The 115,549-nt window shown below is 44.8% G+C and overlaps 1 protein-coding gene across 1 annotated transcript; it reads right to left on the minus strand.

The window, feature by feature from the left end:
- Positions 1–28,903: 28,903 nt before the first annotated feature.
- LOC141098226 (beta-microseminoprotein-like) lies at positions 28,904–87,071 on the minus strand. The gene is made up of 6 exons (XM_073585834.1): positions 86,922–87,071; positions 61,668–61,817; positions 59,993–60,142; positions 53,251–53,353; positions 48,761–48,866; positions 28,904–29,192 (listed from the first exon to the last, which is right to left on the minus strand). The coding sequence occupies exons 3-6, from the start codon at positions 59,996–59,998 to the stop codon at positions 29,066–29,068; spliced, it is 342 nt and encodes a 113-aa protein (XP_073441935.1). The 5' UTR covers positions 59,999–60,142; positions 61,668–61,817; positions 86,922–87,071; the 3' UTR covers positions 28,904–29,065.
- Positions 87,072–115,549: the final 28,478 nt, after the last annotated feature.

Here is a 115,549-nt window from a genome sequence, read left to right on the forward strand (position 1 = left end):
CAGAAATAAAATCCATTGAGATATGGGTCCATGGCCTCTTGGGCACCGGCAGGGCCATCAGTAACCCACTAGAACGAGAACAGGGTTTAGACCAAGAACAAGTCCCACAGGACTGTACAAAATTCCTGACATCACGAGATAAGGCAGGCCACCAAAATGACTGACTCACCAAATCTCTGGTACCAAAAATACCCGGATGACCAGCCAATGCGGAGCAATGGACTTCAGACATAACTCTCTTTCTCCACTGGTCAGGGACATACAATCTTCCCATAGGGCAACGCTCAGGTTTATCCTCCTGAAATTCCTCCAGGGCACGTCTCAAATCGGGTGAAATGGCAGAAAGAACTACCCCCTCACCTAGGATAGTAGTAGGCTCGGTCACATTAAGAGAATCAGCAAAGAAACTCCTAGAAAGGGCGTCTGCCTTAACATTCTTAGTGCCCGGAAGAAAAGAGACCACAAAATTAAAACGCGTGAAAAACAAGGCCCATCTAGCCTGTCTAGGATTCAAGCGTTTGGCCGACTCCAGATAAATCAGATTCTTGTGATCGGTGAGGACCACAAATTGAAGTCTAGCTCCCTCCAAACAATGTCTCCACTCCTCAAATGCCCATTTCATGGCCAATAATTCCCGATTCCCCATGTCATAATTGCGTTCAGATGGGGAAAACTTTCGAGAAAAGAAGGTACAGGGATTCATCTTAGAAGTCACAGGGTCTTTTTGGGACAAAACAGCTCCTGCACCAAACTCAGAAGCGTCTACCTCCACTTGAAATGGAAGTGAGACATCAGGTTGCCGTAAAACTGGAGCTGAAGTAGATCTCCACTTAAGCTCCTGAAATGCTGAGACAGCCTCAGGAGACCAATTCAGCACATCAGCTCCCTTCTTGGTCAGATCAGTCAGTGGTTTGACAATACTAGAAAAATTACCTATAAATTTACGATAGAAATTAGAAAAACTCAAAAAGTTCTGGAGAGCCTTCAAAGAAGTAGGCTGGACCCAATCATAAATGGCCTGTACCTTGGCCGGGTCCATTTCAATAGTCGATGGAGACAAGATAAATCCCAAAAATGAAATCCTCTGTACACCAAAGAGGCACTTCGATCCCTTAACAAACAGGGAATTCTCCCTCAAAATCCGGAACACAGTCCGGACATGTTCCACATGGGAATCCCAATCACTAGAAAAGATCAAAATATCATCCAGATAGATGATCAAAAACTTATCCACAAAGTCTCGGAAAATATCATTCATAAAAAAGGACTGGAAGACAGAAGGGGCATTAGAGAGCCCAAAAGGCATCACCAGGTACTCAAAATGTCCCTCCGGAGTATTAAACGCCGTCTTCCATTCATCCCCCTGCTTGATGCGAATAAGATTATACGCTCCCCTGTGGTCAAGCTTAGTAAACCAGCAGACACTCTTATCTCTGAATAATAAATCAGACATCAGAGGTAACGGGTACTGATATTTAACCGTCATCTTGTTAAGGGAACGATAATCAATACACGGTCTTAATGAACCATCTTTCTTGGCCACAAAAAAAAATTGCACCTAAAGGTGACGAGGATGGTCTAATATGACCCTTCTCCAACGACTCCTTAATATGGGATCGCATAGCATCATGTTTGGGTACAGATAAGTTGAAAAGCCGACACTTGGGAAATTTACACCCAGGCATCAAGTCAATTGCACAGTCATAACTCCTATGAGGAGGCAAAGACGCAGACTTACTCTCACTAAATGCATCAGAGAAATCAGCCAGATAATCAGGAACATCAAGAGACTGAGGAGAGGTGGAGAAAACAGGAGCGTCCCTAAGAACACACTGACAACCCCAACTCACAACAGAGACAGATTTCCAATCCAATACTGGGTTATGAGTTTGCAACCAGGGGAACCCCAGAAAAATAGTATCATGCAAGTTATTGAGCACCAAAAATTTACAATTTTCTTGGTGGTCTGGGGCAACTCGCATTATCACCTGGGTCCAAAACTGAGGTTTATTCTTCGCCAAAGGAGTGGCATCAATACCCGTCAAAGGAATAGGCGTCTGCAGAGGCTTCATGGACAAACCACAACGTTTAGCAAAGTCCAAATCCATCAGATTCAGAGCTGCTCCTGAATCCACAAAAGCCTTAGTGGAAAATGTGGACAAGGAGCTTGCTTAATCTCCATTAGAAAAAAAAAATCCTCCTACGGCCCCAGAAAAAAAAAAAGAGGAAAAAATATACCAAAAAAATAAAAATAAATTCTGACACTTTTTTTTCTTTTCCTTTAAGCAATCTTTCCCTGCTTTTGAGTACCCTAGAATCTGCGGTATAGCTGGTGATTCTGTTATGAATGGGTCACCGAGGAGGAACAACAAAAAGCTAAGTCCCTTAAAGCCAGAGAGGTTGGTCACTATGCAGATTGCAGATCCCTGATCTTAACCACACAACTAATAGTAGCAGTGGAGCATTCCTTCGCTGTTCCTAGACGCCTCGTCACCACCGGAGGACTACATAAACCTAAAGAAAGAAAAGGAAAAATTAACTGCCCCAGAGCAGACCCCAAAGGAAAAGACAGCCCCCACACATGTATTGACGGTGAAGCAAGATGAAAACACATACACAGGCAGGAAAAATAGGCTGAGCAAACGATGGGGCCCGACTAACTAGAAAGGACAGGAAAGGAAAGCCACTGTCTGCAATCTGCCAAAAAACCCTACCAAAAATAATGTCCAACACATTTGATAGCAAAATTAACCCTGAAGTCACTAGACTTCTCCCACTATATCAGCATTCTGAAATATTCTGAAACAGAGCAAAAAGAGGCCAATCTAATAAGGGACAAAAAGGCAAATTGGCAAATTGGCAAACCAGGGGAAGAGTCTTGAGGAGATCATTTGCATATTCCCAGTGCCTTCTGGGATAAGTGAAGAGTCTCCGCGAGCTCAACAATCACTGGGTTTTGGCTGTTGCAGCTGAAAAGAGGAAATCGGAAAACCAGGGGAAGTCTTGAGGAGATCATTTGCATATTCCCAGTGCCTTCTGGGATAAGTGAAGAGTCTCCGCGAGCTCAACGATCACTGGGTTTTGGCTGTTGCAGCTGAAAAGAGGAAATCGGAAAACCAGATTTTGGCTCATCTTTCATCGTTTTTAAGAAATCTCAATATGGAAGAGGCCAGGAGCCATTTGGTGAGCTGCATTTCTTGCTACATGTTCACAGACTTACCAGTGGAAAAGCCAAACTTCACATGCCACAAATGCAAGCTTGTGTCCCTGTTGGAGGAAAAGTTGCAAAATCTCGAAGAGAGGTTAGCTACATTGAAGATCATTAAGGAAGGTGAAGAGTTCTTGGACAGAGCAGAATTATCTCTTCATGTTACAGAGAGAGAAGAAATTCGAAGTGCACCTGAAGAAACAGAGGAATGGAGACATGTGACCCAGAGAAGCAGGAGGATCAGGAGGCAGTCAGCACCCATACTTCTCAGGAACCAGTACCAGGCTCTCACGCAGGAAATCGATGAAGAAATACATCAGGATAAGACTTTGCCAACAAACAGCAACCCTGTATGCCATCAGAGTCCTCCTGGATGGAGAAAGAAAAATGTGAAGAAGAAACGGAGAGTGGTGGTCATGGGGGATTCCCTGTTGAGAGGAACAGAGGCCGCTATCTGCAGACCGAATATAAGAGAAATGTGCTGTCTTCCAGGTGCAAAAATTAAAGATGTGTCTGACAGGATATCAGGACTCTTCAGACCGACAGATGACTACCCATTCCTGCTACTACATGTGGGGACAAATGACACCGCAAGAAATGACCTGGAAACCATCTGCAGAGACTTTTAAGACTTAGGCAAGAAAGTGAAAGAACTGGGAGCGCAGGTGGTCTTCTCTTCCATCCTCCCAGTGGATGGCCATGGAACAAGGAGGTGGAATAAGATTCTGCAGGTGAACAACTGGCTACGTCGATGGTGCCGTCAGCAACGATTTGGATTTATGGATCACGGAGTGAATCACTTTTACGATGGACTACTTGCTAGAGATGGGGTGCACCTTACGAAGACTGGAAAACATGTATTTGGAAGTCGCCTTGCTACACTTGTAAGGAGAGCTTTAAACTAGAACAACATGGGAAGGAAAGCAAAAGACCAGAAAAAGCCATACACCTGACAAATGCTATTGAGAACTCTGCTATTAGAAGTGGAAAGGAAGAACAAAGACAAAAGAATCTAATTAATAAAAATATTGGAGAAAGAGAAACCTATCACAAACTAAAATGTTTCTATACTAATGCACAAAGCATGGGCAACAAACAAGGAGAATTGGAACTACTAACACAGGAAAAGAAATATGATGTCATTGGAATCACTGAAACTTGGTGGGACAATACACATGATTGGAATACAAGACTAGAAGGATACAACTTATTTGTAAGAAACAGACTTGATAAACGAGGAGGAGGTGTCACATTGTATGTTAGAAACGCGTATATCTGCACAGAGATTGAAGCTTCAGAGACTGGGAGTTCTGTGGAAACTGTTTGGGTAAGAATACAAGGACAGAACAATGGAAAGGACACCATTGTAGGCATTTACTACAGGCCACCTGTGCAAACTGAAGATATGGATGAACTCTTTATGCATCAAATGGCCAAGTTCTCCAAAAAATATGACATAGTTGTCATGGGAGATTTCAACTATCCAGACATTTGTTGGGAATCTCTCTCAGGCAAAACTAACAGGTCAAGGAAATTCTTATCCTCTCTTGCTGACAACTTTATCTTCCAAAAGGTAGGGGAGAAAACAAGGGGAACTGCTACCTTGGATCTAATCCTTATAAACAGGGAGGAAATGGTTGAGGAGGTAAAAGTGGCTGGGACCCTAGGAGGTAGCGACCATGCTATTTTAGAATTTTGGATAACTAGAGGAGGAAGACCTGTGAAGACTCAGATGTCAAGGTTAGATTTCAGAAAGGCAGATTTTAAGGGATTCAGAAAGAGAATTGGAGGGATCCAATGGCTGGATATCCTTAAGGACAAAAATGTCCAGGAAGGATGGGAAATCTTGAAAAATGAAATTCTCACAGCACAATTGTTAACAATTCCGAAAAGAGGGAAGAATAGGAAGCATTTAAGGAAACCAGGATGGATGAACACAGAACTTAAGCACATGCTAAAAAGGAAAATAAAATGGAAAGAGGGAGGCATATCTAAAGAAGAATATAATGCTGTCTGCAGAACCTGCAGGGCACAAATCAGATTATCTAAAGCTGAAAATGAATTGAGGCTTGCAAGAGATGTCAAAAGCAATAATAAAGGATTTTGGGGATATGTCAAAAGTAAAAGAAAAGTCAAAGATGCTATAGGATTTTTACAGGATGAAAATGATGAAATGGTAAGACAGGATGTTGAGAAGGCCGAACTTTTAAATTCCTATTTTGCATCTGTTTTCTCTCAGAAAGGAAATGTAACATCAACTGTTCTTCACTGTCCTATTAAGGGAATAGAAGAACCCAGGATATCTATAAACAGAAAGATAGTGAGGAAACACTTAGCTAACCTAAATGAATTCAAGTCTCCGGGTCCAGATGAATTACACCCCAGAGTACTGAAGGAGATAGCAGAAGAAATTTTTGAACCCCTCTCCATAATCTTTGAAAATTCTTGGAGAACAGGAGAAGTCCCAGAAGACTGGAGAAGAGCAAATGTTGTTCCTATCTTCAAAAAGGGGAAGAAGGTGGACCCAGGCAACTATAGGCTGGTGAGTCTGACTTCTATACCAGGAAAGATCTTTGAACAAATTATTAAACAACATGTATGTCAGTACCTGGATAAGAATGAAGTGATTAAACAGAGTCAGCATGGGTTTGTAACTAATAAGTCATGTCAGACTAACTTAATTTCCTTCTATGACGGAATCACTGATTGGGTGGATCAAGGAAATGCTGTAGATATAGTATATCTTGACTTCAGCAAAACATTTGACAAAGTATCTCATACAATCCTTATTGAAAAAATGATTAAGTATGGAATGGACAAGGCAACTGTTAGGTGGATTCATAACTGGCTTAGTGATCGGACCCAAAGAGTGGTCGTAAATGGCTGCACATCCAGTTGGAAGAATGTCTCAAGTGGGGTACCACAGGGCTCTGTCCTGGGCCCTGTATTGTTCAACATCTTTATCAATGATTTAGATGAAGGAATTGAGGGTAAACTGATTAAATTTGCTGATGACACAAAGCTAGGAGGGATAGCTAATACTAGAGAAGAGAGAGAGAGGATTCAAAAAGATATAAATAAACTGGAGAAGTGGGCAGCAACTAACAGAATGGTTTTTAACAGGGAAAAATGCAAAGTACTACATCTGGGCAATAAAAATGAAAAAAGCATATACAGAATGGGAGGAATAGGGCTAAGCAACAGCACATATGAAAAAGACTTGGGTATACTAATAGATAACAGACTGAATATGAGTCAACAGTGTGATGCAGCAGCAAAAAAGGCAAATGCAATTCTAGGATGTATTAACAGAAGCACACAGTCTAGATCACGTGAAGTCATTATTTCCCTCTACTCCTCTTTGGTCAGACCTCATCTGGAATATTGTGTCCAGTTTTGGGCACCACATTTTAAAAAAGACATCAACAAACTGGAGCAAGTTCAGAAAAGAGCGACCAGAATGGTGACTGGTCTGCAAACCCTGTCTTATGAGGAAAGGTTGCAGGATTTGGGAATGTTTAGTTTGCAAAAGAGAAGACTGAGAGGAGACTTAATAGCTGTCTACAAATATCTAAAGGGCTGTCACATTGTAGAGGGATCAACTTTATTCTCATTTGCACAAGGAAAGACTAGAAGCAATGGGATGAAACTGAATGGGAGGAGACACAGATTAGATATTAGAAAAAACTTTTTGACAGTTAGAGTGATCAATGAGTGGAACAAGCTGCCACGAGAAGTGGTGAGTTCTCCTTCAATGGAAGTCTTCAAACAGAGGCTGGACAGACATCTGACTGAGATGATTTAGCGAATCCTGCTTTGAGCAGGGGGTTGGACCAGATGGCCCAGGAGGTCCCTTCCAACTCTACGGTTCTATGATTCTATGATTCTATGATTCTATGAAATACAGATAAATAGGAGTGGAAGTTCAGCATAGCCCCAGCAGGGGCAAGCTGACCACACAAGAAACTGAATTGACCAACAAGCGCAAGTGTGAACATTAGTAAAAAACAAACTTAACTTAAGGAGACTGGAAGATAGCTGAAGTCCAAGACCTGAGAAGCAGACTGAATCACCAGCAGCAGGATAGGGCGTCGGCTGTCTTATATCCAGTCTGATACTCCAGAGATCCAATCGTTATCCTTCTCATCAGGTGGCAGATCACTACCACTTAAACCAACCTCACTACCTCCCGTCACCACCAGAGGGAGAACGGAAGGAGAATTCTTAACTGGAGGAGCAGAAAATGAGCTCATAACACTCCACCTTGTCATTCACCATCCAATTTCAGCCTGTTACATTGAGGTGTTATCTCTACTGGGCCTGAGACAATAGTTCAGCGTCTTCAAATCTGTAGTGAGATTCAAATTCTCACCAATCCTATAGACACCCTACACCTTGTCATACACCATCCAATTTCAGTCTGTTACATTGAGGTGTAATCTCTCCTGGGCCAGAGACAATAGTTCTGTGTCCTCAAATCTATAGTGAGATTCAAATTCTCACCAATCCTATAGACACCCTCCACCTTGTCATACACCATCCAATTTCAGCCTGTTACATTGAGGTGTAATCTCTACTGGGCCTGAGACAATAGTTCAGCATCCTCCAATCTATAGTGAGATTCAAATTCTCACCAATAGTAGATACACCTTCTACCTTGTTTTACAGTACCATATAGCTGGTGGTATTTTGGGTACATTTTCACAAAAATGAGCAAGTATGGTGAAGACGCCATGGAAGTGGGTGGGGGTTGCCAGCTGGTCCTGATGGTGGTGGTGGTGGTATTGCATCTGTTGGTAGTGGCAAAAGCACAATAGCACCTAAGGCAGGAGGTGTTGAGCCTGCGTCATCGTCTGGCTCCACAAGGCCTCGAAGGCTCTCTTTTATGTGAGTAGGTAAACCACTTTTAAAGCTGGAGCTTCAGGAACAAGTTTTGGCTTACATTGCTGACACAGCCTCCAGCTCTCTTGCCTCCTCTTCTGAAGTTTCAAAAAATAAAAGCACTGAGTCATCATTGGAGGCTCCTGGTCAGGAACAACACCTTTCCTTGTGTCCTTCACCCCTACCAAAAGTGAAGGATGTGGCAGGCCACACTACCGATTACTCCATGGAGCTCTTTTCACATACCATGCCTGGGTTAGCAAGTCAAATCGTGAATTCCCCAGTCCAAGATGAATCTGACATGGAGTGCACTGATGCACAGCCACTGCTAGATTTTTCTGCTGGTACATTCACTCAGATTACTACATTGTCATCGCAGTGTGACACAGAGGAAAGTGCACATGAAATTGAAGAGGAGGTGATGGATGACCCAGTTGTTTACCCAGATTGGCATCCATTGGGGGAAGAGGGTGCCGTTGCCAATAGCTCAGAAGAGGAGGAGGAGGATCCGCAGCAGGCAACGACATCGCACCAGCTGTTATCTGGCAGGACCGTAGCAGTCCAAAAACGTGTTACAAAAAACAAAAGAGTTGCAGGACAGCTTGGCCAGACGGTCAAATTAGCACAGCGTGCAAGGTCTCAAAATGTATTCCATAGTAGGAAGAGTGCAGTGTGGCACTTTTTTGAACAAAATCCTAATGATCAGGCAAAAGCTATCTGTAAGAAGTGCGCAAAGACCTTTAGCCGAGGGAAAAATCTGAGAAATTTGAATACCAGTTGCATGCTTAGACATTTAACCACCATGCACTTGCAAGCGTGGACGGACTACCAAACCTCACATACCACATGTGCACCTGCTCCGAATGAAGGTAGTCAGCAACGCTACATCACTTCCCCCACTGTAAGCCCACCGTTTAGCACACCACCAGCAGCAAATGTCGAGGTGTCGTCGCAAGGGCAAAGCAGTCATGGAATCACAATGTTATTGCTACGAAAGACTGAATCTAGGCCATCAGCAACACCACCAACACCATCACCATCACCAACCCGCTCTCAGTCCGCCATGTCCACCGCTAGTTCCACCATATGCAGTTCTCAAGTCCAGCTCACCCTACCAGAGACTCTGAGTAGGACAAGAAAGTACTCATCCTCTCATCCGCGTACACTGGCTTTGAACGCCCACATTGCCAAACTAATCTCGTTAGAGATGATGCCCTACCGGTTGGTTGAAAGCAAAGCTTTCCGAGAGCTCATGGCCTATGCAGTACAATGCTATGACCTACCCAGTCGGCACTTCTTTTCGTGAAAAGCCATCCCAGCCCTCCACGTGCATGTGAAAGACCACATTGTCCATGCACTCAAGCAATCAGTGAGTGGAAAGGTGCACCTCACAACAGATTCATGGTCCAGTAGGCATGGCCAGAGCCATTACGTGTCCATCACTGCACACTGGGTTAATGTGGTGGATGCAGGGTCGACAGGGGACAGCGGCGGTGGGACAGTGCTGCCTAGCCCACGGTATAGGAAACAGTTGGCTGTAGGCGTTCGACCCTCCTCCTCCTTCTCCAGAAGCGAAAGCTCGTCCACAGAGTGCAGTCGCTCGAGCACTCCAACCGCAGCTGCCAGTTTTGCACACGAGGTGTCCCACTATCGAACAGCTAGTGGTAAGCGTCAGCAGGCTGTGTTGAAGATGATGTGTTTGGGAGACAACAGACACACCGCAGAGGTACTGGCCAACTACTTGCAGCGACAAACTGAGTCATGGCTGGGTAGTCTACATCTTGAGGCAGGCAAGGTAGCTAGTAATAACGGCCGGAATTTTGTGGCAGCCATAGCCCTTTCAAAACTCAGACACATACCTTACCTGGCTCACACCTTGAACCTGGTGGTGCAGTGCTTCCTCAATAATTATCTGCAGTTAACAGCCCTGCTCCATAAGGTGCGAAGACTGTGCTCGCACATCCGCCGGTCGTCCGTACAGTCCGGTCGTATGCAGAAGCTGCAGTGATTGCTCCACCTTCCCAAGCACCGCCTAATTATTGACGTCGCAACAAGGTGGAACTCCACCCTGCACATGGTTCAGAGGCTGTGCGAAAAGAGGCAGGCTGTAATTCATTTGTGGGAGGATACACGGGCAGGCAGTTTGCAGGCAGACATGGAGTTGTCTGGTGTGCAGTGGTTGAAGCTGAAAGACCTCTGTAAAGTCCTTCAGTGTGTTGAGGAATGCATACGGCTGGTAAGCGCAGACAATGCCATCATAAGCATGAGCATCCCACTTATGCGTCTACTCATGCAAACTTTGATGCACATTAAGGAGCAGGCATCTGCAGCCGAGGAGGAAGAGGAGGAGGGAAGCCTTGAAGACAGTCAGCCATTGTCTGGTCAGGGAAGTCTCTTGGACGAGGTGGAGGAAGAAGAGAAAGAGGAGGAGGATGATGGGGATGATTATTTTGGGGAGGAAGATGCTTCTCAGAGGTCATGAAAAAATGTTGGCAAGGCAAGGTCAGGTACAGGGTTTGTGCGTGACTGGAGGGATGTGGATTTGCCAGAAAGTGCTCCTCCACCCAGCACTCACAGTGCATCATTGACACCTGGAACATTGGCCCACATGTCTGATTACGCCTTGCAGATCATAAAAAGGGACCCCCGCATTGCCAAAATGATGAACGATGACTACTACTGGTTGGCCAGCATCCTGGATCCATGCTATAAAGGCAAATTACAAAACATCTTGCCACAGGAGAACCTAGAGCTACTATTGACTAGCAAACAAGCAACTCTGGTAAACCGTTTGTTTGAGGCATTCCCAGCACACAGTGGCGGTGATGTTTTTCCAACAAGCCGTAGGGGAAAACATGAAAGAGGTGTTCATGGTGCACATAGCTGAAGTTGCGTTGAACACAGGGGTTTCATGACGATGTTGTGGACTGGTTTTTTAAGTACTGCTCAAACGACTGGTAATACTGCATCGATTGAAAGTGACTGGAGACAGCAGTTGTCAACTAAGGTAACAAGCTACTTCTCCTCCCATATCGATGTTCTCCCTCACCGGTCATTCCCCTTTGACTATTGGACCAGTAAACTTGACACCTTGCCTGAATTGGCACAATATACCTTACAGGAGCTCGCTTGCCCTGCTGCTAGTGTGTTAGCTGAACGAGTCTTCAGTGCTGCTGGATCAATCCTGACAGAAAAAAGGACCCGTCTGTTGACCCAAAATGTTGATGATCTAACCTTCATTAAAATGAACCATGCATGGGTTTCAAAGGATTTTGTCCCACCCTCCCCTGCTGACACGTAGCTTGCCAGAAAAATGGCTAGCTTTTGTCCTCTTCCGTGGACTTCTCCAATTACTCCATTTGCAGCTGCTGAATGTCCAACATCAACATATGTCAATTTTTCCACCTCCCTAACTGGGCTGCCTCCCCCTACAGGGCCGGGGTCACCACCTGGTGCACGCACCCGTGCGAGTGCCGTTGCCCTGGACAGGTGGGTGGGCACACTGTTTGGCAACGGCACTGGCACAAGGTCCCTCATAGTAGAATCAAGTGTCTCTGACGGTGGGGGTGCACACCCGCCGTCAGACACACCGCCGTACTATGAGGGGCCCTGTGCCAGTGCCGTCGCCAACGAGTGGGCCCCCCCTGCTTGCTCAGGATCACAGCACTTGCATAGTTGAAATACTTACCTGTCCCTGCTCCACCGCTGTGACGTCTTCCGCGTTTCCTGACAGTGACATTCTGGTCCCGAGAGGGCGATGACATCACGTCTGTACGCCCTCTGCCTAAACAGTCCAAGTGCAGTGAGATAGAAGATGGGGACGACGAGGAGTCCAGACTAGTACAGGGATTCCCTAGTGTGGAGACTTATTTAATTGTTTTCAATGTTGGGACAGCTATTTTTGGGGAGCACTATACTCTGGAGAATGATATATGAGGCCCACCATACACTGGAGCATTCCAAAGGTGGATATCAGACACTGGAGCAGCATTTACAGGGCCCATTATGCACTGGAGCATTAGAAATGGGACCCATTATATATGGAGCATTATTTGGGACCATAACACAGTGGAGCTTCATCCATGGGGACCAACATATATTGTAGCATTATGTGGAGCTCATCATATACTGTTTCAAACATTATATGGGACCAATGATTCTGTATGGAGAAATATATGGGCTTTATTACTCTGTATAGCGCACTATGCGGTGGCCATAATACTGTATGGAGTAATATACTGTCCGTTTTTGGTGCTATTGGAGAATTTAAAATGGATATCAGTCATGAGATGTAAGAAGTGAAGTATTTTTCATTGTACTATACCGCTATTTCTCTGCAATATCAGAGGATCATGAATTGTGGCATGTGTTAAAGGAGCCCATTGACACTCTTTGGCCCTGGGCACACGAAAATCTGGAGCCAGCCCTACTCCCCCCACAACTTTAGCTAAATAACCCCCAGTTTTCAATGCCTAACTATTATTTTAAAGTAAATTAACCCTCCGTCAGGAACAATGGATCTGACAGGCGCAGCTCTTCTACTTTCATTTCTCCCTTCTCACCAGATTTTCAGGAAACCCCCTCCCTCTAGATAGTCTCCTGGCTCTAGCTGCTGTGTGAAACCTGATACCACAGTTGGTCTGCAGAGCTTCAAGAAGGAAGATAAAGCTGTGCTGGCTTCTCAGGCTCATTGGTCCTGAACACATCACACTTTATAAGGTTGGTATGTAATGTTTTTAGTCATTACTATTGTTTATTTAGCTTGTTTTATGAATGGATAGAGAAAGGTTTGTGGATATTTCATATAAATAAGGCAGATTTTCTTACAAATGAAAGTGTACTTCTCAGGAGTTTTGAAATTTGTGTATGTCAAAGTTATTACTTTTATGTTGAGTATATGGGTTTGTTTTGCACCTGATAATGTGTAGTCTCTTTTATTATATCCCTATGAAGGTCTCTGATCACTTTTAGATCACTGAAATTGAGAAAATTAGATATTCTAGGCATTTTTCTAGCCTGCGCTTGACAGGCACATTGTTCCATTACGAGTTAGTGTGAATATTGTTCCTGACGGAGGGTTAAGGTTGACAAGCTTAAGTAATAAGAATTGATGTTTTTGGCATTAAAATGGGCACTGTAGGTGTGTTTCCTGTCCTCCACTCACTGCCGACTTTTCTTCCCCATTGACTTGTATTGGGTTTCGTGTTTCAGTCGGCCTTCGACTTTTCACGATAATCGGCCGATTTCGTTCGACCCGACTTTTGAGAAAGTCGGGTTTCATGAAACCCGACTTGACCCGAAAAAAGGCAAAGTCGCTCATCTCTAGTACATGGTTGAACAGGAAACAATATGGTTTCTTCAAGTGTGGGGAATGTAGCATGTGCATCTGAGTACTTATTCAGTACCTGATTTATCTTTGCATTAGACTGACCTTCTCTTGTGTCCCTTTATGGATATGAAAATGCTCTGAGATAATATCAACTGGCTGTAATTTCTGATTGGGTCGATGGTATATATGTTTAAACTGCTTATCTTGGAGGTTGACCCTATAGCTGTTTTATAACATTTATAGCCTTGGGAGCTTTTGAACATGTTGCTCTAGATCTTTTGAGCTCAATTACATTGTATGATGGTCAGTGCTTTTTCATAAAAAAATCATTTTCATAGTTGACTCAGCATTGAGGTGGTCTGATATCCATAAATATTAAGAGTCTTTAAGGAAAAAGGGATTTCTTTATTGTGAATCTTCACCTTTTATGTCAATTTACCGCTGAATGTGTGCCTATATAAATGTTTTTAACTTTTGGGGTATAGGGTCCTCTTTAGCATAGGATTGTCTATGTTTAGTGATAGGGGTCCCTCGAGAAACAGGGCAGAGGGATTCCCTAGTGGCTGCAGGGTGTAGCAGGGTCCCTAGGGACAGCCATCGTGGAGCGGGGGCACCACAACGTTCCCCATCTAGGGTGCCAACCTCCGCAGCCAGGAAGGTGTGAGCATAGTCTACACCAGGGACTTCTAGTTTTTGATCCCTTTTTAAAACTGGTTTCCTTGAGCACTTTGTGAGTGGATTGGGATTCCTCTCCTGATTCTTGAGCATCTACTACAATTGTCGTGAAGCGTTTGAAGTGTAGGGTCTCGTCACTTTACAGTTTTTCGTCCGCATCACGTTTTGCCCATTCCTAGGTTACTCTGGACAGTGCATCTGCATGAATATTCTCAGCCTTTTGATCAATAGATTTTGTACCAGTATTTGAACATTCTTGCAACCCATCTCTGCTCCAGCATACTTAGCTTTGCATTCTCCATATGCAATCACCTGTTCACGCCCTTCTTGAACCAGAGCCAACACTGCCCCCAGATTGTAAAGGCTTCCATCGATGTTCAATATGAAGTGTTGGGAGAAGTCAGCATACGCCAGCATAGGGGCAACAGTCAGTGCCAGTTTCAGAGGCCGAAAAGCCTGTTCTTGCCTTGAGCCCCATTGGATCGATCACTGCTTGATTCCTCCAGCTCCAAACTGACGAGATGTTCCTCAAAGGTGTCAGAATAGATGATGATGTAATCGAGATATATTAGAATTGCTTCAATGTTTAAGTCACCAAGGCATCTTTCCATCAAACTCTGAAATGTTCCTGGTGCATAAATTAACCCGAATGGCATCCAATTGAACACAAATGACTCCATGGGAAGGTTGAATGCTGTCTTCAGTCGGTCCTTTTGCAGCCACGGGGACTTGCTGTCACGATCCAGGTTGGATCTGACAGAGTAAAAGCACAAAGTAACCTTTTTTTTTTCCCTTGGCTGTGTGCCAAGGGTGGTTTTGCCCCCGGTGGCCATTAGGGTCATTGCACTGTCGTGATTTCAGTTGTAGTTTTCCCCCGGTGGCCCTTAGGGTCATTGCACTTTGGTTACCTTAGTTTGTGCACGTAATTAGGTATCAGGTGTGATAGCTCTATAAGAGAGTATCAGGTGTGTTAATTATGGGTGGTGATAAAGTATTCATTTGCACATTCTGGGATGCCCAAGGGACGAGTAGGTGCAGTTATATCAGCCTGATGCTGAGTTAACAGAACTGCGAAAGTGGGTCACCCTAAATCAGAAAACCAACAGATCCTGGGACAATGGGAGAGACTCTGCGTGTGGAATAACTTATTGTACCAAAGGATCAAGATACCTCGCAAATTCGGTGTCACTTGGCAAGTGGTGGCCACAGAAGGAGTGGAGCTAAGGTTGGCCAAAGTAGCTCATGAAAGAGGCACACACTTTGGCACTGAGAGAATCCAAGGTGGTGTTTTCAGAAATTCTGCTAGTGCCACAAGTGTCACTAAAAGACAGTGAGAGCTTAGGGAAATAAATAAGTAGCTTGGAAATTGATGCAGGAAGGAAGGGGTTTGGACTCACAGACAACTGAGCCGACTTCTCTGTTGGCTACAGGATCTATGGTAGGGACGGGCTTCACCTTAATAAGCTGTTTTGGGGGAAAAAATCTTCAGACAGAGAAGTTTTTAAACTAGGATCTGGTCGGAGCAAGGGTAGTTGTACCAATAAGGGATAGATAGAGTAGACAGAGAGTGAGACAGTAGGGGTTAATGGGGATATAGAGGGGGCTCGGATATACAATGAAAGTAAGGAGGTGAGTAGGAGTAATAAATGTGCTAATAGTATTAGATGTCTGCTGGCAAATGCAAGAAGTCTTCCAAACCAAATGAATGAATTGGAGACTCTTATGCCAGCCACAGAATACGATGTGGTGGGCATTACAGAAACTTGGCAAAAACCATGACTAGGTGACATACATAGAGGGCTACACTACAATTATAAAGGACAGGGGTAATCATTTTATAGGAGGGGTAGATAGTGCAGATAGTGACCTGGGCACAAATAAAGAAATTGGGGGTGGCGTGGGGGGTGGGGTTAGAACAGTTAAGATTTTAGAGAAGAATAGAGGTAATGAGAGATTTAAAAAGTGCATATACACTAATGCCAGGAGCCTCACCAAAAATGGAGGAATTAGAATTAATGTTGTTGGAACATAATTATGACATGGTGGGGATATCTGAGACATGGCTGGACGAGAGCCATGACTGGGCAGTTAATTTACAGGGCTATAGTCTGTTCAGAAATGACCGTACAAATAAGCGAGGGGGAGGCGTGTGTTTATATGTAAAATCTTCCTTAAAACCCATCCTGTGTGATAATATATGTGAATCTAATGAAAATGTAGAGTCCCTATGAGTGGAGATAAGGGGAGGGGGGAAAAATAATAAATTACTGATAGGGGTTTGTTATAAGTCTCCAAAAATATTGGAAGCAACGGAGAATATCCTCGTAAAACAAATATATGAAGCAGAGACTCAAGGAGAAAAGGAGAAGTCCTTATTATGGGGGACTTCAACTACCCTGAAATACATTGGGGAACCGAAACCTGCAGTTCCAGCAAAGGTAATAGGTTTTTGAAAACTATGAGAGACAATTACCTTTCACAACTGGTTCAGGACTCAACAAGAAGGGGGGGCACTGCTAGACCTAATATTAACCAACAGGCCAGACTGCATATCAAATATAAGGGTTTGGGGTCACTTGGGTAATCGTGATCATAAAATAATAAGTTTTCATGTATGGCATAGGGACGCATCGCGCACGGAGGGGGCTCGCTCCGTTCTTCTCTGAGACCCCGGATCCAAGATGGCCACGGGGTCCTTTCGGGTCCTGCAGGGAGGTGGCTTGTCAGTGCCTGCTGAGAGCAGGCTCCAGCAAGCCTCCTGCACTGCCTGTCAGATCGCTGATCTGACACAGTGCTGCGCAAAGTGTCAGATCGAAAATCTGATATAATACAGTGATGTCCCACTCAGGGACAAAGTAAAAAAAGTGGAAAAAAAAAACACGTGTAAGTATATGTAAAAAAAAAATCCTATATAAAGAAAAAAATTATATTCCCCAATAAATACATTTCTTTATGTAAAAAAAAACAATAAAAGTACACATATTTAGTATCACCGCATCCGTAACGACCTACCCTATAAAACTACCCCACTAGTTAAGCCCTTTAGTGAACCCCTTAAAAAAGGCAAAAAACCAATGCTTTATCATCATACTGCCAAACAAAAAGTGGAATAACACGCGATCAAAAAGACAGATATAAATAAACATGGTACCACTAATAAAGTCTTGTTCCACAAAAAATGAGCCACCATACAGCATCATCAGCGAAAAAATAAAAAAGTTATAGCTCACAGAATGAAGCAATGTAAAAATAATTATTTTTTATATAAAATTGTTTTTATTGTATAAACGTGCCAAAACATAAAAAATATAAATGAAGTATCGCTGTAATCGTACTGACCTGAAGAGTAAAACCGCTTTATCAATTTTACCACACGGGGAACGGTGTAAACGCCCCCCCCGCAAAGAAATTCATGAAATGCTGGTTTTTGTTCATTCTGCCTCCCAAAAAACGTTATAAAAAGCCATCAAAAAATGTCATGTGCCCGAAAATGGTACCAATAGAAACGTCAAATTGTCCTGCAAAAAATAAGACCTCACATGACTCTGTGGACCAAAATATACAAAAATTATAGCTCTCAAAATGTGGTGATGCAAAAACTATTTTTTGCAATAAAAAGGGTTTTTTAGCATGTGACAGCAGCCAAACATAAAAACCCGCATAAATAGTAAATCAAACCCCCCTTTATCACACCTTTAGTTAGGGAAAAATACTAAAATTTAAAAAAATGTATTTATTTCCATTTTCCCGTTAGGCTAAGTCCTAGGGTTAGGGTTGGAATTAGGGTTAGGGGTGTGTTGGGGTTAGGGTTGGAGTTAGAATTGGGTATATCCACTACTCAGACACATCAAGGGCTCTCCAAATGCGACATGGCATCTGATCTCAATTCCAGCCAATTCTGCGTAGAAAAAGTCAAACGGTGCCCTTTCTCTTCCGAGCTCTGCCATGCGCCAAAACAGTGGTTTACCCCCACATTAGGAGTATCAACATACTCAGGACAAACTGCACAATAACTCTTGGGGTCCAATTTCTTCTGTTACCCTTTGGAAAATAAAAAATTTGGGGCAAAAATATTTTTGTGGAAAAAAATGATTTTTTATTTTTATGACTCTACGTTATAAACTTCTGTGAAGCACTTGGGGGTTCAAAGTTCTCACCACACATCTAGATAAGTTCCTTGGGGAGGTCAAGTTTCCAAAATGGGGTCACTTGTGGGGTTTTCCACTGTTTAGGCACATCAGGGGATCTCCAAAACGCAACATGGCGTCTGATCTCAATTCCAGCCAATATTGCATTGAAAAAGTCAAACGGCGCTCCGTCCCTTCCGTGCTCTGCCATGCAACGAAACAGTGGTTCTCCCCACATATCAAGGGTATCAACGTACTCAGGACAAATTGTACAATAACTTTTGGGGTCCAATTTCTCCTGTTACCCTTGGGAAAATAAAAAAATTGGACATGAAATAATTTTTTGGTAAAAAAAAGTTAAATGTTCATTTTTTTAAACATTCAAAAACTTCCTGTGAAGCACCTGAAGGGTTAACAAATTTCTTGAATGTGGTTTTGAGCACCTTGAGGGGTGCAGTTTTTAGAATGATATCACTTTTGGGTATTTTCTATCATATAGATCCCTCAAAGTGACTTCAAATGTGATGTGGTCCCTCCAAAAAAAATGGTGTTGTAAAAATGAGAAATCGCTTGTAACTTTTAACCTTTATAACTTCCGAACAAAAAATATTTTGGTTCCAAAATTGTGCTGATGTAAAGTACACATGTGGGAAATGTTACTCATTAAATATTTTGTGTGCCATATCTCTGTGATTTAAGGGCATGAAAATTCAGTTGAAAAATTGCGAAATTTTCAACATTTTCACTAAATTTCCATTTTTTTCACAAGTAAACGCAAGTTTTATCAAAGAAATTTTACCACTAACATGAAGTACAATATGTCACGATAAAACAATGTCAGAAGCACCAGGATCCATGGAAGTGTTCCAGAGTTATTACCTCATAAAGGGACAGTGGTCAGAATTGTAAAAATTAATCTTAAAGATTCCTTAATAACAGGGTCTGTACCACAGGACTGGTGTATAGCAAATGTGGTGGCAATATTCAAAAAGGGGACAAAAACTGAACTTGAAAGTTATAGGCAGTAAGCTTAACCTCTACTGTGGGTAAAATCCTGGAGGGTTATCTAAGAGATGCTATACTGGAGTATCTGAAGGTATTCCAAGACTTGTGGAGCAGCCCCTTGACCGCCTTCCCCCACAGCCACGAAAGTCACTCAGTGCCCAGTCAGCAATATGTATTATCCCTGATTATATTTGCTCGTCCATATGTCAGTGGTGAATGGCACCCTGGCAGACATAGAATTTTTCAGGTAACGTGTGATGCTGTTTGCAACATGCTGGTGAAACTTTGTTTGAGAAGTAATGGTGACTGGGCAACTGGTGTTGGGGATTGCAGTGGCTATCAACTTTTGGAAACCATCTGTATCCACCAGGCGGATAAGCAGCATTTCTGCGGCCAACAGAATGGGGATGGTGGAGTTCAAACTCTTAGCTTTGGCATGTGTTGGAGGAAACATTCTTTTACGTGACCACAACTGTGGGACCGAAGACTGGCTGCTGTGCTGAGAGAGGTTGGAGTAGGGTTAACAGGACAAACTGCTGGATTGTGAGTGAGGTGCATTCAGAGATGTTTTGGAGGATTGAGAAAGATGTGGTCTTCACAGTGAAGCAAAAATAGCAGAGATCTCCACTTCTGTTACAGCTGATGGGCTCTCACTCACCCCGACTGTAGGGGGGAAACAAGTGGAGGTTCTGTGGCCTGAGGCCTGTGTGGAACACTTGTCATGGTGACAGAGGAGCAAGAAGCAGCAGATGGGACAGCCGGTTGTTGGTGAGGCCTGTTAGTCCACATTTTTGTGCAGTGTGATTTCCAGACTAAGGCATGATGATCGCGCAAGTGCCGGTTTATGCATATAGTTGTCAAATTATTGCAAATTTTGCCTCTACTGAGTCATTTTCGGCAAAGATGGCAGATAACGTGAGTTGGGTCATCCTTTGCGGTCTCAAAAAAGGCCCAGGCTAGGCAATTCTTTCTGCTGCTGTGAACTGCAGGCTCATGACTGGTGCTGGCCACAGCCACAGTTATGGCTGAGGATGCAGTCCTTGTCATGGTTGCATCACTCAGTGTCTATGCGGCAAGCCACAACATAACCTCCTCATCTACCTTCTCCTTCACCTCCTCTGCTGAGCTACTCAGCTGTGTGCCTCCGGGTTCATACCAAGTGGGATCTACAACCTCCTCTTCATCCTTTCTGATTGGGGTGCCCCATCTGAGGATTATACTGTTTATGATCTTAAGGTGGAGGAAGAGGAGGAGAGGCCACTTGATGCAGTCCTTGCCAGCCACAAGCAAGCCTGGGTGAAGGATGGAGCTAAATGAGAGTCACGGGCAGCTCAGTGAGATTCCTGGAGTGTCAGCTATGGTGTCTGCAAGGAGTGCTGGCATGGCGTGGTGGAGTTGCAGCTATGGTGTCAACAAGGAGTTCATGCATGGATTGGTGGAGTGGCAGCTGCGGTGTAGAGCTGCACTCAAAATGCTGGACTTGGTTGCTGAGAGCTGGACTCAAGCATGCTGGACTTTTTGGCAGAAAAGCTGGACTCATTTGCGGGACTCTGTTTCTGGACAGCTGCACGCAGGTGTGGACTCTGTTTGCTCCAAGGCTGCACTATGATGCTGAGAAGGTCCATTTCCGGACAGCGCATCCAGATGTTGGACATGGTGGAGGAAAAGATGCATGCAGGTGGTGGGCTCTGTTGCTGGGAGCGTAAGCAGCAGAGCAAAGCTAAGTGGTGTTCCCCTGTTTTGTCACTTTTCCTTGTATGTGTTTAGTGCAGTGGTGGGATTAGTTTCCACACCGACCAATTCCCTAGTGAGGGTTTAGGTGCAGGGCGAGTCAGGGTTTTTAGGTTCCTGATCGTCGCCCGGTGCGGAACCGGCCTAGGGAACGTTAGGAGTGTAGAGACACTGACTCAGGGGAGTGCAGGAGGTCTCCACTTCCCCATTTCCCTATCGCAGGGCCACCATTGTTAATGTTACCCAGGTTTTCCCTATTCCCCCTGTCTTATTGTATTAGTTACCGGCCTGCGGGCCGCGTCACATAGGACAATTACACGTGCAGCGTCCTGTTGTATCAGTTACTGGCTCGCTGGCCGCGTCACTCAAGACGGGGCACGTGACACTTGCCAATAGCCACTGGCCAGATCGAGACAAGAGACTTATTTGGCCTTTCCCAAGGCAGACAGGGATTCTTCTATCATCGGCAGGGGTTGTGAGTCTCCTATGATGCAGTCATTCAATTGATCATAGTCTACACAAAATCCTAATATCCCATCCTTCTTCCCGATCAGTACAATGGGTGCAGCTTAGGGGTTCTGACTCTCCCATATCACTCTGTTTCATAGCATACAGTTAAGTCCATATATATTTGGACAGACACAACATTTTTCTAATTTTGGTTCTAGACATTACCACAATGAATTTTAAACAAAACAATTCAGATGCAGTTGAAGTTCAGACTTTCAGCTTTCATTTTAGGGCAGGGGTCCTCAAACTACGGCCCGCGGGCCACATGCGGCCCGCGAAGGACTTTTATCCGGCCCCTGGCCAGGCTGACATTAACCGCACTGATTGCATCGCCCTCACTGCCGTGGTGAACCAATCAGCGCTGCAGCCGTGATGAACCAATCAGCGCTGCAGCTCACAAACACTGCCACCCCCCTGACACGCCCACTAAAGAACTAGACTGCAGAGTGCAAACTCGCGGGCGAGACGAGGCGCCGAGGAAAGGCGTTGTGAAGCCCTCAATATGCAGCAGAGACCACACAGACGACGTGATTGTCATCACGCGGCCTGATGACGTCACGCCGTCTGTGCCGGAAGAAGACTGAGATGAGCGGGCGCCTCTTCAGAACAGCGGGGGACATAGGTGAGTAGTTTTTTTTTTTTTCTTTTTAACTCCGGGTCCTATTGGGGACCTGTGCTGCAAAATGGGGACGTTTACCTGCCTACTAGGGACCTGTGCTACGTATTGGGGACCTGTGCTACGTATTGGGGTTCTGTGCTACCTACTGGGGACCTGTGCTACCTATTGGGGACCTGTATCTGCCTATTGGGGACCTGTATCTGCCTATTGGGGACCTGTACCTGCCTATTGGGGACCTGTACCTGCCTATTGGGGACCTGTGCTACCTTTTGAGGACCTGTACCTGCCTATTGGGGACCTGTATCTGCCTATTGGGGACCTGTGCTGCTTATTGGGGACCTGTACCTGCCTATTGGGGACCTGTGCCTGCCTACTGGGGACCTGTGCTACCTATTGGGGACATTTACCTGCTTATTAGATACCTGTGCTGCCTATTGGGGACCTGTGCTGCCTATTGGGGACCTGTACCTGTCTATTGGGGACCTGTGCTACCTGTTGGGGACATTTTCCTGCCTATTGGGGACCTGTGCTACCTTTTGAGGACCTTTGCTACCTGTTGGGGACATTTTCCTGCCTATTGGGGACCTGTTCCTGCTTATTGGGGACCTGTGCTGCCTGTTGGGGACCTGTGCTGCCTATTGGGGACATTTACCTGCTTATTAGGGACCTTTGCTGCCTATTGGGGACATTTACCTGCCTATTAGGGACCTGTGCTGCCTACTGGGGACCTGTGCTGCCTATTGGGGACATTTACCTGCCTATTGGGGACCTGTGCTGCCTATTGGGGACATTTACCTGCCTATTGGGGACCTGTGCTGCCTATTGGGGACCTGTGCTACCTATTGGGGACCTGTGCTGCTCACTGGGGACATTTACCTGCCTTTTAGGGACCAATGCTGCCTCTTGGGGATTCTTGCACCACACTAGTCTGAGCCTGAGGTAAAAGTGGAGTTCCACCAATATGGGCACTGGTGAGGCTGCATTGATGGGCACTGATCAGGCTGCTTTGATGGGCACTGATCAGGCTGCATTGATGGGCACTGATCAGGCTGCATTGATGGGCACTGATCAGGCTGCATTGATGGGCACTGATCAGGCTGCTTTGATGGGCACTGATCAGGCTGCATTGATGGGCAGTGCAGTTTGTATGTCTCTGTGTGGGCAATTTTATTGCTGGTATATTGTTTTTGTAGCGCTGTATATATGTTGGTATTTTACTAATAGCAATTTTGAATCGCTAGGAAACAATGATATCAAGAAAGAGAAAAAATTGACTCGAAGTGTAGGATATTCGAAGAACCCAAAAGAATCGGTAAGTTTGATGATTTAACTTTACTTCTTCATTTTTAATATTGTATTTGTTCCTATTTTGTTTTATGATTTCTAAATAAGATATGTGCAGTGTGCATAGGAATTTGGTGCTAATTTTTTTTAAACTATATTCCGGCCCACCAATGGTCCGAGAGACCGTGATCTGGCCCCCTGTTTAAAAAGTTTGAGGACCCCTGTTTTAGGGTATCCACATTAAAATTGGAAGAAGGGTTTAGGAGTTCCAGCTCCTTAACATGTGCCACCCTGTTTTTAAAGGGACCAAAAGTAATTGGACAGATTAAATAATTGTAAATAAAATGTTCATTTCTAGCACTTGGTTGAAAACCCTTTGTTGGCAATGACTGCCTGAAGTCTTGAACTCATGGACATCACCAGACACTGTGTTTCCTCCTTTTTGATGCTCTGCCAGGCCTTAACTGCGGTGGTTTTCAGTTGCCTGTTTGTTTGTGGGCCTTTCTGTCTGAAGTTTAGTCTTTAACAAGTGAAATTGTTACACCCGGTCCCTGTCCTGGCGCGGCACCCAGGTCTGCCACCGTTGCACCTGGTCCCCATCCTGGTGCTGCGTCCAGGCCTGCCGCTGCTCTCCGTTCTAGGCACTTACCTCGAGCCTCACATGCTGCCCTTGGGCAGCGGCCGGCCTCCTCTGGATCTCATGCTGCTACTCAGCGTTCTGGCCTCCCTTCTGCCTCCACCTCCTGACGTCCTGTGAGGAGACTGTAGCTAAGGCTATTAGGGCATGCCTGCCCGCTCTCTTGCCTTCTTAAAGGGGCGGCGTGCGTTATTCAAAAAGTGCAATTAACCAATGGCAGCGCACTGGCTGCTATTTCTGGCCTCCTCTCCATAGGGAGAGTGCCGGAGCAACGAGTATCAGTCATTGCTACATCTGGTTTACATGCTAACCTGTCTGCGCTGCGTCTGCAGTCTCTGTGCATTGTCTAATGCTATCTGTCTCCACAGTGTATCAGTATCCTGTGCTTCCTGGTTATATCTGCAACCATCTGGACAAAAGCCATCCCGTTCCGCCAACAGCCATCCGAGTCCAAGGACTGTGTGAAGGTCAATGGATCTGACTCCTTACCAACTACCCGGATCCAGGACCAGTCTCATTACGGACTCTGCTGTAACTACTGTTATCCCTTTTGGTCCTGCTGGGACAGCTGCCACGTGTTCGGGGTCTAACTAGAGGTAGCACCTGTGTCCTCTGGGTAATCCATTCTGGCCCTGTCAGAGGGGCTTTACTACGGGTACCCGGGGCTCACTAGTCACGCCCCCTTCGGAGCCCCCGGACCGTGGTCCCGAGGTTCCACTTAAAAAATAAAAACGAATGTGAACTTCACCATCTCTGCCTCCGCTTCCTTTCGTTACAGATTGCTCCGGCCATGGAATCCGCTGGACCCCAGAGGCCTCCGCCTATGGAGCTGTGCCAAGAGGTGACCCGCCTGAAAGAGCAACAGGACAAGATCACGTCTTATCTACGTAACATGCCCACCCGCATGGATTCTCTGCTGAATCCGACTGCTCCTGATTCACCTAGCAACACCCAGGTACCTGCTGTCTTGACAAGCAAGGGCCCTCGCCTGGCGGCTCCTCCCCACTTCCTTGGTGATCCCACTCATTGTCGGGGTTTTCTCAATCAGGGTACCCTACACTTCGAAATCCTGGGGCACATGTTTGCTTCTGACCGTGCCAAAGTGGGCTTCATTATGTCACATCTGGCAGGAGAGGCTCTCGCCTGTCTAAACCCATTATGGGAGAGAGGAGACCCGCTGGTTAATGATCTTCAATCTTTCTTAGAGACTTTTCACAGGACCTTCGATGAACCTGGCCAGTCCACATCGGCCGCTTCTGCCCTGCTTGGCCTAGTCCAAGGAACCCTCACGGTGGCTCAGTATGCTGTTCAGTTCCGCACCCTTTCGTCTGAGTTATCCAGGAACAATGAGGCCTTTCTGGAAATATTAAGGGTGAGCTGGTGGGACGGGACAGGCCTACCATCTTGGATGACCTGATTTCCTTGGCGACCCGGATTGACCTGAGTTTTCAGGAGCGTTCCATGGAGATTAAGCGTGACAAGAGGTCCTACCACCGGGACTCTAATTCTTCCAAGATGGCTACCTCATCCTCTTCTCCCGAAGCTATGGAGGTAGATCGAGTAAGTCTGGCTAGTCGCTTCCAGGAGGCGCGTCGCAAAGACGAAAGCTGTCTATATTGTGGTAGTTCCGAACACCTGATCCGCTCCTGTCCAAAGAAGTTGGGAAACTCCTGTGCCTAGGCTCGGTAGGAGAGGCCACCCTAGGTAGAGAATTTTCCTCTCCTTCATTGCAGATCTCAGTCTCCGTGACCTGCGGAGCTATAAAATTTTCTCGACTCTGTCTGTTGGATTCCGGAGCCGCTGGAAGTTTATCCGGCAGACGCTTGTGGATCGCTACCACTTACCAGTTCAGGCTCTTCCCAATCCGTTGCGGGTGACCGCTGTCGATGGCCAGCCTCTGACCGAACCCGTCCAGTTCCAGACTGAGCCAGTGGAACTCCGGGTAGGTCTTATGCATTCTGAAAGAATCCGTTTTTATGTGTTCCCTGGTTTGTCTCACCCCTTGCTTCTAGGTTTGCCTTGGTTTCAGAAATACGAACCAGTCATAAATTGGAGAACAGCCGAAATTCTATGTTGGGCAAATTCCTTCTCGGACCGTTGTTTAACCCGGATTGAACCAGTTTCACCCCCGGTCCAACCTGCTACCCTGCCTGGATTACCATCCGCTTACTGGATCTTCTCGGATGTCTTCGGGAAAAAGGAGGTTGAAAAACTACCTCCCCACAGGTCGTATGACTGTCCAATAGACCTTCTTCCTGGAACATCTCCTCCCCATGGGAGAGTTTACCTTCTTTCCCAGGCAGAGACTCAGGCTATGTCGGATTACATCCAGGAGAACTTGGCCAGAGGGTTTATCCGAAAATCATCATCACCGGCAGGAGCAGGCTTCTTCTTCGTGAAGAAAAAGGACGGATCCTTGCGGCCCTGTATCGACTACCGAGGACTGAAACATATCACGGTAAAAAACAGGTACCCTTTGCCTCTAATTTCAGAACTGTTTGACCGTCTCCGAGGGGCCAAGATCTTCACCAAGCAGGATCTCAGAGGTGCCTACAATTCGATCCGAATCAAAGAATGAGACGAATGGAAAACAGCCTTCAACACCCGTGATGGCCACTACGAGTAGCTGGTAATGCCGCTTAGTCTAAGCAATGCACCAGCTGTTTTCCAAGAGTTCGTCAATGACATTTTCAGGGATCTGCTTTACACCTGTGTTGTTGTCTATGTAGACGACATTCTGATTTTTTTCTACTGCCTTCGTCTCACATCTCAGGTAAGTGCGCCTAGTCTTACAGAGGCTCAGGGAGAACAGACTGTATGCCAAGTTTGAAAAGTGCCTCTTTGAACAATCCTCTTTGCCTTTCCTCGGTTACATTGTTTCCTCCACAGGATTAAAAATGGATCCAGAGAAGTTATTGGCTGTACTCAAGTTGCCTCGTCCGTCTGGGCTGAAGGCCATACAGCGATTTCTGGGCTTCGCCAACTACTACAGACAATTCATTCCTAACTTCTCCACCCGAGTGGCACAGCCAGCTCACCGCTTTGAAGAAAACCAGGAATAAGTCGAGCCTGTGGTAGCAGTTCGCACGGAAAATGGACTGGAATAAATCCTTGCATGTAAAAGAAATAGTATTGTTTCAGTCCAATGGTAGAGTAAAATATAACTTTTATTTTTCCATTAAAAAGGTTCCATGTTTCTTCAGTAACAATTTTGCATATAGTCAATCCCTTTTGGACAAAAGGAATTGACTATATGCATGCCTTTTTCCTGTGGAAAACAAGCGTTTTGCAAGCACTTTTCGCTTGCGGAATGCTTGCGCATTCCAAGCAATTAGCATCGCTTGGATATGTGTTGATAGGATGTCGGGGGCCGTCGGAGGGTGAGTATATCCCGATTTTTAATTTGTATTCTATTTTTTACAGGATTATGGTACCCAGGACATGGAGGAGAGTCTCCTCTCCTCCAGACCCTGGGTACCATCCGCACATGAAGCACTCACTTCACACATGGTGGGCATAGCGACATGCGTTAATTGAGCGTTTCAATGCATTCCTATGAGTGCGACTCCGCAAAAAGAATGAGCATGCTGCGGATTTTTCCGCTATGCGATTCCGCAGCGGAAAAATCCGCAGCATTAGCCCAGCAACTGCAGAATCCCATAGGATTGCATGGCATGCATTTTTTTGCGTTTTCGCGGTGATTCCACAGCGGAAAAACGCCGCGAAAACGCAAAAAAACGCAACGTGGGCACTCAGCCTTAAAGATAATCTGTTACCTGGTATTTGCTACCTCAGCAGCATAATGTAGTAAAAGAGACCCTGATTCCAGCAATGTATCGCCTAGTTTATTGGGTGGAGCAGTTGTGACACAATCATAGTTAGTTTAAAGATGCAGCATGAAGCAGAGCTGAAACGCTAACCCCACACACACCACAGCTTTCTATGTACATTATCTATTAATTGTGAGCTGCTTATTAGAGGGGAGGGTGTGGTCGGACCAGGGCTCACATGCACTGTGGTCCAAGCAGTAATAATCTCATGTGATAAAACATTCATTGTATGGAAATAATAGAACTTAACCTAATAAGTGATACATACCTGAAATCTGTGTCTCAGCAAAAACCTGCCGACAGTTTCCCTTCAAGTTTAAACTCACAGACCCATAGTTTTCAGGCTCAGGTTTTTTTTTATCACATTTAGAATATTGGCACCACATATGCTCCAGTCCTGTGGTACAGACTGTTTTTATGTCATCCTTTTATATTGTGTATGTATATATATATATATATATATATATATATATATTGTGCTGTCTATTACAGTGCTCAATTCATACAGTACAAGTGACTTGATGATTTCTCTGTTTTAGTGTTTTTGATGTGATGATGTACTTCCTGTTGGGTTAAGCAGGTCATCAATCTCTGATTGGTGAGGGTGTGATACAGAGGCATCCCCGCCAATCAGCTATTCCCAGTGTTGGCATTGGCTGGCCTGGAACTGCTCAATTGCGAAGCTGTACAGCACAGCTCCATCAACAAAGTAGTAATAGTAGCTGGGTACTGCAAATCTGCCGCCTTTTGCAGTCAATATGGGGTGAATGTGTCGTATCCGGTCGCGGACACTATTCCTTTGACAGAGCTGTGCAGATCCACAACTGAGCAATTCTGGACACCACCGACACCGGGATCAGCTGATCGGCAGGGACACAAGGGGTCGATCAGACATTGATGATCTATCCTAAGGATAGGCCATCAATGTTAAAGTTCCAGACAACCCCTTTATTAAGCATTTATGGTAGACATTGCTATTTGTGTTCAACGCTCCAAGATAAAGCAAATTTTGATTCTTTTACAAACTTGTTACTGGACCAATAGATGAAGTATTTGTAAAGTGTGTCTCATTTTATCATAAGGAACAAGTTTATTTATTTAGCACATAAGAATACACACAGTGATGAAAATATTCTTTACGGCAAGATTTAGTGTAATTGATGTCATTATACAGAGAATGTAAATACTGTATTAATATCAAGTTCCGTTGCTGATATTTGTGAATGGATTTATCCCACCATTGCATGCTTACACGTCCGCTTTGGATTATCTTTTCGAACCACGATGTAAACACAGGCCTCCTCGTAAAACACTTCTTTGCACTTTTCCTTGTCATATCCGACTGGTCTGCCAACACTAAATAAAAAAGAAAACACTAATAGAGTTAAAAATCTATTATACATTGAGCTGACTATTGAGATGCTCACGAGTGACAGTATCTATGTAATGCTCAAATGAGAATCCTCTAATATCCTGGTTCTCCATATTACCTGTGACAATGGATAAATGGTGAAAACAAGTATTTATGGCAATTGTCTTTCAATTCAGGCAAATCTTTAGTGAGGCCTTTGCATTTTACATAGCCTTGCCAAGTCACTACGATATAATAGTTTCATTCATCCTGTAAACTTATCCCCTAAACCATATTTCAATAAGGCAGCCAATATGTAGTCAGGGCATGCAGAGTTCCACTTAGGCTGAGTGCAGACGGACTTTTTAGCCCTGCAGATTTTTCCGCGCAGAATTGAAGAAATCCGCAGGTCAAATGACCTGCATTTTTCCTGCGGATTTCTTCCATTTTTCCTGCGGTTTTCTTGCAGTTTTTGTGCGGTTTTCCACTGCGGATTCCCCCTGCGGATTTGGAGACAGGAGAGGTGGAAAACCGCACAAAAGAAGTAACATGCTGCGGATTTTGTACCACGGGAAAATCCGCAGCGTCTGCACAGCGTTTTTTTTTTCATTGATTTTAAGGCTACTGTACATCACAATGCGGATATGCAGCGTTTCTGCGTGGAAAAATCCGCTGCGGATCCGCTGCATATCCGCATCGTGTGCACACAGCCTTAGGGCCATATTTGGAACTTTAAGTTAATTTCTAGTAAGTCAAACTAAAAGTGCCAATAGTCTTTAGATAGTAGTTAGGCCCCTATACTCAATAGACTAACGTCAGCCGAACCTGCAGATATTGATGGGTTCAGATGACAATCTGATGTGTGTGTAGGGGCCCTGACAGATGATTGTTGTGGCAGATAAAGATCTGGCCTGTCCAGACTGCAAATCCTCTTGTTCTTTAAAAAAAAGTAGCAGCTAGAGATGTCTGACAGAGGCAACACAGGAGCGTTCAGCTGCAATGATATACATCTACTGAAATAGGTTATTTCCATCATTATAGTGCTTTGAAAAATCTTCTTCTTCTTCCCGAACCGCTACATGCACAGACTCCGTTGAGGTGTCGTTTCGAAGCCAGTGTCCACGAGAGGTGTGCTAAGTAATTTTCGTGTCGATCGGATTTGCAGTTTTTGCGCAATTTGCGTTTGAAAAAACATTTTCCTCAATGCTTTTCAATGGGAAAATGTTGCCACAGTCAAAACATGCCCTGAGGTGATTAAAATAGCAGTTAAGAAGCTCATTGATATGCCCACAAAATCGGACCCAGAGTGGCCCCGCCCACAAAATCGGACCCAGAGTGGCCCTGCCCACCAAATCAGACTCAGAGTGGCCCTGCCCACCAAATCAGACTCAGAGTGGCCCTGCCCACCAAATCGGACCCTGAAGGGCCCCGCCCACCAAATTAGACCCTGAGGGGCCCCGTCCACCAAATCAGACCCTGAGGGGCCCCGTCCACCAAATCAGACTCAGAGTGGCCCTGCCCACCAAATCAGACTCAGAGTGGCCCTGCCCACCAAATCAGACTCAGAGTGGCCCTGCCCACCAAATCGGACCCTGAAGGGCCCCGCCTACCAAATTAGACCCTGAGGGGCCCCGTCCACCAAATCAGACCCTGAGGGGCCCCGTCCACCAAATCAGACTCAGAGTGGCCCTGCCCACCAAATCAGACTCAGAGTGGCCCTGCCCACCAAATCAGACTCAGAGTGGCCCTGCCCACCAAATCAGACTCAGAGTGGCCCTGCCCACCAAATCGGACCCTGAAGGGCCCCGCCCACCAAATTAGACCCTGAGGGGCCCGTCCACCAAATCAGACCCTGAGGGGCCCCACCCACCAAATTAGACCCTGAGGGGCCCCGTCCACCAAATCAGACCCTGAGGGGCCCCGTCCACCAAATCAGACCCTGAGGGGCCCCGTCCACCAAATCAGACTCAGAGTGGCCCTGCCCACCAAATCAGACTCAGAGTGGCCCTGCCCACCAAATCAGACTCAGAGTGGCCCTGCCCACCAAATCGGACCCTGAAGGGCCCCGCCCACCAAATTAGACCCTGAGGGGCCCCGTCCACCAAATCAGACCCTGAGGGGCCCCGTCCATCAAATCAGACTCAGAGTGGCCCTGCCCACCAAATCAGACTCAGAGTGGCCCTGCCCACCAAATCAGACTCAGAGTGGCCCTGCCCACCAAATCGAACCCTGAAGGGCCCCGCCCACCAAATTAGACCCTGAGGGGCCCCGTCCACCAAAGCAGACCCTGAGGGGCCCCGTCCACCAAATCAGACTCAGAGTGGCCCTGCCCACCAAATCAGACTCAGAGTGGCCCTGCCCACCAAATCAGACTCAGAGTGGCCCTGCCCACCAAATCGGACCCTGAAGGGCCCCGCCCACCAAATTAGACCCTGAGGGGCCCCGTCCACCAAATCAGACCCTGAGGGGCCCCGTCCACCAAATCAGACCCTGAGGGGCCCCGTCCACCAAATCAGACTCAGAGTGGCCCTGCCCACCAAATCAGACTCAGAGTGGCCCTGCCCACCAAATCAGACTCAGAGTGGCCCTGCCCACCAAATCGGACCCTGAAGGGCCCCGCCCACCAAATTAGACCCTGAGGGGCCCCGTCCACCAAATCAGACCCTGAGGGGCCCCATCCACCAAATCAGACCCGGAGAGGCCCCGCCCACCAAATCAGATCTTGAGGGGCCCCACCCACCAAATCGGACCCTGAGAGGCCCGCCCACCAAATCGGACTCTGAGGGGCCCAACCCACCAAACCGGACCCTAAGGGGCCCCGCCCACCAAATCAGACCCTGAGGGGCTCCGGCCACAAAATCGGACCCTAAGGGGCCCCGCCCACCAAATCAGACCCTGAGGGGCTCTGGCCACAAAATCAGACCCTGAGGGGCCCCGGCCACCAAATCAGACTCAGAGTGGCCCTGCCCACCAAATCGGACCCTGAAGGGCCCCGCCCACCAAATCGGACTCTGAGGGGCCCAACCCACCAAATCGGACCCTAAGGGGCCCCGCCCACCAAATCAGACCCTGGGGGGCTCCGGCCACAAAATCAGACCCTGAGAGGCCCCGTCCACCAAATCAGACCCTGAGGGGCCCCGCCCACCAAATCAGACCCTGAGAGGCCCCGCCCACCAAATCGGACCCTGAGAGGCCTCGCCCACCAAATCGGACCCTGAGGGGCCCCACCCACCAAATTGGACCCTGAGGGGCTCCGCCCACTGAATTGAACCATGAGGGGTCCCGCCCACTGAATCAGACCCTGAGGGGTCCCGGCCACAAAATCGGACCCTGAGGGGCCCCGGCCACAAAATCAGACTCTGAGGGGCCCCTGCCACCAAATCAGACTCTGAGGGGCCCCGCCCACCAAATTGGACCCTGAGGGGCCCCGACCACCAAATCAGACTCAGAGTAGCCCCGCCCACCACATCGGACAAAGAGTGGCCCCACCCACCAAATTGGACCCAGATGGGGCTCCACCCACAAAATCAGACCCTGAGGGGCCCCATCCACAAAATCGGACCCTGAGGGTACCCGGCCACAAAATCGTACCCTGAGGGGCCCCTACCACAAAATCATACCCTGAGGGGTCCCGGCCACAAAATCGGACCCTGAGGGGCCCCACCCACAAAATCAGACCCTGAGGGGCCCAACCCACAAAATCAGACCCTGAGGGGCCCCAGCCACAAAATCGGACCTTGAGGGGCCACACCCACAAAATCGGACCCTGAGGGGCCACACCCACAAAATCAGAACCCTGAGGGATCCCGGCCACCAATTCAAGCCCTGAGGAGCCCAGGCCACCGAATCGGATCCTGAGGGGCCCCACCCACCAAATCAGACCCTGAGGGGCCCCACAGGCCAAAGTGGCCCCTGAAAGGCACCCACAGTTAAAACGGATCCTGAGTTGAAAGTCTTGCAGGGGTAGCAGGCAAGTATCTCTTAAAGGGGCAGACCGGGCACCATTTCAAAGCACTATCTGTGCTTCCTTCAGGAAATACACATCTAGTTATTATTATTCAGTTGATTTTCCACAATTAATGTGGCCCGAACCGCTACACGGACAGACTCCGTTGAGGTGTCGTTTCGAAGCCAGCGTCCACGAGTGGTGTGCTAAGTAATTTTCGTGTCGATTGGGTTTGTAGTTTTTGCGCAATTTGCATTTGAAAAAACATTTTCCTCAATGCATTTCAATGGGAAAATGTTGCCACAGAGAAAACATGCCCAGAGACGATTCAAATGGCAGTTAAGCTCATTGATATGCGCAGGCACACCCAGTTACTATGCCAATGCCTACGAACTTCACATGACTCCAGCAGGACACAGTTTCTGCCAGATAATTTCAGCTCTTAAAGCAAAACCCACATCACAAATGCAAATCTAGCTTCATCACATGACGCATGCCCCTGAGAGCGAATGTGTGCCAAAGTGGATTTAGAAGCCCAGTGAGCCAAACTGGCTCTTAAAGGGCCAACGCGCCAAAGTGATTCATAAAGGGCCGCCGCACCGAAATGAGTCTTAAAGGACCGGCGCGTCGGAGGCTGAGCCACCCCGGCCACCAAATCGGAGGCTGATCGACCCTGGCCTACAAATAGGAGGCTGAGCCACTCTGGCCTCCAAATCGGACCCAGAGTGGCCCTGCCCACCAAATTGGACCCTGAGGGGCCCCGCCCACCAAATTAGACCCAGAGTGGCCCCGCCCACCAAATTAGACCCTGAGGGGCCCCATCCACCAAATCAGACCCAGAGTGGCCCCGCTCACCAAATCGGACCCTGAGGGGCCCCGCCCACCAAATCAGACTCAGAGGGGCCCCGCCCACCAAATCGGACCTTGAGGGGCCCCGCTCACCAAATCGGACCAAGAGTGGCCTCGCCCACCAAATCGGACCCTAAGGGGCCCCACCCCCAAAATCAGACCCAGAGTGGCCCCGCCCACCAAATCAGACCCAGAGTGGCCCCGCCCACCAAATCAGACCCAGAGTGGCCCCACCCACCAAATCATACCCAGAGTGGCCCCACCCACCAAATTGAACCCAGAGGGGCTCCGCCCACAAAATCAGACCCTGAGGGGCACCACCCACAAAATCAGACCCTGAGGGGCCCCAGCCACCAAATCGGACTCTGAGGGTCCCTACCCACCAAACCGGACCCTGAGGGGCTCTGCCCACCGAATCAGACCCTGAGGGGCCCCACAGGCCAAAGTGGCCCCTGAGAGGCATCCACAGTTAAAATGGATCCTGAGTTGAAAGTCTTGCAGGGGCAACAGGCAAGTCTCTCTTAAAGGGGCAGCCCGGGCACCATTTCAAAGCACTATCTGTACTTCCTTCAGGAAATACACATCTAGTTCTTCTTCTGCTTCTTCTTCTTATTATTATTATTCAGTTGATTTTCCGCAATTAATGTGGCCCGAACCGCTACACGCACAGACTCCGTTGAGATGTCCTTTCGAAGCCAGCGTCCACGAGTGGTGCGATCGGATTTATAATTTTTGCGCAATTTGCGTTTGAAAAAACATTTTCCTCAATGCATTTCAATGGGAAAATGTTGCCATAGGGAAAACATGCCCTGAGGCGATTCAAATGGCAGTTAAGCTCATTGATATGCACAGGCACACCCAGTTACTATGCCAATGCCTACGAACTTTTCATGACCCCTCCAGGACAGAGTTTCTGGCAGATAATATCAGCTCTTAAAGCGAAACCCACAGCACAAATGCAAATCTAGCTTCATCACATGACGCATGCCCCTGAGAAAGAATGTGCGCCAAAGTGGATTTAGAAGCCCAGTGCGCCAAACAGGCTCTTAAATGGCCGACACGCCTAAGTGATTCTTAAAAGGCCGGTGCACCAAAATGAGTCTTAAAGGGCCAGCATGCCAAATCGAAAGCTGAGTGACCCCAGGCTCCAAATCGGAGGCTGATCAACCCTGGCCTACAAATCGGAGGCTGAGCCACCCTGGCCCCCAAATCGGACCCAGAGTGGCCCCGCCCACCAAATCGGACCCAGAGTGGCCCCGCCCACCAAATCGGACCCTGAGGGGCCCTGCCCACCAAATCGGACCCTGAGGGGCCCCACCCACCAAATCGGACCCAGAGTGGCCCCGCCCACCAAATCAGACCCTGAGGGGCCCCGCCCACCAAATCAGACCCTGAGGGGCCCCGCCCACCAAATCGGACCCTGAGGGGCCCCGCCCACCAAATCGGACGCTGAGGGGCCCCACAGGCCAAAGTGGCCCCTGAGAGGCACCCACAGTTAAAACGGATCCTGAGTTGAAAGTCTTGCAGGGGCAGCAGGCAAGTCTCTCTTAAAGGGGCACCCTGGGCACCATTTCAAAGCACTATCTGTACTTCCTTCAGGAAATACACATCTAGTTAAAAGTTATTATCTATACATAGTATGGATGACAACTTAAAGATTGTTATGAGTCCGATAACAGGGAATTGCCAAGAATGAGTTTCTGAAATGCTGCATCAGAAAACAAGGGTTGACGTGCTCCATTCATTTACTAAGGAAATGCTGGAGACAATCAAGTACAGTTCTCGGCATTTCTCAGAAGTCCTACAAAGAATGAATAGAGCAGTGATGCACATGCACAGCCATTGCTTCATTCTGACAAAGCATTTCAGAAGCCTATTCACTGGTGTGGGTCTCAGCGGTTGTCATGCAACTGATCTGTAAGTTGTCACTTACTTTGGAAGGCTAATTACTTTTTATAATAGGAATAATGCTTTAACAAATATTTCAGAAACAATTATTGGATCATGGGGCTAGCAATGGTCTGGAAGATCCTTGGAGGCAGAAAAGGGACCCCCATGCCAGGTAACAGTGCGTGCGAGCAGAGAGGGGCGTGCCAGTGAAGCTGGAGCTGCGCTCTATTGTGAGCAAGTGAAAAACAGGAAGAAAAATGCTCAACTCTGGTGAAGATTCAGCGGCGGTCGTAGCCGCAGCCTCCATAATGCCGCTATCAATGCCGTATATACCAGGACTCAGGGGAGTCGCACACCCTGAGCAATTTTAAAGAAAGACTATGTAGTTTGTTCAAAGTGTACCCCCTGTCAGAAAGTCAAAAAGTCAGTATCCTCATTGGCCAGTTAACTGGTGCGGCTCAGAGGGAAGTAAAGTCCTGGCCGGACACTGATAAAAGAACTGTCAAACAAATCTTGGCCAGACTGAAAGATACTTTTGATACCCGCACTGCAACAGAGATAAAAATGAGATTTTTTGGGTGCAAACAGAGAGTGCAGGACAGTGTATCGGACTATGCCCTTAATCTTCAGGAGGCACTACGGGCTGTAAAGCAGGTTGATCCTGAGAGCGTGCAAGATGAAGATCGATTATTAACAGAGCAGTTCATAGAGGGACTCCAGTCTAACAACCAAAGGACACAGCTGCGCATAATGGCCCTACAAAATCCTGAATTGGACTTTGTACACTTTAAGGATAGAGCCATCAGAGTGCTGCGTGAACCGAACCCTAGCAGCACAGAGCCCTCTCAGCATCCTGCAATTACATACCAGCAGGAGGCATCATCCTTTCCAAAGACCTCTATTGAGACTGACAAGCCACCCCAAGATGATGATTCTGCTGCAGACTTACGTCTCCAAGTCAAGGAACTAACCAAAAGTGTGGCTACACTCACAAAAACTGTGCAGTCCCTGCAAGTGATTGCAAAGAAGAGGATCCAGCTGGCCTCCAGTCCAGAAGACGTCCCGTGGCGACAGCAGAAGAGGATCCCGCCGACCAGAGGGAGAGACAGCGATCGTTACGACGAGGACGGACAGCCCATCTGTCGCCGCTGCAACAAGGCAGGACACCTAGCAAGATACTATCATTTAAACAAGCCACCCCTGGGGCAAAGGGCCAACTGTTACGTGTTACAGAACCACTCAGCACCCAGAATATGTTGTGCAGTTATATGCATGTATAATAGGTTCTATGTGAGATGCATGTCCCTAATGCATCAGCCCACAGGCTGCGCCCCTGGACAGAGGGGACACGATATTCTCCTTTTGTCCGGCCTCTCCCCACCTTTGTAATTCCCACAGTAAACATCGGCAGGCTCCGTTCACCTGCGGCTTTTGTAATGCATGTCTGCCCTGCCACTTTTCTATTGGCCTGCCCTCTGTATCTGTGTGATATATTCTGTGTCCTGTGAGTAAAGTGTTGTCAGACTGGAAATACGTGGAGAAGCAGTGATCTTTTATATGCACCCATGTAACCAAGGAATTCCAGCCAGCGTCGTTCATTCAGACTCCAGCCAACGCAGAGCGGACCTCCGAAAACACGGGGTGGTACTGAAAGAGGTACTCCAGCTTGTGAGACCCCGTTACACTGGTGGCAGCAGTGGGATTTGAACCCACGCCTCTGAAGAGACTGGAGCTGCATGAAGTAGACCCCATGCAGGCAGCCCGGGCAGATAATCGACAACAGCATCGACAGGTCGTGTGGGTTAATGGTTAACGTATGCAGGGACTAAGAGATTCTGGGGCAACTTTGACCCTTGTGAAGCTTCATCTCGTCATCTCGTCCGGGACCAAGAGAAGACGGACTGGACAGTGGCAGTCCGTGTAGCAGGGGGAGCTATACATCGACTGCCCACTGCCAGGATTCACCTGAACTGGGGTGTCGGGGATGGCCTTGTTGAGGTCGGCTTGATGGAGGATTTGCCTGCAGACGTCTTGCTGGGAAATGACTTGAGGCCCATGTTGTCTGCATTCTCGGTGGCCCCTCTGGCTAAGACCTATTCTGTGACCACCCGGAGACAAGCTCGAGCTGTAGAGGCGGAATCACACTCAGAGGAGGCTCAGGTAAGATCTACACGTATTCCCATAGCCAGACACATTTCTTGGGCCACCCCAGATGAATTTATGAGGGAGTTACTTGAGGATCCTTCATTAGAGGGATATCGTGGGAAGGCACAGGAGGGGAGAGGAGTACTGGAAGGGGAACAGTTTGTATGGAAGCAGGGACTCCTCTACCGGATCACAGAGCAGCACCACACAGGGATGAGTCCCACTATAAAACAACAGCTGGTAGTTCCCAAGAAGTATAGGCAGGCGTTGCTGCCCATCTCTCATGATATACCCTTGGCCGGGCATCGTCTGACACAAAACTTCTTTTGGCCGGGGGTGACCTATGATGTTCGTCAGTACTGCCAGACCTGTGACAGTTGTCAGCGCATTGGCAAGAGGGGGATCGATGCAAGGCCAAATTACGCCCCCTCCCCATTGTGGAGGAACCATTTAGCCGAGTAGCGGTCGATCTGATAGGGCCAATAGCCAAACCCAGTCCATCCCGGAAAAAGTATATATTGACAGTGGTAGATTATGCCACACGGTATCCAGAGGCGGTTGCGTTACCTAACATACTGGCAGAGACTGTGGCGGCCGCCCTGCTCCAGGCTTTCTCACGGGTTGGATTTCCCCGGGAGATTATCTCGGACCAGGGTACCCAGTTTACAGCAGAGGTGATCAACCAACTGTGGAAGCTGTGCGGCGTAAAGTCCATTAGACGCACCCCGTACCACCCGCAAACCAATGGGTAGTGTGAACGCTTTAATGGGACATTAAAACAGCTCATTGGGACTTTTACCAGGACCTACAGGGACTGGGAGAAATTCTTGCCACACCTCCTGTTTGCCTATTGGGAGGTGCCCCAAGAATCCACTGGGTTCTCCCCGTTCGAGCTGGTATACGGGAAATGGGTAAGGGGACCCCTAGACTTAGTGCTGGAACACTGGGAGGGGAAGGGCCTAATAGAAGGGGTACCTATTGTACCCTATGTGCTGGAATTCCGGGACTGCCTACAGGAGCTGACTCAGGTTGTACGTGAGAACCTGCAGGCGACCCAGTGGCGCCAGCGCGCATGATACGATCGGAGGGCCAGAGAGCGCACTTTGGAAATAGGACAGAAGGTCCTGGTGTTAGAGCCCACTAAGCAGAATAAGTTTCAAGCTGCATGGAAGGGGCCCTACCAGGTAGTGGGGAAAATAGCCGACACAACCTATAATGTCGCCGATTGTGACGACCCCAGGGTTATCCGCATGTTCCACGTGAATATGCTGAAACCCTACCGGGAGCGCCCTGAAGAGGTAGTGGCCATCTGTGCACCTGAATCAGAGGATTTAGCCGGACTTCCCTTGCCGGATGTCTTAGGGGAAAGGACTCAGTTTAAAACATGGGACCAGGTACACTTGGGTGAAGACCTAGGCCCCCGGGAGAGACAGCAGGCGGAGGCGTTGTTGAGGCTGCGACAAAGGATGTTTTCAGAGAGCCCGGGGTACACTCGCCTGGCACAACACAAGGTTGAGACCCAGGATCAGACCCCCCTACGACAAAACCCCTTCCGCGTCCCTGAGTCTGTACGAGAGGGGATGTGACAAGAGATACAAGAGATGCTGCGTTTAGGGGTCATTGAAGAGTCAGATAGTCCCTGGGCATCCCCCGTAGTGTTAGTGCCCAAGAAGGATGGGACTACACGGTTTTGTGTAGACTATCGTAAGCTCAATGAGAAAACAGTGACGGATGCATACCCCATGCCGCGTGTGGAAGAGTTGTTAGACCGGCTGGCGGGGGCAAAGTATTTGACCACCATCGATCTATGCAAAGGCTACTGGCAGATTCCCCTTAGTCCTGACGCTATTCCCAAGTCGGCATTTGTCACCTCGTTCGGCTTATTCCAGTTTCGAGTTATGCCATTCGGGATGAAGAATGCCCCGGCGACCTTCCAAAGGCTGGCTGACCGGCTTCTGGATGGTCTCCAGGACTATGCTTGTGCCTACCTGGACGACATCGCCATCTACAGTGCGACATGGGAAGAGCATCTAAATCACCTAGAGACAGTATTGGACAGGATCCACCAGGCTGGAGTCACCCTGAACCCAAACAAGTGTCACATGGGCAAAGCAGAGGTTCAGTATTTAGGGTATTGGGTGGGAAGTGGGAAACAGCGACCAGAACCAGCCAAGATTGAGGCCATAGCCAAATGGCCCATCCCACGCACTAAAACCCAGGTCATGGCGTTTCTAGGGACAGCGGCGTATTACAGGAAATTCGTTCTCAATTACAGCAGCGTAGCCAAGCCCCTCACTGATCTGACCCGTAAGAACCTACCCCGCCAGGTAACCTGGACCTCAGAGTGTGAGGAAGCCTTCCGCCAACTAAAGGACGCCCTCACCAATACCCCTGTATTGGCCGCACCCGATCCAACTAAACGTTTCCTGGTTCACACAGACGCTTCTATGTTTGGATTGGGGGCAGTACCGAGCCAAGTCGGGCCGGACGGCCAAGAACACCCGGTAGCTTACCTTATTCGGAAACTACTGCCCCGTGAAGTAAGCTATGCGGCCATCGAGAAGGAGTGCCTGGCGGTAGTATGGGCACTCAAGAAGTTGCAACCATAGTTGTATGGACAACAGTTTTCCCTCCTAACGGACCATAATCCCCTAGTCTGGCTTAATCGGGTCTCCGGAGACAGTGCCAGATTGCTGCGGTGGAGTTTAACCCTACAACCTCTGGACTTCACCATCCACCACAGACCCGGCAAACAAAACAGTAACGCCAATGGACTAAGTCGACAAACGGAACTTGTACCAACCCCATAAACTTCGGTCATCCCCAAACCGATCCGTTGAGGATCAGACTGTGTATGCCGATCGCGTCACTGAAAAGAGGAGCCATGTTACGTGTTACAGAACCACTCAGCACAGAATATGTTGTGCAGTTATATGTATGTATAATAGGTTCTATGTGAGATGCATGTGCCTAATGCATCAGCCCACAGGCTGCGCCCCTGGGCATAGGGGACACGATATTCTCCTTTTGTCCGCCCTCCCCCCACCTTTGTAATTCCCACAGTAAACATCGGCAGGCTCCGGCCACCTGCGGCTTTTGTAATGCATGTCTGGCCTGCCGCTTTTCTATTGGCCTGCCCTCTGTATATGTGTGATATATTCTGTGTCCTGTGAGTAAAGTGTTGTCAGGCTGGAAATACGTGGAGAAGCAGTGATCTTTTATATGCGCCCATGTAACCAAGGAATTCCAGCCAGCATCATTCATTCAGACTCCAGCCAACGCAGAGCGGACCTCCGAAAACACGGGGTGGTACTGAAAGAGGTACTCCAGCTTGTGAGATCCCGTTACACCAACCCTCAGGAGTAAGACGACCAGGCCCACCAAATTGGCGAGACAAGTACGTAGGAGGACGACCAGTCTTGCCTGTCGTGATTGACGGTTTTCCAATGAACGCTTTACTGGACACCGGTTCCCAGGTGACAATGATACCATATGTTCTTTTTCAGCAGTACTGGGCAGATTCAGACATTACTCATAGCCCAGATAAAGACCTTACCATTTTTGCCAGCAATGGTCAGCCCTTGCCTCAGATGGGATATAAAGAGGTGACCATAAAATTTGGCTGAGTAGAATTCCAATCGCAAGGTTTGATAATAGTTGATATTGACAAACGAGAATGCCATCCTATGATCACTTTATGCACTAATGTAATTGAAAATTGTCTTGGAGAAATTATTGTTTTGTTACAACAGGTAGCCGAGACCACCGGCTCCAGTCAGCAACGGGTCCTGCAAAAGGAGATCAGAGCCCTGATGCAGAGACAACAGGTAGAGCTGTCTGGTGGAGAAGTTGGCAGTGTCAGAATAAGTGATCCTTTCCCCATTGCAGTACCTCCCAGAAGTGAAATGTTAATTTGGTGTCGGGTAGCAATAGGCCTAAGGGGTAAAGATTACCAAGCCTTGGTAGAACCCATGTATTCTGATAGTAGGCCCACTATCCTGACAGCCGGAAGGGGTAGTTGATGTCCGCAAGGGGAGAGTACCAATACACATCTAAAATTGTGGGGAGAGAGAGGTCCAGTTACCCCGGTATGCCACCCTTGCTAAATTGTTCACCATCAGTAACAATGCAATCGAGACAATAGAACCCTTGCTTCCATCTGACAAGGTGGAAGAGAATGGCTCTGAAGGGCAACAGGAGGATTGGTGTCAGCAGCTACACGTAGGCACTGACTCCACCCCTTCACACCAAAAGCATGGGGCTTACCGGGTGGCTCGAGAATTTGAATCGGTCTTCAGCAAGAATCCTCTAGATTTTGGGCAGGCAAAAGGGGTTCAACATCATATCCCCACCGGAGATCATCCACCCATTAAAGAGAGACACCGGCCTGTACCCCCAGCACACTACCAATGTGCCAAGAGTATGTTACGAGAGATGAAGGAGGCTGGGGTAATCAGAGATAGTTGTAGCCCCTGGGCAGCTCCATTAGTCCTCATTAAGAAGAAAGACGGTACTATGAGAATGTGTGTAGACTACAGGCGGATTAACAGCATTACACATAAAGACGCGTACCCATTGCCTAGAATTGAGGAATCACTAGCTGCACTGAGAACTGCTAATTATTTCTCTACCTTAGATCTCACCAGTGGGTATTGGCAGGTTCCTGTGGCAGAGGCAGACAAAGAGAAGACAGTGTTTACAACACCAAATGGGCCTCTGTGAGTTTAACTACATGCCGTTTGGGCTCAGCAATGCACCAGGAACATTTCAGCGGTTAATGGAATGCTGCCTTGGACATAAAAACTTTGAAACCACTCTGCTGTACCTGGATGACATCATCGTCTTCTCCAAAACCTACGAAGACCATTTGAAGCACCTGGCCGAGGTATTTGAAGCCCTGTCCAACTTTGGCCTGAAAATAAAACCGTCCAAATGTCACCCTTTGAAACCCAAGGTGCAGTACCTAGGCCATGTGGTAAGCGTGGAAGGTGTGGCACCCGATCCTGACAAAGTCACTGTTATCCGGGACTGGAAAAGACCCAGCACTATCCATGAAGTGAGGCAATTTCTTGGGTTGGTAGGCTACTACCAAAGATTTATCAAGGACTTCACCAAGATAGCAGCACCGCTGCAAGATCTTCTAGTGGGCCAATCCAAGAAGGCCAAGAGCAAAAATCTTCCCTTCGCGTGGAACAAAAGGATAGAAGAGTCCTTCATCAAGTTGAAATTGGCCCTCACAGAAGATGAGGTCCTGGCCTACCCTGACTATGACCAACCATTTGTACTTTACACTGACTCCAGCAACGTGGGATTGGGAGCAGTGCTGTCACAAGTGCAGAAAGGCAGAGAGAGAGTGATTGCCTATGCCAGCAGGAAGCTTCGTCCCACTGAGAGGAACCCCGACAACTACAGTTCCTTTAAGCTGGAGTTCCTCGCCATAGTCTGGCCGGTAACAGAGCACTTCAAGCACTACTTGGCTTCCGCAAAGTTCACCATCTACACGGACAATAATCTGCTAACCCACCTTGAAACGGCAAAGCTCGGGGCACTTGAGCAGTGATGGATGGCCCGGCTGTCCAACTACGAGTTCACCATCAAGAACCGAGCAGGACATAAGAACGCTAATGCGGATGCGCTGTCCAGGATGCCCAATTCACCAGATAGGGGAGAAGATCCAAAAGAACTCGAAGAAATCGAGTTACCAGCCTTCCACCTTCCAATTGCAGCCCAGCTCTCTCAAGGAGTAAGGAATAAGCGCTTTCTCGTGCGAGAGGTAACGTTGAACCCATTACCCCATCGTGAGTGGGCAGAGACACAAGATAGTGATCCAGCTGTTCACCTAGTAAAGGAGTGGCTGGCACAAGCTGATGCACACCCTGGTCCAGATGATCCACAGGAAGCACAGCAGCTATGGAAGGAAAGAGACAAGCTGTTCATCTACGAGGGTAAACTGTGTCGGAGGAACATCAACTCGCGGACACACGAACTGGTCTGGCAGGTGGTAGTCCCGAAGAGGGATGCGCCAATTGTCTTAGAGGTGTACCACAATGGAGCAGGACACTTCGGTTGGAAGAAGTTGGAAATTCTACTTCGTGAAAGGTTCTACTGGGTTGGCATGAGGAGTTCCATTGAGAAGTGGTGTCGAGAATGTAGCCCATGCAACCTGCGCAGAAAAGACCAAAACAGCCAGAGAGCCCCATTACAGCCGATCATCACAAAACAGCCGCTTGAATTGGTAGCCTTGGATTACGTGAAGTTAACTCCGAGTAGGAATGGCTACACCTATGCTTTGACCATCGTGGACCATTACTCAAGGTTCTTGGTAGTCGTACCTGTTAAAGACCAAACAGCGAAGACAGCAGCCAAGGCATTTCAGCAACACTTTTGTCGACCGCACGGATACCCTGAACAAGTGCTCACTGACCAAGGTCCAGTCTTTGAGGCATAAGTGTTCCAGGAGTTCTGTAACATGTACGGTTGCAAGAAAATCAGGACGATGCCATACCATCCACAGACAAATGGCATGTGTGAGAAGATGAACCTGGTGGTCCTTGACTTATTGAAGACCTTACCTCTGGAAGAACGAAACCAGTGGCCAGAGAAGTTGCCAGATCTGATAGAACTATATAATCATATACCGGTAAACTCCACAAATTGCACTCCGGCCTACTTGATGAGAGTAAGACCTGGCAAGTTACCCATTGATTTAGACATGGGAGTCTTAACACCAGAGACAACATCACCAGATGCAGACTGGGATACAGAGAGGCAGCAACAATACCGCCAAGTACAAGAAAGTGTGGAGAAAAGTTTGTCCCAAGCAAGACAGAGGCAGGAAAGAAATTACAATCAACAAGCCCCTGCAGTTCCCTTGACACCAGGAGAGCAAGTACATAAAAGAAAAAGAAGAGATTCACAAACTAGATGACCAGTGGGAAGCAGAGCCATACACCGTGATACCTTCAGACATTAATAACACCAAAGTATGTATCATCAGCAAAGATAGAGGAGAAACCTTCGAAGCAGTCTCAAGAGATCATCTAAAGATGTGCCCTGATCAATTGAAGGACAAGAAAGAAGTCCAAGACACTCCACAACCCATAGTAGAGGTGGAAGAAAAGATTCAAACTATACTTGGAGAATTTCATCGAACGTGGACACAAGTAAATGAGGCAATAGTAGTACCAGTTCTAACCTTTCATCAGCCTACTGCACCAGATGAAGTAGAGACTCTAAATGAAATGGCTCCAGTAACAGATACAACATCTGCAGAGGAATGCGGAAATCTGTCCCCTGCTAGCAGCGAATCTGACAATCTCATGGTGAGTCTAGGAGTAGAGAGAAGGCAGTCTAGAATACCTATCTTACACAAGCCTACTTATAGCGTAGTGACTAATGCACAAACAGTAGACATCAGAGAACAGGTCAGGTCATCAGAAATACCTATACTGCGTAGATCCACTCGTAGTACTAGAGGTCAGATCCCTGCCCGTTACAGAGATTACGTAATGTAAATAAAGTAATAAGAATGTATAGTTGTAACCGTTAAGCATGAGAGCCTACAGAGACTTACTGTATGAACCTTTTTTAAAGTATTCGCAATAACCAGTTAAAGGACAATTGGGCCACAGGACTATGTGTGGTCAGAACTGTATTTGTAAATAGTTACTCAAAAAAGGCCTTAGAAATAAGCCGCCGGCGTGGCTGAAAAACAGGCCCATCTACAGAGTGCCCTGTAGCCACGCCCAGGGATGACACACAAAGTGGGTTAAGGCGGTTCCCACCAGCCAAACTCCAGGTACAAGCACAAAGACAATTCCTGTACAGCAACGTAAGGACAGGTCGCTGCAGTAACTGTGCTATTGTTTTCTTTTTCTTGTCTGGTTTTTGATAGTTTTTACATTTTTAAGACTTTGTAGATTTGCATTAATTGTTGTTGTTAACAATCCTTGTTATATTTTCCTCAGTCCAGGAGTACTGAACTTAACTGGGGGGGAATGTGACACTTCAGAGTCCGGTTGTCACAGTGACATTACCTTACTCTAATGGGTAAAGTCATGCTTGGAGGCAGAAAAGGGACCCCCATGCCAGGTAACAGAGATTAAAAATCACAATTTCCTGCTGCAGATCAGAAAAGGGAGATGCCTTATAAATTCTGGCTTGCAGAGGGGGTTGGTGAGTCAGCTAGAAATCAGCTGAGGGGGTTGTCATGGAAACGAAACAGCTGTGAGCTGTGTGGAGAAATGAAAATGACAGTTAATTGTGAGGACGTGAGGTAAAAGGATCTTTCTGGAAGATCCTGTCAGATGAAGACAGGCAGCTGATCTGTGAAGAGGGAAAGGACAAGAGGAGAGACTGAGAGACTCTAGGGAAGCTAAGATACTGCATATAGCAGACCCCTGAGTGAAGCACTAATAAAGAGAAAAGGGACATCAGAGTCCTAGGCTGACAGGAGCTGTAAGTCCTGATAGCAGAATTTGAAAGTACAGGGGATTGTAAATTCCTATGCACATTAATCACCTGAGGGCACGGCAGCAGATAAGGAGCCCGGGGCCGACAGTGAATAGAACGGTACCCGTGGAATAGGCTCACGCTGACAGCCATACAGGTTAGTGAAACCATCACGAATAGAGGGTCGCAGCATAGTTATATACAGCAGAGACCCACACACAAAGCACAGAAAGGAAGGTCCTAAATCCCCACCTGGCAAGGTGGATCCCCTGAATGCCTCCAGGCGAGCTGGACTCATTTCATCACCTGTATGTGGTACTCCGGACTACAACCAATTACCAGTAAAAGGTAAAGAATCTGCACCTCTCTGTGTCTTTCTCTCATTTATCTGCACCCCAACGTTTACAGCCATTTTTACTATTTATTTAACATCTTTGCCCTGGGACTACAGCCCTACCTGTGGAGGGCTACAACATCATAGCTGCGCCCAACATCCATCCCAGAGAAGCAACACCGCAGCGCTGGTCACCTCTGACTAGAATACCACAGGTGGCATCACGTATTTCACCATCTAATAACTTTAGGCTGTGTGCCCACGTAGCGATTTTTAAGCGTTTTTGCCGCGATTTTCGGCGCGAAAATGCTGTGAAAACGTTTAAAAATCGTGTACAGAACGCCCCCCATACATTCCTATGGCATTCCGCACATGCTGTGCTAAAGCTGCGCTTTTTTCCGCGGCGGAATCGCATCGCGGAAAAAATCGCAGCATGGTCATTCTTTTGTGCGGAATCGCAAAGAATTGCCGCGATTCCGCACCCATAGGAATGCATGAGAATCGCTTACTTCCCGCATGTGGCTATGCCCACCATGCGGAAAGTTGAGCATCTCATGTGCGGTTGGTACCCACGGTGTGGAGGAGAGGAGACTGTCCTCCAGGCCCTGGGTACCATACCCCTGTAAAAAAAAGAATAAAAAATAAAAAATCGGGGTATATTTACCTTCCGGTGTCACGCGCTGCATTCCTGGCCTCAGCATTCCCAGTAATGCCTTGCGGCAAGGTCCTGTGATGACGTGGTCTCGCGAGATCGCTATAGCAACGCGAGAGCAACGTCATCACAGGTCTTGCAAGGCATCACTGGGAACGCTGAGGCCCGGGAATGCAGCGCGGGACGCCGGAAGGTAAATATCCCCCGATTTTTTTAATTTTTTTAGCATTTTAACATTCTAGCTTTTACTATTGATGCTGCATAGGCAGCCTCAATAGTAAAAAGCTGGTCACACTTGTCAAACACTATGTTTGACGAGTGTGACCAACCTGTCAATCACTTTCCAAGCGATGCTTCAAATCGCTTGGAAAGTGCTTGAATATCGCACGCAAAAATCGCGGCAAAATCGCGATCATAATCGCGGTAAAATCGCTGTGAAATTGTGTGGAAAAAAACGCGCGATTTCTGGGAAGGAGTCCGGTTTTTAGTGTCCGGAATAATACGATACGTGGGCACATAGCCTTAATCTTCATTTTTACCACATAAATACCACACAACTTTCCCCTATTTCATTACTGGACGCCTCTGGGCCATGGACCGGGTCGCCGCCACTGTGACACCGTCCCCAAGGGAAGTCGACGGGCCCGGTACCGAGTACCCCCAGGCCCCACGGGGCGCTCCACTATTAGTCTACAGATATTGGTTTATTTCGCAGGCTAATAGCATTCTGACACTGAGCTGCCTCTGCACTGAAAGCCCCTCTTCCAGGGGGTAATGAAATTTATTCACCCAGGCAGGCTCGCTCTTTCATTCATTCACAGGGTGGAGCTGGGGGGACTGAAGTTAATTTCCTCCCGGCAGCGGGTCTATCAGTGTTGCGGCCCCACAATGTCACAACTTCATTAACTTGCAGAATAACTCCATAAATGCAGGTTAATAGCATTATTTCAAATGACAGGATCTCTTTAAATCAGCTCTAGGGTGAAGGAAATGAGTTGTTAGAAAGCTCACTACTGTTGTTTCCATTTCTTCTCTGCCTGTTTCCTCTCACTGCTCCTCACTCCTCCTACTTGGCTAACTCACATGACACTTGCAGTCTATCAAGTCTTGGCAAGGAGATTCAAGTTGTTTTTTTTAGTGTTTGTGAGTGACTGACAAGTTCAGGAGGAAGGCAGGAGGAGAAGTGTCTGATTAGTAGGGATAGAAGCAGACTTCACTGATAAAATAAATTTCACGTTTTCCTATATTCACCTATAAGTAAAGTTCCTTTTTAAAGGATATTTAAACTCAAAAGTAATCAACTTACCTATCGCAACATTGTATATCCCCATTACCATAACAAACACAACGTTGACAGTTTTTTGTTCTCCACACTGAGCCATATTCATGAAGTTTTCCATCATAAATACATCCTAGAAAAGAAAAGTACTTATTAATAACAAATCGCTCAAGCAGAACCTGCAGCCCTCTTGTCCATGACTTTTTTCTTGTATAGCATTGACTTTTATTGGGATAAGCTATAATGCCAATTAAGAAATAGCCAAAAAACTTCTATTATCCTGGATAACCCCTTTAACTAGGTGTTTATAAAGATTTTGAAAATCTGTTCTGAATAGAGTGAATGTATTGGTTGGTCTATCTCCTGAGATAAATAACTACTAACATAGTTTGTGTACTTATCGAAAGTGTCCAACAAAGAGATATCATATTTAAGGCAAACATGTCACATGCAAAAATGCAATTTACTTACAAACATTATTTTGCAGTTAAATAGCATTACAATGCTGTTCGACCACCTTACAGAAAGCATGTCTGCCAAGAGAAAATTAACATTATTCCTCAAGGGAGTTTCTCACTTTCATTCCTAGGTGTGTGATTGAGAAAAAAAAAAATCGAACTATAGTCAGCTCACCCTTGTGTGAAGTCTTCATTAAACAGCTGGCACTCAGCACGGTTCCATAGAGCAAACGTACTTGGGAAGAGAAAAAAAAAAAAGAAAAAAAACAGCGAGTAGATCGCAGACTAAAATATAACCTTTAATCCATTAGGTTAAAACATGAATGGCACAGGATTGCTGGGCATGTAGAAAAACACTTCAGAAACAGATGACGCGTTTTGACATAACAGTCTTACAAAGCATGTGAACATACACTAGGAAGTCAGACATAATTGGTCAGACAATTAATATCATTTAAATAATGAATAATAAGTGTACCATAGTAATTAAAACCAAAGAAAACAACAAAAAACAAAAAAAAAGATACATTTTTTTTAAAAACCACTTAAGGAAAACAGTATATATACATGGAAAAAGGATTTCGATGTTTTTCTACTATACTAGACGTTAATAAACTAGCTCGTAATTTTACTATCAAATGTCACTTTTTGTCAGAGGACATTGTAATGCCATACGAGTCCTCAGATAGTGAATTTTCTATGGACACATTTAGAACTTCGGAGGAACAAAAAACGCTACTTCATCTGAGTGCGTTTCAAAAAGAATCATGTGATGATAGGATTACAATTAGTGATAATTTTCCTACAAGTAATCCAATGTTCTATCCATTAAATTCTAGACCTAATGTACTTGATGGATTCTAGGATATGATTGAGAAAGAATTACAGGAATGAAAAACTAAAATTAATAACAGTAATTCTAGAATATTTAATAATAATTTGTCTTCAGTTGAAAAAAAGGCTTTACTTGATCTTAAACAAAACAAGAATCTTATCATAAAAGAATCCGACAAGGGAGGTTCAAAAGTATTAATGGATGCTAGTCTGTACAAAAAGTTGATATCTACCGATTTAAACAATACAGATATGTATGAAAAAATATCTAGTGACCCCACAGACCAGTATAATTTGGTTCTCTATAAATTAATACAAGAAGGTTTGCACATGAAGGCCATTGATAAAAAAATTTCTGTCTTTATGTTTAATAATCACCCTATTGTTCCGATTTACCATGCGCTCCCTAAAGTCCATAAGCAGGTGTTTCCACCTCCTTTAAGGCCAATTGTGGCAGGTATTGGGTCCATGGGAGAACGACTAGGATCTTGGGTAGATTTTCATTTATAACCACTTGTACAGGCTCTTCCAGGATACATCAGAGATTCTAAATTTATTACCACTATCTTCAATAAATTCACCTGGGATAATGGTTTTTCATGGCTTTCTTGTGATGTTGTGTGGCTTTACCCATCTATTCCTCCCTACATTGCTATCCTGAGCTTGTCTTTCTATTTGGATAAATATGGTCTCTATGATACTGCTACCTCTGAATTCATCTTACTAGCAGTCAAATTTTTGTTATCACATAATTATTTTAGATTTGATGACTGTTTTTTTTTACAGAAGAGTGGAGTAAGCATGGGGGCCAAATTTTCACCGTCACTGGCAAACATCGTTATGGCGCATTAGGAAGAATTATTTCTATATAATGATGATAATCCTTATAGTAATAAAATTGTATGGTATGGACGTTATATAGATGACCTGTTGCTGGTGTGGGGGGTGCACAGGAGGAAGCAAAGGAGTTTGTCAATTACATTAACAACAATGGGTTTAATTTAAAATTCACATTTTTTCATGATTTTTTTTCCATTGATTTTTTGGATTTAACTTTGTCTGCAGATGCTGATAAACATCTGGTAAATATCTCCCCTTTCTACAAACCCACAGCAAGTAATTCTACTCTCATGGCAAGTTCTTGCCATCCTAAGCATGCTGTAAAAAACATCCCTTATGGGGAATTAATAAGACTAAGACGAAACTGTAGCAATCTCTCTACCTTTTTAGAGGAATCTAATAAAACTTGCAATAAATTAATGAAAAGAGGATATCCAGAAAAGGATTTAATCCGGGCCAAAAACAGAGTTACCAATATGAACAGAGAAAGTCTTTTAAAAAATAAAAAATTGAAACCAACTAATGCGGCAGGTTTTTCTGGTGTTACTTTTACAACAAATTATAGTTCTCAATATAACAGCATAGTCTCTATTGTCAAAAAATAGTTACCTCTTTTGAATCGGGATAAAAAATTAAGAGAAATTTTAAAAAATCCCGTGCGGTTTGTTCCGAAAAAAGCTCCTACATTAGGTTCACTACTCTCTCCTAGTGTTTTCATGGATCCTGACAAATTCTCCTCCCAACATAATTGGTTGAACTTGAAGGGTTTTTACAAATGTGGTGCGAACATATGCAAAGCATGCAAGTATGCACGGAAAACAGAAAAAAAAATTATGTTAATTGTAACACCTCATTTGTCATTTACCAGTGCATTACTTGCAAGCTACAATATATAGGTTGCACCACATGCCCTCTCAAAGTTCGTATCAGGAGACATTTAAATGATGCGGTTAATCTGAATGCTATCGCTCCATCTGCAGCTTCAAAGCATTTTTTAATACATCATAAAGGTTGTGTTGACTCTTTTAGATTTAACGCTATAGAAAAAGTTCGCAGACCTTTGAGAGGAGGCAATCACAAACGCAAGCTGTTTAATAGAGAATCCTTTTGGATTTTCCCAATGAGCACCAGGACACCGTCAGGTTTGAATTATAGACAGGATTTGATAAAATGTTACAATTGATTAAAATTGCCTGATAATTTTTTCATGTATATATACTGTTTTCCTTAAGTGGTTTTTTTAAAAAAAAAAACTTCTGTTTTTTTTTGGTTTTGTTTTCTTTGGTTTTAATTACTATGGTACACTCATTATTCATTATTTAAATGATGTTATTTGTCATGGCCCAATATGGCCCCCGAAGGTCCCCGCGGCCATATTGGATCCGGGGACCTGCATCACGCTGCGCTGGGGGTCTCAGGGAAGCACGGAGGGAGCCCCCTCCCTGCCGATGCTTCCCTGATCCTCCGGTACACTGTGATCAGGTTTGATCGCAGTGTGCCAGGGGTTAACGTGTCGGGGCAGTCCGTGACCACCTCCGACACATAGTGCCGGGTGTCAGCTGTGATAATCAGCTGACACCCGGCCACGATCAGCGGCGCTCCCCCCCGTGAGGGCCGCTGATCACTATGACGTACTATCCCGTCCTTGGGAATTAAGTCCCAGGGCACATGGACGGGATAGTACGTCATATGTCAGAAAGGGGTTAAACAAAGTGGATTTCCCATAAGAATGAGCTGGAATTGCTTTCCAAGAGTTTTTGAAGCAATTTTTAGGTGGATTTGAGAGAGGACTTACTTAAAAAAAAACAAAAAACCTCATCAAAAAATTCTATCTGCACATACGCTTAATGATGTAACCAATTTTTAGCTTTAGGATGTGTTCTTTATTGAATTTTTGAAGCAGAAAGTCCAAACCTCCTAAAAAAAATAAGAGTTTCTGCTTGGTATGTTCACATGCTTTGTAACGAGAACACAGATCTTGATGAAGACTGTTATGTCGAAACGCGTCATCTGTTTCTACATGCCCGGCAATCCTGTGCCATTCATGTTTTAACCTAATGGATTAAAGGTTATATTTTAGTCTGCGATCTACTCGCTGTTGTTTTGCTTTTTTTTTTTCTCTTCCTAGGTGTGTGATTGGTTACAGTCACTACTATGAGTGGTGGCAGCTCAAAGAAGCCCCTATGGCTGAAAGCGAGCGTCTCCCAGGAGGATGTAAGTTCATTTTCTCCCTATAAGGGCGCTTTCAGTAAACCTGCAGGTACATAGATTTTTTTACACATGACAGGTTCTCTGTAAAAAAAAAAATGTAAAGTAAAAACCAGCCAAGATTGATTCAAGTTGTTTGCTCACATGATCTGGTCATCGCCCTACTCTCAAACCTACCTCCAGGATCAGTTTGCCTCTCGTTTAGCATCACAGCGCAGGCGGCATTACAAACACCAACCAAGATCCCAGCACCAAACAAAGCAATTATCAAGGAGTATTTCTGAAATAAAAGACAAAGTTTTTCAGCCTGTGAGTGTCACTGATCATTTACAGTATGTGCCCACAAGGGGAAGTTATTTTATATACAAATCACCCACTCTTCTCAAAATGGTAGTAAATTTCATGTGGATTTGTGATGGAAGTGTTGTCATTGATACCTCACTTCAATATCATTCTCAAAAGTAAATGTAAGATATCTGGACATTGTTGTCAGATCTTGTGGCTTATTCAGAACGTAACCACATCTCCAGTAATAAAAAGGCGTTCATACAGATTATAAACTACATTAAAGGTCAAAAAATTTCTGAAATGATTCATCTTGGTATGATTTTTTTTATATGACAAAACTGGCATTTTAATAAGAGTGTGTAGACTTTTTATATTCACTATATACAGTATGATAAAGGACTGCAAATGGGTTTTTTAAATTTTATTTTTCAGCTGATAATCTACATTTTTTTATAGAATTGTAGTAAATGTATTTATTCTCTGTCATTCCCAAACGATAAGCTGATTGTTTGTTTATTGAAATGTTGTGCTTTAAACTGTATATAAATAAGGTTTCTTCAAATATTTTGTCATATCAGCCTGATGAAGGGACATAAGCAGTCTCGAAAGCTTGCTTTGTAACAACATTCACTATTATTTGTTAGCCATTAAAAGGTATCATACCCACAAGATTCCTATTTTGTTTCCCTCACTGAGAGCACTTTATATATTTTTTTCTACTGGCTAACACGGTACCAAACCACTTTTTTTTTTTTTCGAATTTCCATGCACTAAATTTTGTATTTATTTTCAGAAATGAGAAATGGTTAAAAGAACAAAAAATACAGCGCTTGCAGACCTCAAATAATGCTAAGAAAAAAGTTAATGATCATTTAGAAACAGCAATACTAATGTTTTAACTCAGGAAGAGTTCAGAAATCAATATTTTGTGGAATAACCATGATTTTTAATCACAGCTTTCTTGAGTCTTGGCATGCTTTCCACCAGTCTTTCACACTGCTTTTGGGTGACCTTATGCCACTCCTGGTACAAAAATTTAAGCAGTTCTTCTTTGTTTGATGGCTTGTAACTATCCATCTTCCTCTTGATTACATTCCAAAGGTTTTCAATGATGTTCAGGTCTGGAGATTGGGCTGGCCATGACAGGGATTTGATGTGGTGGTCCTTCATCCACACATTGATTGACCTAGCTGTGTGGCATGGCGCATTGTCCTGCTGGAAAAACCAGTCCTCAGAGTTGGGGAACATTGCCTGAGCAGAAGGAATCAATTGTTTTTCCAGGATAACCTAGTAGGCAGCTTGATTAATATGTCTTTCACAAAGATAAACCTGCCCAATTCCAGCCTTGCTGAAGCATCCCCAGATCATCCTCCACCAAATTTCACAGTGGGTGTAAGACACTGTGGCTTGTACACCTCTCCAGGTCTCCATCTAAACATTAGACGACCAGATGTTGGGCAAAGCTGAAAATTAGACTCATCAGAGAAGATTCCCTTACTCCAGTCATCTATGGTCCAATCCTTATGGTCTTTGGCAAACTTCAGCCTGGCTCTCCTTTGCTTCTCATTGATGAAAGGCTTTTTTCTAGCTTTACATGACTTGAGCCCTGCCTATAGGAACCTGTTATGAACTGTTCTTGCCGTGCACTTCACCCCAGCTGCCATTTGCCATTCCTTTTGTAGGTCACTTGATGTCATCCTGCGGTTGCTGAGTGACATTCAAATAAGATGACGGCTATCATGGTCAATGGAGAGTTGTTTTCGCCCTCTGCTGGTCTGTATCTTTGCAATCCCTAATGTCTGCTGCTTGACCTTGTTGTAATGGAACAATAAAAAGTTATTTCATAACATTCTCAATGGTGAGATTTAGACCTTCTGGAGCAAGTATGCCCAATTTCAAATATCCAGAAGCTCTCCCTATTCACTAGATTCTTAAAACAATCAGGGACTTTATCAGTTATCTGGTCAATAATAATAAGCCTTAGTTGTCTAGGATCTCTCTGGTGTACTAAGGAAAATTGTTTTGACAGGTTATGCAGTGGGAATCCATTCCGGATGTTCTGACGGTGCTTATTTAGACGTGCATGCATAGTCTGAATGGTACGTCCAACATATTGTAGACCACAGGCACACTGTATTAAGTATATCACAAATATAGATTGACAACTGACGTGGTAGTTAATTTTAAAACTGATATCTGTGGTGTTGGATTTAAATTCCTTAGTTCCATGTATAATGGATGTACAACAGAGACATTTTGGTGTTCTAAAAGCAAAACAACCTGGATTGGAATCTATATGAGGTTTAGATAAAGAGACACTGAGAGTGGTATTACTAGGAGCAACCAGATTCCGTAGTGTACGTTTTTTTCTAAAAACTGTTTTAGTCTGGGCAGGGAGGTGTTTAGAAAGGATAGTGTCACCCTTCAAAATGAACCAGTATTTTTTAAGAAGGTCACGAATGACTTTGTGGGACTGATTAAAAGTAGTCAGAAGGCTCCATTTGCTAATATCTGAGGTAGTAGCATTAGTGTTTGCATTAGATTTAATTTTATTATTACAATCTGTTTGTGAAAATTTTTTAGCCTTGAGAAAAGCGTTATTAATTAGTTTTTTTAGGGTACCCTTTATTTTGAAATAATTGAGGCTACCAGGCTGGAGCCACCACGGCGTCACCGTTCCTATTGTTTTTAAAAATCTCCAGTGGTCTTTTCCTCAACGCTCCCCAGTGACCACTTCCTCAACCGGACAGTATGTATTTATAAGCAGCAGTCGTGCTCAGGTCGGGAGAGCAGATGGCCAGTCCAAGCATTGCGTTGTGATCCTCATTCGAATTATACGTCCAACTGACTCTTCCCTTGATACTTTTGTTGTAGAGATAAGTTTGAAGAGGTGTCTGAATAGAGATTACACCACTCTTCCATTGAAAACATGTGAATAGTTGGGCTAAGAGTTCAAGAGTATGGGGTGGTAGGCCAATTGCTATCTAAGGTGTATGGGAACCTTAAGAGTTCACACATGGTTAGTTTGTTACAGATTTTTTGACAATTGAAAAACTAATTTGTACATATGAATGGAAATTTTCCTACATCATGTGCATGGATTTCTATGAACATCACTCAAATCTATGTTACAATCACAAAAATGTGTGCAGCAAATCTGTCCCTTGTGAATATACCATTATACTTCTCTTTTTTTTGGCTGGATAATATCACATACAGGGCCGCCGTCAGCAATTGCCGGAGCCTTGAGCAGGCAGGGGGTCCCACTCGCCATGGAGGACCCCGGCGCACTATGGGGGTGCGGTGTCTGTGCAAGTTCCAGTGCCCACGAGTCGGCCCCTCCGCTTGCTCAGGGCACCGGCACTTGCGATACTTACCTCTCCCCTCTCCACCAGTGCGGCCTCTTCTGACTGTGACATTCAGGTCAGAGGGGGCAATAACATCACGTCTGTGCTCCCTCTGCCTGAAAATCACAGTGCAGAGAGCAGGAAAACGGCGACGCTGAGGAGTCCAGAGCAGAGCAGCAGCCAGTGACAAGAGGTGAGCATTACACTTTTTTTTTAAATTTAGAGCATCATATATGGGGCCAATTATACACTGAAGCCTCATATATGGGGGCCATTATACAATGGCGCATCATATATGGGCCCATCATACACTGGAGCATCATATATGGGCCCATCATACACTGGAGCATCATATATGGGGCCCATTTTTTATGGAGCATTAAATGGGCCCATCATACACTGGAGCTTCATATATGTGTCCCATTATATATGGAGTATTTTATGAGGCTCATCATGGAGCACCATCTGGATTTATTATATATGGAGCATCATATGGAACCCATTATATATGGAGCATTATATGAGGCTCATCGTGGAGCATCATACGGAGCCCATTATATGTGGAGCATTAAATTGGACCCATTGTATATGGAGCATTATATGGGGCCTATTCCGTATGGAGTATTATATGCCGCCCATCATATACTGCAACTTTATATGGAGCCCATCATACACTGTATGGAACATTATATGAGACCAATTATGTATGTAGCAATATATGGGGCTCATTATTCTTTATGTAGTATTATATGGTGCCCATTATACAGTATGAAGCAATATATGGGGCTCATTATACTCTATGGAGCAATATATAGGGCCTATTATATACTGTATGGAGTAATATACAGTGGGGAAAAAAGTATTTACTGTAGTCAGCCACCAATTGTGCAAGTTCTCCTACTTAAAAAGATGATAGAGACCTGTAATTAACATCATAGGTAGACCCCAACTATGAGAGTCAAAATGAGAAAACAAATCCAGAAAAACAACTTGTCTGATTTGGCAAGATCTATTTTTCAAAATGGATGGAAAATAAGTATTTAGTCATTAACAAAAGTTCAACTCAATATTTTGTTATATATATCCTTTGTTGGCAATGAGAGCAGTCAAACATTTTCTGTAAGTCTTCACAAGGTTGGCACACACTGTTGGTGGTATGTTGGCCCATTCCGCCATGCAGATTTCCTCTAGAGCAGTGATGTTTTGGGCCTGTCGCTGAGCAACACACATTTTCAAATCCCTCCAAAGGTTTTCTATGGGGTTGAAATCTGGAGAATGGCTATGCCACTCCAGGACCTTCATATATTTCTTACGAAGCCACTCCTTCGTTGCCCTGGTGGTGTGCTTGGGATCATTATCATGCTGAAAGACCCATCCACGTTACATCTTCAATACCCTTGCTGATGGAAGGATGTTTGCGCTTAAAATCTCATGATACATGGCCCCATTCGTTCTTTCATGTACACAGATCAGTCGTCCTGGTCCTTTTGCAGAGAAACAGCCCCAAAGCATGATGTTGCCACCCCTATTCTTCACAGTAGGTATGGTGTTCTTTAGATGCAACTCAGCATTCTGTGTCCTCCAAACACGACGAGTTTTGTTTCTACGAAACAGTTCTACTTTGATTTCATCAAACCATATGACATTCTGCCACTACTCTTCTGGATAATCCAAATGCGCTCTCGCAAACTTCAGACGGGCCCGGTCATGTACTGGCTTAAGCAGGGGGACACGTCTGGAACTGCAGGATCTGAGTCTCTGGCGGCATAGTGTGTTACTGATGGTAGACTTTGTTATGGTGGTCCCAGCTCTATGCAGGTCATTCACTAGGTCTCCCCGTGTGGTTCTGGGATTTTTATTCACCATTCTTGTGATCATTTTACCCCATGGGGTGAGATCTTGCGTGGAGCCCCAGATCGAGGGAGATTATCAGTGGTCTTGTATGTCACACTTATGACGTGTGTTTTGAAACTGTTAAACTGTAAAGTGCTGCGGAATATGTTGGCGCTATATAAATAAAGATTATTATTATTATTATTATGTCTTCCATTTTCTTATTATTGCGCCCACAGTTGATTTCATCACACAAAGCTGCTTGCCTATTGCAAATTCAGTCTTCCCTGCCTGGTGCAAGGTTACAATTTTGTTTCTGGTGTTCTTCGACAGCTCTTTGGTCTTTATGATAGTGGAGTTTGGAGTGTGACTGAGGTTGTGGACAGGTGTCTTTTATACTGACACCAAGCTCAAACAAGTGCCATTACTACAAGTAATGAGAAGATGACAGAGGAGCCTCTTAAAGAAGAAGTTACAGGTCTGTGAGAGCCAGAAATCTTGCATGTTTTTAGGTGACCAAATACTTATTTTCCACCATAATTTGAAAAATAAATCTTGCCAACTCAGACAAGGTGATTTTCTGGATTTGTTTTCTCATTTTGACTCTCATAGTTGTGGTCTACCTATGATGTCAATTACAGGACTCTCTCATCTTTTTAAGTGAGCGAACTTGCACAATTGGTTTCTGACTAAATACTTTTTTGCCCCACTGTATGTATAGAGCAATAGATGTACTATAGTGAGCATTATTTGATATAGAGCAATATATAGGGCCCATTATTGGGTATGGAGCATTATATGGGGCCAATTATTATATAAGGGGCAATATATGGTGCCCATAAAACTACCTGGAGAACTATATGTGGCTCATTATACTGTATGGAGTATTATATGGGCTCATTATACTATATGTAGCATAGTATGTGGCTCAATATACTGCATTATATGGGGTCCATTATTCTGTATGGAGCAATACATGTGGCTCATTATACTGTATAGAGCATTGTATGTGGTTCATTATTCTGTATGGAACTCAATGTAGTGCCCATAATACTGTATGGAGCAATATGTGGAGCTCATTATACTGTATGGCACACAATATGTTACCCATAATACTGTATAGAGCATTATATGGGGCTCATTATTCTGTATGGAGCGCTATGTGGTGCCCATAATACTGTATGGAGGAATATACTGTCTGGTTTCTGAGCTATTGTAGAATTTACCATAGATATCACTCATGCAAAGTAAGAAGTAAGTGAAATATTTGGCATTGTACTATACCTGGTATATTTCTCTGTATCTCTGCATCATGAATTGTGGTATGTGTTAAAGGGGCCCACTGAGACTCTTTTGCCCGGGGCCCACGAAAACCTGGAGCCGGCCCTGATCACATATATATCAAAATTGCCTTGTGGGACCTAAAATGAATATAGTAATAGAGTACTCACCATCATGACGTGTTCTCTGCAGCTGCTGAACCTTTGCTCTGAACGTTATTTAAACTCTTAGTTGCACAAATATTGAGAAATTTATTTTTCCAATGAAAAACAATGTTTTTCTCATTTAACCTTTCTTGGCTTCATCATTTGGCTACAATTCTGAAATCCAGAGGAGAATATTTTACTTCCTTTGCACAGTTAATCTGAAATATTCCAATTTAATACACTACATGTGCAGAATAATTTTGTTTCACTTTTATTTGTGCTGCCTATTTTTCAGCTTTATTAGTATTTTTTAATGTCCAAGTCAGCTATAAGGTAGATATAAGCAAGTGCTAAGTACTTAAAGATGAACAAATTCAAGGGAAACTGTCACTTGGCTTTGCTACCTCATCTGAGAGCAGCTTTTTTGGAAACCCTGATTTTAGCAATGTTTCACTTAGTTTACTGGGTGCAGCAGTTGTGACACAATGAGAGAATCTAGGATGTAGAATGCAGCAGGACTGAGAAAGCCAATCCCACCCACACCGCAGCTTTCTATGTACATTGTCTATTGACAGTGAGCTGCATATCAGAGTAGGGGGCGTGGTCGGATGACTTGGAACAAGGCAGCAAGTTGCAGCAATGATAATGTCCTAGTGATAAAACCTTCATTACAAGTAAACAACAGAACACAGCCTAATAAGTGACACACAGCTGATATCAATGTTTTAACCTCTACATCATGCTGTCCCCAGATTACATAGCATAAATCTGCTGACCTTTAAATTCTTCTTCATGCTGAAATATTCTGTACATACGTGAACATGTATAGAAATGGTTTTCACCCCTTAGTTGTACTCTCTAAAATATGGGTCTGTAGAGATCTCTATTTATACTTCATATACTACACTATACTTAAGTGAGCGAACTTGCACAATTGGTTTCTGACTAAATACTTTTTTGCCCCACTGTATGTATAGAGCAATAGATGTACTATAGTGAGCATTATTTGATATAGAGCAATATATAGGGCCCATTATTGGGTATGGAGCATTATATGGGGCCCATTATTATATAAGGGGCAATATATGGTGCCCATAAAACTACCTGGAGAACTATATGTGGCTCATTATACTGTATGGAGTATTATATGGGCTCATTATACTATATGTAGCATAGTATGTGGCTCAATATACTGCATTATATGGGGTCCATTATTCTGTATGGAGCAATACATGTGGCTCATTATACTGTATAGAGCATTGTATGTGGTTCATTATTCTGTATGGAGCTCAATGTAGTGCCCATAATACTGTATGGAGCAATATGTGGAGCTCATTATACTGTATGGCACACAATATGTTACCCATAATACTGTATAGAGCATTATATGGGGCTCATTATTCTGTATGGAGCGCTATGTGGTGCCCATAATACTGTATGGAGGAATATACTGTCTGGTTTCTGAGCTATTGTAGAATTTACCATAGATATCACTCATGCAAAGTAAGAAGTAAGTGAAATATTTGGCATTGTACTATACCTGGTATATTTCTCTGTATCATGAATTGTGGTATGTGTTAAAGGGGCCCACTGAGACTCTTTTGCCCGGGGCCCACGAAAACCTGGAGCCGGCCCTGATCACATATATATCAAAATTGCCTTGTGGGACCTAAAATGAATATAGTAATAGAGTACTCACCATCATGACGTGTTCTCTGCAGCTGCTGAACCTTTGCTCTGAACGTTATTTAAACTCTTAGTTGCACAAATATTGAGAAATTTATTTTTCCTATGAAAAACAATGTTTTTCTCATTTAACCTTTCTTGGCTTCATCATTTGGCTACAATTCTGAAATCCAGAGGAGAATATTTTACTTCCTTTGCACAGTTAATCTGAAATATTCCAATTTAATACACTACATGTGCAGAATAATTTTGTTTCACTTTTATTTGTGCTGCCTATTTTTCAGCTTTATTAGTATTTTTTAATGTCCAAGTCAGCTATAAGGTAGATATAAGCAAGTGCTAAGTACTTAAAGATGAACAAATTCAAGGGAAACTGTCACTTGGCTTTGCTACCTCATCTGAGAGCAGCTTTTTTGGAAACCCTGATTTTAGCAATGTTTCACTTAATTTACTGGGTGCAGCAGTTGTGACACAATGAGAGAATCTAGGATGTAGAATGCAGCAGGACTGAGAAAGCCAATCCCACCCACACCGCAGCTTTCTATGTACATTGTCTATTGACAGTGAGCTGCATATCAGAGTAGGGGGCGTGGTCGGATGACTTGGAACAAGGCAGCAAGTTGCAGCAATGATAATGTCCTAGTGATAAAACCTTCATTACAAGTAAGCAACAGAACACAGCCTAATAAGTGACACACAGCTGATATCAATGTTTTAACCTCTACATCATGCTGTCCCCAGATTACATAGCATAAATCTGCTGACCTTTAAATTCTTCTTCATGCTGAAATATTCTGTACATACGTGAACATGTATAGAAATGGTTTTCACCCCTTAGTTGTACTCTCTAAAATATGGGTCTGTAGAGATCTCTATTTATACTTCATATACTACACTACTCTCTACCTGTACTAGAAATGTAGCAAGTGTCTGTTCCACTAGTTAACCCCTGTAGTAAACACCATAAAAAATAAATAAAAAACAAGGCAAAAAACAATGCTCTATCATACCGCCGAACAAATAGTGGAAGAAAACTTGATTAAAAATATAAATATAAATAAACATTGCACCGCTGAAAATGCCATCTTACAGCTCCATCAGCGGAAAAATAAAAAAGTTAACGCTCTCAGAATACAGTGATGCAAAAATAATAATTTTTTTATATAAAATAGTTTTTATTTTGTAAAAGCACCAAAACAAAAAACAAACGCTTAAAATGTGATATTATTAAAATCATACTGACCCGAAGAACAAAACTGCCTTATAATTTTACCACACGCAGAACGACAAAAATAAATTGCTGTTTTTTGTTCATTCTGCCTGACAAAAATCAGAATACAAAGCAATTAAAAAGTGTTATTATGTCTGAAAATGGTACCAGAAAAACGTCGCCCCATAAAAAAACATAACTCTGTGGGCAGAAATCTGAAAAAATTATAGCTCTCAAAATAAAGTGATGCCTCCAGGAGGCAAACAACTCTCCGTTCAGCCCGAGTCTCTCTGTATGGCTAAGCAGTACTGTACTGCTACATATGGAGTATTGCCACGTTCAGTAGAAATTGTGGGACAATCTATGATGCAATTTTTACCCACTTCTTGTGTGAAAATGTAAAATCTGGGATTAAACCAAAATTTTGGTTGTAAAAATGTAATTATTTTTTCTTCTCTGCCCAGTGGTATAAAATTCTGTGACAAACCCATGGTGTCAATATGATCACTGCACCCCTAAAAGAATTCATTCAGAGGTATAGTTTGTAAAATGGGGTAATTTATGTTTTTTTTGCTATTCTGTCAACCTAGGGGCTTTCTCTGTGGGTCATGGCACCTGCAAACCATAACAGTAAAATTTGAGAGAGAGAGAGAGATTGATTGATTGATTCAGGGTTAATTTTCTCCCTGACTTCCTTTCTCCGGGCATGCGCAATGGAAAATGCGGATCCAACAACAAAAAAACGTTGCAGGGTCCGTCCAGGCATGCCGGCGGACGCCAAAAATGTGACGGATCCTCACAAAAACGGATCCAACGGATGGCCATCCGTCAAGATCCGCCAGTAATGCAACTCAATGGAGAAAAAAACGGATCCTCAAAAAAAAATGGCGGATCCGTTTTTTTCAAAACCTGGCGGATTTTGACTCATGGTCAAAAACGGAAGTGTGAAAGAGGCCTTACATTTAGGGTATTGACACATTCAGGAAAAAATTTACCTCAGTTTGTTGTAAAAAAAAATTCATATTAGCCCTTAGAAAAATTAACAACTTAGAGCTAAAACAACATTTTAGTGGTAAAAATGTAATATATTCTTTCTTCTCCGCTCAATAGTATAAAATTCTGTGAGGCACAAGTGGTGTCAATTAGGGATGAGCGAGCATAATCATGGGTATTCGGTACTCGGCGAGGAATGCGGTACTTGCGGTACTCGGAACATAGCGAGTATTTCACTACTCTCCTCGCACTACTCGGATCTCCCGCCCAGCAGTTGCCAATCACAGTAATGCCGCAGCCTTCTTGGTTGTGGGAGGCATTACTATGATTGGCTGGCCGCCCAGCGTCATCATAGGCTATGAGTCATCATAGATTGGCTCTAAGCCCTGCCACCGCCATTTCCTGCACATTACATGCAGAGCACAGCAAGTGTAGAGAGAGTATGAGCAGCTGCTAGGGAGAGTTGTGTTTTTTTTGTGCAAATCATCCAGAAATCCTCTGTAAAACCCAAAAGCTCTTTTCAGAGCTGAAAGTATAATGTCAAGGACTGAGTAGTGACAGTTTTCCCAGCTATTTTTGGGGTCTCATTTACCCCTGCAGGGCAGGTTTTTTTGTGCTGTTGTGGTGTTGTGTTCACAGCGAATAAGACGCACGCACGGTACTGCACAACTGACACGCAGCCAGCACCGCTGTCTTTTGCGGTGACTGGGGTGCGTATTCTCGCCTTAAACCTCAGGGCAATTTTTTTTCTGCTGTTGCGGTGCTGTGTTCACAGCGAATAGGGCGCACACACGGTACTGCACAACTGACACGCAGCCAGCACTGCTGTCTTGTGTGGTGACTGGGGTGCGTATTCTCGCCCTAAACCTCAGGGCATTTTTTTTGTGCTGTTGCAGTGCTGTGTTCACAGCGAATAAGACGCACGCACGGTACTGCACAACTGACACGCAGCCAGCACCGCTGTCTTGTGTGGTGTCTGGGGTGCGTAATCTCACCTTAAACCTCAGGGCAATTTTTTAGTGGCAGCACCGCTGTCTTGTGTGGTTACTGGGATGCGTAATCTCACCTTAAACCCCAGGGCAATTTTTTTCTGCTGCTGCGGTGCTGTTTGTAAAACACAAAGCAGTACTAAGCTGTAGTGCTACCTTCCACAAAGCACTAACTGCTCCTTGTTCCCCAATATCCCCAAAATCCAAAATTTCTAAAAAGGCTGTTGTGAAGGGACAGGGACGTGGACGTGGGGTCGTTGATGCCCAACAAGGCACAGAGTCTGGGAGACCGAAGAAGGTTGATGCATCTAGGTTCCTGTAGAAATTTCCCGGTCTGGAACATAAACAGGTCTGGAAGCCAGAAGAACAAGAGCAGATACTGTCTTGGATGGCTGATAATGCCTCAACGAAATGTTGTAGCAGCACCCAATAGTCCATGACAAAACAGTCTACTGTCCATACAGATAACGCTGGGTCATCCTATTCTCAACCTGTTCCTAGTTCATCACCCGGTCAGGAGTTACAGGAAGCATTTGACCCCAACCTTTGTCACTCCGAGGATCTGTTTGATCCATTTCCTTGCATTGCCTCTGGCCTCTCACCGCGAGACATTAAAGAGGAGGTGAGGGGGTATCGTCTGTTGATGATGGCCAAATATTTGAAACCCCATGGCCAGAAGAAAGCCACTTGATATACCGGGTGAAGAGGTGGAGACTGATGGTGATGACACACAGTTGCCATCTGGCCACTCGCCAATATCAACACAGAAGGAGGATGACATGGACGACGAGGTGGTCGATGATGAGACCACCAATTCAACCTGGACCGTTGGCATGCACAGCCAGCAGAGCAGCACAGAGGATGAAGGTGGATACGTAGCACCAACAAAGGCACCAAGGGCTACTGGTTTGAGCAGAGTGTGAAGTGTGTCAACTGTTGCCAAGAGCAATTCTTCTGTGCGTCAAGTCAAGGCAAGGGTGCGTTCAGCCGCTGTCTGGAAATTTTTTTCCGATAGTCCTTCTGAACCAAATGTTGTCATCTGTAGCATCTGCCAAAGGAAGCTGAGTAAAGGCAATCAAAGCACCACCAGTATGCGGAAACACATGGCAGCCAAGCACTACTTGAGAAGGTGTGCCGTATTTGCGCCCATTTCCGCCACTCCTCAACCACTGTTGCTGGTCTTGCAGTGCTTCAAAGGCAATTTAATTTGCCAAACCACAGACTCATTTGCGACCTGCCAACACGGTGGAACTCAACAAATAATATGCTGGCAATGGTAAGTGAGGGCACTTTCTGTATACCAGCTTAAACATGCCCGTCACACTGAGACTCAGCCACGACACATAACTGTTGAGTGGGTGTGGATCGTTGATATTTATGAGGTGCTTGATAACTTTGAGTACTGCACCAAGCTTGTGAGTGGTGATCAGGCTATTATCAGCGTAACCATCCCTATGATATGTCTGCTGAAAAAATCGCTGCAGAATCAAAAAATGGAATCTTTGCAGGTAACATTGGGGGATGAAGATGATGATGAAAATGGGGAGGGAGAGGACTTCTTTTTCAGTGGTACCGAGGGGACACCTCATGCTACAGAGGGGAATCCCATCCCCAGCTTCATGTCTGTCCAGCTCGGGTGGGCTTTAGAGGAGGAGATGGAGGAGGAGAGTAAGTGTGAGTAGAGGATGGATATTGTTCCTCCTTCAGGGGTCACAGAACATTTGCCTCTTTGCAGCTTGGCAAACATGGCACACTTCATATCTGATTGTCTGTGCCAAGACCCTCGCGTAATCCACAATTTTCAATAGCAACCTATACTGGTTGGCCACCTTTCTAGACCCACGGTACAAGGACAAATTTCCTTCGCGACTGTTGCAGTCACCAAGGGGTTTCACAATGGAATCCTTCAAGAAGGCCGTTGTTGATCACTTGATGGCAACAGCACCCTCAGACACCACTGCTAGCAGAGATACCAGCTCTGTACAACAGCATGCATTAATGGGGAGAGATACGCCAAGCAGGTTCAAAAGAGGTGGTGGTAAAATGTCCACAAACTGGGCCATCTTCAGTAAACTGGCTCATCACCAAGTACTAGCTGGAACAGTAGCAATGTCAAGGAGGGAGAAATTGAACAAGATGGTCAACGACTATCTAAGCGACCATACCTGCGTCCTTCCTGATGTTTCTGTACCGTTTAATTACTGGGTATCCAAGCTGCATAGTTGTCCCGACCTCTCCTTCTATGCCTTGGAGGTGCTGGCCTGCCCTGCTGCTAGTATGATGTCAGAGCGTGTTTTCAGTGCCGCTGGGGCAATCATCACAGATATACGCACACGGTTGACTACAGAGAATGCAGACAGGCTGACTCTGATAAAATTTAACAAGGACTGGATTTCACAACAGTATTTAAGCCCTCCAGATGACAGTATCCCAACCTAAAGTCACCCAACACGTTTTTTTTTTTTAAATTGGTGATCACATCCATCCCTTCCCATACAAGCCCCTTTTCTTCTTCTTACACATGTTTTCAAAATCTGCTTCTGACACATGTACCTCATGGTCAATAAGCTAAAAACAATGTTATGTTAATTAATATTTCCCATCGGAGGCACTTGTGATGAGAGTGAGACCCTTCTTCCTTCATCAACCATGGTATCATGCCCCTTGGGCTAATTTTTTGAGACACTATGGCTATGCCTGGACACTGGGCACTGCCACCTCTATGCTAGTAGTCGTAGCTTCATCATAATTGTTTGGCCCTTCAGACCTGTTTTGCTTCCTTCATCAACTATGATACAGCCCCTTGGGCTAATTTTTAGAGACACTATGGCTATGCCTGGACACTGGGCACTGCCACCTCTATGCTAGTAGTCCTAGCTTCATCATAATTGTTTGGCCCTTCAGACCTGCCTTGCTTGCTTCATCAACCATGATACAGCCCCTAGGGCTAATGTTTTGAAGACACCATATTTATGCCTACACATTGGACAGTGGCACAACAAGGACAGTAGTCCAAGCTTTATAATTGTGAATCCCTTGTGATGATGATGATGATGGGTGGCTTCTTCCTGCATTAACCATAACACAGCCCCTAGGGCAGATTGCTCTCCTTACACCACATACACACTTAGCTGTCAGAAGATCGCCTCCATCATCACTCGCTATTACGGCACTTCTGATATATCATTGGCACTGCGTAAGTGGCGTACGAGTCCTGCTCTTCCGGCAAAAAACCACAGGACTTCAAATAGTGTTTATACATTCTAGTGAAGCAGTCGTGTAAAACCACTCGTGCAGCCCCTGATCAGGTACCCCCATGTTATATACATATGTTTACAGCATACATTTTTTTAACATTTACACATTTTTTTAGCCTTTTCCTCAGCCCCCAGACCGCTTTGTAGGGTCCAGCAGACAATTACTCGCATTTTCCATTGACTATCATTGGACTCGCTATTCGTATCGAATACCCGAATATTAAGGTATACTCGGTACGAGTATAGCGAGTCGGAATACTTCAGTACTCACTCATCCCTAATGGTAATATCAGTGTGCCACCATACTTGTATGTAATGAGGGTTACTAGTTAAGTGCCCACTCTGAGGCTTCTCCTCTCCTGAGCTTAACTTCTAGCTACGCTTCTGCAGAAAGAGTAGAATTTCAAAACTTGCAGATGATACTTCTTCCAGCCATGTCTCGTCTACAGAGATTATAACAAAGACACATTTGACCTCTCACATCTCCAGCAGCGTCCCCATCTATTCCCAACCTGCACAAATGCCTCATCCTACTGATACCGCAGTACTGCGCTGCTGCTGTTGCATGTGTCCCTATTACTGCTTCGGCTGTTTGGCACAATAACAGTGCTCCTTACTGCCCCACATAATAAAGGCCACCACTGTACCCCTTACATAGTAATATTGCCTTCTTTCTGCCCTCTACAGTCATGGCCAAAAGTTTTGAGAATGACACAAATATTAATTTTTACAAAGTCTACTGCTTCATTTTTTCTAATGGCAATTTGCATATACTCCAGAATGTTATAAAGAGTGATCAGCTTAACAGCAATTACTTGCAAAGTCAATATTTGCCTAGAAAATGAAATTTATCCCCGAAAACACATTTCAACATCATTGCAGCCCTGCCTTAAAAGGACCAGCTAACATCGTTTCAGTGATTGCTCCATTAACACAGGTGTGGGTGTTGATGAGGACAGGGCTGGAGATCAATCTGTCATGATTAAGTAAGAATGACACCACTGGACACTTTAAAAGGAGGCTGGTGCTTGGCATCATTGTTTCTCTTCTGTTAACCATGGTTATCTCTAAAGAAACACGTGCAGTCATCATTGCACTGCACAAAAATGGCCTAACAGGGAAGAGTATCGCAGCTAGAAAGATTGCACCTCAGTCAACAATCTATCGCATCATAGAGAACTTCAAGGAGAGAGGTTCCCTTGTTGCCAAAAAGGCTCCAGGGCGCCCAAGAAAGACCAGCAAGCGCCAGGACCGTCTCTTAAAAGTGTTTCAGCTGCGGGATCGGGCTACCAGCAGTGCAGAGCTTGCTCAGGAATGGCAGCAGGCAGGTGTGAGTGCATCTGCACACACTGTGAGGCGGAGACTCTTGGAGCAAGGCCTGGTCTCAAGGAGGGCATCAAAGAAGCCACTTCTCTCCAGAAAAAACATCATGGACAGACTGATATTCTGCAAGAGGTATAGGGAGTGGACTGCTGAGGACTGGGGTAAAGTCATTTTCTCTGATGAATCCCCTTTTCGATTGTTTGGGACATCTGGAAAACGGCTTATTCGGAGAAGACCAGGTGAGCGCTACCACCAGTCTTGTCTCATTCCAACTGTCAAGCATCCTGAAACCATTCTCATGTGTGGGGTTGCTTCTCAGCCAAGGGAATGGTCTCTCTCTCAGTCTTGCCTAAAAACACAGCCATGAATAAAGAATGGTACCAGAATGTCCTCCAAGAGCAACTTCTCCCAACCGTCCAAGAGCAGTTTGGCGATCAACAATGCCTTTTTCAACATGATGGAGCACCTTGCCATAAAGCAAAGGTGATAACTAAATGGCTCAGGGAACAAAACATAGAGATTTTGGGACCATGGCCTGGAAACTCCCCAGATCTTAATCCCATTGAGAACTTGTGGTCAATCATCAAGAGACGGGTGGACAAACAAAAACCTTCAAATTCAGACAAAATAAAAGCATTGATTTTGCAAGAATGGACTGCTATCAGTCAGGATTTGATCCAGAAGTTGATTGAGAGCATGCCAGGGAGAATTGCTGAGGTCCTGAAGAAGAAGGGTCAACACTGCAAATATTGACTTGCTGCATTAACTCATTCTAACTGTCAATATAACCTTTTGCTACTCATAATAGGATTGCAATTATATTTCTGTATGTGATAAAAACATCTGACAAACACACATAAAAACCAGAGGGCAGCAGATCATGTGAAAATATAATATTTGTGTCATTCTCAAAACTTTTGGCCATGACTGTAGATAGTAAAATTGGCCCCTAAAAATATTAACACCCTTTGCAAATGCCCTAGAAACCAGTGTCCACATTTTGTCCCTTTGATGCCCACAATACTGAGCGCCTCTATAAAAATAATTCTTCTTAAGTGCGCACTTAACATTTAATAATGTCCACTAAGTTTCCCAGTGTACAGCTACTCTATACCCAGTATGGTGGGCCGACAGCTTTCTTATACAGAATATGATATACAATATGATGGTCCTATACCTCCCCCATACAGAGTATAATGCTCCCACATATCCTCTATTCATAAGATGATGTCCACACTGGTCCCTCAAAACACAGTCTAATCACCCCCACAGAAGCCCTCCTATTGTATAGTGGCCCACAAAGTGGAACCTACACTGTATAATGGCCCCACACTTTATAATAGCCTCCACAGTAGCCCCCAAACTAGCCCTAAGGGCTCATACTCATCTGTGAGAAAAACAGACAAGTGCAAACCAATAAAAAATCATTATATATCCAAAATAATGGGCCTACCAACAATGGCACTTCGAAAATACTAATACATCCATTAAGGCAAAAGAAGTATGAGCCATAAAATATACAACTTTATTAAAGCACAATGGCTGAACAATAAAAACACATTAAAAGGAGATAACAGTCCAATTGACCAAACAAGGTGCCTTATTGGATATATCAATAAAAAATCATGTTGCAAGCTAACTAATGTTATTCTATGATTCCCTGCTCATCTGCGATTTTTTTATCAGCTCAGAACGAACTAAGAAAAAAATTGCAGGATGAGACTTGCTAATGCAGGTCAATGGGTGCAAGAAAAAAATTGCATGGCACACAGACCATGCATGTGCCAATTTTTGCGCACTCATCTCCTAGAAAACCCGACATTTCATCAGCCAAGTTCAGTAAAATCACAATGTGAACTTTGGTACTATAAATAATCAAAATCCAATTAAGGACCTTAAGGATAATGTATGTATACCCCTTAGGTGATGTGATGAAAAAAAAGTGACATTTGGTCTCAACTTCCCTTAGCTGTGGCGGGCAGAACTGGCTTAATCAAAGTGAAAATTCTTCAAAAATGTCTGTATGTGTTGGAACATTCATCAATTAAAGTCTCCAAAGGGTTTTTTGGGAAAATACATGGCATGATGGCCACATTTATATCAGGGCCCAAATTACGTATTGGATCCCTGCAGAGACCCAAAAACTAGGGTGGATATGCAGTGCCTGACCTACTCTTGTATTATTTAGCTGGTCAAATACGATACTTGAAACACTGGATAGGTGGGGACAAACTTACTAATGCAGAAGCTCATCTTATACACTTCTTGAATAGGAATACACCATGGGCAATATTGGAAGGGTCCTACAGACCATCACAAGGTTTATTATTTGCACATAGCTTGGTGATACCAGTGTGGCGAGAAAGTAAGCATATTTTGATATTCACTGACCAAATGAGAGAGACTCAGATATGGGATAATCCCGAACTTCCACACCTCAAAATTTTATAGGACCCAATTTTTTGGAAGCAATATGGAATAACAACACTTAGTCAGATTAATTAATTTCTTATTTCACTGATGATCAGTGGAATGATGCCCTAGAGGCACAAACGATGGTGTCACCAGCTGCAAATAATAAGGTAATTCAACTATATATACTATATCAATATTACCTGACTCCAATTAGACTACATACAGTAGATATGGCAGACTAGTAACTGATGCATGTCATAGATGTGGGGAGTAGGAAGCGGACTTTTGGCATTTTATCTTGAATTGTAGGATAATACGAAGATACTGCAGTGATGTGATAACTACACTAGAATGGATAATTGAGATACCAATTGAATGTGGTCCAGACATATGCATCTTGGGTATTGTGGATGAAGAACTAAGGTTGCACTGTGATAGAATATTTCTCCGGGAAGTTCTATTTATTGTTAGGAAAGCAATAGCATTAAGGTGGATGGGGGTAAAGCCTCCCACTATTGGCCAGTGGAAAAAATTAGTGAATGATATAATACCATATGAGAATATATTATATAGAAATAGAGCATGTCCCCAGAAATTCTATAAAATATGGGAGAGATGTTGTGATTCACTCTTAACACATCTATCCTCTAATTCCATGACTTCATCTATTTCACGATATGAACCATGATGTATGTTCCTTTCAACATATGGAAGGTGATGATATATATAGACTAAAGGAGTTAATTGTGACCCAAAATTCTGAATTTAGACAAAGAACCTGTTAATTTAATTGAGGGTGCAATGCTTTGCAGTGGAAATTGTCCTAATATGATATCTTCCATTCTGTTTGTTTGCTTTTCTTTATTTGGTTACTATTATTGAGAGTGTAATGTTACTTAAATGCCATTGTGAAAGGTGACTGTTTGGATTATTCTGACCTTACAATGTGACATTGAATGTTTAAAACTTTATCTTGTGGAATCTTTCAATAAAAAGACTTTTAAAAAAAATCACAATGTGAGCTGTCACAATAGAATATATATATATATATATATATATATATATATATATATATATAGAATAGATAGCTACAAATATGTGAGTGACATATATAATTAGTACAGTGCCTGTGTCGCTTACTGTACATATATTTAATTAAATCAATAAATTAAAGTTAAAAATAGCATGGGTTCCCCCGACAATTTTAATAACCAGCTGAGGAAGAGCCTGGGAAGAGGGAAATACATATGGAAGCTCCCAGGGTAATAATAATATCAGCTCACAGCTGTATACTTAGATTTTACTACTAAAAAGCCCCCCCCCAAAAAAAATGTTGAGGTGTCCACCCTATAATTAATAACCAGCAAAAGCTAGGCAGACAGTGGAGGGTTGATATTAATAAGCTAGGAAGGGGCCATGAATATTGACCCCCTCCCAGTCGTCACTGCATCCTGCACCTGCGTCAGAAACTCAGCCATTCTATAGAACGCAGGCTTAAAGTGACCTGTAGTCTACAGAAAGGAGAGCGTTAGTGCAGAGAGACTGATGTGCTTACCGATATAGTTACGGGTAGTATAGCTCCGGGTGGGTCCCTCAGAGTGTGGGGCCCAGGCGAGCGCATCCTTTGCCCCCCGGTAGATACAATACTGTCTGTATGCCTTGTACAAGATCATAATTGAATATGTTAAAAAGAACTGGGCCCATTACTGACCCCTGTGGTACCCCACTGTTAACTGTGACCCAATCTGAGTGTGTACCATTAATAATAACCACTCTTTGCTTTCTTTCACTGAACCAGTTGTTAATCCAGTTAGATATTTTCCTCTAGTCCCATTCACATTTTATGCATCAACCTTTTGTTTGGTACCATTCCTGTAGAATGTAAACCCGCAAGGGCAGAGTCCTCTCTCCCCTCTATATCAGTCTGTGATTGTTAGTTTGTTCACTGTAAGCGATATCTATAATTTGAATGTAACGCCTTCTCATGTATAATAATAATACCATATCAAATGCCTTTTAAAAGTCCAAACAGACAACAACCATTGTATTTCCATAGTCCAGACTGGAACTTAAACTGATCAGATTAGTTTGACAGATCTGGTCCCTCATAAATCCATGTTGATGGTTGGTCATGAGGTTATTCTTACTGAGATACTTCAGTATAGCATGTGTTAGGAAACCCTCAAGGATTTTATCTACAGTAAAAATTACATTTACCAGCCTATAATTTCCAAGGTCTGATTTTGTTCTCTTTTTGAATATTGGCACCACATTTACTATGCACAAGTCCTGCGGTACAGATCATGTTATTATTGAATCTTTGATTATTAAAAATAGTAGTCTGTCTATCACGTACTTTAGTCATGCAGTGATTTTAAGGCTGCGCTGTACTTCCTTCTGGTTTAAGCAGGTGACATTGGAAAATGTATGGTATCCCTGATCATGTCATCTGTCATGGGATTTTCTTGCATAAATACATGTGACTTTTCCCTCATCCTCTTCCACCATTTCACCCAGATTATTTTTGAGGTGGGGACACTATCAATTTTGAGTTTCTCTTTGGTTTTGTAGGAAAGGAAAAAGGTGGCACATCCGTCAACAATATGTAAAAGTTTTAGTTCATGTTTTATTCAAAATTCATTAAAAACATGGAATCCAAAAAATATAGATAAAATCCTGATGCCTTTCTGGCGTCCAAGCGCCCTTAGCCATAGGAACCTAAGAGAGGTAAAGATAGGCTACACTCTCTCTAAACAGCAGCGACGAGAGGCCTGGAAATTGGTACAAGATAATATTGATGTATTCTTGGAACTACCCAGCCGTACTTCTGTAATCCAACATGACATTGTCACCGAGCTCAAATAAGGGTGCGAGTGAATCTGTGCCAGAAGCCCGGAAGCAAGCCATCGCGGATGAACTAAGATAAATGCTCCAGCTGGAAGTAATTGAGTCTAGGAGTGAGAGGGCTAGCCCCATTGTATTGATTCCGAAGCCGGACGGATCGTTACTGTTCTGTAATGATTTCCGGAAATTGAATGAAGTGTCAAAATTTTTCCTTTATCCAATGCCCTGGGTGGACGAGCTGATTGAGTGACAGGGGCAGGCCCTGTACTTTACCATGCTCCATCTGACGAAGGGTTACTGGCTGGTGCCTCTTACAGAGTCGGCGAAAGAAAAGACTGCCTTTATAACACCAGAGAGTCTGTAGCACTATGTCGTTTTACCTTTTGGACTACATGGAGACCCCAGCCACGTTCCAGAGGCTGATGGACATAGTGTTAGAGCCCCATCAGAAGTATGCATCAGCGTACTTGGATGATATCATCATCTTTAGTAATTACTGGCATACCCACTTGTCCCGGGTACAAGCAGTAGTGAATTTGCTCAAAGCCGCGGGCTAGGCAGCGAATCCAAAAAAATGTGCGATAGGTCTTGAGGAAGCCCAGTACTTAGGGTATGTGATCGGCCTTGGGGTTATCAAACACCAAATAAATACATAAAATTGAGGCTATACAGAACTGGCCCTGGGCTGTAACTACCAAACAGGTAAGAGCGTTCCTCGGCATCATTGGGTATTATTGACGGTTCATACCTAATTTTGCAGGGAGAAAAACACCCCTGACCAATCTCTTAAACAGAAAGAAGTGGGTCATTGTCCGGTGGAACCCTCAGATGGAGGAAGCATACCAATCTATGAAGCTGACGTTGTGCGGACAGCCTGTCCTCACTAGCCCCAATATCAAGAAAGACTTCATTGTGCAAACGGATGCCTCTAACGGTGGCCTAGGAGCGGTCCTGTCACAGGAGGTGAACGGAGAAGAACATCCGGTCACCTACCTGAGTAGGAAACATATCCCGGCTGAGAAAAATTATAGCATGGTGGAGGAGTGCCTGGCTATTAAGTGGGCCTTGGAGTCCCTATGCAATTATATGCTCTGGCGACAGTTTTGCTTGGTGACTGTCATGATCCCAGTGCAGGTTTTGACCTGCACGTCAGGGGTTAATGTCTTGAGCTCAGTGCAGGCTTTGACCTGCACACCTGGGGATAATTAATGTGGCCTCTCTTTGGTTCAGGCAGAGCTTTTTATTGCCCTGAGATACTCCAATCCCTGTCAGTTATACTTTTGCCTTGGCCGAGTGTTGTGACCCCTGTGTGCCTGTTCGTTGTCTTATAGCTTGCTTATATGGTTCTGATCCAGTTCTGTCCCCCGTTGTGAGTTTGCCTGTTGATTCTGTACTGTATATCTGCCTCTCTGGTTTCTGACTTCTTGGCTACGTCTTGACTATCCGTTCTATCTTGCCCTTTGGTAATTGTTGTGCTATCTCGTGCTTTGACCCGGGCCTGATCTGGTTTATTTCCCTGTCTATGCCTATTTGTAACTTTAGGAAAGAAAAAAGAAGTTCCAGCGCCAGGAATGGAAAATTAAAAATCCATTTTATTGTGCCATTGCATATTAAAATTCCAGCAGGTACAGCATATCTGTCGGATGACTGCAGAACAACGCATTTTGACGCCTCAGGTCTTAATCATGTTCTGACATTAAATGCAACCAACTTCCTTTTGTTGGATTCTCCCACCTGAAAAAATCAGAAGCACATGTGTCGACTGCTCCAAAGCAGCTCCTGCTATGGTAATTGTGGGAGTACCAAACAAAGTAGGAAAGAAAACAGTCAGTGTAGACAACACAACATAAATGACATACATAATTTAAAAGGGAGATATATATACTCGTGATGTAAGGTAACAAAGATTAATATAAAGAATAATTGCAATGACATATTCCAAAATACATATCACATATTCAAATCCTATACATAATATTCTATAATTATACCACAATGGGGAAAGAGAAAAAAAAAAAAAAAATTAAAAAAAAAAAAAAACCTATTCCCCTTTTTTCCTCCTTTCTCTTCTTTTCTTCCTCTTTCCCTCTTTTCTTATCTCTTTTCCTCTACCAAAAAAGGATCCCAAATTAAGAGGGCCCCGATCAAAAATAAAAAGCAATCAATATATATAATATTACAACCCCTAAATGGAAGAATGGAACGAACATATTCAATAATGTAATATAAGGTCTTGTCGACTATTCATTCCATCCGGATATCTAGTGCCCAGGGTGAAGATCCAGAAGGATTCCCTATTCAAGAGTTTCCTTCTGTGGTCTCCACCCCGAATCGGACTGTGCACCTGTTCTATTCCCATGAAATGAAAGCCGCTAACATCCCCTTTGTGAACTGTGGCAAAATGCTTTGATACTGCAGAAACCGCAACAGCATTATGATTAGACACATCTGAGAGATGCCTCCTGATTCTAACCTTCAAGGGTCCCGTGGTGCAACCAGTGTATTGAATATTACAAATATTGCATGTTATTAAATATACAATATAAGAAGAATTACAATTTATTAAGTTTTTAATGGTAAATGTTTTTTTATTTACTATAGAAAAAATGTTTTTTCCTTTTTGTACAAAATTACAGGTTTTACATCTAGCTGCACCACATTTGTAAAAACCCTTTAGTGTGATCCAGGAGGATCCCTCCGTCTGGCCACTGTCACTTGTAAAAAGACTAGGGGAAAGAATTTCTCTCTTTTTATTTGTAACTTTGTTCCGTAGTTACCATTCTAGGAGTTTTCCCGCAGCTCCTAACTCTCGGGAGTTTAGGCCACGCCCCCAGCAGTCACATGCTTCAGGTCCTGTGGGTCTGAAGCACGCATCTTCTCTGCTGCTGCCCGCTCCACAGGTATCTCTGAGCACAGGTTGTCTTACTCAGGACACGCGCACTGGCTCAGTGAGCAAGTACAGTGCGGTGTTCCTGACATTATAACTGACCGTGAACTTTTTTTTTCTTTTCTCTCCTCACTTCTGCAGCATGGACCCAATGCATTCCTTATCTGAGCAGGTGAAATGCTTGGCTCAGTCGCTGCAGAAGCTAAGTTTGGAACACCAAGCTCTGGCCCAGTCCCAACGGCAGGTTGCGGACTCGGTTCAGGGGGTGCTTTCTGCAGGCTTTCAGCAGGTGGGGAATAGAGATGTCATTTTAGTCCCACCCGAATCACCCGGTTAAGTTACCAGATACGTTTGCTGGTGACAAAAATGAATTTAGAGCATTTAAAGAGGGCTGTAAGATTTTTTTCTCCTTGAGACCCCGCTCCTCTGGGGATGAGGAACAGAGGGTGGGGGTAGTTATGTCCCTCCTTAGGGGGTCCCCACAAGCCTGGGCATTTTCTCTTTCCTCTTCTGCCCTGGAGAGAATGACTGTGGATGTGTTTTTTGAGGCCTTAGGGCTTATTTATGATGAGCCAGAGAGAGTACGTTTGTCTGAGGACAAGGTAATGAGTGTCTGTCAGGGGAAGCACTCGGTCGAGTGGTTCTGTTCTGAATTTAGGCGTTTGGCAGCTGAGGTTTCTTGGAGTGATGCTGCCGTTCGGTGCCTGTTCCGCAGAGGCCTGTGTGAACGTCTGAAGGATGCCCTGGCACTCCATCCTCCACCTGACTCCCTGGAGGATGCCATGACCCAAGAGGTTCGCATGGATCGCAGACTGCGGGCAAGAGGTGTTATGCAACTTGAAACATCATTATTCTCCAGTAGAGTTGAGACCCAGACTCCTCCAGTGGCTATGGAGCTGAGCGCTGTCACCTGTGATGAGAAGGAAAGAAGACGCCGCCGGGAGAAGCAGTTGTGCTTCTATTGTGGGGAATCTGGACATTGGAAGAAGGACTGCCCCTCCTGTCCGTCATCCTCCAAGGTGGCGGGAAATGACTAGGTCTGGGTAGTAGTCGAGGAGGCTACCCAGACCTTCAGGTACCTTTTTCCTCACTTGCAAAAATTGTGCTTCAGGTGGAACTGAAACTTGGTGATGGTCCTGTTCAGACTACCGCCCTTGTTGACTGTGGCTCTGCTGTTAACCTGATTGATGCCCGGATTATGACTCTTAATAAGATAGGGACAGTCTGTTACATATTAATATTTGGTGGTTAATTTCTTATTACACTCAGTTCTGTACTGAACACATGGTCTTATGCTGACAACTACATAGGTTATTTTTAAGTTTAGCTCATGGTAAAAGTCCACTCCATATATAGAAACCACGTGCTTTGACAGACGTATTTTTAAGGTGGGGGCTTACTCTAAGGGTCGCTCGCTCTCTCTTCTTCCTTCACCACCATGAGAGACAGACTTGAGGAGTCATCTTTGCTCGGACACGACATTGAATGGACAGCTGGTATGTAACTTGATCACTACGTGAGAAGCCTAACAGATGCAGAGGCCATTGACCATGCGGGATCCCAGAGAAAGAAAGGTACAAGCTTTGCTATGAACAAATGAACAATCTCTTTATAATCATGAACCTATTTTTATGTTTTTCAGTAATAATCTTTTCTTTGATGGAAGAATCCAAATAAACCACTACATTTTTATCTGGTACCAAGTCCTGAATATTATATAAGAACACGCATTTTTTTACACAGTCAGGCTTCAGGATCCTGTTAAACTTGTGGCAATTAACTTGTCCTCTCTTTCCCGGGACGGTATCTGTTTCAGGTCTGAACTTTTTTCTCTGAAAGTGGGTTCCACTCATGTGCAAAAATTAACCTGTCTTGTGTTAGATAACTTGCCTGCAGGACTGGTACTGGGGATGCCTTGGCTACAACGCCATAATCCTAACATTGATTGGGTGACGGGGGAGATCACTCAATGGGGATGTAAAGATAAGTGTTGTAACCTGGGGCCTTTTGTTAACTCTGTTAAAACCGTATCTGTGTCTTCTGTCGGTCTGGAAGGTATTCCGGAGTACCTGAAGGATTTCGAAGACGTATTTTCCGAAAGTGAGGCTGAGGCGCTGCCACCACATAGACCCTACGATTGTGCCATTGATTTAGTACCCCGAGCCAAGTTACCTAACGCTCGATTGTTCAATTTGTCCGGGCCTGAGCGCCAAGCCATGAAGTAGTACATAGCTGAGAGTCTCCGCAAAGGGCATATCAGGCCTTCTGTGTCACCCGTGGCAGCAGGATTCTTCTTTGTGAAGAAGAAAGATGGTGGTTTGCGGCCGTGCCTCGACTTTCGGGAACTTAACAAGATAACTGTTAGGAACACTTATCCACTTCCCCTCATTCCAGACCTATGTAACCAGTTATCTGGGGCCCAATGGTTCTCCAAATTAGATCTCCGGGGGGCCTACAACCTGATAACGGTTTGGGAAGGGGACGAGTGGAAAACTGCATTCCTCACATCTGAGGGACTCTTTGAAAACCTGGTTATGCCCTTTGGGTTAACTAATGCCCCCGCTATTTTCCAGAACTTTTTCAGTGTTGTGTTTTCTGACCTGATAGGCCGTTTTGTTGTCATTTATTTGGATGACATTTTGGTGTATTCCCCGGACAGTCAGTCTCACATACAACATCTACAGACAGTTCTCCAGAGACTCAGGGAGAACCACCTGTTTGCTAAATTGGAAAAATGTTCATTTTTCGCACAGGAACTGTCTTTTTTGGGGCTGATTCTATCTTGTGAGGGGTTTTGTATGGACCCTAAGAAGGTGCTGGCGATCGCAGACTGGGTTCAGCCTCATGATCTCAAGGGGCTCCAGCGCTTCTTGAGATTTGCAAACTATTACCGGAGATTCATTAGAGGGATCTCTCAAGTGGTTAAACCACACACAGATCTTACCCAGAAGGGGGCTGATATAAAAAATTGGTTGGAACTCGCTAAGGAGTCCTTCTCAGCTCTTAAGAAATGTTTCATGTCCGCCCCGGTGTTGGTCCAGCCAGACCCGTCCAAACCATTTATTGTGGAGGTGGATGCTTCTGAAGTAGGGGTGGGGGCAGTGTTGTCCCAGGGTCCGGCCACCCTTACTAATCTCAAACCCTGTGCCTTCTTCTCCAAGAAGTTCTCATCCGCCGAGAGAAATTATGATGTAGGCAATAGAGAACTTCTTGCGGTCAAGCTGGCATTCGAAGAATGGAGGCACTTTTTGGAAGGGGCGGCTCACCCTATCACTGTTTTCACGGATCACAAAAATTTGGCATACCTTGAATCTGCTAAGAGGCTTACTCCTAGACAAGCCCGTTGGTCACTTTTTTTTCACGCTTTCAATTCTCCATTACTTTTCGACCAGGGTCCAAAAATGTTAAAGCGGATGCCCTGTCCAGAAGTTTTGACCCGGTGTCTCCCCCCGAGCCACCGTCCTCCATTCTTCCCCCAGGGGTGGTAGTGGCGGGGGTCTCATCAGAATTGGAACAAGAAATTTTGAGGGCTCAGTTCCTAGCTCTGACGACCAGGCCAGGGGATAAATTGTTTGTTCCGGATTTATTGCGGCCTAGACTTCTGCAGGAGTTTCATGAATCTAGGCTGAGTGCTCATCCCGGTATCACGGCCACTAGAGAGGCAGTAGCCAGGATTTGTTGGTGGCCTTCACTGGGGTCCGATGTCAAGAAATTCGTTGCTGCTTGTGGAGTTTGTGCCCGTTCCAAATGCTCGCTTAACCGGCCGGTTGGGGAACTCATACCTTTACCGGTTCCTGATAGGCCATGGACTCATCTCTCCATGGATTTTTTTACCGGTCTTCCACCTTCCAGGGGCAATACCGTGATATGGGTGGTGGTGGATAGGTTTTCAAAACAGGCCCATTTCATTCCCTTGGCAGCACTACCCTTAGCAGAAACATTGTCAAGGTTGTTCGTGCAGCATGTGGTCCGATTGCATGGGGTACCCCTGAATGTGGTGTCTGACAGAGGTGTGCAGTTTGTGGCCAAATTTTGGAGGGCATTCTGTATGAAATTGGGCATCTCACTCTCCTTCTTGTCGGCATATCACCCGGAGAGTAATGGTCAGACGGAACGCACCAATCAATCCCTGGAACAAATTCTCAGGTGTCTGACCTCCGCCAGACAGGAGGATTGGTGTGATGCGTTACTGTTGGCGGAATTCGCTTTTAACAACCGGGTGAGTCAGTCCACCAACATGTCCCCATTCCTAATCAATTATGGGTTTAATCCTCATTTTGGGGAGTTTTCACAGGTGGATTCCGGTTGTCCAGGGGCAGAGGGGTCCGTCCAACAGTTAGAAAACCTTTAGGCTGAAGTCCAACGTAATATCTCTTGGGCCCAGGGGAGGTACAAATATTTTGCTGACAAAAAGAGGGCCCCGGGACACATGTTTCAGGTGGGGGAGAAGGTTTGGCTTTCCACACGTAACATCAACTTGAAGGTGCCGTCAGCCAAATTGGGACCAAAGTTCATTGGTCCGTATGAGATTGTGGAGATAGTCAACCCAGTGGCATATAGGTTGCACCTCCCTGCCTCCTTAAAGATATCCAATGTGTTCCATAAATCTCTGTTGAAACCCATGGGGACTGTCAAGGAGGACTCTGAGTCTGTTGTTCCTCCAGTGTTGGTGGAGGGTCACTTGGAGTATGAGGTTGGACATATTGTGGACTCTCAGCGGGTGCGCCGCTCTTTGCAGTACCTGGTCCACTGGAAGGGATATGGACCGGAGGATCGCTCGTGGGTCCCTGTTCACTCTGTTCATGCAGATCGCCTGGTTCGGGCTTTCCATGCCAAGTACCCGGGGAAGCCTGGAGGTCCAGAGTCCCCCCGTTGAGAGGGGGGTACTGTCATGATCCCAGTGCAGGTTTTGACCTGCATGTAAGGGGTTAATGTCTTGAGCTCAGTGCAGGCTTTGACCTGCACACCTGGGGTTAATTATTGTGGCCTCGCTTTGGTTCAGGCAGAGCTTTTTATTGCCCTGAGATACTCCAATCCCTGTCAGTTATACTTTTGCCTTTGGCCGAGTGTTGTGACCCCTGTGTGCCTGTTCGTTGTCTTATAGCTTGCTTATATGGTTCTGATCTGGTTCTGTCCCCCCGTTGTGAGTTTGCCTGTTAATTCTGTACTGTATATCTGCTTCTCTGGTTTCTAACTTCTTGGCTACGTCTTGACTATCCGTTCTGTCTTGCCCTTTGGTAATTGTCGTGCTATCTCGTGCTTTGACCCCGGCCTGATCTGGTTTATTTCCCTGTCTATGCCTATTTGTAACTTTGTTCCGTAGTTACCATTCTAGGAGTTTTCCTGCAGCTCCTAACTCTCGGGAGTTTAGGCCACGCCCCCAGCAGCCACATGCTTTAGGTCCTGTGGGTCTGAAGCACGCATCTTCTCTGCTGCTGCCTGCTCCACAGGTATCTCTGAGCACAGGTTGTCTTACTCAGGACACGCGCACTGGCTCAGTGAGCAAGTGCAGTGCGGTGTTCCTGACAGTGACAGATCATTCACCCTTGATCTGGATGAAAAATGCCAAGGAGAGGAAGGCTCGGATCACCAGATGGTTCCTGTCACTGCAAAACTATATTTTCATGGTGGAACATCGTGCAGGAAAGGCGCAGGGAAATGCGGATGCCCTGTCATGGGCACCCTGTATGGTAACAAGTGTTCAACCCCACAAGTTTGAACAGAATGGGGGGATATGTGAGGCAGTGAGGTGGATCATATCCGAGGGTCGATGTGTGTCCCCTCAGAATGCAGACAAAGTCATATTAAACCCGCTGGAGTGCCTTGTGTTTACAGCAGAACGGCTGTGAATCACAAGGCAAAATTAAAAGGAAGTGCGGATTGTGTCCAAGTAGTTGACTCAGTCAGATTTAGGAAAACTCAACAAGGGCAGGTTTGGTAGCCTCTCCACTCTGAGTTTTGGCAGTGGCTTTATGGCCACAATTCCATTTTAACTCTCAGTTGTGGCCTTGGGTATGTCAGTTTGGAGTTTGCAAGCTGCAGAGCAGGAGGCTCTGTGTAACCAAGGCCTGTGTGCAGTTAACACAGAGACTTCAAAGTGGTTGATGCACCCCAGAGACATGGCGGTGCGGGTTTTGAACACGGACTGTATTTGTGGAAACCCCGGTGCGATCCAGGGGATATCACTCCTGCTATCTGAGTGTGAAAATAAAGCCGCCTTTTAGGTTGAACTTTCCTGTGGCCCCTGCCTATCTGTCGCACTGCACCAACCCCACTGCACTACAAACCTAATGCAAAAATTATGTTAAATTATGGACAAAAATATTTTGAACGTGTAGTTGATGTACTTATTCAGTCAAAAAGGCTTTGCAGAAAGTGCAAAGCTAGACAGAAATTATGAGGAGGATCATCCATAGACTCCTGAAAGGCATCAACTGCTGGGCCTCATTAAAATATTGAACATTACTAACACTTTATGTGCTGCTGTCATCTGATGGTAGGGAAAAGTGTGGGCTAATCCAGGATTTGTTCATTTTTATGAGAGTGAGTATGTCTGCATTGTCTGTTAACAGGCGAAAATGCCTGTATGTTATGACCCCCCCCAGCTGCTTTAAAAACCTGCTCAGACAAGACGCTAGTGGGCAGCACAACACCTCCAAGGCATAGAGTGACAGCTCATTCCAGGAGTACAGCTTTGAGATCCAATTATTGAAAGTCACCGAGGAATTAGGGAGTATGCTGGTTTGGTTGGTCAGGTATTGCTTAGCCAGCTTTAAAAACGTTTCCCTCCTTGTCAAAAATACCAGGTCATCAGGCCCTGCACGCTGGGCTGGACTCATGAAATTGTCTCACGCCTTTGGCAATGTACTGCCTCTGCTGTGTGTCTCCCTGACCTCTCCTCCTCGGTTGCCCATTGCTATTAGTGTTGTCCGATGAGAATTTTTTCAACATATTTTTCACAATGGCCTTCTGATATAGCACCATTTTAGAAGGCCTCTCACCTCAGGAAGAAGAGATGCAAAGTTCTCCTTGTACTGTTGGTCTAGCAGGATGAATAACAAGTTCCTTTTTTTGGCCAAGATGAATGTAACATTCATGGGAAAGGCAGCGGTACATAAAGTCTGCCATATGTGCCAAGGTCCCTACATCCAACACTTCCCCATCTCCACCATAATGATGATTCTCCATTTCCTTCTCCTCCCTCTCTTCCTCTTCATTCCCATCCTCAGCCCATCCACGTAGGAGAGACAGGACGAAGGTTGTCTGGCTACTAGGCTCTGTTGCGCTGGCCACCAGCTCATGTTACTCCTCTTCCTCCTCCACGGCATCCACCTCCTCATTGTTACTCAATGCATTCTCAGCAGATGAGATGAGGCTGAGCTGGCTACAATTTCTCTGTTATGTCTTCCTCCATCCCCACCTGGTCCGCATGTAAAACTTCATATTTCATTGTGTGCTGCAACTGTTTAAGTAGATACAGAAGCAGGATAGTTGTCTTCATCACCGATCACCATCTTTTATGAATCCTTAAAGTCTTGGAGAACCAAAAGAAAGTCAGACATCCATGACCACTGTTCAGTTGCTATGTGCGGAGACTGATCAGCATACCAACAGGCATGTTGGAGCTGGTACTTAACCACTGGCCTCTTCTGCTCACAAAGTCTTGTCAGCATGAGCAGTGTGGAGATCCAGCACATGGTGACGTTGCACACCAGTCAGTGAGATGGCATTTGCATGCACTGCTGCAGCACTGCCAGAGCGGAAATGAGCACTGAAGTCGCATACCTTGACCAGAAGGTCTGGCAAATCTGGGTATGTTTTCAGAAACCGCTAAATTACCAAGATGAGCACATGTGCCAAGCAAGGTAAGTGTGTGAGCTTGCCAAGCTTTACAGCTGCCATCAGGTTATGTTCATTATCACAAACAACCATGCCTGGTTGGAGGATCATCGGCAAAAAACACAGTTCTGTTTGGTCTGATATGCCTTTAAGTAACTCTGCCGCAGTGTGCGGTTTGTCTTCTAGACAAATTAGCTTCAGCAGAACCTGTTGCCACTTCACTGAGGCAGTGCTGCAGAGCTTCCAGCTTCCGGCTGATGTGGACAAGGAGCTCTGAGATACCACATCAGAGATGGAGGAGGAGGAGCAGGAACTGCTGTGAGAGGTGGAAGAAACCCTGATAGAAGTAGGGCCAACAATTCTCGGGGTTGCGAGCATATGCACAGTGCCAGCGTGTAACTCATCCCCAGCCTCCATAATGTTCAAGAAAATAGGGGGGGAAGCCAGCACTGCTTAAGGTTAGGACGCATAAATTAGAGTGCATATGCACATAATGTCTAACTGTATTCAAAAATGAGATATTTAGCAAAAAAATTGATCAATTCAATTGAGCCACCCCGCCGCGCCAAGGCAATCTCATATGGGGGGTCCTACTCTATATATTTTTAATAAATGCTGTGCCATTACGGCCTCCTAAATACACTTAGAGCATGACCACATCAAGTGCAATCTGTACCTGAACATTTACTGGATCGCTCCCATGAAGCCAGATGAAGCAAGTGCAGATGAAGGCCAACCAGGTCTGAACACAGACATATCAGGAGTGGCCTCCACACATTGCCTGACCAGCAAACATAGATGAAGGGCGATGTTGGTCCAGACACAGGTGCACAATTAAATAAAGCTTGGGGCAGGGTGGGGCTGCTGTGTGTGTGCACAGCAGCCTAATCCATCACAATGAACACAGAAAATTATGGTAGACATAACCAAGCGTGCACGGCAACAGTGGTGGTCAGCCACAAACCAACAACAAGAAAATAGGGGGGGAAGCCAGCACTGCTTAAGGTTAGGACGCATAAATTAGAGTGCATATGCACATAATGTCTAGCTGTATTCAAAAATGAGATATTTAGCAAAAAAATTGATCAATTCAATTGAGCCACCCCGCCGCGCCAAGGCAATCTCATATGGGGGGTCCTACTCTATATATTTTTAATAAATGCTGTGCCATTACGGCCTCCTAAATACACTTAGAGCATGACCACATCAAGTGCAATCTGTACCTGAACATTTACTGGATCGCTCCCATGAAGCCAGATGAAGCAAGTGCAGATGAAGGCCAACCAGGTCTGAACACAGACATATCAGGAGTGGCCTCCACACATTGCCTGACCAGCAAACATAGATTGTTGATTGTTGGTTTGTGGCTGACCACCACTGTTGCCGTGCACGCTTGGTTATGTCTACCATAATTTTCTGTGTTCATTGTGATGGATTAGGCTGCTGTGCACACATATATATCAAAATTGCCTTGTGGGACCTAAAATGAATATAGTAATAGAGTACTCACCATCATGACGTGTTCTCTGCAGCTGCTGAACCTTTGCTCTGAACGTTATTTAAACTCTTAGTTGCACAAATATTGAGAAATTTATTTTTCCAATGAAAAACAATGTTTTTCTCATTTAACCTTTCTTGGCTTCATCATTTGGCTACAATTCTGAAATCCAGAGGAGAATATTTTACTTCCTTTGCACAGTTAATCTGAAATATTCCAATTTAATACACTACATGTGCAGAATAATTTTGTTTCACTTTTATTTGTGCTGCCTATTTTTCAGCTTTATTAGTATTTTTTAATGTCCAAGTCAGCTATAAGGTAGATATAAGCAAGTGCTAAGTACTTAAAGATGAACAAATTCAAGGGAAACTGTCACTTGGCTTTGCTACCTCATCTGAGAGCAGCTTTTTTGGAAACCCTGATTTTAGCAATGTTTCACTTAGTTTACTGGGTGCAGCAGTTGTGACACAATGAGAGAATCTAGGATGTAGAATGCAGCGGGACTGAGAAAGCCAATCCCACCCACACCGCAGCTTTCTATGTACATTGTCTATTGACAGTGAGCTGCATATCAGAGTAGGGGGCGTGGTCGGATGACTTGGAACAAGGCAGCAAGTTGCAGCAATGATAATGTCCTAGTGATAAAACCTTCATTACAAGTAAACAACAGAACACAGCCTAATAAGTGACACACAGCTGATATCAATGTTTTAACCTCTACATCATGCTGTCCCCAGATTACATAGCATAAATCTGCTGACCTTTAAATTCTTCTTCATGCTGAAATATTCTGTACATACGTGAACATGTATAGAAATGGTTTTCACCCCTTAGTTGTACTCTCTAAAATATGGGTCTGTAGAGATCTCTATTTATACTTCATATACTACACTACTCTCTACCTGTACTAGAAATGTAGCAAGTGTCTGTTCCACTAGTTAACCCCTGTAGTAAACACCATAAAAAATAAATAAAAAACAAGGCAAAAAACAATGCTCGCATACCGCCGAACAAATAGTGGAAGAAAACTTGATTAAAAATATAAATATAAATAAACATTGCACCGCTGAAAATGCCATCTTACAGCTCCATCAGCGGAAAAATAAAAAAGTTAACGCTCTCAGAATACAGTGATGCAAAAATAATAATTTTTTTATATAAAATAGTTTTTATTTTGTAAAAGCACCAAAACAAAAAACAAACGCTAAAAATGTGATATTATTAAAATCATACTGACCCGAAGAACAAAACTGCCTTATAATTTTACCACACGCAGAACGACAAAAAAAAATTGCTGTTTTTTGTTCATTCTGCCTGACAAAAATCAGAATACAAAGCAATTAAAAAGTGTTATTATGTCTGAAAATGGTACCAGAAAAACGTCGCCCCATAAAAAAACATAACTCTGTGGGCAGAAATCTGAAAAAATTATAGCTCTCAAAATAAAGTGATGCCTCCAGGAGGCAAATAACTCTCCGTTCAGCCTGAGTCTCTCTGTATGGCTAAGCAGTACTGTACTGCTACATATGGAGTATTGCCACGTTCAGTAGAAATTGTGGGACAATCTATGATGCAATTTTTACCCACTTCTTGTGTGAAAATGTAAAATCTGGGATTAAACCAAAATTTTGGTTGTAAAAATGTAATTATTTTTTCTTCTCTGCCCAGTGGTATAAAATTCTGTGACAAACCCATGGTGTCAATATGATCACTGCACCCCTAAAAGAATTCATTCAGAGGTATAGTTTGTAAAATGGGGTAATTTATGCTTTTTTTTGCTATTCTGTCAACCTAGGGGCTTTCTATGTGGGTCATGGCACCTGCAAACCATAACAGTAAAATTTGAGAGAGAGAGAGAGAGAGAGAGAGAGATTGATTGATTGATTCAGGGTTAATTTTCTCCCTGACTTCCTTTCTCCGGGCATGCGCAATGGAAAATGTGGATCCAACAACAAAAAAACGTTGCAGGGTCCGTCCAGGTATGCCGGCGGACGCCAAAAATGTGACCGATCCTCACAAAAACGGATCCAACGGATGGCCATCCGTCAAGATCCGCCAGTAATGCAACTCGATGGAGAAAAAACCGGATCCTCAAAAAAAAATGGCGGATCCGTTTTTTTCAAAACCTGGCGGATTTTGACTCATGGTCAAAAACGGAAGTGTGAAAGAGGCCTTACATTTAGGGTATTGACACATTCAGGAAAAAATTTACCTCAGTTTGTTGTAAAAAAAAAATTCATATTAGCCCTTAGAAAAATTAACTTAGAGCTAAAACAACATTTTAGTGGTAAAAATGTAATATATTCTTTCTTCTCCGCTCAATAGTATAAAATTCTGTGAGGCACAAGTGGTGTCAATTAGGGATGAGCGAGCATAATCATGGGTATTCGGTACTCGGCGAGGAATGCGGTACTTGCGGTACTCGGAACATAGCAAGTATTTCACTACTCTCCTCGCACTACTCGGATCTCCCGCCCAGCAGTTGCCAATCACAGTAATGCCGCAGCCTTCTTGGTTGTGGGAGGCATTACTATGATTGGCTGGCCGCCCAGCGTCATCATAGGCTATGAGTCATCATAGATTGGCTCTAAGCCCTGCCACCGCCATTTTCTGCACATTACATGCAGAGCACAGCAAGTGTAGAGAGAGTATGAGCAGCTGCTAGGGAGAGTTGTGTCTTTTTTGTGCAAATCATCCAGAAATCCTCTGTAAAACCCAAAAGCTCTTTTCAGAGCTGAAAGTATAATGTCAAGGATTGAGTAGTGACAGTTTTCCCAGCTATTTTTGGGGTCTCATTTACCCCTGCAGGGCAGGTTTTTTTGTGCTGTTGTGGTGTTGTGTTCACAGCGAATAAGACGCACGCACGGTACTGCACAACTGACACGCAGCCAGCACCGCTGTCTTTTGCGGTGACTGGGGTGCGTATTCTCGCCTTAAACCTCAGGGCAATTTTTTTTCTGCTGTTGCGGTGCTGTGTTCACAGCGAATAGGGCGCACACACGGTACTGCACAACTGACACGCAGCCAGCACTGCTGTCTTGTGTGGTGACTGGGGTGCGTATTCTCGCCCTAAACCTCAGGGCATTTTTTTTGTGCTGTTGCAGTGCTGTGTTCACAGCGAATAAGACGCACGCACGGTACTGCACAACTGACACGCAGCCAGCACCGCTGTCTTGTGTGGTGTCTGGGGTGCGTAATCTCACCTTAAACCTCAGGGCAATTTTTTAGTGGCAGCACCGCTGTCTTGTGTGGTTACTGGGATGCGTAATCTCACCTTAAACCCCAGGGCAATTTTTTTCTGCTGCTGCGGTGCTGTTTGTAAAACACAAAGCAGTACTAAGCTGTAGTGCTACCTTCCACAAAGCACTAACTGCTCCTTGTTCCCCAATATCCCCAAAATCCAAAATTTCTAAAAAGGCTGTTGTGAAGGGACAGGGACGTGGACGTGGGGTCGTTGATGCCCAACAAGGCACAGAGTCTGGGAGACCGAAGAAGGTTGATGCATCTAGGTTCCTGTAGAAATTTCCCGGTCTGGAACATAAACAGGTCTGGAAGCCAGAAGAACAAGAGCAGATACTGTCTTGGATGGCTGATAATGCCTCAACGAAATGTTGTAGCAGCACCCAATAGTCCATGACAAAACAGTCTACTGTCCATACAGATAACGCTGGGTCATCCTATTCTCAACCTGTTCCTAGTTCATCACCCGGTCAGGAGTTACAGGAAGCATTTGACCCCAACCTTTGTCACTCCGAGGATCTGTTTGATCCATTTCCTTGCATTGCCTCTGGCCTCTCACCGCGAGACATTAAAGAGGAGGTGAGGGGGTATCGTCTGTTGATGATGGCCAAATATTTGAAACCCCATGGCCAGAAGAAAGCCACTTGATATACCGGGTGAAGAGGTGGAGACTGATGGTGATGACACACAGTTGCCATCTGGCCACTCGCCAATATCAACACAGAAGGAGGATGACATGGACGACGAGGTGGTCGATGATGAGACCACCAATTCAACCTGGACCGTTGGCATGCACAGCCAGCAGAGCAGCACAGAGGATGAAGGTGGATACGTAGCACCAACAAAGGCACCAAGGGCTACTGGTTTGAGCAGAGTGTGAAGTGTGTCAACTGTTGCCAAGAGCAATTCTTCTGTGCGTCAAGTCAAGGCAAGGGTGCGTTCAGCCGCTGTCTGGAAATTTTTTTCCGATAGTCCTTCTGAACCAAATGTTGTCATCTGTAGCATCTGCCAAAGGAAGCTGAGTAAAGGCAATCAAAGCACCACCAGTATGCGGAAACACATGGCAGCCAAGCACTACTTGAGAAGGTGTGCCGTATTTGCGCCCATTTCCGCCACTCCTCAACCACTGTTGCTGGTCTTGCAGTGCTTCAAAGGCAATTTAATTTGCCAAACCACAGACTCATTTGCGACCTGCCAACACGGTGGAACTCAACAAATAATATGCTGGCAATGGTAAGTGAGGGCACTTTCTGTATACCAGCTTAAACATGCCCGTCACACTGAGACTCAGCCACGACACATAACTGTTGAGTGGGTGTGGATCGTTGATATTTATGAGGTGCTTGATAACTTTGAGTACTGCACCAAGCTTGTGAGTGGTGATCAGGCTATTATCAGCGTAACCATCCCTATGATATGTCTGCTGAAAAAATCGCTGCAGAATCAAAAAATGGAATCTTTGCAGGTAACATTGGGGGATGAAGATGATGATGAAAATGGGGAGGGAGAGGACTTCTTTTTCAGTGGTACCGAGGGGACACCTCTTGCTACAGAGGGGAATCCCATCCCCAGCTTCATGTCTGTCCAGCTCGGGTGGGCTTTAGAGGAGGAGATGGAGGAGGAGAGTAAGTGTGAGTAGAGGATGGATATTGTTCCTCCTTCAGGGGTCACAGAACATTTGCCTCTTTGCAGCTTGGCAAACATGGCACACTTCATATCTGATTGTCTGTGCCAAGACCCTCGCGTAATCCACAATTTTCAATAGCAACCTATACTGGTTGGCCACCTTTCTAGACCCACGGTACAAGGACAAATTTCCTTCGCGACTGTTGCAGTCACCAAGGGGTTTCACAATGGAATCCTTCAAGAAGGCCGTTGTTGATCACTTGATGGCAACAGCACCCTCAGACACCACTGCTAGCAGAGATACCAGCTCTGTACAACAGCATGCATTAATGGGGAGAGATACGCCAAGCAGGTTCAAAAGAGGTGGTGGTAAAATGTCCACAAACTGGGCCATCTTCAGTAAACTGGCTCATCACCAAGTACTAGCTGGAACAGTAGCAATGTCAAGGAGGGAGAAATTGAACAAGATGGTCAACGACTATCTAAGCGACCATACCTGCGTCCTTCCTGATGTTTCTGTACCGTTTAATTACTGGGTATCCAAGCTGCATAGTTGTCCCGACCTCTCCTTCTATGCCTTGGAGGTGCTGGCCTGCCCTGCTGCTAGTATGATGTCAGAGCGTGTTTTCAGTGCCGCTGGGGCAATCATCACAGATATACGCACACGGTTGACTACAGAGAATGCAGACAGGCTGACTCTGATAAAATTTAACAAGGACTGGATTTCACAACAGTATTTAAGCCCTCCAGATGACAGTATCCCAACCTAAAGTCACCCAACACGTTTTTTTTTTTTAAATTGGTGATCACATCCATCCCTTCCCATACAAGCCCCTTTTCTTCTTCTTACACATGTTTTCAAAATCTGCTTCTGACACATGTACCTCATGGTCAATAAGCTAAAAACAATGTTATGTTAATTAATATTTCCCATCGGAGGCACTTGTGATGAGAGTGAGACCCTTCTTCCTTCATCAACCATGGTATCATGCCCCTTGGGCTAATTTTTTGAGACACTATGGCTATGCCTGGACACTGGGCACTGCCACCTCTATGCTAGTAGTCGTAGCTTCATCATAATTGTTTGGCCCTTCAGACCTGTTTTGCTTCCTTCATCAACTATGATACAGCCCCTTGGGCTAATTTTTAGAGACACTATGGCTATGCCTGGACACTGGGCACTGCCACCTCTATGCTAGTAGTCCTAGCTTCATCATAATTGTTTGGCCCTTCAGACCTGCCTTGCTTGCTTCATCAACCATGATACAGCCCCTAGGGCTAATGTTTTGAAGACACCATATTTATGCCTACACATTGGGCAGTGGCACAACAAGGACAGTAGTCCAAGCTTTATAATTGTGAATCCCTTGTGATGATGATGATGATGGGTGGCTTCTTCCTGCATTAACCATAACACAGCCCCTAGGGCAGATTGCTCTCCTTACACCACATACACACTTAGCTGTCAGAAGATCGCCTCCATCATCACTCGCTATTACGGCACTTCTGATATATCATTGGCACTGCGTAAGTGGCGTACGAGTCCTGCTCTTCCGGCAAAAAACCACAGGACTTCAAATAGTGTTTATACATTCTAGTGAAGCAGTCGTGTAAAACCACTCGTGCAGCCCCTGATCAGGTACCCCCATGTTATATACATATGTTTACAGCATACATTTTTTTAACATTTACACATTTTTTTAGCCTTTTCCTCAGCCCCCAGACCGCTTTGTAGGGTCCAGCAGACAATTACTCGCATTTTCCATTGACTATCATTGGACTCGCTATTCGTATCGAATACCCGAATATTAAGGTATACTCGGTACGAGTATAGCGAGTCGGAATACTTCAGTACTCACTCATCCCTAATGGTAATATCAGTGTGCCACCATACTTGTATGTAATGAGGGTTACTAGTTAAGTGCCCACTCTGAGGCTTCTCCTCTCCTGAGCTTAACTTCTAGCTACGCTTCTGCAGAAAGAGTAGAATTTCAAAACTTGCAGATGATACTTCTTCCAGCCATGTCTCGTCTACAGAGATTATAACAAAGACACATTTGACCTCTCACATCTCCAGCAGCGTCCCCATCTATTCCCAACCTGCACAAATGCCTCATCCTACTGATACCGCAGTACTGCGCTGCTGCTGTTGCATGTGTCCCTATTACTGCTTCGGCTGTTTGGCACAATAACAGTGCTCCTTACTGCCCCACATAATAAAGGCCACCACTGTACCCCTTACATAGTAATATTGCCTTCTTTCTGCCCTCTACAGTCATGGCCAAAAGTTTTGAGAATGACACAAATATTAATTTTTACAAAGTCTACTGCTTCATTTTTTCTAATGGCAATTTGCATATACTCCAGAATGTTATAAAGAGTGATCAGCTTAACAGCAATTACTTGCAAAGTCAATATTTGCCTAGAAAATGAAATTTATCCCCGAAAACACATTTCAACATCATTGCAGCCCTGCCTTAAAAGGACCAGCTAACATCGTTTCAGTGATTGCTCCATTAACACAGGTGTGGGTGTTGATGAGGACAGGGCTGGAGATCAATCTGTCATGATTAAGTAAGAATGACACCACTGGACACTTTAAAAGGAGGCTGGTGCTTGGCATCATTGTTTCTCTTCTGTTAACCATGGTTATCTCTAAAGAAACACGTGCAGTCATCATTGCACTGCACAAAAATGGCCTAACAGGGAAGAGTATCGCAGCTAGAAAGATTGCACCTCAGTCAACAATCTATCGCATCATAGAGAACTTCAAGGAGAGAGGTTCCCTTGTTGCCAAAAAGGCTCCAGGGCGCCCAAGAAAGACCAGCAAGCGCCAGGACCGTCTCTTAAAAGTGTTTCAGCTGCGGGATCGGGCTACCAGCAGTGCAGAGCTTGCTCAGGAATGGCAGCAGGCAGGTGTGAGTGCATCTGCACACACTGTGAGGCGGAGACTCTTGGAGCAAGGCCTGGTCTCAAGGAGGGCATCAAAGAAGCCACTTCTCTCCAGAAAAAACATCATGGACAGACTGATATTCTGCAAGAGGTATAGGGAGTGGACTGCTGAGGACTGGGGTAAAGTCATTTTCTCTGATGAATCCCCTTTTCGATTGTTTGGGACATCTGGAAAATGGCTTATTCGGAGAAGACCAGGTGAGCGCTACCACCAGTCTTGTCTCATTCCAACTGTCAAGCATCCTGAAACCATTCTCATGTGTGGGGTTGCTTCTCAGCCAAGGGAATGGTCTCTCTCTCAGTCTTGCCTAAAAACACAGCCATGAATAAAGAATGGTACCAGAATGTCCTCCAAGAGCAACTTCTCCCAACCGTCCAAGAGCAGTTTGGCGATCAACAATGCCTTTTTCAACATGATGGAGCACCTTGCCATAAAGCAAAGGTGATAACTAAATGGCTCAGGGAACAAAACATAGAGATTTTGGGACCATGGCCTGGAAACTCCCCAGATCTTAATCCCATTGAGAACTTGTGGTCAATCATCAAGAGACGGGTGGACAAACAAAAACCTTCAAATTCAGACAAAATAAAAGCATTGATTTTGCAAGAATGGACTGCTATCAGTCAGGATTTGATCCAGAAGTTGATTGAGAGCATGCCAGGGAGAATTGCTGAGGTCCTGAAGAAGAAGGGTCAACACTGCAAATATTGACTTGCTGCATTAACTCATTCTAACTGTCAATATAACCTTTTGCTACTCATAATAGGATTGCAATTATATTTCTGTATGTGATAAAAACATCTGACAAACACACATAAAAACCAGAGGGCAGCAGATCATGTGAAAATATAATATTTGTGTCATTCTCAAAACTTTTGGCCATGACTGTAGATAGTAAAATTGGCCCCTAAAAATATTAACACCCTTTGCAAATGCCCTAGAAACCAGTGTCCACATTTTGTCCCTTTGATGCCCACAATACTGAGCGCCTCTATAAAAATAATTCTTCTTAAGTGCGCACTTAACATTTAATAATGTCCACTAAGTTTCCCAGTGTACAGCTACTCTATACCCAGTATGGTGGGCCGACAGCTTTCTTATACAGAATATGATATACAATATGATGGTCCTATACCTCCCCCATACAGAGTATAATGCTCCCACATATCCTCTATTCATAAGATGATGTCCACACTGGTCCCTCAAAACACAGTCTAATCACCCCCACAGAAGCCCTCCTATTGTATAGTGGCCCACAAAGTGGAACCTACACTGTATAATGGCCCCACACTTTATAATAGCCTCCACAGTAGCCCCCAAACTAGCCCTAAGGGCTCATACTCATCTGTGAGAAAAACAGACAAGTGCAAACCAATAAAAAATCATTATATATCCAAAATAATGGGCCTACCAACAATGGCACTTCGAAAATACTAATACATCCATTAAGGCAAAAGAAGTATGAGCCATAAAATATACAACTTTATTAAAGCACAATGGCTGAACAATAAAAACACATTAAAAGGAGATAACAGTCCAATTGACCAAACAAGGTGCCTTATTGGATATATCAATAAAAAATCATGTTGCAAGCTAACTAATGTTATTCTATGATTCCCTGCTCATCTGCGATTTTTTTATCAGCTCAGAACGAACTAAGAAAAAAATTGCAGGATGAGACTTGCTAATGCAGGTCAATGGGTGCAAGAAAAAAATTGCATGGCACACAGACCATGCATGTGCCAATTTTTGCGCACTCATCTCCTAGAAAACCCGACATTTCATCAGCCAAGTTCAGTAAAATCACAATGTGAACTTTGGTACTATAAATAATCAAAATCCAATTAAGGACCTTAAGGATAATGTATGTATACCCCTTAGGTGATGTGATGAAAAAAAAGTGACATTTGGTCTCAACTTCCCTTAGCTGTGGCGGGCAGAACTGGCTTAATCAAAGTGAAAATTCTTCAAAAATGTCTGTATGTGTTGGAACATTCATCAATTAAAGTCTCCAAAGGGTTTTTTGGGAAAATACATGGCATGATGGCCACATTTATATCAGGGCCCAAATTACGTATTGGATCCCTGCAGAGACCCAAAAACTAGGGTGGATATGCAGTGCCTGACCTACTCTTGTATTATTTAGCTGGTCAAATACGATACTTGAAACACTGGATAGGTGGGGACAAACTTACTAATGCAGAAGCTCATCTTATACACTTCTTGAATAGGAATACACCATGGGCAATATTGGAAGGGTCCTACAGACCATCACAAGGTTTATTATTTGCACATAGCTTGGTGATACCAGTGTGGCGAGAAAGTAAGCATATTTTGATATTCACTGACCAAATGAGAGAGACTCAGATATGGGATAATCCCGAACTTCCACACCTCAAAATTTTATAGGACCCAATTTTTTGGAAGCAATATGGAATAACAACACTTAGTCAGATTAATTAATTTCTTATTTCACTGATGATCAGTGGAATGATGCCCTAGAGGCACAAACGATGGTGTCACCAGCTGCAAATAATAAGGTAATTCAACTATATATACTATATCAATATTACCTGACTCCAATTAGACTACATACAGTAGATATGGCAGACTAGTAACTGATGCATGTCATAGATGTGGGGAGTAGGAAGCGGACTTTTGGCATTTTATCTTGAATTGTAGGATAATACGAAGATACTGCAGTGATGTGATAACTACACTAGAATGGATAATTGAGATACCAATTGAATGTGGTCCAGACATATGCATCTTGGGTATTGTGGATGAAGAACTAAGGTTGCACTGTGATAGAATATTTCTCCAGGAAGTTCTATTTATTGTTAGGAAAGCAATAGCATTAAGGTGGATGGGGGTAAAGCCTCCCACTATTGGCCAGTGGAAAAAATTAGTGAATGATATAATACCATATGAGAATATATTATATAGAAATAGAGCATGTCCCCAGAAATTCCATAAAATATGGGAGAGATGTTGTGATTCACTCTTAACACATCTATCCTCTAATTCCATGACTTCATCTATTTCACGATATGAACCATGATGTATGTTCCTTTCAACATATGGAAGGTGATGATATATATAGACTAAAGGAGTTAATTGTGACCCAAAATTCTGAATTTAGACAAAGAACCTGTTAATTTAATTGAGGGTGCAATGCTTTGCAGTGGAAATTGTCCTAATATGATATCTTCCATTCTGTTTGTTTGCTTTTCTTTATTTGGTTACTCTATTATTGAGAGTGTAATGTTACTTAAATGCCATTGTGAAAGGTGACTGTTTGGATTATTCTGACCTTACAATGTGACATTGAATGTTTAAAACTTTATCTTGTGGAATCTTTCAATAAAAAGACTTTTAAAAAAAATCACAATGTGAGCTGTCACAATAGAATATATATATATATATATATATATATATAGAATAGATAGCTACAAATATGTGAGTGACATATATAATTAGTACAGTGCCTGTGTCGCTTACTGTACATATATTTAATTAAATCAATAAATTAAAGTTAAAAATAGCATGGGTTCCCCCGACAATTTTAATAACCAGCTGAGGAAGAGCCTGGGAAGAGGGAAATACATATGGAAGCTCCCAGGGTAATAATAATATCAGCTCACAGCTGTATACTTAGCTTTTACTACTAAAAAGCCCCCCCCCAAAAAAAATGTTGAGGTGTCCACCCTATAATTAATAACCAGCAAAAGCTAGGCAGACAGTGGAGGGTTGATATTAATAAGCTAGGAAGGGGCCATGAATATTGACCCCCTCCCAGTCGTCACTGCATCCTGCACCTGCGTCAGAAACTCAGCCATTCTATAGAACGCAGGCTTAAAGTGACCTGTAGTCTACAGAAAGGAGAGCGTTAGTGCAGAGAGACTGATGTGCTTACCGATATAGTTACGGGTAGTATAGCTCCGGGTGGGTCCCTCAGAGTGTGGGGCCCAGGCGAGCGCATCCTTTGCCCCCCGGTAGATACAATACTGTCTGTATGCCTTGTACAAGGTCATAATTGAATATGTTAAAAAGAACTGGGCCCATTACTGACCCCTGTGGTACCCCACTGTTAACTGTGACCCAATCTGAGTGTGTACCATTAATAATAACCACTCTTTGCTTTCTTTCACTGAACCAGTTGTTAATCCAGTTAGATATTTTCCTCTAGTCCCATTCACATTTTATGCATCAACCTTTTGTTTGGTACCATTCCTGTAGAATGTAAACCCGCAAGGGCAGAGTCCTCTCTCCCCTCTATATCAGTCTGTGATTGTTAGTTTGTTCACTGTAAGCGATATCTATAATTTGAATGTAACGCCTTCTCATGTATAATAATAATACCATATCAAATGCCTTTTAAAAGTCCAAACAGACAACAACCATTGTATTTCCATAGTCCAGACTGGAACTTAAACTGATCAGATTAGTTTGACAGATCTGGTCCCTCATAAATCCATGTTGATGGTTGGTCATGAGGTTATTCTTACTGAGATACTTCAGTATAGCATGTGTTAGGAAACCCTCAAGGATTTTATCTACAGTAAAAATTACATTTACCAGCCTATAATTTCCAAGGTCTGATTTTGTTCTCTTTTTGAATATTGGCACCACATTTACTATGCACAAGTCCTGCGGTACAGATCATGTTATTATTGAATCTTTGATTATTAAAAATAGTAGTCTGTCTATCACGTACTTTAGTCATGCAGTGATTTTAAGGCTGCGCTGTACTTCCTTCTGGTTTAAGCAGGTGACATTGGAAAATGTATGGTATCCCTGATCATGTCATCTGTCATGGGATTTTCTTGCATAAATACATGTGACTTTTCCCTCATCCTCTTCCACCATTTCACCCAGATTATTTTTGAGGTGGGGACACTATCAATTTTGAGTTTCTCTTTGGTTTTGTAGGAAAGGAAAAAGGTGGCACATCCGTCAACAATATGTAAAAGTTTTAGTTCATGTTTTATTCAAAATTCATTAAAAACATGGAATCCAAAAAATATAGATAAAATCCTGATGCCTTTCTGGCGTCCAAGCGCCCTTAGCCATAGGAACCTAAGAGAGGTAAAGATAGGCTACACTCTCTCTAAACAGCAGCGACGAGAGGCCTGGAAATTGGTACAAGATAATATTGATGTATTCTTGGAACTACCCAGCCGTACTTCTGTAATCCAACATGACATTGTCACCGAGCTCAAATAAGGGTGCGAGTGAATCTGTGCCAGAAGCCCGGAAGCAAGCCATCGCGGATGAACTAAGATAAATGCTCCAGCTGGAAGTAATTGAGTCTAGGAGTGAGAGGGCTAGCCCCATTGTATTGATTCCGAAGCCGGACGGATCGTTACTGTTCTGTAATGATTTCCGGAAATTGAATGAAGTGTCAAAATGTTTCCTTTATCCAATGCCCTGGGTGGACGAGCTGATTGAGTGACAGGGGCAGGCCCTGTACTTTACCATGCTCCATCTGACGAAGGGTTACTGGCTGGTGCCTCTTACAGAGTCGGCGAAAGAAAAGACTGCCTTTATAACACCAGAGAGTCTGTAGCACTATGTCGTTTTACCTTTTGGACTACATGGAGACCCCAGCCACGTTCCAGAGGCTGATGGACATAGTGTTAGAGCCCCATCAGAAGTATGCATCAGCGTACTTGGATGATATCATCATCTTTAGTAATTACTGGCATACCCACTTGTCCCGGGTACAAGCAGTAGTGAATTTGCTCAAAGCCGCGGGCTAGGCAGCGAATCCAAAAAAATGTGCGATAGGTCTTGAGGAAGCCCAGTACTTAGGGTATGTGATCGGCCTTGGGGTTATCAAACACCAAATAAATACATAAAATTGAGGCTATACAGAACTGGCCCTGGGCTGTAACTACCAAACAGGTAAGAGCGTTCCTCGGCATCATTGGGTATTATTGACGGTTCATACCTAATTTTGCAGGGAGAAAAACACCCCTGACCAATCTCTTAAACAGAAAGAAGTGGGTCATTGTCCGGTGGAACCCTCAGATGGAGGAAGCATACCAATCTATGAAGCTGACGTTGTGCGGACAGCCTGTCCTCACTAGCCCCAATATCAAGAAAGACTTCATTGTGCAAACGGATGCCTCTAACGGTGGCCTAGGAGCGGTCCTGTCACAGGAGGTGAACGGAGAAGAACATCCGGTCACCTACCTGAGTAGGAAACATATCCCGGCTGAGAAAAATTATAGCATGGTGGAGGAGTGCCTGGCTATTAAGTGGGCCTTGGAGTCCCTATGCAATTATATGCTCTGGCGACAGTTTTGCTTGGTGACTGTCATGATCCCAGTGCAGGTTTTGACCTGCACGTCAGGGGTTAATGTCTTGAGCTCAGTGCAGGCTTTGACCTGCACACCTGGGGATAATTAATGTGGCCTCTCTTTGGTTCAGGCAGAGCTTTTTATTGCCCTGAGATACTCCAATCCCTGTCAGTTATACTTTTGCCTTGGCCGAGTGTTGTGACCCCTGTGTGCCTGTTCGTTGTCTTATAGCTTGCTTATATGGTTCTGATCCAGTTCTGTCCCCCGTTGTGAGTTTGCCTGTTGATTCTGTACTGTATATCTGCCTCTCTGGTTTCTGACTTCTTGGCTACGTCTTGACTATCCGTTCTATCTTGCCCTTTGGTAATTGTTGTGCTATCTCGTGCTTTGACCCGGGCCTGATCTGGTTTATTTCCCTGTCTATGCCTATTTGTAACTTTAGGAAAGAAAAAAGAAGTTCCAGCGCCAGGAATGGAAAATTAAAAATCCATTTTATTGTGCCATTGCATATTAAAATTCCAGCAGGTACAGCATATCTGTCGGATGACTGCAGAACAACGCATTTTGACGCCTCAGGTCTTAATCATGTTCTGACATTAAATGCAACCAACTTCCTTTTGTTGGATTCTCCCACCTGAAAAAATCAGAAGCACATGTGTCGACTGCTCCAAAGCAGCTCCTGCTATGGTAATTGTGGGAGTACCAAACAAAGTAGGAAAGAAAACAGTCAGTGTAGACAACACAACATAAATGACATACATAATTTAAAAGGGAGATATATATACTCGTGATGTAAGGTAACAAAGATTAATATAAAGAATAATTGCAATGACATATTCCAAAATACATATCACATATTCAAATCCTATACATAATATTCTATAATTATACCACAATGGGGAAAGAGAAAAAAAAAAAAAAAATTAAAAAAAAAAAAAAACCTATTCCCCTTTTTTCCTCCTTTCTCTTCTTTTCTTCCTCTTTCCCTCTTTTCTTATCTCTTTTCCTCTACCAAAAAAGGATCCCAAATTAAGAGGGCCCCGATCAAAAATAAAAAGCAATCAATATATATAATATTACAACCCCTAAATGGAAGAATGGAACGAACATATTCAATAATGTAATATAAGGTCTTGTCGACTATTCATTCCATCCGGATATCTAGTGCCCAGGGTGAAGATCCAGAAGGATTCCCTATTCAAGAGTTTCCTTCTGTGGTCTCCACCCCGAATCGGACTGTGCACCTGTTCTATTCCCATGAAATGAAAGCCGCTAACATCCCCTTTGTGAACTGTGGCAAAATGCTTTGATACTGCAGAAACCGCAACAGCATTATGATTAGACACATCTGAGAGATGCCTCCTGATTCTAACCTTCAAGGGTCCCGTGGTGCAACCAGTGTATTGAATATTACAAATATTGCATGTTATTAAATATACAATATAAGAAGAATTACAATTTATTAAGTTTTTAATGGTAAATGTTTTTTTATTTACTATAGAAAAAATGTTTTTTCCTTTTTGTACAAAATTACAGGTTTTACATCTAGCTGCACCACATTTGTAAAAACCCTTTAGTGTGATCCAGGAGGATCCCTCCGTCTGGCCACTGTCACTTGTAAAAAGACTAGGGGAAAGAATTTCTCTCTTTTTATTTGTAACTTTGTTCCGTAGTTACCATTCTAGGAGTTTTCCCGCAGCTCCTAACTCTCGGGAGTTTAGGCCACGCCCCCAGCAGTCACATGCTTCAGGTCCTGTGGGTCTGAAGCACGCATCTTCTCTGCTGCTGCCCGCTCCACAGGTATCTCTGAGCACAGGTTGTCTTACTCAGGACACGCGCACTGGCTCAGTGAGCAAGTACAGTGCGGTGTTCCTGACATTATAACTGACCGTGAACTTTTTTTTTCTTTTCTCTCCTCACTTCTGCAGCATGGACCCAATGCATTCCTTATCTGAGCAGGTGAAATGCTTGGCTCAGTCGCTGCAGAAGCTAAGTTTGGAACACCAAGCTCTGGCCCAGTCCCAACGGCAGGTTGCGGACTCGGTTCAGGGGGTGCTTTCTGCAGGCTTTCAGCAGGTGGGGAATAGAGATGTCATTTTAGTCCCACCCGAATCACCCGGTTAAGTTACCAGATACGTTTGCTGGTGACAAAAATGAATTTAGAGCATTTAAAGAGGGCTGTAAGATTTTTTTCTCCTTGAGACCCCGCTCCTCTGGGGATGAGGAACAGAGGGTGGGGGTAGTTATGTCCCTCCTTAGGGGGTCCCCACAAGCCTGGGCATTTTCTCTTTCCTCTTCTGCCCTGGAGAGAATGACTGTGGATGTGTTTTTTGAGGCCTTAGGGCTTATTTATGATGAGCCAGAGAGAGTACGTTTGTCTGAGGACAAGGTAATGAGTGTCTGTCAGGGGAAGCACTCGGTCGAGTGGTTCTGTTCTGAATTTAGGCGTTTGGCAGCTGAGGTTTCTTGGAGTGATGCTGCCGTTCGGTGCCTGTTCCGCAGAGGCCTGTGTGAACGTCTGAAGGATGCCCTGGCACTCCATCCTCCACCTGACTCCCTGGAGGATGCCATGACCCAAGAGGTTCGCATGGATCGCAGACTGCGGGCAAGAGGTGTTATGCAACTTGAAACATCATTATTCTCCAGTAGAGTTGAGACCCAGACTCCTCCAGTGGCTATGGAGCTGAGCGCTGTCACCTGTGATGAGAAGGAAAGAAGACGCCGCCGGGAGAAGCAGTTGTGCTTCTATTGTGGGGAATCTGGACATTGGAAGAAGGACTGCCCCTCCTGTCCGTCATCCTCCAAGGTGGCGGGAAATGACTAGGTCTGGGTAGTAGTCGAGGAGGCTACCCAGACCTTCAGGTACCTTTTTCCTCACTTGCAAAAATTGTGCTTCAGGTGGAACTGAAACTTGGTGATGGTCCTGTTCAGACTACCGCCCTTGTTGACTGTGGCTCTGCTGTTAACCTGATTGATGCCCGGATTATGACTCTTAATAAGATAGGGACAGTCTGTTACATATTAATATTTGGTGGTTAATTTCTTATTACACTCAGTTCTGTACTGAACACATGGTCTTATGCTGACAACTACATAGGTTATTTTTAAGTTTAGCTCATGGTAAAAGTCCACTCCATATATAGAAACCACGTGCTTTGACAGACGTATTTTTAAGGTGGGGGCTTACTCTAAGGGTCGCTCGCTCTCTCTTCTTCCTTCACCACCATGAGAGACAGACTTGAGGAGTCATCTTTGCTCGGACACGACATTGAATGGACAGCTGGTATGTAACTTGATCACTACGTGAGAAGCCTAACAGATGCAGAGGCCATTGACCATGCGGGATCCCAGAGAAAGAAAGGTACAAGCTTTGCTATGAACAAATGAACAATCTCTTTATAATCATGAACCTATTTTTATGTTTTTCAGTAATAATCTTTTCTTTGATGGAAGAATCCAAATAAACCACTACATTTTTATCTGGTACCAAGTCCTGAATATTATATAAGAACACGCATTTTTTTACACAGTCAGGCTTCAGGATCCTGTTAAACTTGTGGCAATTAACTTGTCCTCTCTTTCCCGGGACGGTATCTGTTTCAGGTCTGAACTTTTTTCTCTGAAAGTGGGTTCCACTCATGTGCAAAAATTAACCTGTCTTGTGTTAGATAACTTGCCTGCAGGACTGGTACTGGGGATGCCTTGGCTACAACGCCATAATCCTAACATTGATTGGGTGACGGGGGAGATCACTCAATGGGGATGTAAAGATAAGTGTTGTAACCTGGGGCCTTTTGTTAACTCTGTTAAAACCGTATCTGTGTCTTCTGTCGGTCTGGAAGGTATTCCGGAGTACCTGAAGGATTTCGAAGACGTATTTTCCGAAAGTGAGGCTGAGGCGCTGCCACCACATAGACCCTACGATTGTGCCATTGATTTAGTACCCCGAGCCAAGTTACCTAACGCTCGATTGTTCAATTTGTCCGGGCCTGAGCGCCAAGCCATGAAGTAGTACATAGCTGAGAGTCTCCGCAAAGGGCATATCAGGCCTTCTGTGTCACCCGTGGCAGCAGGATTCTTCTTTGTGAAGAAGAAAGATGGTGGTTTGCGGCCGTGCCTCGACTTTCGGGAACTTAACAAGATAACTGTTAGGAACACTTATCCACTTCCCCTCATTCCAGACCTATGTAACCAGTTATCTGGGGCCCAATGGTTCTCCAAATTAGATCTCCGGGGGGCCTACAACCTGATAACGGTTTGGGAAGGGGACGAGTGGAAAACTGCATTCCTCACATCTGAGGGACTCTTTGAAAACCTGGTTATGCCCTTTGGGTTAACTAATGCCCCCGCTATTTTCCAGAACTTTTTCAGTGTTGTGTTTTCTGACCTGATAGGCCGTTTTGTTGTCATTTATTTGGATGACATTTTGGTGTATTCCCCGGACAGTCAGTCTCACATACAACATCTACAGACAGTTCTCCAGAGACTCAGGGAGAACCACCTGTTTGCTAAATTGGAAAAATGTTCATTTTTCGCACAGGAACTGTCTTTTTTGGGGCTGATTCTATCTTGTGAGGGGTTTTGTATGGACCCTAAGAAGGTGCTGGCGATCGCAGACTGGGTTCAGCCTCATGATCTCAAGGGGCTCCAGCGCTTCTTGAGATTTGCAAACTATTACCGGAGATTCATTAGAGGGATCTCTCAAGTGGTTAAACCACACACAGATCTTACCCAGAAGGGGGCTGATATAAAAAATTGGTTGGAACTCGCTAAGGAGTCCTTCTCAGCTCTTAAGAAATGTTTCATGTCCGCCCCGGTGTTGGTCCAGCCAGACCCGTCCAAACCATTTATTGTGGAGGTGGATGCTTCTGAAGTAGGGGTGGGGGCAGTGTTGTCCCAGGGTCCGGCCACCCTTACTAATCTCAAACCCTGTGCCTTCTTCTCCAAGAAGTTCTCATCCGCCGAGAGAAATTATGATGTAGGCAATAGAGAACTTCTTGCGGTCAAGCTGGCATTCGAAGAATGGAGGCACTTTTTGGAAGGGGCGGCTCACCCTATCACTGTTTTCACGGATCACAAAAATTTGGCATACCTTGAATCTGCTAAGAGGCTTACTCCTAGACAAGCCCGTTGGTCACTTTTTTTTCACGCTTTCAATTCTCCATTACTTTTCGACCAGGGTCCAAAAATGTTAAAGCGGATGCCCTGTCCAGAAGTTTTGACCCGGTGTCTCCCCCCGAGCCACCGTCCTCCATTCTTCCCCCAGGGGTGGTAGTGGCGGGGGTCTCATCAGAATTGGAACAAGAAATTTTGAGGGCTCAGTTCCTAGCTCTGACGACCAGGCCAGGGGATAAATTGTTTGTTCCGGATTTATTGCGGCCTAGACTTCTGCAGGAGTTTCATGAATCTAGGCTGAGTGCTCATCCCGGTATCACGGCCACTAGAGAGGCAGTAGCCAGGATTTGTTGGTGGCCTTCACTGGGGTCCGATGTCAAGAAATTCGTTGCTGCTTGTGGAGTTTGGGCCCGTTCCAAATGCTCGCTTAACCGGCCGGTTGGGGAACTCATACCTTTACCGGTTCCTGATAGGCCATGGACTCATCTCTCCATGGATTTTTTTACCGGTCTTCCACCTTCCAGGGGCAATACCGTGATATGGGTGGTGGTGGATAGGTTTTCAAAACAGGCCCATTTCATTCCCTTGGCAGCACTACCCTTAGCAGAAACATTGTCAAGGTTGTTCGTGCAGCATGTGGTCCGATTGCATGGGGTACCCCTGAATGTGGTGTCTGACAGAGGTGTGCAGTTTGTGGCCAAATTTTGGAGGGCATTCTGTATGAAATTGGGCATCTCACTCTCCTTCTTGTCGGCATATCACCCGGAGAGTAATGGTCAGACGGAACGCACCAATCAATCCCTGGAACAAATTCTCAGGTGTCTGACCTCCGCCAGACAGGAGGATTGGTGTGATGCGTTACTGTTGGCGGAATTCGCTTTTAACAACCGGGTGAGTCAGTCCACCAACATGTCCCCATTCCTAATCAATTATGGGTTTAATCCTCATTTTGGGGAGTTTTCACAGGTGGATTCCGGTTGTCCAGGGGCAGAGGGGTCCGTCCAACAGTTAGAAAACCTTTAGGCTGAAGTCCAACGTAATATCTCTTGGGCCCAGGGGAGGTACAAATATTTTGCTGACAAAAAGAGGGCCCCGGGACACATGTTTCAGGTGGGGGAGAAGGTTTGGCTTTCCACACGTAACATCAACTTGAAGGTGCCGTCAGCCAAATTGGGACCAAAGTTCATTGGTCCGTATGAGATTGTGGAGATAGTCAACCCAGTGGCATATAGGTTGCACCTCCCTGCCTCCTTAAAGATATCCAATGTGTTCCATAAATCTCTGTTGAAACCCATGGGGACTGTCAAGGAGGACTCTGAGTCTGTTGTTCCTCCAGTGTTGGTGGAGGGTCACTTGGAGTATGAGGTTGGACATATTGTGGACTCTCAGCGGGTGCGCCGCTCTTTGCAGTACCTGGTCCACTGGAAGGGATATGGACCGGAGGATCGCTCGTGGGTCCCTGTTCACTCTGTTCATGCAGATCGCCTGGTTCGGGCTTTCCATGCCAAGTACCCGGGGAAGCCTGGAGGTCCAGAGTCCCCCCGTTGAGAGGGGGGTACTGTCATGATCCCAGTGCAGGTTTTGACCTGCATGTAAGGGGTTAATGTCTTGAGCTCAGTGCAGGCTTTGACCTGCACACCTGGGGTTAACTATTGTGGCCTCGCTTTGGTTCAGGCAGAGCTTTTTATTGCCCTGAGATACTCCAATCCCTGTCAGTTATACTTTTGCCTTTGGCCGAGTGTTGTGACCCCTGTGTGCCTGTTCGTTGTCTTATAGCTTGCTTATATGGTTCTGATCTGGTTCTGTCCCCCCGTTGTGAGTTTGCCTGTTAATTCTGTACTGTATATCTGCTTCTCTGGTTTCTAACTTCTTGGCTACGTCTTGACTATCCGTTCTGTCTTGCCCTTTGGTAATTGTCGTGCTATCTCGTGCTTTGACCCCGGCCTGATCTGGTTTATTTCCCTGTCTATGCCTATTTGTAACTTTGTTCCGTAGTTACCATTCTAGGAGTTTTCCTGCAGCTCCTAACTCTCGGGAGTTTAGGCCACGCCCCCAGCAGCCACATGCTTTAGGTCCTGTGGGTCTGAAGCACGCATCTTCTCTGCTGCTGCCTGCTCCACAGGTATCTCTGAGCACAGGTTGTCTTACTCAGGACACGCGCACTGGCTCAGTGAGCAAGTGCAGTGCGGTGTTCCTGACAGTGACAGATCATTCACCCTTGATCTGGATGAAAAATGCCAAGGAGAGGAAGGCTCGGATCACCAGATGGTTCCTGTCACTGCAAAACTATATTTTCATGGTGGAACATCGTGCAGGAAAGGCGCAGGGAAATGCGGATGCCCTGTCATGGGCACCCTGTATGGTAACAAGTGTTCAACCCCACAAGTTTGAACAGAATGGGGGGATATGTGAGGCAGTGAGGTGGATCATATCCGAGGGTCGATGTGTGTCCCCTCAGAATGCAGACAAAGTCATATTAAACCCGCTGGAGTGCCTTGTGTTTACAGCAGAACGGCTGTGAATCACAAGGCAAAATTAAAAGGAAGTGCGGATTGTGTCCAAGTAGTTGACTCAGTCAGATTTAGGAAAACTCAACAAGGGCAGGTTTGGTAGCCTCTCCACTCTGAGTTTTGGCAGTGGCTTTATGGCCACAATTCCATTTTAACTCTCAGTTGTGGCCTTGGGTATGTCAGTTTGGAGTTTGCAAGCTGCAGAGCAGGAGGCTCTGTGTAACCAAGGCCTGTGTGCAGTTAACACAGAGACTTCAAAGTGGTTGATGCACCCCAGAGACATGGCGGTGCGGGTTTTGAACACGGACTGTATTTGTGGAAACCCCGGTGCGATCCAGGGGATATCACTCCTGCTATCTGAGTGTGAAAATAAAGCCGCCTTTTAGGTTGAACTTTCCTGTGGCCCCTGCCTATCTGTCGCACTGCACCAACCCCACTGCACTACAAACCTAATGCAAAAATTATGTTAAATTATGGACAAAAATATTTTGAACGTGTAGTTGATGTACTTATTCAGTCAAAAAGGCTTTGCAGAAAGTGCAAAGCTAGACAGAAATTATGAGGAGGATCATCCATAGACTCCTGAAAGGCATCAACTGCTGGGCCTCATTAAAATATTGAACATTACTAACACTTTATGTGCTGCTGTCATCTGATGGTAGGGAAAAGTGTGGGCTAATCCAGGCTTTGTTCATTTTTATGAGAGTGAGTATGTCTGCATTGTCTGTTAACAGGCGAAAATGCCTGTATGTTATGACCCCCCCCAGCTGCTTTAAAAACCTGCTCAGACAAGACGCTAGTGGGCAGCACAACACCTCCAAGGCATAGAGTGACAGCTCATTCCAGGAGTACAGCTTTGAGATCCAATTATTGAAAGTCACCGAGGAATTAGGGAGTATGCTGGTTTGGTTGGTCAGGTATTGCTTAGCCAGCTTTAAAAACGTTTCCCTCCTTGTCAAAAATACCAGGTCATCAGGCCCTGCACGCTGGGCTGGACTCATGAAATTGTCTCACGCCTTTGGCAATGTACTGCCTCTGCTGTGTGTCTCCCTGACCTCTCCTCCTCGGTTGCCCATTGCTATTAGTGTTGTCCGATGAGAATTTTTTCAACATATTTTTCACAATGGCCTTCTGATATAGCACCATTTTAGAAGGCCTCTCACCTCAGGAAGAAGAGATGCAAAGTTCTCCTTGTATTGTTGGTCTAGCAGGATGAATAACAAGTTCCTTTTTTTGGCCAAGATGAATGTAACATTCATGGGAAAGGCAGCGGTACATAAAGTCTGCCATATGTGCCAAGGTCCCTACATCCAACACTTCCCCATCTCCACCATAATGATGATTCTCCATTTCCTTCTCCTCCCTCTCTTCCTCTTCATTCCCATCCTCAGCCCATCCACGTAGGAGAGACAGGACGAAGGTTGTCTGGCTACTAGGCTCTGTTGCGCTGGCCACCAGCTCATGTTACTCCTCTTCCTCCTCCACGGCATCCACCTCCTCATTGTTACTCAATGCATTCTCAGCAGATGAGATGAGGCTGAGCTGGCTACAATTTCTCTGTTATGTCTTCCTCCATCCCCACCTGGTCCGCATGTAAAACTTCATATTTCATTGTGTGCTGCAACTGTTTAAGTAGATACAGAAGCAGGATAGTTGTCTTCATCACCGATCACCATCTTTTATGAATCCTTAAAGTCTTGGAGAACCAAAAGAAAGTCAGACATCCATGACCACTGTTCAGTTGCTATGTGCGGAGACTGATCAGCATACCAACAGGCATGTTGGAGCTGGTACTTAACCACTGGCCTCTTCTGCTCACAAAGTCTTGTCAGCATGAGCAGTGTGGAGATCCAGCACATGGTGACGTTGCACACCAGTCAGTGAGATGGCATTTGCATGCACTGCTGCAGCACTGCCAGAGCGGAAATGAGCACTGAAGTCGCATACCTTGACCAGAAGGTCTGGCAAATCTGGGTATGTTTTCAGAAACCGCTAAATTACCAAGATGAGCACATGTGCCAAGCAAGGTAAGTGTGTGAGCTTGCCAAGCTTTACAGCTGCCATCAGGTTATGTTCATTATCACAAACAACCATGCCTGGTTGGAGGATCATCGGCAAAAAACACAGTTCTGTTTGGTCTGATATGCCTTTAAGTAACTCTGCCGCAGTGTGCGGTTTGTCTTCTAGACAAATTAGCTTCAGCAGAACCTGTTGCCACTTCACTGAGGCAGTGCTGCAGAGCTTCCAGCTTCCGGCTGATGTGGACAAGGAGCTCTGAGATACCACATCAGAGATGGAGGAGGAGGAGCAGGAACTGCTGTGAGAGGTGGAAGAAACCCTGATAGAAGTAGGGCCAACAATTCTCGGGGTTGCGAGCATATGCACAGTGCCAGCGTGTAACTCATCCCCAGCCTCCATAATGTTCAAGAAAATAGGGGGGGAAGCCAGCACTGCTTAAGGTTAGGACGCATAAATTAGAGTGCATATGCACATAATGTCTAACTGTATTCAAAAATGAGATATTTAGCAAAAAAATTGATCAATTCAATTGAGCCACCCCGCCGCGCCAAGGCAATCTCATATGGGGGGTCCTACTCTATATATTTTTAATAAATGCTGTGCCATTACGGCCTCCTAAATACACTTAGAGCATGACCACATCAAGTGCAATCTGTACCTGAACATTTACTGGATCGCTCCCATGAAGCCAGATGAAGCAAGTGCAGATGAAGGCCAACCAGGTCTGAACACAGACATATCAGGAGTGGCCTCCACACATTGCCTGACCAGCAAACATAGATGAAGGGCGATGTTGGTCCAGACACAGGTGCACAATTAAATAAAGCTTGGGGCAGGGTGGGGCTGCTGTGTGTGTGCACAGCAGCCTAGTCCATCACAATGAACACAGAAAATTATGGTAGACATAACCAAGCGTGCACGGCAACAGTGGTGGTCAGCCACAAACCAACAACAAGAAAATAGGGGGGGAAGCCAGCACTGCTTAAGGTTAGGACGCATAAATTAGAGTGCATATGCACATAATGTCTAGCTGTATTCAAAAATGAGATATTTAGCAAAAAAATTGATCAATTCAATTGAGCCACCCCGCCGCGCCAAGGCAATCTCATATGGGGGGTCCTACTCTATATATTTTTAATAAATGCTGTGCCATTACGGCCTCCTAAATACACTTAGAGCATGACCACATCAAGTGCAATCTGTACCTGAACATTTACTGGATCGCTCCCATGAAGCCAGATGAAGCAAGTGCAGATGAAGGCCAACCAGGTCTGAACACAGACATATCAGGAGTGGCCTCCACACATTGCCTGACCAGCAAACATAGATTGTTGACTGTTGGTTTGTGGCTGACCACCACTGTTGCCGTGCACGCTTGGTTATGTCTACCATAATTTTCTGTGTTCATTGTGATGGATTAGGCTGCTGTGCACACACACGGCAGCCCCACCCTGCCCCAAGCTTTATTTAATTGTGCACCTGTGTCTGGACCAACATCGCCCTTCATCTATGTTTGCTGGTCAGGCAATGTGTGGAGGCCATTCCTGATATGTCTGTGTTCAGACCTGGTTGGCCTTCATCTGCACTTGCTTCATCTGGCTTCATGGGAGCGATCCAGTAAATGTTCAGGTACAGATTGCACTTGATGTGGTCATGCTCTAAGTGTATTTAGGAGGCCGTAATGGCACAGCATTTATTAAAAATATATAGAGTAGGACCCCCCATATGAGATTGCCTTGGCGCGGCGGGGTGGCTCAATTGAATTGATCAATTTTTTTGCTAAATATCTCATTTTTGAATACAGCTAGACATTATGTGCATATGCACTCTAATTTATGCGTCCTAACCTTAAGCAGTGCTGGCTTCCCCCCCTATTTTCCATAATGTTCACCCAGTGTGCTGTCAGGAAAATGTATCATCCCTAGCCACAAGCACGTCTTCACTTCAGTTGTTAATTGGACAATGCCAGTAATTGCGTTGGTAAGTGCACGGTTGATGTTTCTGGACACATACTGGTACAAGGTGGGGACGCCACACAGGATGAAAAAATGGTGACTAGGGACCAAGTACCTAGGGACAGCTGCCGCCATGAATCGGCGGAAATCCTGTGTTTACCAGTCTAGATGACAACATTTCCACAGCAAGCAGCCTGGAAATGTGCCCATTTAGCATTTGGGCCTGCGGGTGGGTGGCTGGGACCTTTTTTTTTTCGCTCCAAAGCCTGGGGTATGGACAGCTGAATGCTGGACTGGGACAATGATTTGGAAGTGCCTGATGATGGTAAGTCACAATGTGCAAGGATACGTGCAGGGCATGAGGCATTTGTGCCAATGTTTTGGACAGGGGTTTGGGAAGCACCTAGTACAGAGGAGGAGGCAGTGGTGTCACCCGATGGCACCAATCGTGGGCCCAAGCTTTTTACCCACCGAGTCAGGTGCTTAGATGACATGTGCCTGGTCATGCAGGTGGTGGAAGATTTTTAGTGGTAAGGCCCCTGCTGATATTTGCATGTTACAAGTTGCAAATGACCATTTTGTTTGTCTCAGAACTCTCTTTAAAAAAGTCACAGACTGGGGAACACCTAACTCTTTGACGGAGAAAATAAGGAGTGTTGGTGCTGTTGTCATGATCTGCTGAGTTTGTGTGATCAGGTAGTTCAGAGGTTAATCTGGACAGCCTCACTCTGAGATTCTGGGAGGCTTTTTATAGCCTCATTGTGGGCTCACTCCTTGTCGCTTATACTCAGACCCTTGGCCGAGTGTGTGACCCTGGTGTGCTTTGTGACTGTGATACTTTATGCTTGCTTGGTTTTGATCCGGTTCTGTCCCTGTTATGAGTTCTGCCTGTTCCTTTTGTACTGCTCTGCTATTCCCGTGTATGACTCTTTTGCCTCGGACCTGACTACTCTCTGACTGCCTCCCTTGTACTGCGTTGCTATCTCTGTGTATGATTCATTGCTTACGTTTTGACTATTCTCTGCTTGTCCCTCTGGAACCGTGCCGTCCTCCCCGTGTATGACCCCCGCTTGTCTGACCTGAGTTTCCCTAGCCTTTACTCTAGGATTCCTGTAATAGAACCCTATAGCCCTCTCCTGCAGTAGGATGCTAAGCCACACCCACTGTGGTCACATGATCATAGGTCCTTGTACTGCTAAACTACTTTCAGTGTCACAGGTCCTGTTGTCTGAACTTTCCCTGCAGTATCGGACCCCGGGTCCTCCCATAGTCTGGGTGAGTTACCCTGTTCAGCCGCGGCAGTCTGCCGGCGCTGACAGGATAGCTGTATGGAACAGTTGACCCCCTACTCCCTCTGGTCACCCCACTGCCTCTTTATATTGTCAGGTGACATCAAGCCCAAGGCTTATTAATGGATAGGTGTCTATAAGATGCCTTTCCATTACTAATCCTATAGAATCATAGAATCGTAGAGTTGGAAGGGACCTCCTGGGCCATCTGGTCCAACCCCCTGCTCAAAGCAGGATTCATATAGTTGTATTATAATTAATATATTGTATTATAATTAATATAATTGTATTGTAATTAAACACACAGCTAGAATAAAATCTTTTATTTGAAATAAAAAAAAGCACACTTTTACTTTTTATTTCAAACTAACAATCACAGTCATACGCACCTAACGCCCATTCCAATGAAGCTATGGTCTTCTGCAAAAAACAAAGATAAAAAGCAACCATATCCCTCACCTGTCCATCATTCTATTCCATGCAGTAATTCATGTCTTGGATAAACAGTTTTCAACCTGGAAGATGCCACGATGTGACCGTTCAGGCTAAGAACCACTGAGGAATGAGCTGCTGCGAGCTCAGCTTCAGTGACTAGCGGTGACATTAGACGAGCCCCTGTACTACAGTGACCTCATAAAATAAAAAAGGAAAAGTGTGTTTTTATTTCAAATAAAAGACTCTATTCTGGCTGTGTGTTTATTTTCAATACAACTATAGGATTAGTAATAGAGAAGACTCTTATAGATGCCTCTCCATTGCTAAGCTGTGGGCTTGATGTCACAGGACAATACAAAGGTGACATCAAACCCACATTTAATTATTTATTTAGAGCGCAGGAGGCGGCTGATGAATACTCCCAACAGCCTTAGCCTACTCTCACTGTTATTAGTGGCAGCAGGCGTAGGCTTAAGGGAGTTCTTTATATCTCTAACGACAGCTGCGAGTTAATGTTATCATTTGACAGCGTGGGAACTGCCGCTCTCTGACCGGCGGAAATTATTTTACCACCAATCAGAAGCAGTGTTTGCAGCACTGTCATGCACATGACAGCATGGCAAACAGTGGATGTTTGGGCCCCTCCATTCAAGTGAATGGGGTCCGGGTTCGGATTCGGGTAGTATTCTGGTACCCAAACTGAACCTTTATCAACTATTTGGCCAAACCCACCGGTCCGGAACATCCAGGGGTTCGCCCATCATTAGCCATAATTAAGAAAACATGTTCTGGTGTGAGACTGTAGGCCGGTGAGACTGGACCATGTCGAAGATTGTGGTGCTGCCAAGCCTGCTGGAAGTATTATCTACTAATCCAACTAACCACCTGTTCACACTGCTTTGGCAGAATTAATTTCAGTCTATTGGTTCCGCCTTCCACTACAGTCATGGTCACTCATAAGGCCCCTTGGGAATATTAAGTGTCCATCCCTGATCTAGATCATCATGTTAGGGTTTTGGTTGAACTCAATGGTTTTATGTCTACCTTAAAAATTATGAAACATATGGGAAAAAATATGTCTCCGCTTTTGCCCTGTCAATTATTGGAGCCTTCTTGGACCCAACTGCTGCCATTGCAACCAGAGCATCAGCAGTGTAAAGAGGAGACCCTGATAGGTTTCCCCCAGAGGT

The sequence above is a fragment of the Dendrobates tinctorius genome, unplaced genomic scaffold (assembly GCF_039654945.1).
Source record: "Dendrobates tinctorius isolate UK_male_01 unplaced genomic scaffold, ASM3965494v1 ptg000089l, whole genome shotgun sequence".
Classification (NCBI taxonomy): Eukaryota; Metazoa; Chordata; class Amphibia; order Anura; family Dendrobatidae; genus Dendrobates; species Dendrobates tinctorius.

Coding starts and splice junctions, on each gene's coding strand:
- LOC141098226 (XM_073585834.1), bottom strand. Junction 48,867..53,250: donor GAGGCAAACTGATCCTGGAG/GTAGGTTTGAGA, acceptor TTTCTTTTCTAG/GATGTATTTATGATGGAAAA. Junction 29,193..48,760: donor GATATACAATGTTGCGATAG/GTAAGTTGATTA, acceptor TTTTTTATTTAG/TGTTGGCAGACCAGTCGGAT.